General features: G+C 35.0%; 1 protein-coding gene across 14 annotated transcripts; it reads right to left on the bottom strand.

Moving 5' to 3' along the window:
* Positions 1–23,989: 23,989 nt before the first annotated feature.
* On the bottom strand, positions 23,990–106,837 carry NETO1 (neuropilin and tolloid like 1). Of its 14 annotated transcripts, none has more exons than XR_011092873.1 (11): positions 105,991–106,837; positions 102,363–102,416; positions 100,744–100,881; positions 91,944–92,192; positions 67,959–68,000; positions 67,725–67,852; positions 54,251–54,479; positions 42,021–42,134; positions 39,180–39,738; positions 38,006–38,094; positions 23,990–37,234 (listed from the first exon to the last, which is right to left on the bottom strand). XR_011092873.1 is itself a non-coding variant. In XM_068671370.1 (11 exons), exons 1-10 carry the CDS (start codon positions 106,016–106,018, stop codon positions 38,020–38,022), a joined length of 1,578 nt encoding a protein of 525 aa, XP_068527471.1. In that variant the 5' UTR covers positions 106,019–106,837; the 3' UTR covers positions 23,990–37,234; positions 38,006–38,019. The 14 variants fall into 14 exon arrangements, 9 of the variants coding, with proteins under 9 accessions (XP_068527471.1, XP_068527472.1, XP_068527474.1 ...); XR_011092874.1 differs by having other exon boundaries at positions 23,990–37,201; XR_011092876.1 differs by having other exon boundaries at positions 23,990–36,864.
* Between the last annotated feature and the right edge of the window lie 37,342 nt (positions 106,838–144,179).

Below are 144,179 nucleotides of genomic sequence, written 5' to 3'. Positions count from 1 at the left end.
TTTAGGTGTCATTTACTACTTTTTTTTTTTTTTGGGGGGGGGCGGGGGGGGGTGGTGGGAAGGCAGGCAGCAGGGATTTCTGTTTTTTCTTCTTTCTCTCTTTCAGTGGTGATACCCACTGAGTCACAAAATGGGATGAAATTGAAAGTTCTAGCAAAGGAGTGGCTACAAAGTTGCACAAAATCACAAGTCCCAGCAAAATATGATGAGACAGCAGCATTACTTCCATATTAGATACATTTAATAAATGCTTCATAAAGTAATATAAACAGAGGGAAATAAAGATTACTCTCTTGTTTACATGATGATAGGATGTGAATATACTCATTTTCACTAAACCTCTTCTATTTTCAGCTAAACTCTCCAAATTTTATTAACAAAGATTATGTCAACCCCCACATCGATTAGATGTATACAATTAGTATAAAATTTATGGGTGATATAACTTTTGTCTTGTTATATTTCACCTGGAAAACAGGCTATTTTTTTAGCAACGTAATAATTCAGCTATGGATTGAAACAATTTAAAGATGGTTATGCTTCCACCACAAACTAGTTGTAAAAAAAATGATCAGTCTCCCTTTAAATCTTTACCTTCTATGATATAATTTAATCACCAACAACATAAATATATTTTTGTATTATTCATTTACATTTACACTGACATTATTTAGTCTGGGAAGCTTTCACTGTTCTGCACTGCTACTTACTATAGCAATGACCTGAAATTGCCTTAAAAATTAGTTTTCCAGTCTCTTTATGCAGGACAAGGTGTTCAGAGTTGAGAGGTGAAACTCTGAAAATGTCAGTTAAGACTTTCAATGTAGGTAATATTGTAATATTGTTTGCTAACATCTGTCACTTGTCCTCAAGTCTTTTTTATTTTTTTTTTCTTCTAATGAAAATGTATGTTTATTTTACTTAAACTGATAAGGAAAAATTAATATACTGTTCATATTTATTTTTACTTTTTTTTTTTTTTTCATGTTTTCTTTATGGATAGATATGCTGTTTATGTTGAATGCTGATCTTTGCTGTATCATAGTTATTAGAAATGAAACTCTGGTCCATTAGTTTAGTTATTACCTATTGATTTTAGATTTGAGCATATAAAACTTAAGAACCAAAAATAACAATCAACACATACAAGACAAAACATGAAATCTTTACATTCATAACACTTATAATTCTTATTTGCTGACATATTAATAAAGTAACCTTTTATCCAGTTGATGGATCTAGAACAAAATAAATACTATTTCAAATATTTAAACATAGGACAAGGATGTCATGCTTGACACTTTTTCATTCTCCTTCCTCGATGGGTCTTTGGACATGGGAATCATTTGTCATGTTTGAGGTATTGCATGCTTCCACTTTTAAGGAATAAAAATTTGAAAACCTTTCCCTGTAAAATCTTCAGTAATTCAAGAACAGTGTCCTGGTTTCAGCTAGTACAGAGTTAATTTTCTTCCTAGTAGCTGGTAGAATGCTATATTTTGGCTTAGGATGAGAAGAGTGCTGATAACACACTGATGTTTTAATTGTTGAAAAGCAGTGCTTACACCTAGCCAAAGACGTTTCAACTTCTCACTCTGTCCTGTCAACAGGCAAGCAGGTGGTGCAGCAAGAGCTGGGAGGGGACAGACCCAGAACAGCTGACCCAAACTGGCCAAAGGGGTATTCCATACCATCTGACGTCATGCTAAACAATATATAGGGGTGGCTAGCTGGGGGAGGAGGGCTGGACTTCTCAAGGTTAGGATGGGCGTCGGTCAGCAGGTGGTGAGCAATTGCATTGTGCATCACTTGTTTTGTACACATTATTAGTAGTAGTACTATTATCATCATTATTGTTATTATTATTATTATTATTATTATTATTATTATTATTTTCCTGTCTTAATAAACTGTCCTTATCTCATCTCACAGGCTTTACTTTCCTATTTCTCTTCCTCATCCCAGAGAGAGAGGGGGGAGAGTGAGCAAATGGCTGTGTGATGTTTACTTGCCGACCGGGTTAAACCACAACAGTCAGTCAACCTAATTTACCTTCCCTTGAAAGCCTAGCAAACAGCTGTTTTACCTCAATGTCAAGATGCAATAATCCCAGTCTGGGTCATTTTTTTCCCCAAGTGTTACATGTGGAGAAAAGGTTTTGGAAACTGTCAAGTCTAGATGTTAGAAGTGTGTTCAGCCTTCATCTAGGGATAAATGTCAGGTTCAAATGGGGAGAAGCTAATAAACTAAAGTTATGGCTAGGCCAGAAAGAGCTGCTAGGCTTTGTCTGTTCTGAGCCTGCTGCTTAGAAGGACAAGTCTAGAATTGGCTCTGTGTTTAGCAGAGATTACCAGAGCAGAGTGACAGACAGAGAACAAATTATGTAAGAATATGTTTACATGCTTTTAAATTCACCATTATAGTACCGACACATCTATCAGCAGAGATCTGTTTGCTTTGTGTTACTCTGATACTGCTAATGACTCTGGACATAATTAAAGCTAAGATTAGGATTGCAAACATTAGTCAGATTAGTAAAGAACTGCAAATTATGTTAAGGGCTGTGTTTAGAGAGACTGTCTAGTTCAATACTGGTGCTAAAAGCAACAAGGGTTGGAAAGCCTCCGAAGGCAGTGATGTCTAAGGCAGACAGTTTTGAATTGACACCCATAGCTGACACCTTGTTCAATCTGCTGAGTTTACCAAGGATGATTCTGTTATTCAGACTGACAGGACTGGAGAGCCACGCCCTTAGTTACTGCCTCTGAGGGAAATAGATTATTGGGAAAATCTGATTTTTGTTTGTTTGGTTGGTTGGTTTGTCTTGGTTTCTATACGGTTTGTCTTGGTTTGAAAATGGTACAGGATGAATGTTGCAGCCATCTGATAATCTAGAGTTGTACCTGATTGTAGAGTGGGCAGTAGTATAAATTTCTCTCACACATCTCCAGGTGCAGCAAGCTTTGTGTTGGTCTAAGACTAACAGGGGCTTCATAACTATGATTAAAGCTAAGGATGATGTTAGGATTAAAGATATAGTTGAAGTCAACAGACAGCTCTGGGCATATGTGGACAAGTAGCTCATGGGGTTTGAAGCCAAAGCAATTTTACAATTTGTCCAGGTAGGGTTCCTTGTTGAAATTTTTATTTCAGCTGCCTTTTGTCACAAGTATTTTCACACAACGACACCATAGGACTCAATCCTGTTTGTACTGAACAGATTTAAAATTGGTCTTGATAAACAAGAAACTTGAAAAGCTCACTGTAAGGAGGAGGTGTTGTAAGTGTTGGGGAAAGCTCCTAGTCAGACCAAGCATATAATTTTAGACAAGAAAAGATTTGTCAGTTGATAGACATTCTCTAAGGAGAAAGGTGTAAGAAGCCCAAAAATCCACAATCTTATCTGTTGCCTCTCTGCAAATATGTTCTTCACAAGTAAAGTCCATGATAAAGAAAATGACCTTTAGAGAGCTGTGAGAATTGTGACATGGAAAACTGGATATATATACATATATGTGTATATATATATATATATATATATATTTTTTTTTTTCTCTTTTTGCTTTTCTCTAAATTAGACAAAACTATTTCCTAAGGTCTGTATTTTCTGACACTGAAATTGAAGAGGGAAATAAGCACTTATATGATGTTACATAGTGTTTAAATTAAAACTTAATGCAGGGATTAGCACGGATGAGAAGAAACATGAAAAAAAAAAAAAAAGTTTGGTAATATGCTATTTTTTAACAGGGCTGTTCAATGAGGAAGAAAAACAATTTTTAATTTCCATGTTTTTCCTGTGTTGTGTGAGATCTTTAATTATCGAGAGAGAGGAGAAGAGAAATGGGACCTTTATTTTTCCTCATTCTTCTTCCTTTCTCTCTTTTTCTGTGGAAAAGGTACAATAGAAAAACGTAGACAGACACCACAGTGTGTGTGTGTATATATATATATATATATATGTGTGTATGTATGTATATACATAAATTATGTATGTAATTATGTATGTGGAAAAGATTGTACGTGGAAAACTGAAATACGTGACAGAAGGAAGTGAAGACAAGGCAAGGCAAAAAGTGAAAGTAGATAGAAAGGAAGGAAGGTAGGAAGGAAGGAAGGTAGGAAGGAAGGAAGGAAGGAAGGAAGGAAGGAAGGAAGGAAGGAAGGAAGGAAGGAAGGAAGGAAAAAGATTTATTCTGACACTTTTTAGAATGAACAATCTTTTACACACTTTCTTAGATGAGTCACTAAAAATGTTTATTTCTCAAGCTACTCTAGCCGGAATGAAGTCAGTGGTGTGCTACAGCAATTAATCTAAAAGCAAATAAATCAGAAGAGAATTATAACATTACTATGCATTATTATGCACGCCTTTAAATACTTTGTAACTGATGTTGGCACTTTCACCTCAGGTTGTATCATAACCCTACAATCCAACCTAATTAAGGAATAGTCATTCCTTAATGACTTAATTAAGGAATGTTCGTTCCCAGGGATGAACAGAAGACTGAGCAAGAGTCACGTTTTTCTCTTGCTGCTGGTATGACTACTTTACAATAATATTTTTTGCTAATTTCTCACCCTTTGCTCTAGTTGGTGCTTGAGCATGGCAGAGGAGACCTCACACTTACCCTTGTTCTTTGGTTGATTATTAGGAGAAACAGCAGCAGTCAACCACGTGCTTTTCTTTTGTACAATAAAGTATTTTAAATATCTTGAAGACTGTGTATTTCTTTCTGTTACAGTGTGAGAGTTCACCATACTTTAAACAACTCTGTATATCCATGGGATTTTTATAAAGGATGTAGACTGCTAGTCTCTGCCCATTTCCATTCTCACATGTATCACTATCATTTTGATGAGCTCTGGATGCCAGTAGAGTAGCATTTGCCTGGGGAGGCAGCTATTCCACATGCATTGAGTTTCAGGTACTGTCTACATCTGGCTTACATGTGAATCTGACATGTTTGTTTGATTTTGATCTTTGATCTTGATCAGGTGGAACAAGATTTTCAATTTTCACCTTCACAATTTTCTCTTTTCACTGTAGATTTAAGAAGAGGACAGAGGAGTCCATTTCAACATAAGTCCATTTCAACAGCTTTCTTTTCTTTTTAATAAAAATGTCAGAAAAAATTCCTTTATATCTTCCTAACAGTTTGGAGTTGGATCAAATATCCTATTCAATGATATTGAAATTTTGTCAAAGCACTACATTCTGATTGACTTGTCTTTTTTAAATGGAAAATTAAATATATATTTCTCTCAGAAACAGAAAATTTCTGTATTGATATTTGTACAGAAGACAAGATAGAAATTTGAAAACTAGAAATAATTATTTGGATGTGAGAACCAAAGAAATTATCAGGTAATAAACAATGTTATTAACTACTCCCAAGTGCATAAACATTCTGCATCCATTTATGTTACAGTCAGACCAGAATATCACAAGGAAAAATTCCTTTAGAGCATGGTTCCTTTTACCTTAAATTTCCCGATAATTAATGTTTTGTTCAGAAGGATTAATGTCAAACAAGTTCTATTTCTTTGCCATTAGGTGTCTCTGTTATCTTTTGAAAAACACCAATGCTGTATGTTTTCCAGTGTTTCTTAAAATGTGTTCCGACAAGTCTTGTTATCCCTCTTGCTTATGCTTCTATTTGTGAGAGAGCTTATATAATAGGTTAAATATTAGTAGTTTTAAAAGTGCTATTGTTAAATGCACATGCTAATTAATGAGAAAAAGTTTTCAGTGTTGCATCACAACAAAAAGGAAGAATTTTTTAATACTAATTTGTTGGAGTTCAAATAAAATTAAATTCATTAAAAATATATATATATAAAAGGTGTTTTGTTTTGTTTTGTTTTGTTTTTTTCAGCAATTTTCTGGATATGTTCTCTCAGAAAATCTCAAGTGGATCAAAAGTGGGAGATAAGTGAGATAAGGTCTTACAATGATAAAGTATGGATTATTGCATGAATCTCAATGTCCTCATTGCCTCTACACCTTCATTTAACTGTACACTATTTTCTAATCAGAATGCACAAAAAAAAATATTTTCTCCACATTATAGCTTTCCAAAAGTTTTTCTAGAATGCAAACCATTCAGATCACTCTATTCTAGATGCCTCTATATCATCCCATTTTCAGAGAAAAAGAGTAAAGAAAATAAATTAGAAACAGCGAACTGTTTCTCAGCAATGCCTGTTACATTACATCAAGAGCTGCACAACTAAATGAGAAACTTCAAAAATAGCCCTCACACAGACAGCAAAGAGACACCAGAGTTTTCCATAATAATTTTCATTATCTGGGCAGTAGGGAAACCTCCACTGCCCAAGTGGCCAAAGACACATGAGCTGCCTAAATATTAGATTAAGCAAACACCAGCAGCCCATGCTACTTTCTGAGGGGCGACAGACTATGAAAGCAAATCCAACTGTGGGCTGGTGTGGACTCCACTATGCTGACAGAAAAACTTCCGGTGTTTTGCTGGCTGATTTCTGAAAGAGTTGGTGACATTCTGTCTTGCGTACTTATATTTTGATCCCCTATGTTTAGTAGGTTTAGTACAGATCTGAGTACTGAACTAGAATCTTTACCTGACTCAAATGGCGTGAAAGTAATTGTTACTTAAGTTCTCATTGCAAAGTCTATTCCTCTGTTGATTGTGGTACAATAAAAGACGACTTTATTTTCGCAAACCACACAAACTTGCACACAGCTAGAAAAGCCAATTTCTAACTTGTAAAAAAAAATAAAATAAAAAAAAAATTGATTTCATCTGGTAACAATTGACAAGTAATAAATGTGGAATCCACAAAATATGTTTTTTATGAAAACCACTTTGCTGAACAGAACCACATTTTAATGTCAACTGAGTGTGTGTTTTATGTTGAAGAAAAAACAGCTTAGTGTACCATCTGTTACTTCTAATAGCAAACAAACAAAATGAGTTGTAGTTAATACTGTTGATGTAAAATATAAGAGGGATGTTATAAAACTGCTCGCTGACAGATACAAACATGCTTTGAAATATGAATGAGCTCAAGCAATTCAATATGCAACTTTTACCAGCCAGCTGTTCTGAAAAGATAATGCAACACCAGAATTTTAACAAACTGTGCCAGACAAATGCAGGTTTATTTTACCAACCCACAAGATGATGGGAGAGACATTTCCTATCTAAAGGAATCTTCAATTAAATCTTCAATTTAAGGGAAATAATTATGCCTTATTCAGAATTGTCACACTTCCCAAAGGTGGTTTGAAAATGTCACCATGAGTATATACATCTAGAAGAGACTTTTGGGACAAATTTCTGTACAGAGATGTCCAGAAAAATTCAAATAGCAATTCTTCATTTTGTGCTTGACTAATGGTCATAGAACCATAGAATCATAGAATGTTTTGGGTTGGTAAAGATCTTAAAGATTTTTATGAATTTAATTAATTCCAACCCCCCCCTGCCATGGACAGGAACACCTTCCACTAGATCAGGTTGCTTAAAGCCCCATCTAACCTGGCCATAAACACTTCCAGGGATGGGGCATACACAGCTTCTCTGGGAAACCTGTTTCTGTGCCTCACCACCCTCTGAGTGAAGAACTTCTTCCTATCATCTAACCTAAATCTACCCTTTTTCAGTTTAAAGCTATTACCCCTTGTCCTATAACTATACTCCCTGATAAAAATGACTTCTCCAGATATCTTATAGACACCCCTTAGGTACTAGAAGGCAGTTATAAGACCTCCCTGGAGTCTTCTCTTCTCTAGGCTGAACAACTATTTCTCAGCCTCTCGTCTTAGGTAGCTTAGGCCACCTTATCTTAGGCTCCAGCCCTTTGAACATCCTCCTGCCCTCCTCTAGACTCACTCTAACAGAATCATATCCTTCTTATGTTGGGGTCCCCAGATCTGGATGCAGTACCCTAGGTAGCATCTTATAATGCTGCAATGAGATTAGTTATAACATAGGCCTTGGTCCTATAAGTGCTCAGGTACTGGGATATGGCACATGGATAAAAGCACAGCCAATCTATATTACAGCTCCCTTTGACAAGCTCAATACTGAATTACAAAAAAGTGGATCTGCATTTCTTTTCTCTTATATTAAAATTTAACATTATACACCCTTTGTTTAATACACATTTCTCATTTTTGGATGACCAAGACTATGATTTAGGAAGCTTAATTAGCCTATTGCCATTAATAATTGCCAGGTTTCCTTTCTGATAGCTAGTCTTTCATTGTTTAATTTTGTTTTCTGTGAAATTTTCTTCCTCATCCTGAAGACTCCAAATAAACAGACCTGGTGCTTGATAGAGAACAAATTGCTGAAATCTTTTTAATAATGTCTACTAATGTTTTGCATTTTGGATGAGGAAATTTTGATGGTTTTCTTGATCCATTTACATGTAGTATATATGCTCAGTAATTCTCTCACAGGCTTTAATTGGTGTCTGTTGCATTTCTTACCAATGATGAATTATTCTAGTGTTAAGTAGAGCTATGTCAGGTTCTGGCCAACTTACTTCTCAGTACCTACACTGAACATTGGTCAGTAATAGATTTAAACTACATGTTGAAGACAGTTTAAATCAAAATTACTATCAAAATCTATGGAAGCAAATTATGAGATCATCTCACAGAATTTCAGCAGTACAAAACATGTCCAGTGCAGCCTGTTCCCTTTGATTCCCTTTGTTTTTGTCTTGGATTATATGTTAATTGAACTTGATTGAAACTTGATTAAAAGTATGGGTTACAAATTGGGTCAATGTTGATAGTAGTAGATTCATGTGCAGCATTTGATTTTGTTCATCTAGTGGTAGGGTATTAGGAAGTATATGATAAGTGATGTGAATGCACAGAAGATGATCTAATTTCACCTATCATATATGCCTTGCACCCAGGCCTGATGAATCTAAACAGTAAATTTACACATAAAAAGAGCAGTATCTCAGGAGAACTGTTCTTGAAACTCCAGTAATTCCTATTTCAGGTGTGATTTGCCCAGCTTTGCCTTATTTTCATAGAGATCCCAAAGTATTTATCAAATTAACCTTTCCTTAAAAGAATTCCAGGGATCTCTGTAATGTTCTCAGCAGTTCTGCCTCTAATAAAATTGTTTCTTTTCAGATGGCAAGGACTAACTTCAAATCCTTAGTGGATTTGAAGATAACAAGATAAATAACAGAATGATTTTTAGTAATGTAACTCTTATCCATGGACAGGCAGTCTTGGAGACAATAACTTCAAGTAATTAACAACAATATTTATGCACAAATGTATCATCATAAATCCATACCATACTCCATAAACTCCTTGCTGTTTTTGATTACTGTAGCATGACAACACCATATTAAAAAGAAAACAAATAAAATAACCTTAAAGGTAACAAATCTGCCCAGATTTCAATTTATATTACTTGGATTCTGAATTTGTTGAAGTCATTTAAGTGGATGTCTTTCAGGAGTTACCGATTTAGATGATAAAAAGCTCACACATTATGTTTCAGATCTAATGCCATTCATTCAGTTGATAATCAGGGATGATTCTTAAATTCCAGTTTTGCACAATTTCATGTGAGCAACTGAATGAGGAGTAGTCATTTTGATGTGTTCATTGTGTTCAACAAAATTTTAAATATCATTCTCAGAGGACTTTTCATATATTCACAGTTATCAGGTAAGTACAGGCTTTTCTTGATCTGTTTTAAAGGTCACAGTGCTGTACCAAGTCATGTATCTCACTAAAGCAATAACTATGAAAAAGACAACAGAGATATTCTGCAACTATGCTAGCTTAAATATGTATACATACACATGCATATTAAATTCTGTTGGGAAGTAACCCCCTAAAGAGAGTGAAATCATCCTTCAGATTTGAAAGAGCCTTTGGATTAAGTGAAAAATGCTATAAAGCAAAAAGATTTATTTTTAATTATGTGAGACAGTCAATTGTTTTTAATTCAAAACAATACCAAGAAGTAAACAGTACTTGAATGAAAAAATGGATCAGCATGTGGTCTGTTTCATGATTAATTCAGGTACCATCCACACCATTTTATGCTATATATAGATACACAGTACTTTCTTAATTATAGGAAGAAAAAAAAAAGAGAGAGAGAGAGAGAGAGAGAGATTGTTCTACCGGTCAGCAGAAATTGCCAAAATTCTGAAAGCACTGACTGATGAATAGCAAAAATGACAATGAAAAAAAAAAAGGTTCAGGTAGACTGACATAATAAATATGAAATGAATATATTTATCTGATAACACTGTTCCACTGTCTTGATTTAAAATAGAAAAATATTTCTGGTAAATGCAGTTGTGGGGTTTTTATGTTTTTTTTTTTATACACCAGAATGCTTGATACTGAGGGATTAAAGAAGGACCACCATTTTATTTGCAAATAAATGTAGAAGAATGGCACAGGAGGCAAATATATTAGAAAATATATTATATTATATTATATTATATTATATTATATTATATTATATTATATTATATTATATTATATTATATTATATTATATTATATTATATTAGAAATATCTTATTTCTAAACAGCAGACATGGCAGAAAACTTGCCATCCAGTAATTTTTTTTTCTAAGTAGTTTATGGATCCAGATAACCCAAAGTTCCTTGGTTGCTCTCATAACTTACCCCTGCTTCTTTCTAGGAAGAAAATGGCAATGGAGATTATAAAATCAGAGCTGGGCTGCCTCAAAAAGTAAGGACTGGGCATAAAAGGGGTTGAAGTTAGCACAGAATTAATTTTCTTCCTAGTAGCTGGTGGAATGCTGTGTTTTGGCTTAGGATGAGAAGAGTGCTGATAACACCCCGATGCTTTAATTGTTGCAGAGCAGTGCTTATACTAAGCCAAGGACATCTCAGCCTTTTGCTCTGTCCTGCCAACGGGCAGGCTGGGGGTGCAGTAAGAGCTGGGAGGGGACAGACCCAGGACAGGTGACCCAAACTAGCCAAAGGGGTATTCCATACCATCTGACGTCATGCTAAACAATATATAAGGGTGGCTAGCTGGGGGGAGGGGGCCGGACTGCTCAGGGTTAGGCTGGGCATCGGTCAGCGGGTGGTGAGCAATTGCATTGTGCATCACTTGTTTGTACATACTATTATTACTTTTGTATTATCACCATTGTATCATTATTATTATTATTGTTATTATTATTTTTGTTATTATTATTTTCCTGTCTTATTAAACTGTCTTTATCTCAACTCACGGGCTTCACTTTCCATTTCTCTCCCCCGTCCCAGAGAGGGAGGGGGGAGGGTGAGCGAACGGCTGCGTGGTGTTTAGCTGCCGGCCGGGTTAAACCACGACAGTCCTTTTGGCCTGTCGAGTGGTATATATCAGAGTGGTAGAGCCCTGTAGATCTAAGCTCACTGCTCAAAACTGTGAAGGCCTAGGTGGTGGGGCCACAGCCCCAGTGATTAGTGGCTTCAATCATGGTTGCAGTCTGGTACCAAGGGCTTTTTTTTTCATTTCAATCATAGGTCTTCCCTGTCTGGGAAATAGCCATCTTTGTTTACGCCACTTTGTCCAGAGCATCACAAAAATTTGCTATCTTTCTTATAGTATAGTAATCTGAACTACTGGCAAACAAATTCCTGATTCTGATCTCTTCTGTGCATACTGAGTAAGAAATGAACCCAGACAAAAACTTATTCAAACACTTTAAATTTAGCCCAGCTTGAGAATTTTCATAGTGATTGTGCTTCTTCAATCGTCATATTCAGAGCCAATGGGTGTGCTCCTGTCCAATCCTTAATTTCACTTAAATCAATGCCAATTTGTGCTGAAGATGTCTTTTATACTGTTTCTAAAATGCGAGTCAACCAGCTATCTACATGGTTAGTTTATCAGGATTTTCAGAATGTCACATTTTCTGCTGTGGATCAGATATTCCCCAAAATATTCCCCAAAGCTCTCTTTGATCTACAAATCACATATGTTTTATCAAAAATATTAAGTATATAATGTTTGGTGTGTATTATATCTGTTCCATAACAATCTACACTAATATTCTGGTTGTTGTTGTTGTTGTTGTTTTGTTCTGTTTTGTTCTGTTTTGCTTTGGTTTTGTTTGTTTGAGATTTATTTATATAAAAGTATAAAAAGTAGGCTTTTGTAGACCATGATGAGTAAGCTTTCATTCTGTCTGTTATGAATAAGGTTGTCATCACAGTTGAGATAACAACCATTTATTTACTAATTTGTAATTTTTTTAAACTTTGAGGTTAATATTACTTTTTAACTCCTTGTTTTAAGCTAACCTCTATTGCCCTATTGATTTTTGTAATTATTTCATTGTAATTCTTTTAACATTTAGTGTACTGTTGTTCCTGACCAGTTAACTCTCAAATTCCTCATAATTGGTGAATATTAAAATAATGGCTCAGCCTGGGGGCTGGAGGGGAGACAAATTCTCTGTTCTTGTCTATATAACTTAGTCTTAAGGATTTCAAGAATTAGTTTTTGTGAAGATTTTGGGGGAAAGTTTTATTTATTTATTTATTTATTTATTTATCTGGAAATGCTTCATAGCTGTTAAAATTTGAAGCATACTTTTCTTAGAAAGAGTAGTCAGGCATTGGAATGGGTCCAGGGAAGTGGTGGAGTCACCATCTCTGGGGCTATTCAAGGAAAGGTTAGGCCTGGTGTTTAGGAACTTAGGTTTAGCGAATGATATTGGTGGTAGGATGATGGTTGGACCAGATGATCTTGAAGGCCTTTTTCAACCTTAATGATTCTATGATTCTATGTCTAACTGCGGTGTTGTCTTAGGACTCTTGTTCTCAGATAGATTCCATTTGATCATTTGATCTGACATGGCAATTAGTCTAGAAGTAACTAATAGTTGTTACCTGGCCTAAAAATATATAAGCAGATGTGCTACATATTTTTACAAACTATTTCCATTGCCATCAACAGGAAGCAAGTCTAATATATGCAAAGGATTATTTCATTCTGGTACTTTGTCGGGAGAACAACCCTAGCAAATGCTATTGTTGTTGCTAGTTCTGAAGAGATGAGCTCTGGGCTTCTCTGAATACTTTCTAAGCACTCAGCCCTGCTAATAGTCAGATATAGACAGATATTTCCTAATGTGGGACCTGGATCTTGGCTCTACAGTTTCCTTGTTTTTCTTCAATTGCCCACTGGATCATATTTAGTACCTACTAGAGTGCCTTCTCCTTTTCCTGGACAGGTGATGTTGCAACTGTGACAGCACCAGAAACCAATGTAGCCTTTTTAGATTTTTATGTCATTTATTCAAGTTAGGATCAATTTCCAATATTTTCATATTTTCACAGCATCAGTGCAGAATTATAGCTCCTCAAAGGAGACATCACATCACCAATTTCAAAAATAGTTTTTCATTAGAATCAAGTAAGTCATACCAACACGTTGGGTAAACAATGATTTTGTGTAGATTCTTAGATCAGTTCTCTTCCCAGACAACAGGAAGGGATGATGCCTACTTTTACATCACTACAGCAATACAGAGTATATATCTACCTAGTTTGGCTGGCAGATATCAATGGAGTTTTACCCTTGACCGTCCCTACTTAGAAAGCTAGTTTCAAAAGTGCTACTGGAAGGAAAAACAACCTGCACCTTATGAAGGAGACATAGGAAAGTTTTCAGTTTTCCAGACAAGGAAAACTGTTTTCATCCTTCTCTCCCACTTATCTTAAAGACTGTTGATCATAATTTGTCTTTTAAGGGAGACATGGATACACTGGAAAGGGTCCAGTGGTGGGCCACCAAGATGATCAAGGGACCAGAGAACCTCTCCTATGAGGAGAAGCTCAAAGAGCTGGGACTGTTCAGCCTGGAGAAGAGGAGGCTCAGTGGGATCTCATGAATGTGTATAAATAACTGAAGGGAGGGTTTAAAGAAGATGGAGCCAGGCTCTTTTCTGTCATGCTCAGTGCCAGGATAAGCAAAGGGCACAAATTGAAACACTGAAGGTGATCTGTATATCAGGAAAAACTTCTTTACAGTGAGGGTGACGGAGCACTGGCACAGCTTGTTCAGAGAAGTTGTAGAGTCTCCCTCCTTGGAGACCTTCAAAAGCTACCTGGCCATGATCCTGGGCAGCTGCTCTGTGTCAAACAGGTGTCCCTGTTTGAGCAGGGGTTTGGACCAGATGACCTCCAGAAGTCCCTTCTAACCTCAACCATTGTGTGATTGTAGGTCTTGAGAACCATTTAAACTTAGTTATATTTAGTCATGTCTATTTTTTCCTTAAGATATTTTGAAGAGCACATTTACAAGAATCATTAGAGTTCTGAATCTTTGACTTGTTGATATTACTTATGTCTTTCGTTCCCCTCAAAGTGGATGGGTAGAAAAAATGCAGATGAATCATTCTCCACACACTTCTTCACACTTGCCTTTGGATGGAATGATCCACTCTTCATGGAAGCATATGGCTTTCCACTGACTGCAGGGGTAACTCAGCTAAACAAGATATACATAAACGATAGAAAAGACCAACAGCTCATTCCAGAACAATTCTGAAGGTAGAGGAAAAAAAATAAATCCCACTGCTCACAGATGTGTCAAGCCTCCAGCCTTTGCCATGTGAACTGGCAGCTGTAGGACTACTGTCTCCAATTATACAATAATAATGTGCCTCAGCAAAATACAGATTTCTTTTAAAGCTGCAGGTGCTGGAAAATCTAGCAGCTGATTTTCCCAATCTAGTGTATGATTCATGCTCATTCACTCATGATAACAATCCTATCCTGAATGCAATCATATCTGGCTAAATCCAACATACCACCCCCACTACCCCCCCAAAGAAAAAAAAAAAAAAAAAAAAAAAAAAAAGTAGAAAAAGCTTTTGCTTTTACTTCAGTCTATGTTGAGTTTACTTCAGTCTATGTTGAATATAAATACCAGAGGTGAAATCCGGTGTGGTTGAGTTTAGTGAGCCTTGTAATATCGACATCAATATTACAGAGGTTTTGCTTCAGAAAAGCCCCTCTTTCTGTGGGCTAAAACCTTAAGCTACTAAAAGTACTTAGTTTAAAAATACCTCACATGAAAACAATTACCTGCAGATCTTAGAATTCTTTTATCAGTATAGGTTTTAGTACAGATTCAGGACAGTGACCATGCGTTTTGCTGACATTGCAATTGTTCAACAGCAACAATATGTAAATCTGCTATAGCAATATAAATATATATATGGAGTAATCAGTGAAACAGAAATTCAAAAGAGCTCGCAGAAGTAAATTCATGCCATTAGCTGATATGATGGAACAATCAGGAGTTGGTGTTTTTCTCATCTTTATGACTTATTATTATAAGCATAAATACTTTTTAAAATCTTATGGTACATTTGCAAACAAATGAAACTTCTGTATATAGAAAAATAATGTAGATTTCCTTTTAATATATACAATGAAGACAGAATCACATTCATTTAATGGACACCCTGCCAACTTCATTTTCAAAAATCAGAAAAAATTATCTCTGAATTTGTAGTCTTAGATTAGTCAAATTCAGAAGCATGTTTGAAATAATACTAATGCAATTTCTGTGTGTCAGTGACCACTAATGTACAAGTCTGTACAATGGTTGCTTAAACTTTAAAATATCCATATTTTTATATTATACACATTCTCCAGACAATTTTTTTTTTGTCAACAGAGAATTTGCAAGCAACACAGTGAAGTTGTTGCCTTTGAAGCAAAGTTCAGTTTTGTATAATCTATTCTATAGATTAAAAGTTAACCTATTTCAAAGATAAATCATTTTTGAACCAAAGTTCAGTCAATTTGCACATGAAATGCAATAATCAATCTGTATTGGTAATGCTATGATGAAAGCGTTACATAAACAGATGGTTTTTTTTACCTCTGCTTTAATGTAAGAGGAAGACTTTTTTCAGCACAGTACTCTGTAGTACTTGGAAATCATTCACTTAGTTAGGGAAAACCATATTAGCCCTGAGAAAGTTAAAATGAAAGGTGTAAGAGATTGTCAGAAGAATGTTTGGTGTTAAGATAAAGGTTTGCTTATTGGACTGGGAAGCTGTTCCGAAGAATAAAGGAGCAGGTAGCCACTCATCACATTAGAGCCACAGACCTCAATCAGAAGTGTTCACTTTTTAGACAAGCTACATGTGGTAGCAATGTAGTACACTGAAATGTGTACCTACTGTATAGAACTGAAGTGTAGAATTACGTCCCTACTGACACCGTATTGTGAAGCTATTAGTCACATCTGAGAGACATTTAAATGCAAATGGATGTGAGTTGTTTGTCAGTGACTAAAAACTCTCTTTCAGGCAACTGCCTCAGTAATTAGAAACCATCTGGTATCATGAAAGAATACAATATTTTCAATATATCCACAGGCTTAAAGGATCTATGCTTATGTTAAATGCTTATGTTATGCTTTATGTTAAAGCTGTGACAATTAATATGCAAAATCTGATCCATTTTGGTATTTTTTCTCTGGGTCACTCCTGGAAAAAAAGATATAAATGAGAAGTGTGAAAGAAAGAGTGACATAAACTAAACATTTGGAATTTAAGATGAACACACGCACACTGACAGATGAGACCCTGACAAAATGAAGGAGCCTTGTTGAAACCTTTACCTCCTCATTACCTGGCAAGATTTTGAGAGACTTAAAGCAAAAGATAAGTTTGAATGCTCACCTCTCAAAACTTACAAAAGTATGTCCTGTATTTTAATGGTATATAGAAGATTCACAGAATATAGAAGTCTATTTTAAGTAAAGTAATTTATCAAAAACATATCTCTTCCCTGTCCAATTTTAAGATTTTAATGATTGCAGAGACTAAAACAAAAATATTCTAGTCTGTTAGTCTAAACCTGAACTACACTTCATCATCTTTGTTTCCAAACTAATATACCCTAACAAATAGATAGGCAGATAATTCTTTATGAAAATAATAATTAAATAAAAAAAATGCAACTTCAATGCTAGTCAGGGACATTAAGTGGTACTGATATCAAATAATGATATAAATTTAAATTAATAATTGCAGTAGTTGTCTACTTCACAACATATCATCTTCAACACCTTATTTGTATCACATTAATAATTTTCAGCTTCATCTGGCAGTTTGTAACAGTTAGGAAAAATATATATATAAATCAGTTCCAGAATTTACTAGTGATAATAATTTATTAAGTATGTGGAAAAAATAACATTAAAATATTTATTTTTGATAGTTTCTATGATTAAGAATAATTCAATAATCCAATAATTAAGAATAATAAGGAATATTAGAAAGAAGTTCTTTACTGTGAGGGTGGTGAGGCACTGGAACAGGTTGCCTAGACATGTTACGGATGCTCCATGCCTGGAAGTGTTCAAGGCCAGGTTAGAAGGGGCTGGTCTAACCTGGTCTAGTGGAAGATGCCCATGACAGAGGGGTCGGAACTGTTGGAACTAACTTCAAGGTCCCTTCCAACCCAAACCATACTATGATACTAAGATAATTACAGGAGTAATATGACAGGCCCACTGTAGTGACTTAAATAATACAGTTCTTATGCACAATGAAACCTTTGAAAGATCCAGGTTTCTGTTTTTGTGCATCAAAATAAAGAGGTGATGGTAGATCCACAATTGACCAGGCTGTATGATGTCCTCTCCAGGACAGGGGTTTAACAGAGCCAACAATGCAGGTTACCAGGCTAGGTATATATCTGCTAGGTTATATATATCATGTTGTATCCTGTACCATCATGCAAGTATTTCTAGGGCTATATACTACAGAAACTGTAGTTTAGCTGTTCCTAAATTTATTCTTACATGTACCAAGATCAAATCTCTATCTGCTGTCTGTGTAATTCATGGAAGATCTCCCTTCAAAAAAGTACATCCTCCCTTCTCAAAAAGTACATCAGAAGTACGGAATCTGAATCATCAAAACAGTGAATAGTAAAAGTATCATCCGTGTGTGTGGGCAGGAACTGTGTGCCTGTGTTTCTGTGTGTATCACATTTCCACAGCTCAATTAAGAATAGCATTTTTCCCTGCATATTTAAGTGAGCATGGTAACTGAGATTTTCTTTCAGGCTCTCAATATGCAGGATTTTCTACATAGTAGTACCTTGGGATATACCAGCTAGGAGCAATGAAACTAATTTACAATTACATAAATATATTTGAGACTCAACTTTGAATCATAATAATTATTTTGCTCATGTGATGTATGCTCTTAGGTTAAGAGGTCTTGATTTGGTTTCTCTTCTAACTTTTGTTACAAAACAACTTGTACAAAAAGTACACAACATTGTGTACAAAAACAACTTTGACTCTCTAGCACTCATAAGAGACGTCTCTTCACATTAATGGTTTGTTTTATAGTCTTATTTAAATTATTAAATGGCAATATAGAGAAATCAATCATGTTTGCCAAAAACTATGCTTCATTCAATACCCCTGTGTGTAATGGTTATTTAGACAATTAATTTCCATATCAGCACACATTCATTCTCCTTTTATATATAAGAGGTTGAGTTATATTTCTGCATGTATTTGGGTTATTTTCCTAAGTGAACTTTAATCAATGAGATAACAAACCTCTATAGCCATTCAGTTCCTCATAATTTTCAGTTAATTTTCTTTGCCAACTTACCCTTCAGAATGGTTTTCTAATGTTCAGCCATTGCATCTGTATTCTCTGCTAATGCACAAACATTACTTTGATGTGAGAAACTAGCAGGATGGTGTATCCTGTCATCAGTATCCTGATGTATCCAAAACATTGATGGTTTTAAAGATAGCTACATAGTTAACAATTCTTAAAAGATTCTTAAAGACAAGACTGTGACAAGTTTGAGGTGATCTACAAGTAGATATTTTAAAGTTCTAGAGATAACATGTAAAATTTCTGCAGAGCATCCTATCTGAGTAGAAACAACATGTAATACATGTATACCACATAATCAACATCATACTTGAATGAATTCTAGCATTTCATATTTGTATGTCATATTTGTTTCACAAAGAAGAAAAATGGGGAATAGGAAGGGGAAAGGAAAAGAAAAATGGAAGAGGAAAGGGAAAGTGTTTTATTTTAGGTAGACATCAAAAAGGGAGGTTTACTTATAATTCCTTATAATTTTTAAATTATCACATTTTGTAGAAAAATATGTAAACTTTTTCAAGCTGAAGATGTGTCATTATCCATAATATTAAATGTGGTTCTTCTTTTATAACATCACTCACACAGATAGTCCTTCAAATCCCTATTCTTACTTGTACAAGTGGTTTCTCTGAGTAACTTTTCTTGCCAATATTGATGAAAGGTTTCTAGCCTGTAGCTTTCATATTTTAACTCAGCTTTACTGAACTAAAATTCAATAATATAGATGACAAAAGTAACTTACATAACATAAAAGAATAATATTCCAAAACTTTTCAGCAGTGTGATCCTAGGTTGTGGGTTTTTTGTCATTGTTATTTTGTTTTGTTTTGTTTTGTTGTTGTTTTAAGAATATAGCTTGGCATACCACCAACATTGCAAGATAGGAAAAGAGATTTCTTATGTCAGGCATAATAATAATAGACATAATTTGTGTTCTTGCTTGAAGTCTAAGAACTAGCCATAAGAAAATGATAAACCAAAGTGTTTAACAAAGTCTGTTTAACAAAGAGACTATATAAAATAAAAGAACAAGTGCAATTTTTATTAGAAAACTATAATATAAGAGCAACTTTCAAATATCTAGTAACCCAATGTGAACCTCAGGAATATATTTACAATTTATATATACAGATTTGCAGTTTGGTTGTGTCATAATCTACAGTAATGCCAGTCTGCCCACACAGGATATAACTTTGCAAAACACAATGGTGCAATTTTCCAGTGTTCAGAGAGTCTTGTTGACCTATAAAACGCTGTTAACAGCACAAACGGGGTCAATTAGGCTCACATCAATCAAGAGAAATAGGAACTATCACAAGAGTCACCTCGTATGAAACACTTTTTATAAGAGAACACATTAGCAGGCAAAATATCAGTGATGCTAATTAAGATGCATTATTTGACTATAAAGTTTCTGTGAAATTTCTGTGAATTAATGATAAAATTAATGCCTTCCATTTCTAATGGGAAAAGACAAGAATTATTTAGGAATCCCACTGTATTATTCTCTTTCTAAAACAGATTTTTCAAACAGCTCCATTTCCTGTAAAGTCCCATTGTAGTCAGCCAGAGGATTCATGGTTTATGGAAGTATCATAGAGAACCACCTCAGATGTGCCAAGAATCCACCTTTTACTATTTGTTCACCAGAAATGATTAGTTTTTTTGAAGATTGTGCTAGCTAAAAATTACAGGTTACTCTCTTCAGAGGTGCCAGAAGGAACAAGAGTTTCAGAGTCATTTTATTTCACTCTGTGCATATCTGTATGCCTAGGAGAGGGAGATGAAACACTGATAAAAAGAGACAAATTTTGTTTGACTTTTCTCCAAAGTACCAGAAAGTGATTACTTCAAGTTTTTGGGCAGAAATGGAAGGACATGAGCACCATTATGCAGAAGGAGAAAAAGGAGAAAGTATCAGGAGTGTCTGGACACATCTGGCAGAAATCTTTCAAGCTCCCTCTTCTTGCCTTTGAAAATTACTTGCTTTAGAGCTATGGAAATTATGATTGGCAGTGTCCAAGCCTTCTCACTGTTACAATAATGACTCCTGGAAGTCCAGAGGCCAAAACCAGAAGTCCAACTACACATCTTTTGAGTACTCTAGCCTTGAGTACAATAATTTTGTTGGTCCTTGTCACGAGGTTTAAGGATCTCCTTTTATATCAACTGGAGAAGGCAGAAGCAAATCATGTGCTCAAATGCAGACGTATTTTTAAATTGTCATATGTATGCTTTTCATAATCAGTGGAGAGGGGATGTGGTTTAGGGACTTAGTTCATCAGATCTACTTTAAATAACTTCATGAGCATGATAAGATTTCTGCTACAAAATTGCCCACACAATCTACAAGAGAGATCTTGAGCAACTAGATCAGATGTTGAGACAGTCCTGCAGATGTCTTAATCAGACATGTCAAGAATAAGAAGCTAAAAGCCCTGAATTCATTAGCTCAGTCTGTGCTCCCAGGCATTCAGGATTTCACACATTTACATGACTTGATACATATTTTTTTTGTTGTTTGTTTGTTTGTTTTTCCATTTGAATATAAATGGGTTCAAGAGGTAGGGGAGAATTTAGTTTTACTACTTGCTCTTCACTTTAGCAAAAATTTTTGAAGTAATTCAGAGAAAAAAAAAAAAAAAAAAAAAAAAAAAAAAGGATCTTTTTATCTCCCTAAGATATTTTTTTAAAGAAATCTTTCCTTTAAAAAGTTTTTTCCTTCAATTTGTAACATCTAAATTCCTTTCATATATATAGACATTTTGAAAATGGTCACTTCTCATAAAATATACAACTCTTGGTTGTGCTAGTAGTTTTTATTAAAATGCTTGTGACAGAAAGTCAAGTGTCTAGTGATATTACTAATAGTTTTATATCTGTATGTCAAGTATTCACATACTAATGTGTTGGAAATTTAAAACTTAAATTCTCCCCTGTCCTGTGGGAACTAAGAAATACTTAGATATGTATCTGCATTGTTTCTCATAATTTACAAGTTTATTATATGAACAAAAATTTCTGCTTTCTAGGTCAAGTATTCTGAATGCGATTCTGATTCATATTCTGAATACGAGCAGTGAGCCATACATATAACCATTTTGCCAATCACATCACAACTATTATATATCTTCAAGATCTTCTAAGGTCTGAGGAAAGGATGTCACTTGCTTAGAGCAGACTTTTGCTAGATGTCTATTCATTTTAGGAAGTAAAGGCCTGATCCAAACCCCGCTGAAGTCAATGGAAAAAGAATCCCATTGACTACAATGGGCTCTGGATCATGCCCTAAGTCCAGTCTCTTCATTAATAATAAGATGACTGTCCAGTAGCCTGGAGTACCTAAGGTCCCATCAATTTCACTTTAGACTGCAGTCCACTGAAATTTGAAAGGTGAAGCTGAGGCCTTTTTTTGGTGATAAGAAAACTTAAACTGTGGGCATTTTCATTTCCTAATTATAGACAAACCCACCAGTTCAGTAGAAATCTTTAGGCATCCTAATGAGAAAACACCAAGTGAAGCTAAAGAAATCTAAGTTGTCCTGAACATATATGCTTCAGAAACATAGTGTAGGCTCTAATTTGATCAATGAACAAATGCAACACAATGGTTTTGGAGAGGTCAGCATAATGGCTGGCTATACAGGAGAAGCTAAAATGTTATATATAATGCAGTTAAATATTTAAGGGTTTTAGTTTTATTTCTTTTTAAGCTAACAGACAAAGCATGGTACAAAGATTCTCAAAGTGTTTTCTCAGTTTTCACGACAAAGCACAATAAGTTCATAATGAAAATGGCAGAAAGTTATTAACATTACAAACAGTAATAACACCTCTAAGTTTTTTGAACTTGCAGATATAAATTTTGAAATAATGTTATATTAGTATAAGCTTTGACAGTAAATGAATGGAATTATTACAGTGTCAATAAATCAGATACAAATATATATATGTGATCAGTTTTATATAAAATAAAAATCTGAAACAAATATATGTTGTGCTTTTCTTATTTAAAATTTTATTTCTAATAAATCATTGGGCAAATCAGACATTCCAAATGAACTCAAGAACCCCATGTTATCTATTGTTAGTCTTTCATTAAATTGCCATTAGCAATACTTATTATTTTACCTTGTTTATTCATATTGACAACAATAGTTCAAATATATATCTATATCATCCAGGCTGTTGTGCACTATATAATAAAGATCTTTCTAAAGATATATTTTATCTCTTAAAAAAAAAAAAAAATAAAAAAAAAAGTAAACTTATTGTAGATTCAACAGGCTTTACTATTAACAGATCAACATATTCAGTGATCAATGAATGGAAATATAAAACAAGTGACATAATGGTCCTCCCACTAAGCTAGTGGGATAGAAAAATTTAAAGTAAGTTTTGAGCTGAAAAATTTTTTTTACCTTTGCATTAATATAGATAAACATTTTTACGTCAGGTATCAGATCCATTTCTGTAACACTGTGACACCACTTAGGTTTAACTTTAAGCAACTCAATAACCTGTTGATAATATTTATACTAATTAATTTCAGATATAAAAAAATGAGGTCTTAAATCTCTTCATCAAAATATACCACTTTTCCAGATAAGTATATTAATTTTGCTTAACTGTAATCACAAACTTGCTAATCCAAGAACTCTTATGAAGTATGGGAAAAAATTATATTTGGATCCATAGTATGAATCATGTCAGACAACAAAACACCTGAATATTATAATTATGAATGTTATTGGATGTTCTGGATTTCTCTCTTTCTTTTTGAATTAAAAAACTATGCTGATTTTGCTGTAAAATAAAGGTATGTAAAACTTACAAATATTGCAATTTTTTTTGGCAAAGTAAAATTTGCCTTTCTCTAGAGCTCCCGGTAATAGAACACTGGCACAGGTTGCCCAGAGAAGTTATGGAGTCTCCCTCCTTGGTGATCTTCTAAAGCTACTTGGACACAGTCCTGGGCAACCTGCCATGGGTGATGACCTCCAGAGGTCCTTTCTTACTTCAGGCATTCTGTGAGAATGATGAGATTCACTACTTCAGCTTAGAATCTAATACTTACTAACACAAAACAAACCCAAATTGAAAGTTCACTGAACAAATGAAGTACAAGCTCCCTTTTTTTTTTTTTTCCTCCTTTCATTCTTGTGTAATGTCTAGTCAATCCTATTTCATTCAAATCATAGTCTAAAATTTAATGGAAAAAGTGAAAGCCTCCAACCACCTGGATCAGCTGAAAAAAAAAAAAAAAAAACAAAAAAAAAACTGCATTTTACATGCTGTTGTCTGAAGCCAATGTAGATCAAAGATTTTTTTCACATCTATTTAAAAAAAAAAAAAAAAGCCGTTAATTTGCCTTGATGTATTTTTCAAATTATCTGAGAATATCCATTTATGACTTTTCAGATTATAACTGTGGCTATCATCAGTAAGATTATCAGATATCAAGGCTTTTCAAACAAGTTTTAGCAACTGCTTGCCTGAGGCATGTTGGCTACTACCTAAATAGCTTGGATTATTAGATTATAAATAATACGTTGATTTATAGCTCCCATTTTATTTAACTATATAAATATTAAATTCCTTCACTTAGAATCTTGTAGTGACACTATCCAAAATTCAAATTGTAGAAATTGCCCAAGATGTACAATGTATAGAAAACTTCCCCCATTGGTTTTCAGATAGACAAAGTATTTGTCCAGCACTGCTAGAGAGGATTTCACAGCACAATTCTGCTTTGAAAAAAATTCTTCCTTGTCTACTTCCTACAGCAAGGAACTTAAAGCACACAGGATGCTTAAACTACCTCATCAGAGGAAAAGTTCAAGTCATGAAGACATCCATTGTATTGTTTAATCTTGTTTTAAAATCAAAAAAATAGGCAGAGACATTTGTATATTAAATATATATATATATTAGCAGTTCCGTCTTTCAGTGTACATTGGAAATATAAATTTCTGGTAAGTTTGTAACATTCCTTAGATACCTAAAGAAATCAATAAACAAGGCTGGAATTAATTCACAGGCAGTTTTTTTCATTGAAAAACCTTGTAAATAATGAACAGTTTCATTCTTATGAGGAGTAGGGCTTGCTATAACACATCTAAAACCTTAGACTTCATAAATCAGGTTTTTAAAGCAGAAGAAGCTACATTTTATGCCATTAGAAGTCCCTCGTTACTTTTGCAAAAAAGTAGATTGGTTTTTGTTTCTCCTTCTTCTCTTCTCTCCCTTTTCAGTTATTAAATGAAAGTAAAAATGCAATTTTTCATTATTTTCAAGAGGCCTACCAGTCTTCAACTGTCATCTTCATGTACCAATATGTTGTATGCACTTACACAGAAGAGAGATAAATACTGATCTTTTTGGCCTTGAACAAAACCCAAGTCAGTAATTGTAGTGTAAAATCTTTGCATAGATCAAAGTTATGATTTTCATGTATGTACCTGAAATGAGGGCAATGCACATGAATTAATGTATAAGCCATGCAATACTACTGATACATACACAGCAACCCAATAAGTTGCTAATACAAACTGGTCACAGTTTAGTCACTAAAACAAATCAAAGTGAACATCATACTTCCTTTTTTTTTTTTTTTTCCCCTCTCCACTACTCAGGTAAATATCTGTCTTTTTCATTCCAGATCATACCAGCATATGACTATGTTTTCAGAAACATTGCTTGGTCCACATCTCCTCCTTCACTCTCTTATCTGAATCCGTAGTCCCTGTTATCACATACTTTTCACTTGTATTGTCAGCCACAGCAAACACTGCCACAAATTGCATCAAAAGGCAATATTTTTAGTTGACAATGATGTAAACTCATAAGAATTGATCTCACAGGTTTACAAAGAAGAATGAATGAATAAGAATGCAACTTCAGAAATAAAGTTGAGTATCAGTAATATTTTGTTTCCATGATAGAAAATAGAATAGGCTTCTATTTCCTCTAGAACGGCTTGATGATAAACATGATTTTTATTAACCAAATGCATTTTTTTTTTTTTTAATTAGAGTAAGAGAGAGAAGGCATGCTTACTTTCAGATCCCTGTTATTTTCCCCATTCATCCTCAGGCAAACACATTTGATAGATTAGGTCTCCACTAGAAAAGTCATGTTCATTATTGTGTTTTTCTGTCTTTAGAAAACCATCAAAACTGAAACATATTCTGAAAAGTTTAAAAATAAAATAACTCTTCTTTACCTACAAACAAAGGAACTCTTAATTAAAATTTAATGAAGAACAGAAAAAGCAATAGCACAACATCAAGGGAGAGGTAGAAGAGAAAGAAGCATTCACTTTGAGATACTCGATATTTTAATTGGTTATCTGCAACAAATAAGAAACTGTGTGTTATGATTCTGATTCTAACCTTAATAAAGTCCATGGCAAAAAGCCCAGTGAGTTCAGTGGGGCCAAGATGAAGTTCTAATTGAATGAATAAATGACTTCAGATAAAATATGTTTCTTTCCTTCACATGTCTATTCTAGCAGAAAGAAACAACAAAGATTTATTGAAATCTGTCAAAGAGACAGGTAATTGAGTTTATTTTGACCTGGATCAAAGGAAATAAGTACTTATGAGGAGAGTAATTTTGAGTATGAATTCATTGAATTAATGGAGTTAGACATTCAGTTTTCCATTTGAAATGTATGTGTCTAAAGCCTGCCCTGAACTGAAACCTGAACTGTCTAAACACCTTCCTGAGAAGGAAATTCTATTTTAACACAACAACTGTTGAACCATTCTCAGAAAAATATGCAGAATTAGTTGACAAAAAGGGGTTCATCCTTCTGTGCTTACAGTCCTCTCTACCAGTCTCACTTTAAATTCACAAAAGAAGGAGCTATTTAAAAATCTTCACTCCTCTTTCCTGAATGCAAAAGGACTTAGCTGTTAGTGATGAAAGACATAATAATAGATGAGAGAAAGACCTCCTTTGCCCTCTCCCAACACCACCTCAGGGTCTCCTTCCTCCAGTTGCCACTAGTTGCTGCCACCTCTTTGTCCCAGGTCATCTGTGAGAGAGACTGATCTGGCAGAAGGCTATCTAAGGCCATCTAATTATGTTGGGGAATTTTCTGTAGGGATTTTCTTCCAGGGCTCAGAAGCAGGAGATTTAAATTCAATGCACTAGCAGAACTGAAACATGGAAAGATGGATGCAATATCAGAGTTCCCCTTTAACTGGAAGGTTTCAGATATTGTTACCCAAATCTGTCAATTCAAGCAATTCAAGAAACAGGTGTAATGAATTATCCTAAAACTAATTGCCTGCAAATGCAGCTCTAGTTGTTCTTCCATAGTTCTTTGTCAGATTACTGTTATGAGAGTTATTCTTCTTTCTGTTTAAAAACAACCATTCATTAGAACAAGAGGGAAAATTAAGGTAGAGGAGTAGGGAAGAGCATAAATCCTTAGCCCAGTGGTTATAGACCATTTTATTTCATGTGGGAGACTAAGGTTCAAACCTCATGGATCAGTTTAAGGAGAGACCAATTCTACTTGTGAAAACTAATGCAGACAACAACTTGCTAACAAAACAGAAGAATAACAGAGAGAGAGATTGAATCTGCATCTCATATTCCCTTAGATGTCAGCAAGAGCATCTTTTACAGATGAGGGTCTTTCTTTACAGTGCTTTGGTTTCAAACATACATTGAGATTAAAGATTACAACAGACATGTAGAATTTTTTGCAGAGAAAGCCATTTGTACCCATAATTCCATCTGGTTCTCCTCATCTTACCCTGGTGAGTATTCCACCCATTCAAGTTCTTCTTGAAGTAAGATTCAGTTTCAAGATATTACATATCCTTGACTAGCAGCTTATAACATTCGTTAACAGTAATTGAAAGGTATAACAAATTATAGCAAAATACAAATAAAATATTTTAGTCATGATCTGGTAGAGCAGATGTTTTCTAAGCATCATGACATTTTAACTACATATTCTTCTCTCCTCCATCTCCCCCCCCCACCTCCCCAAATAAAACATTACAAGCAACTTCAGCAAGTGAACTAATAAATCTTTTAAATTTATGTTCATTATCATAGGAAATGAAATACATTTTGGAATGCCAAGCATGAAATGTTCTGGAAATGGATGAGAGGTTTTCTTTGTATTTCTCAGTCTAACTTCTATGTGTAATATCAGTCCAAATACTTACAGCATTAACTTGGGAACATTTGCCATTTTCAGCAATCTGACGACTGCTTACTGCTGTCTGGGGACACATAAACCCTTGTGTTCATTCTGAAGTATCCACGTACCTGTGAAGTATGCATACTAAATGATGGAAAGCATGCTATATTACAAAACTGATTGCATATGTCTGCGTATGCACCACATTTTACAAATTAGTCTGTGTTAAACTCCTCTTCATGCATGATTTAAGGGGAGATTCATGACCTTTGTTCAAACTCAAGCTTCTTTCAAATTTTTTATCTGGAGTTTCTTTTCTGTTGAAAACAGCAAAGGCAAAATGCTGTAATATTCTGATAAAATGTTTATTGGACTTATGAATTTTAAAAACCTTCAATAACAAGGTTAGGGGAGGCTTGTATAAGCATTAGCATTATATGTAACTATCAGAAGCCTGTATCAGCACAGAATTTTCTCCTAACAGCACATCACCCAAGCAGCAGATATAGAGATAAGCAATACTATTATCATGAAAAAAAAATCTGGATTATGTTTTTGTTCTCCCTTTATCCTTCACAATGCCTCTAATCATTTGAGACATCCGCATATGAAAAAGGACAAATTCAAGCTCTTCAAAAATAACTCTGCACTGACTTTTCACTTAAACATTTCAAGGTTGTATGGATCTTGTAAGTGACTTTGTTTTAGATCATTGTATTTTTCTCCATCAGACAATGTATTATGACTACAGTACTGGCTAGATGCCATATCTATGCAATGTTTTGCAAGGCACAACAATAATTCCATAGCATAGATCCTGTTTCTTTTATAAAGATTTATAAAATATGTAGAGCAGAAAGTGTCTGAGCTTTCTGACTACTTCGGAATGTAGAGATTTCATAATTCTTAGAGCTAAATGAAATAAACATAATTAAAAAGTTGTCAGCCAATGTCTTGTCCAAGTGTAAAACCAAAACCAATAAACCTAGATGATTTGTAAATTCTCCAGCAGAAACAGAAGTGGTCCCATTTCACAGCATGTTGTACATTATTTGTATGTATAAGTGTACAATAATTGATTTACTTACCACTGCTGTATTTTTCAGTGTTTTTTCTTAGCAGCCACTTTACTTTCCGCTTTCTCCTGTTTCTATTTTGCAAATGAAGATAACTAGGATAACTAGTTTTAATGTGGAAGAAATGAAACTATAGCATAAACCTAGGGGTCTGGAACTTTAGTTTCTTTTTTCCCCTAATATTGGGAAGATCCACATGGAGGATCCAAGTATTCAGGTTATTCTTCACATTGAGAAAATAATTTAGCAATCTTCATAAGCAAAGTTTATTCTTCTCTCTTTTGACCCAGCTGATACTCATCATTAACAAGTCAGCCCCAAACAGTATAGCAGTTCCTGATTGGCTTGGAGGGCCTTAAAATCTCAGGAAAAAAAAAAAATAATAATAAATAATAAAAATATCTTAAGAGTTTTGTGCTCAAACAAAGTGTCCTTTGAATCATGGTATTCAACAAGAAATACTTCAGATGTGAATATGTCTCAAAAATGCTGAAGAAGACCCAGACAGGATGATAGAATGTATTTAAAATTTATTTTTAAATATTTAATAATAATTAACTAAAATAAATAATAAATAGTATATGAATAAACAATAATTTGTTTTAAATTTAATTAGTTATTTCTACTTCGACTGCTAAAATATAGAGGCAGATACAGTTGATATGGATGGGTGTATGGTTAAGGCTTAACTGAAACAAGTTCTCCATTACCCACTAACTTCTGTTGTTATCATCATAGCTGGAGTTAGAATTGAAAGTGCCACCAAAGTCAGCAATAAAGTCTGTCACAAAGACAAAGAACATCACATCTGTATCATTAGCCAATTTAGTGTCATCAGCAACAAAGGGCGGTGAGCCCACTGTCACAGACTGGGTGACAAGATTTGATTCAGGAGCTGACCAAGAGCCTCAGTAATCAAAGAGTTTTGTTAGTGGGTTCATTGTATACTACATTCTTAGTGTGTAGCAGCTTTAAACTATAAGGCTTACAGTAAAACTAAAAACAAAGGGAGGTGTCAAGTTTTACAGTATTTTAGGGTAGTATTTAATAGGTTTGAAGTCACACACCATACTTCTCAACAGTCTTTTTTACCATGTTTTTCTTCTCTTGCTTCCTAAATATTGATTTTATACTTATTTAGATATTTTGTTAACCATGGTGTACCAACTATGCAGACAAGAACCTATGCAAATTCTGTTTGACTAGTTCTGAGAGTCAGAAGAACCACACAGTTTCTCAAACCATTAAAAAAGTTCCTGAATGTTTTCTTTCTTTTCTCCATATACTCAAAACAGATGTGTGTTTAAAACATCATGCTATATGAAGTTTATGTCCCTGTAGAGATTTCGATAAAAGTTTATGCTTGTTGAGCTTTCTGTCTTTTGATCAAAGCCAGTTGAATAATAAAACTGAGAGAAGTAAAATCATGCAGAGCTTCCAGAGTAGTTTTCTAATTCTGTTTTTATGCATCTTGGATATAATAATTTTCCAGCAGTACATTAAGTGATTCAGCTAAACTCTAATGACATCTTATAGCACTTAAAAAAAAAAAAAAAAAAAAAAAAAAAAAAAAAAAGCTGTGCATTGTACCACAGTGTAATTTTATGTTTTTGTTTTGTTTTGTTGATTTTTAATTTTTATTTTGAGTCACCAAATTGACATAAACATGTCTATATTAGGAAAGGGAGAGGAGGACTAAAACTAAGAATCCTAGCTGAATTTAAGGAGAAAAATCACACATATTAAAACACTTATGATGTCACATCATTTTTGCTCCCTTCTGATAAGAACTGAAAGTTCTTGAAATTAATGTCACTCCTCTTTTTCAGTCACCAAAGTGATGATGACACTACCAGTGGAGATCCTATACTTGCATTATTTCTAAAAGTATTTATTATTAATAGCTATCTCAAAATATTCAGTATTTGCCTAGGTTGGTGAAGATTTTCCACCAACACACTAAAAGTTAACAAGATCCATTATGGCACTAAAGTTACTCTCAAATGATGGCACAAGTCTCTGGGCCTCAGTCATGAAAGTAAAGAAATATTACACTTTTGTCTGCAGGAGGAATTTCTTCAACCTTGGTCTAAGTAGGTGCCAGATGCATTTAGAGTATCGAACAAAACCACCCCAAATGCATTTTCTATACCAAAATATCCAGTAAAATGTGGGAGTGAAAAAGTTAGAAAGGCATTTACTTTTCTACCTTAAAGGGGTTAGTTAAGCATAAAACATTACATTTTCTTTGAATCACTGATCTGTTAAACAAAGAGAAAGAGCAGCTCACCTATATCTTCACTGATTTTGAACTCCTTTAACACTAAGGAAAAAATCATGGAATGAAGCTCTCCTTCCCCAATGTAAATTGCATTCTGTTCTTCACTAAAGGCAGTGAAAGCTATTCACTTCCAACAAACTGCTTTTTCCTAATTAAAATTTTCACTGAAGAGAGAAAAGTAAGATCAAGAGGGATGATGTGAATAGGTCATGAATCAGAGCCTGCAGTACTATTAGAAAAATCTCAGATGCAAGGCGTCTTCCTTTACTGATGCAGTTGTTGCAGCTGAATGGTTCATTTAGCCTGTATTGAGGATCTGTGCAAAAACTCCAAATATTTTTGTTTTACAATAGCTTCAGCAAACATTGTTGTTGTCTTTCATATATAAATACTGTTAAATGCCAAATGACCACCTTCCAGTGAAGCCACCATTTCAAAAAAAAAGTTGATTTTGTTTACTGTCTCTCACTGAAGCTGAGGAGGATGGATTGAAGAAAGGTAAGCTTAAAAAGATTAAACAAGTAGATATTGCAGAGCTATGTGCTGCATGTGGCATCACAGGAATGCTCCTATACTCCCATTAAATCCTTGTCTGCCTACACTTGTATAAGAAGCTGCTAAGTCCTTTCCAGAGCACTGCACAGAGTCGGTACTCACAGTTGTGGTGTCCTGCTGCCTGGGATAAAGCAGAATTTCACAGCAGTCTTCCATTATCTGAGAATGAAGAGACGCAATGTTTATGCATGGTGTTGGTCAGGCCTGTTACTTTGATAATGAAATCTGAGCAATGTTGTTGCTTCCATCTTTTATCATGAGCATTTGGATAATCTGTACTCTCAGTTGCAGTTTGTATAGGGTTTCCCTTTCTCCTATGGTGACACAGAGCTTGCAGATCAGCATGATTCTCTCCTGGGAAGGAAAATGAAAGGGAAGCAGCAGCTCCCAGTAAATGATGTTCTTACCTTGCTGCTGCTATGTCTGCCATACCACTGGCTGATGTTTGTAAGGCTTTGCAGCAAAAATGTGTTTTATTAGACAAGTAAAAGAAACTAGGATGGTGATTTATGTTGTGTTGAGGGAAATAGGATAAAACATAGAAGTGCCTGAAGCAAAATTTGGTTTAACAGTAGTGCAGGTATCACTGGGAGAAGGGAATAGGTGGAGGTGAGTTTCTCTTTGCAGCACATTGAGGTACAGCTATAGCAGGAGCAAGCATGCCAGCCCAGAGGTGGGCAGCCCAGACAACACTGAGGCCCAGTCATTAAGATACAAACCCAGTATCCTTAATAAACCTTTACTCAAGACCTTCCCAATACATCTTTATGGCTTTTGTTGTGCTGTATAAATTAAAGGTAACTATTATAAGGTTAAGATGGCTCTGAAGTGATAGATGGGACAGAGCCAGGTGAATGAAAGGGTACAATAAGGTCAAGGAGCTAATAGGATTTCAGCATTTTCAATTAATTTGATGGAAAGAGTGGAACAAAACTAAATTCACTGTGGACAAAAAAGAAATGCAAAAGTGAGAATGACATAAAATCATCATCAAAGAGTAAAGAGAGATGATGTTGAAGTAATGATAAGGAAGAGGAGCAGAGCCATGAGTCCAGGATTTCATATCAAATGTTGAGTCAAGAGTGAGGAGATAAGAGACTCCAAGTTCAGATACAAACTTCCGTGTTTAACAGTTCTGAATGATGCACTTTTCCTTCTTTGTATCAAAAGAGTCTTCGTCTATATTCCCTTAACTAGAATATCTCTGTGTGATAGCAGGGAGAGTCCACATAAAGCAGAAGACAAGAAAATATAAAAGACCAACTTGTCTGCAGTATAGTGTTTCCATAAAGCAGAGGTAATGCGGTTATCTTGGAGCTGAACATGGATATTTTTTACATGGTAGCTAAATGTGTCCACAAATTTGTGAATGGATGTGAGAAAAATTCCTTCTTACTATTCTAATTATATTCCTTTCTCTGCTACTTTTCTTTGCTTTTGCCTTATTTTGGTGCTAGCAGGAAACCTTTCCCATTGGTTACAACCTTGCTAGGTTTGAGAGAATATCTCAAGTAGAAAAATGGAGAAAAATAGAAGATTATGGTACTAACATTTCTCAGATCCATGTAGGTTTTTTTTTTTTTCTGTCTTTTCTTACTTTTTTTTTTTTCTTCAATCTGTAAAAAATGAAAAGGTATAATTACAGGAAAAGGAATTCCTGTGATTTTGTAATGACGTTGAAAAGAAGACTTCACAAATGGAAAGACCTTACTCCCTGTATTGGAGAAAAATGGGTGAGGCTGGTTGTTCAGACTATCATCTAAAAATAAAAGTAAATGCATAAAAATATGGCTCTAGGGAAGAAAAAAAAAAAAAAAAGCAAAACTGTGAGCAATATGGCAATGCATCATGGTGGAAAAACTCATCTTTAAAAAAATATGTAAGGAATAAACATACTGTGAACATGGCTACACATCACACACATTACACCTACTAATCAAACCAAAGCAGTCTAATAACTAGTAGTGTTACTTTTATCTTAAAACAGACCTAAGGTAAAATGCATGAAGCTAACATGCCCAACTCATCCGATTCAGTTATTTACTAAATTAATATACAAAATACATGTAACTGTGTTAATTCAATAAGCTAAACCTTTTTTTTTTTTTTTTTTTTGCCATTTTTTTCCCAAGTAATGGAAAAGGTATAATAGAACAAGTAAAAATTTCCTTGTAGAGTGTTCAAATTGCAATTGTGAGCATCCCCTTTATTTGAAACTGAAAAACTTGCTTGAGTTGCTTTCTGTTTTTTAAAAAAGTGGCTTCATGATAATAAAAAATACTCATAGAAAAGGCGAACTTTTTACTTTTAATGACAATCCCTTTTATTTTAATATTATGCGTTTTATAGATTACATTAAGATATCTTACTGTTGCGTGATACTGAGAAAAATTTTTCTTTATTTTGTTATAGAATAGACTAGATTATTATTTACACTGACTATATGCAGAATATAATTTCTCAAAATTAAATCTTTCTATTTTATAATTTTAATTCGGCTTGAATTTATAATTGTTTATTTCTTTAAAAATTAATTGTATAATTTGACCCTCTTTCCCTAGTATAAACCTATTTTGTCATTAATAATGACAATTTTGTGTAAGGGTACCTAGCTCTTATTTATTGAGGAGTTTCCAAGAGCAAGTAAGCAAATAAACATTCCATCTTCGTTTGAACTGCTATATTTTAGGTTTTAATGTTTTTCTCTTATTTTCCCTGATAAAATTATTTTTTCTTTAAGAAAGCAAGGATGTGCGTATTACATAAGTACTAATACCCATGCCTTCTCCAGTTCTCTCAGCCAACACTGTACTAAAAAACAAAAAGCAAACAAACAAACAAACAGCAAAAAAAAATAAAAATAAAATAAAATGGATTTTCTTGTCTACATGATTAGTAAAGACCAGGCTAGCTGTACATTTCAGTGAGATTTAGGCACTTAAATATCTAGCAGCTTTAAAATTTAGCAGCTTTAGCATTTTTCTAGGTGACCAATGTAATTAGTTCAAAGCTAAATTCACATATTTAGATTTCTCCTTATATATTTATTTATACACTATCTTATCAGCAAATATTTATAAATATACATAAACGTGTGCGAATGTATATACATTTGTTGTCAGCAAGTCTTTCCTACTTCCTTGTTTTTTTAATGGATGTATGGTTGTATCCATTTTAAACATGGATGTGAGAAAAAAAAATCTTAACATAATATATTTAAGAAATGATCATGAAATAGACGTTGGAAAGTTTAGGAAAAAAATGATAAATTACATGAAGTTGGAAATGGATCCATACATCTGGATATAGTACTGGAAATTCATCTGGAATTCTGGAGTACATCTGGAAATATATTATCACATGCAAAAAAATATCCATGTAATTGAGAGATGGCTCTCAATGACTGTAAAGGAGGGAGGATTGTTTTTCAGATTATGCGTTATAACAAATGAATCAAGGTAAAATCCTGTTATGTAAAACTTATTGTATCCTGTACAAAAAAGGAGACAAAATACCTGAACTCCTCCTTCCTTTTATGGAATTCCTAAATTACTTTTGTAGAAAATGTTTTGTAGAAATTAGCTTTTCTGTATTTGTAATTATGTAAAGGATGTACTCTCTCTATATATAAATAACTGATATAGATAACTTTTTGATATATATATATATATATATATATATATATATATATATATTTATGCTGGCATTCTAAGGCTTCTCTTCTCCCATCTTTTTATATTTTTGGGATATCCATGATATTATTTCTACTTTTTCAGTAAAACTAGCAACACCTATCAGCAATACCAGGGGGGAAAAAAAAAAAAAAAAAAAAAAAAAAAAGCTAAAATGAACAGAAATGACACAATATGTTTAAGAAAGGATTGGGATTTGTTCTGAGACAGAATTTGCAAGGTAACAGTTTAAATAGATAATCGTCCTATGACTTCATGCATGGTTATTGAGTTATCAAACAAAATGATTTTGTTTATTTGTTTGTTTTTCAAATTTATATAATTGTGGCTTTTCAGCCTACACTATTTTCATACTAAATTAACCTTTTGTATTTGATTTCAGTGTTGGTTACTGATGTTTATGGCTTGAATTATGAATGGCATTTTATCTTGCAGGAGGAACTGATGTTTATATGCATCTCTAAAACTGAAGTCCTTCCATAATATTTGCATAACTGGTAAAAAAACAGCTTTTAGGCTGCATTGAAACAAACTTCCTGATAACAAATTAATGTAAAAAATACAGTGTGCAGAATTGAAACCAAATGTTTTCACAAAACTTTTCATTGAAATTAAGCAATCATCTTTATGTAATATGAATTCAATTAGATCTCAATAAATTAATGTCTCAATAAGTAAGGGATGCGAGGCAGCTGATTCTCCAATGTGTCTGACTTTCCAGTTAAACTTATTAATTCTACAAAATTTGTAATATTAGTAAAAGAAAATATTGACATTAAACTCAAGGTAAGAAATTATTATACATTGTTTTATGTATCTTTATATAAAAAGTTACAAGTAGCAAGCATATGACACAGAAATGGAACAGTAACAGCAACAATTGTGAATGCATGCTTTTTTACAATGTGTCTAATAAGGGGATTTTTGCCAACTCAAATATTCAGTAACATACATGCAAATTATTTTCTCAGTGTCAAACTCAGTCATATTGCTAGATGCTTATCCAACAAACATTTCTATTGAAGTGATTATGAATGGCTAAATACCTGATTTCAATAAATTGTTCCTGAAATTGGGAATTTAAATTGCAATGACAAGAAAAGAGAAATAGAAAAAGAGAAATGACTGATAAGTATAATAATGAAAGTCTTATTGCCTTCTAGTAATTTTACTCAACATTGCTGAATTTTGTCATGATATGAGAATAGCTGGTCAGAGAGTCCATAAAACCTCTAGCTGGTGTTTCCAAGGTCGATAGTTTCACATTTCATTGTAGCATGTTCAAAATCACCCAGGAGCGCACTATTCTCAAGCAGTCTATATAATGAAAACAATGTACATACAACAAAAGTTCAATGTAATCTTCTTCCACATATCACACAACAAACAAGTAGATAACAAACTTAAAACATATCAACTAAAATAAAATGAAGAAAAAAAAAAAAAGAAGAAAAAAAAGTAGGGACAGTCTCAGTCATCTCAGTCAGGAGTTAATTTCTTCAAGTTTGCAGTAAACCTTATAATGTTTTTAAAAACTAAGGAACACTTGGTGGCCAGCAAGCGAATTACAAAATAAACATATTATTGTGCAGTGGGAATCCCTTTCAAAAGAAGAAATGTCTGTAATTTTTAAGTTTGGATAAAGGCAGTGAAATGAAATTTGAAACATGTCCACTCTGTCTTCCTGATAGCTGAAATAGTTCACTATAGATTTTTCCATTCACAGTTCCCTTGATTGTATAAATAGTGTTTCTCTGAAAGCAAAACAAAGTTAAAATATGTTCTCCCTGTGAAGAGAAATACAGACAAATATTTACCTAAACTATCTGGAAGCAACAGAAACATTAATGGAATCTCTCCCATTAAAAAATTGCTATATACATATGCATGTGTAAACATGTATATACATATATATGCTTAGATATGTATATAAGGAAATTGACAGACTAGCAGCTATTTATAACTTCAATAAAATATGAGATTATGTTTATTAAGTGTTGATAACAAATTATACAAAATGAAAAGTCTAGGAAAAGACTCAAAAAAAAAAATCAAACATTGACATTAGTGCTACAGAATCTCTAAATTTATCTGTTCTCTTATGTACTCTTCCTATACTCCTATATACTTCACAAGGTTGAATGAGTAAAACAAACTTCATGGCTTGGGCAAGGTTGCCAAATTTTACAGTTTCTCATGCTGGAACTCTAAATTTTATTTTCATAAATTAAAAATGAATAAAACTCTAGAGCCATGCAAAGCATCTATCTTTATGATATGTTGAGAATACAGATAATATTTGGCTGGGGAATTATATTTAACTGATTCTACAGTCAATAGTAATAATTTAATTAGGATAGGAATTTAATTTTGCATAGTTTACAGTGCTGAAGTGGTCATCTGTCTGATTTTCAATCTTCTCATTATTAAAACATGGCTCTCTCCATGCAAGGACAAGGTGGTATATAGCTTGAGGACTAACAGACATTTTAACAACATAACAAATAAAATGGAATGGAACAGATGGTTCATTTTTTTGTATAGGTATGTTTACTTACCTCAAGTTTGTCTCCTAGACCCTAGTTGTGTTGTACTCAGACTCATGTTTGCTTAGAGACCCAATGAGGCAGAACCTGGAATGTTATGGCTATTTCATTCAAAATAATAATGTTTGCATAGAAAAAAAAGAAATATATGCATATAGATACTTAATAAAATGCACAAATTGATAATCTGATCAATATTCATGAAGAAATTTACATTGGCATGCAGTTAGGTTAAAATAGTCAAATAACTTGTTTTTAAAAGATAGAAGTGCCTTAATGTGCAAAGAAAATATGGAGAGCATGTAAACAGTCACAAGAAGTGCATAAATTATGCATGCAACAGAAAACACAAATATATATAAAAAGTTTCTTTTTGCTTTTCCAAATAAATGGTTCATATCTCTTTCTTCTTTTCTTTTTCTTTTACTTTTAATCATTCATATTTACAGTCATTCAGAATGTAATATACAGTAGAAATATCTTTTATTAAAAATATCATGCTCAACTTTTTCATTGATTAGAAAGATTCCTTTTAACTACATTCTTCTATGTAAATATAAGATCATTCTCTATTTACTATTCTGTCTCACACTGTAATTAATATATATTTATATGTATAAACATACTGTGATCAATAATGGAACAGGTACATTAACGTTTTGCAAATATTTTCATTTGTTGTATAAAAGATAATGTTTTATGGGAAAAGGGATTTCCTTACCCCAGGTTAGTGATTCTCATTATTGTGTCATACATCAAAATGATTTTGAAATGTTAGACTAACAGTGGATGATATTCAAGGCCACCTCAGTTTCAAGCAAACCACATGCATGTGGCTCTATCAAAAACTAGACTTGCACAAAATCTTCTTTGGTTTTTTAAAAAACGTACTTGTTCTCTGTTGACCAGTGCATGAATGCATGTGGGCAAGTATATAAAATAGTAAAAGAAAAAGAAAGATATCACGTAGAAGGGTAAAACAGATACAGAAGCTTCCAGGAAACTGGAGCAGAGGATGAGAGAGAGACAAAGAAAGATAATATAATGGTATATGCTATCAAGAAACAGAAATTTAAATAATAAACAGATAGGAAAGCAAATATGTCTTTACTGAATAAAGAGTGAATATGTTTGGGCAATCAAGTCCTTACACAATAGTCTTCATCAAAAATCTATTGATACTGACCGCTGAACAGCTTTATCATGTCTGGACAGCCTGTGGCTTGTGGTTGGTACCTCTTCAATTTCATCTATCTCACACGCATCTGCAGCATCTTGTGAGTAGCTATGCTTCATGACAAGGATATTTCTCCTGTTCATGGGCTGAATGAGTGGTTTTACAGGTTGGGGTTGTATTTCTGTCAAGACAGAAGCATCTCTTGTGCTGAGGTTACTACGGCTGCCCTTAATGCTAGACACTTGTGATCCACAGTGATGGTCATGAATGCATTTTGAAGATGATCTCCGCAGTTTATGATAATTTTCAAAGTCATCTGCAACATCAGCAAGGTCAGCTGTAGGCCCTGTCCCTCTGAGGGTGCATAATTCATAATGAGGAGGCTCAAACACCTCCTGGAACACCGTTTGATCAAAGTCTGTTTTCCTTTGGACAAATTTTTTACGAGGCTGCTTGATCTGTACTATCACAGAGATAACAATGAGGATGATAACAATACAAGACGTCACCCCAATTATGGTCCCACTGGTATTGGTAAGTTGGTCCAAAAGGTTAGCTTTTCTTTTTTCTGTGTTAAAATAAATAAATAAGAAAAAAAAGCACAGAATTAGTTGCAGTTCAAAAATAACCATGGCAATGAAGGGTTCACAGATTACTGTAAAGCCATGCCTAGTCTATGTCTGAGTTCAATTCATCAGTCTTAGTGGGGAAAGAAAAAATAAATCAAGTATTCATGAAAACCAAATGAACAATACATGACTCCACTAAGTGGCTTGGTTAGTGCTTTTTTCAAGCTCTTTTAACTAGATGAAAAATTTATTTATGTATTTTTTGTTGTTGTTATTTTATAAAAAGCAACCACCGTAATAAACGGACGGATTTCATGTCACTGTCTATTCACCTGTTAAAGCCCCTAAGATTTCTGCAGGAGCTTCTTCCATTATTTACTGTCTTCTCTAGTAAATATATGTTGCTAGAATATTAGGATAAATGAAATATCAAGCCTTTACAAGTTTTAAAAATAAATTGGGAACTTTTTTGAACTCCTACAATTTATGATCTGAATGGGACTGTTGACTGTACTCGGTGAAAAACTAAAACTAAATTGAATAAAATAGAAATGTTATTCAGAAAGGAAAGGAGTTTTCAGAAAGAACAACAACAACAACAAAAAGTGTGCAAGTTATTTATTTTTTTCATAACCTATTAATTACCAGAACGTTTTAAAACATACTCAGTAATCCAAAAGCTGATTAGACCTACTATCCTTTACTCAGAGGCTGCTAGAAAGTTGGCCAGCAAAATCAGTATTGAGAATGAAGGAAAATAAAAAGTATGCAGTAAAATAATACAGAGACAAAATTTCACTTTTCTGTTCTGCATATTTCTCTGTGATTTGCTTTCAGATGGCTTCAGAGAGATAAAACAGTGACTGAGCCAAGCTGAAAGCATTCACGTCAATCTCTTACAGGCATCTCAAGACTTGACAAGTCTGACTAAGTTTTAACACTCAGTTTAGTGTAATTTTTCTTGGCAACCTAAAACATACCAAAGGACTTGAGGAAAAAAAAAATAACATTCACCTCTTTATAATCTTCTAGGTACCAACAATGAACTTTTCAGCACTCCCTATTGCCTACTCTTGTAGACTCATTTGGGGTTTCTCTGACTGACACAGACTCTGCAGAAGGAGCTGGTTTAGAAAAAACAACACAGCAACAAATAGCTTTTTTTTTTTTTTCTCATGTAATTATCAAACCTCATTTTTCTATTTTTCTAGTCTGAAATACAAGACAGGGTGATTCTATTGGCACATGAGCCAATAAAAAGACACTCAGCAAATAAAATATGAAAATAATTTTGGAAATTACAGAGGGGAAGGTTTTCTGTTTTCTTCTGTGTTAAAGAAACAGAGAACCTATAGTTCTTTACCATGTTCAGTTCATTTGAAGAATATTATTTCACATCACAGTTTTGTTATGTTCATTTGAAATATGATTTCATTTATGTTTTACCCTACTGCATTGCTTGTCAAGATTTGACAGGCCTCAGCAGACTAATGGGATGACTTCTTATCTTCATTCTGAATATTTTCTTGATTAGTTTCTAAATTCATCATTACCCATGTTTTCAGGAACAAATCTGTTGTAATAGAGGAGGAAAAAAATAAAAAAATAAAAAAATAAAAAAACCTGTGTCCCTGTCTCTCTAGCCTGTAATGAAAGTTAGTTAAGCTTTTTTTCTCTGAAGACAACAAAGATACTGATGATTTTTAATTTCATTTTATTTTTTAAATACAGAGAAATATTTAGAATATTGTCAACATCTGGTAGGGAACATCAGTCCCTACCTATGAAATAGACATTATGTCTAATTTTGTGTGTTGTCTTTGCACTTCATTTTCACTGGAGGATTATATACGGATTTGGCTGCCTTTTTACAATGTTAGTTCTACTTCATCTGGGATTTTTAGCCCACCTGAGCTATTATGGACATGGCATGCAGCTAAAATACACCTGTTATGCATATGCTACTTCACTACAAAAGTAACTACGACAAAGGAACTAAAGTATTACTTTTAATTGCATTGTAGCTTGTACAGAAACAAAGTGATCAGAAAGCCTGCCAGAAAGCTATAACCACTACAAATCAACACTAAGCAAAACGATTGCAAACACTGAAAGAAAAACCCATCTATATTTTACCCTCTCCATTTTCTCTCTTGCTTCATGCATGCTGACCCTGAATTACTCCTCCTGAGCCCTCTCACAGATATTAACAAGAAACTAAGAATAATATGATGTATCTCATGAAGTCTAATGAGTTGACAGTTTCAGTCCTACACATTACCTTTGCAGTGGTTTTCATCCCAAGGATACACACAATTCTGGAGTCCATTGCAGACCAATGTATTATTAATGCACATATTACTGTGGCAAAAGAATGTGTTGGCTTCACAAGGGGCTAAAAACAAAGAGAAAAAGCTGATATTAAATAGTAAGTCATTCAATTTTCCACAACAGACATATCAAGGAGGAATCGTGTAATCTGTACCAGGGGAAAACTCTACAGCAGAGGATCCTTGTTTATTTCAATATCTGACATATTTAATATCTGACATTCACCATCAAAGGCACTTAAGTCACACACTTATTATTCTTTGAATATATATTTTCACTTTTGTCTAAGTGCATTGACTATGGACTTCTTTCCCATAGTTTGCTTCTAATGGCTGCAGTATGTTGACACCTCACATTTCTGGGAGGTCATTGGTGCGTTATCAACATAGTTTTAGCCACAGATCCCAAACACACCACTGTATGGGCTGCTGTAGAGAATTTTAACTATATCATAGCCAGTACATGGCAAATAGTTTCAAAGTTCCTGAAAGTCCTGTTTTAGAGAAAGCACTGTGTGACTGAATGAAGATATACACTTTACTGCTCATATCAATGGTATCTGAGCATTTATTCCCAGAGAAAATAAAACCATCAAAACAAAACAAACAAAACACCACCCCAGTCATACAAAAAGCTACAGTAAAGTATTCTTTTGGTTACATGAGGAGATTAAAAACAGAAATAGTCATCAATGTCCAAGGAGCCTATGATCTAGAAGAATCATGCAGGATTAAAGCTACCAGATGAAGTCTTTACTGAAGGACATTTACCATGATGGCAGTTTGGAGGTCATCAGCAGGAGGTGTACCTGTTGCTAAACTCAAGTGCTAGCGATCCTTAAGTGGATCCTTAAAGTTTGGGTTGTACTCCAAAATTCTGTGCAGTAAAGATAATTTACTCCTCATATTTTATTCATTAAAAATAAACCAGAAGCTCTTCCTCAATATAAGAAAAAATATGTACATTTTATCATTAATATACATTTTATCAGTGTGAAATCAACAAAAAATGAACTTATTTTTCCTTTTTTTAAGCTCAACTGAAAAACGATATTATAACTATTTCCTAAGGGAAAGTTAAAGAATAACCTAAGACCCTTACTAATCAGAAAGGAGTTACGATGCTCACATTATTAAATTTTGGTATTTAAAATTTGATGCTTCATGGCAATATTTCTCTTCTGCAATTTTAAAAGCAGTTCCTATGACAACATATATCCTTAGCTCGGAGCAGAAGACTGCTTTAGTGGTTTGTTAACTAAGGACAGTACAAAGGATTTAGATTGTAGAATGTAATGACTTCATATATCACATCAAGAAATCCACTTTTAAATAACTGCTTAAGTTCAGATATCCATAACTGACTATAATGGCTTCTTCAGACCAGTTATAGTCTGTTAAAGAAATGATAAATGCCATCAAAACTTGTCCCTAAAAACACTGCCATCCAATCAGATATAACAGTATACACATATACTAAAATAGCATGCACAGAAGTTTACAATTTCAAATAGCATATATTTTCAAATTTACTCACCCATCACTTTTACTCACTTCACCAGAAGCCTAATGTTGTCAGGAGTTTAAACAGTTATTGGTCTAATATATAAATAACACATTTTTAAAGTGCAGATGCTTATGGAGAAAAAAAAAAAAAAAAAAAAAAAAAAAAAGTACATATTTTATTTGTAGGAGGGTTCTCTACTTTACGTGTTTGTGACCTGTGAGACATAACAGCTCTTTTGTCTCCATCATTTACACTGCTTTCTAAAAGTAGCAGCTAACGTGAAAATTTATATAGTACATTAAAATACCCCTTAGTCACAATAGCTACTCCCACAATAGAAGATCTAATGTAATGCTAAGAGCTTTGTATGTTCCTTCTGCTTGAGTTTCAGCATGAGTTTTGTGGTTATCTGGCCTCAAGGCTCCAGCTGCTGGAAGAGCTGGGGGGAGATTTGGGTGCAATGCTGTGCTACTGCATTTACGTGGCAAGATTTTCATATCAGGGGGCTGTAGGGGTGGTCTCTGTGAGAAGAGCCCAGCAGCTACCCATGTCAGATCAGATCCAGTTTCAGCCAGTTCCAAAGGGACCCGCCGCTGCCAAGAGCTGAGCCAATAAGCAATGTTGTTTGCACCTCTGTGAGAGCTAATTTAAGAAAGGGAAAAAACTACTGCACCACAGCAACTGGGGAAGTACACCAATAAGCAGTACAAGGAGGGTTGGGGTGGTGGGGTAAAGTGCAGCATTAGGAAAGAAATAAAGACATAAAGAAAACAAACAAATAAAACAGAGACTGTCATGAATAAAATAAACAAAACAGAGACTGTCATTCTCATTACAAGTTAAGTGGTGAGGAAAAAGTCCTGTCTCAGTGGCCAGAACCTTTTAAATGCATATGACTTTTCCTTCCCACTTTAAATCCAAGCTGATCTTATCCTGAATGTGACAGCAAAGACAGGAATAATTGTGGGAAAACAGCCTCCCCGAAGAATAGAGAACAACTTACGGGAAAGAAGGACAGTTGTGTGGGCAGAAATGTGGGCATTTAGAAGCATAAACTTGTTAAATAGAAAAGGAAGATCTGGATGGAGGAAGTAAGGGAAGAGAAAGAAAAAGGAAGAATGAGAGAACTATGCAAGACAGCAAAATAAATGAAATATTAGGCATTCTGCACTGAAATAAATGACAAGATACTGTATCTTGAGAATATTGGGAAATGTTTCAGGAACAAGAGAGAAAAAATATGAGCAATTAATATTTTTTTTTTCTTTTGGATTTTAGAAGACAGAATATTTATGCAAAGTGATGTCAGGGAGATCTGAAGACAGCAGATGAGGAAACAAGGAAGAAAAAAGAGCTTCTGCTTCCCTAAATCATGCTGTTGAACTACAGAGGAAAGAAATGCTACGTGAATAGTCATGACTAGATGGACAGACAGCGGAGAAATTTCAAAACAAGTACAGAAGTCTTAGCGTTGGAGAAACCCAAGTGCAGCAGATTTCTAAATCTAAAGATAAACTGTACACTTCTGTTTATGTTTTTAAAATTAAAATAGTCAAATCCTCTCTGTGGTCCCTTGAGCCTAGAGTGATTAAGCTGGACAAGAAATCAATATTTTTTCCCCACTCTAATGAGGCTTTTTTGTTAGAGTGAATGAAAGCATAAAGGGAAGCTGAAAACTTGTCAGTCCCAATTTTCATTGAAGGAATTAGCTCTTTGTATTTTATTTTATTCCTCTTGAAGAGGCACAGTAATAGGATCTTAGGACGCAGTACCAAGGATATTCTAGTAATAGCAGAAAGATACATGAACTGGTAGTGAACAGGATTCTTCTGCAGCAAGGTGGAACTGGTCCTAACACTTCCCTGAGGCTGTTACAGAACCCTGCATGGTAGTGGAATCAAGCAGACAAAGTATGTGGCTCCAACACTGGAGAGTTTAACCTAACCTCTGAACATCTGTGGTGTTGCCTCAATACGTGAAAAAAAAAAAAAAAAAAAAATGAAGAAAGGGTATGAATGTTTTCACAAAAGGAATTTACTTCTATCACTACCTTCAATTAGATAAAATAAGGCAAACTTCTCCACGAAGCTGTCTCCACTGATCTATCAGTATGCAATCTTCACTATGACTAAGTGTCCTTATATGAGAGAGCAGTGGAAATGTACATATAGGGGCATAGACCAAGCATACAGGGAAACAGCTAAGAAAGCTGAAGTCCATCTGATGTTGAATCTGGCAAGGACTGTGAAAGGCAACAAAAATGATTTTTACAGGTATATTTGCTGCTGAAGGAAGGTGAGGGAAAATGTGTGTGTGATGCTGAATGGGGCATGGTACCTGTTGATAAGAGATATGGAAAAGGATAAGGTACTAAATGTCTTCTTCTACTCCATCTTTTTTGGTGGATTTGCCCTTTGGAGTTCCTGGCACTTGAGATGAAGGAGACAGTCTGGAACAAGCAGGACTTACCCCCAGTGGAGGAGGACCAGGTCAGAGAACATCAAACAAACTGTACAGGCATGAATCCATGGACCCTGGACTTGTGGGATGCCCACAGAAGTTGGCTGACATTGTTTTCTTGATTATCTCAGAAAGTTCATGGCCATAGAGAGAAATTCCCACAAACTTGCAGAAAGCAGATGTCTCCATTGTCTTTGAGAAAGGCAAGAAGGAGAATCCTGAGAGCTACAGGTTGTTCAGCTTCAACTTATTCCCTGGAAACAGGATGGACCTAATTATCCTGGAAACCAATGAAGGTTTCCAAACAAATGAAGAACAAGAAGGGAGTAGTCTGCATAGACTCATGACATAAGTCAACAGTGACATGAGTCGGCAGTGTGTACTTGTAGCCCAGAAGGCCAACTGCATCCTGGGCTGTATCAAAAGATGAGTGGCCAGCAGGTCAAGGAAGATGATTGTCCCCCTCTATTCGGCCCTTGTGAGGCCCCACTTGCATCCAGGTCTGGGTCCCCAGCACAAAAAGGATGTTAACCTGTTAGAGCGGGTCCAGAGAAGGGACACAAAGATTATCAAAGGGCTCGAGCACCTCTCCTACAAAGAACATCTGAGAGAGATGGCACTTTTCAGCCTACAGAAGAGAAGGCTCTGGGGTGATCTCATCACAGCCTTTCAATACTTAATGGGGTCTTATAAAAAGGATGGAAAAGGACTCCTTAGTAGCTTAGATAATGATAGGACAAGGGGGAATGATTTTAAGCTAAAAGATGAGAGATTATTATTAGATATTAGGAGGAAATTCTTCACTCAGAGGGTGGTGAGGCAGTGGAACAAGTTGCCCAAGTTGGATGAGGCCCTGGACACACTGGTCTGGTGGAAGGTGTCCTTGCCTACGGAAGGGGGATTGGAACTAGGTGGTTTTTGAGGTCCCTTCCAACCCAGGCCACTCTGTGATTTTATGATTTTATGACCAAAACTGGCTGAGCAGACAGGCTCAAAAAAGTGATCAACAGAATGAAGTCCAGCTGGAGGCCAACCATTAATGTTTTAGCACAGGATTCACTTCTACAGCCAGTATTGTTTAACTCCCTTTATTTATATCCTGGATGATGGGGCAGAGTGTACCCTAAGCAGGTTTGCAGACAATGCAAATTATCAATATTAGGACTGGTTAAGAGAACAGTTGGTTGGACAGCTGTAGAAATGGACCTTATCAGGATGGAGAAATATGTCTATAGTAAGCACATGCATTTCAACAGTGAAATACAAAGTTCTGCAACTGGGGAGGAATAACCCCATGAACCACTAAGTCCTGGGGAATGACAGGCTGGAAAGCAAGTTTGCAGAAAAGGTGCCTCTGTACAGTAACATGACCATGAGCCAGCACTGTGCCCCTGTGACAAAGAAAGACACAGTATTGTAGAAAAAAAGAAAGATCGTTGCCAACAGGTGAAGAGAGGTGATCCTTTCCCTCTGCCCAGTACTGGTGAATCACTGTTTGGTCCAGTTCTGGGCTACCCAGCACCAGAAAGACATGGACATACTTTTGTCAGTCTAACAAAAGGCCACGAAGATGATCAAAGATTTGGATAATCTGACATATGAGGAAAGCCTAGGAGAGCTAGGACTGATCAGACTGGAGAAGAGAAGGCTCAGGGGAGATCTTGTCAATTTGTACAAATATCTGACAGGGCAGAGTAAAGACAGAGCTAGGATCTTCTCAGAGCAGCCTAGTGACAAGACAAAAAAAAAAAATATGTAATGAGCACTAAATAAAATGCAGGAAATTTCACTTACATGTCAGAACAAATTTTTTACTTTGTGGCTTGTGATTCACAGGGCAAGATTTGGTTTCTCTGAGAGGCTGTGAAGACTGTGGTGGGGATATTTAAAACTCAACAGAATGCAGACCCACAGCCCTCAACAAAGAAAGTCCAAACCCCAAAGTCTCTTCCAACCTCAGCCATTCTGTCTCTCTCTGAAAAGATGGTTATTTAGTTAGATCAAGAGTTACATATTTCATACATTATAATTTAATTAAAGTGCCAATAAATATATATATAATATCAAAATTGAAGTTGAAAATTTAAATATATATTGATATATATATTATATAAAATTGATATATATAATATAAAATTGAAACATATATTATTTTATTGTATATATAAAGTTATATATAGACATATATATACATATAAACTTTCAAAACCTTTCCCACTATTTTAAATTTCCATATGTTTTTTTTTTTTTTTTTTATATATATATATCTGTGTGTAAGGATAACTGGTATCTTAACACACAAGCCAATATTTTATTTACGGAAAAAAAAAAAAATGTAGTGTCTTCCGCTTTTCAACAAGTATTTATACTGAACACAAGATGGAGCACTTATCCTAGAACATATATAATCAAATGCGTTAACAGGAATGCAGATGGTAACCCAGTGAATTTTTCAGATTTAGAAAACCTATACTTAAAAAAAAACGTAGACTATTTATATTATTTATGTTTGCTGACTTGTAAATATATTTTTGTTTCTAATGGGGACAAACTAGGAGGTTAGAGGATTGTTACAATAATCATATTTCCAGAAAGTTACTATCCCAGTATTCAAAAAAGCCCGTATCCAGCATTTGAAACTTACTGCTTTTAAAAGTTAAAAAAAAAAAAAAAAAAAATGAGTCAATGGAGTTGTCTTATTACTTATATCTGATTACTATTAAAAGGTTCTGGGAATGCATATGGAGATAATAATCCATACTTTTTCATTTACTAATGAAAAATGATCACAATTTCTTTTAATCCTGAATAACCCTAAGGCAAAGGAACATAAAGAGCATTAATAGTTCCTCCATATGCCATGCTTACAAAGTAATATGAAATAAAAATTCATATTTTATATTTTTCCAATAAAATACTGCTTTCACTGGGGCAGTAAAATAAATAATTGCAAGTAGTATATGGCCATTTATAAAATAAAATAGCAATATTTATATAGCACTATAGCAAACATTATTTGTGCTATTAATAATTATTATATCGTGATGTAGTGGCATTAATAATAAAATACAATGTCTCTGTGTGTGTGCTGTGCATAATTTTGGGGAGTGAGGATATTTTGGATATAAAATATGTGGTGTAAAAATATTTTTACATGATGAAGTCAAAAGCCGACTTGCTGTGGACCTTTTGTGAAGTTTAGCTGTTCTACTTCAGCCTTCCCCAGTGTATTTACTCTGTTTTTAAGCACCATGTAGAGTTAGCATTAACTCCATACTTTCTGTGTGAGGTGTGCACTAGATCTGAGCAAGCTAGCTTGGGAATCTATGTCTCACTTCACTGAACTTTGTGGGCTTGCCCTTTGAGTCCATTTCAGGGTAGGGATTTCAATCTGGGACTCCTTAATCTTAGATGAATGCCCTATTCTGCTTACTATTTTCAGGCTTCTCTATCTCCACCCCTTCCATTCTTGTCATAACATTTTCTGAGACGTTTTGATTTCTCCTGAGGGTGAATGGGAAAATTCTGAAGTCTGAAAAATGGTTAGATATGAAAAATAATTTCTGCTGAACTCATTACACATCTCACACCTACTCCTCATGTTCTCAAGATAGCTTATTGCATCATGCTCTGCACATTAATTCTTTAGGCATAGATCATTTGGAATTTCCCACTGTTCCTTACTGAAAAATAGAGCTTTCTTTTCTTCACTAGAGAAAGAAAAATTAAATTCTTCAGACGTTCCTCAAATCATCCTTGAAACAGAAGTTTTCTCTCAGCATCCCCAAAGAAAAGTCCATCAGTCATGCTGACAGACAGTTTCACTTACTTTCTTAAAATAATAAAATTATTACAATGATTTTAGTAATGCACACTAAATTGTGTTATCTGAAGTAAAATTACTTATCTTTTCATTTGCCACTAATGAAAAAATCTTATTAAAATATAGCTATTAGATACTTGAAAATGGAATGTGTTTAATTCTTAATTTTCCTCCTCAGCCCCCTTCAGACAACTCTGTTCAAAATAAATACAGTGTTTTCTGAGTGTTAATACCAGACACATGAGATCAGCAGAGACTGTCAGCTCAGAAGTGTGTGCTCAGAGCTCCATTCAATGTCCAATTTATACACTCTAGGCACCACAGACACCTATTTTGTTCAGGAACAGAGAGGCATAGGGTTGGTTAGCCAGTGAAGGTTTTTGACTACAGATAGCTGTAGATATAACAGAGAGGCAGAAAATCACAGATGAGTATTCACCATTAAGGAGGCAATCACAATAATTTCTTTTATATATATGTGTGTGGAAGCAGGGAACAAAAACAAAAAGGCTGTAATCTATTTACACTCTTAAGTCCTTCCAAGAGGAAACTATCTCTTTGCATGTATTGCACTTATAGCATTGCTGTTCCTTTTCTCATTTGTTCCTTTTGCATTATCACAATAAACACAGCCATTAATATTGAATACCTGCAGAGCCTTTTCCCCATTAGAAAATTGCCCATGCTGGGATGATCATCTTCAGGGATTCTGGCTGTAAATAAGGACTTGGCTGCTGTTACTTTATAAAGCTGTGCACTACTCTTCTAAACACAGCATTAAATTTCTATCTAAATATGGGTTTTGTTAATAAAAAGAAAACAACTATAATAGAATTTGTGCTCCTTTAAGAAAACACCATGAGATAGGGCTTTAAAAACACCCTTAAAGATCAAAGTGGCAACAAAATAAGAGAATGAATAATATTTTTCTTCTTGATTTTTTTTTTTTTAAAAAAAAGGAGTTTTGGATATAGAGGCAAGCAGTGCTACCAAATAGCTGTCAGAGCTGAGAGAATAAGCATCTTGTGTGCTCTGCATATAGAGGGATTTTCTCTTATCCCCTATGCCCTGGTTTTATGAAACTGCTTTTTAAAGTGTAGGTGTGCCTGCTCAGGAAAAGCTTTTGAAGAAGCTGTAAGTGTAGCATGTCCATCATTAATCAGGCTGGAGATCACTGTCACAACCATGGAAAGTGAAATTAATAGTTAGTAGGTGAGAAAACAAAGATTCATTTTTCAAGTCTTCTTAACAGATGAACATATGCCTTTTGATGATACCAGATTTCTTTTTTTTTTTTTTTTTCCGTTTTTCAGGTTCTAAAATTAATGTATTTGCTATTTGAAATCTATTATAGAAAGTGACTACCATACTACCATACAGAAAAGTATGAAGTAAATGTATATGATTACAGGTTGTATAAAAGATTGAAAAGATAAGGGCATGAACAGAAAAAAATAAATATTTGGAATAGCTGATAATACTGATCATAAAATATCTATCATCGTTGTACCTTATCAGCTATTAAGAATTGTTTGTTTGCTAAATGTTGATTAGAGCTATACTGCTATTTTCATGATTTAAGAATCATTACTGATTTTCTGGAATAGTAAATTTAATGATTTCTTGCATTTATTCCTGTTCTTTCTTGAGATATACTAACAGCACTTCTGCTTGGCAGATCATCACCACTAGAGGTTTGGAAACTTGTAAGACCACATTTTAGAAGAAAACAAAACAAAACAAAAAAACAACATATATCTACATATATTTCAGATGAAATTGGAGAGCACTGATTAAACCATATGAAAATAATCATATAAGAAATCTCTTTAAGATTTCTCTGTTCTACATAAATGTCAAGTCCCCAGGAAACAGCTCTGTAACAAGAATTAACACTGAACAGACTTAGACAGAAAGAAAAGATTCCTCAGGTTAAGTAGCCTGTTTCTGTTTCCACAAAACAAACAAACAAACAAACAAACAAACAAGCAAACAAACAAAATACACCTTCCAAACCTTCCAATTCACAGAGCTTTGTGTAACAGAGGACTATAGTCTCACTTAACTCTACAGACAGTACCTCACACTAAGGAGAGGAACTTGAGGAGCTACACATAACCTTCTGGTCCTCCTGGTCATGTGGTCAATGACCTTCTGGCCATTACCACAGCAACAATAAAAAATAACTTTTACTTTGTCACTCTTTCACAGCAAATATATATATATATATTTTTTTTTTATTTATTTATTTTTCCTCCACAACTCTAAGTGAACAAACTAGCTTTTTTTCCCTCTTTCTTTGTCCCTGCATTTTTGCAGGGACACAGATGTCTGTTGCTTGATGCTTATCTCCCTGAATTAAGTCTGACATTCCTACTTTTCCACACAGATGATCTAATTATTCCCACACATTACTGAAAGACCTCACAGTTTGCATGCTATATGCTGTGTTTCACTGTGCTCAGACTGGACGTCTGCTCTACCTTACTTCATACATTCAACACCAGTTTGCAGTATAGGACAGCTGACTTAGCATAGAAAGTACAGTTGTCATCACCTTTAAACCTTTAACATCAATTTACAGCATTAAAAACACAGATGCAGTTTCCCTGTTTCACAGGGAATATGCAGTTTCACAGATCATATTTATGATCAGGCTGTGTAGATATCTCAAAGTACAATTTCACCCTTTGTAAATTTACAGCTTTTAGTTTGCAACAACTTTGTACAATAGAATTACGGAAGACACATCATGTTAATATTTTTAAACTCCCAGTCACAGTACATTATAAAACATTAACTGTTTACAAGAAAAGAGTAGCTCATAAGCTGTAGGATGTCAAATAACCATATTAGGAATGCTATAAGGAAAAACAAACAAACAAACAAAACCATTATCTGTCCTTCTTTTCTTTTAAAATATGAAGCCTTGCAAACATACAATTATGCAAACCCTCATCTCAAGTTAGTCATCATAGTGTTTCACTCTCCAATTCTTTTAATGCTGTGAACCTCCAGTGTCTATGCAGTTGTTTCTAAGGTAACAGATCAGGATGCTTTGTGAAGAAAATTTAAAAAAATAATAAAATATCTTGAATATTCAAGACATCCCCAGTTGCAGAAATGAAAGAAAGACAGTGTCATCTCAATTGAGGGTTCTCAGTATCATTTAGACCCTGGCCTGATTTGCAGACAAGAAAAACATAACCCACCCTAATGCTACAGTGTGAGACTACACTGTAGTTTTATATGCAGTTTTACTGCATATGCAGTTTCAAGCATGCAAAGTGTCAGAATTTTTTTAATCAGAGCCATAATTAAGAAATTATGGAGGCTGTTCTCAACAGAGTCTTATTGCCTCATTGCAGGGTACACACACACAGAATACAGATGAAGACTATGCTTGGTAGGAGTGTGCATTCATTTCAGTAACTCACAGTCACACAGAAATCTTCTTGTGAAACTTGTGATGCACAAGTCAAAAACAAAAACAAAACAAACAAAAAAACACCATGAAACAGCATGTGAAAATAAATGCTTATACTCCTTCCTTAAGGGACCATCTGTGCATTGTTTCCATTAAAGAACATAAACCAATAGCTTTCACAGGTGATTAACTGAATTAATAATTTTCAGTGAATGAGATTATTGGGTTTGATGGGGTTTTGTTTGTTTTTCAAATTGGCAATAAGTAGCCTTTTTTTTTATCCCCAAAGGCTACTTTTCCTATTACCTGAGCTCAAAAATCATATAAATGAATATAAATATTAATGAATACAATCTGCATAGGGAGAATATTAAGTTTGTAAACAGAGATATCATTTAAGCTTTTAGATAGCTTCTGTTACTATATATATGCATATACATATATCAACAACAACAACAACAAAACCACCACTAAATTATTTGCTTAAAACTGTCTGATATGTTTTTATTGATATATGCATTCCAGCATATGAACAAACATATTAATCATCTATGATAAAATAATCATAAGGTGTTTTTGAAGTGCCCATCATTGTAAGATCTAAAAAAATCAAATTCATAGAAAAAGACTAGGCTTGATAAAATCCTTCAGAGCTGTATTATTTTCCAATTGTGTAAAGGAAAACTGAGACAGAGTGGACTGGTATCTTGGGGATCCGGTAAGTTGTGGTCATTGTGACTAGCTATACCCGTCTTTCTGTCTCTGAATCCTGTGCTCTACTTACTGTGTTACAAATTATTGCACACTATGCATGGATTAAAACTATTCTAGTGATTTACATAGCTTGTTCAGGAACATCCTTTGATGTTACTTATTTATCCTTACTCTGCATGAAGAAAACATTAGCAGTTTGTGGGATTAGTTTCATTTAACAAACTGAAAGGTGGGCATATTAAGGTCTTACGTTCTTGGAAAGATGTGAAGAGCATCTGGAATCGGCTGCTTCGACTGCCTTCATCTGCCCACATGCGGATCACACCGAGACCCGTCCGCAGCATTACATCATTAGCAACAGTGCTGCAAAACTTTGCTTTTAAATCCTCCACAGAGCTGCTTCCATCATAAACAGCAACAAAATTCCTTTTGCATTCATTGGAATTCTGCATCTCATAGTCCAAGAATCGCAAGTATATCTATGATGCAAACAAACAAAAAAGGCAACATGTAGACACATTTGAAAATGGCTAAACAAATATTAAAAAACATTGCTCAGTGTTGTGAGAGAAAGACCACACAACAACATCAAAATAATTTTTCTGGTGCTGGAGATCCAGAATTTTCATTTCTTGGTCATTTTTCTGGATGGGCATTAATTGAGGAAGTGAGCCCAGTTTATTCTTCCTTGTATTTTGCCTTACTCAAAGTAGAATCTAGTGGAAGATCCAGATTTTTCTTTTCTTTCTCCATGAGAAGTGTGTACAACAGTCCTTCAAGCTGAAGGGCAGACAAGCTAGAAATTTCTTCTTTCACTGGCACAATATTGCTCTATTACTTTCCTGACATGGAAAATAATAAGGCAAATAATTGTTGCTCCCTCCTCAGAGTCAATATGTGTCATCTTTGTGATATGTCTCAGCTACACTGCTTCAGGAAGTGAGAAGCTGGGAGCAAGGCAGAATTCAATCATTAATCTTTTTATGTTTCTTCAAGCAATTTGGCTATCATTTCAGCTTTTCTAAACAAAGCCTGTATGGTATATTTCTTCGTAACTTAACAGGGACAAAATCAAGAATATTTGATGGAAACTGCTAGAAACCTAGAAAGTTTCCTAAGGAAATGTCTCTTGCATACCAGTTGACTTATCTTATAAATGTAGTAGATGTCTTGTCCTTTACAAAGAACTCTTTAAACCTACCTAAAAGGAAGCATGGGTGAGGAGAAAAAGATATTATTTGATACTCAACTATATATGGACTTTAATAGTCCACACTCATTTTAGTCCACACACTCATTTTAAAAACAATTGCTAAGATGAGCAACATCAAATATTCCAGTAACAGAGAAACTAGTACCATTTTCAGTAGACACACAGTACATATTCAAACTGCTAAGAGCACCCAGGAGACCTCATGAGAATGATACAGAAAAGTGGAGGAGGGCAGAAATAGCATGAAAAGTAAATATACTCAGCATCCAGTTGTATGCATCTTGAAACAATGACCAAAAAAAGGACCCCACTGTATTAGAGATCAGATCTACTTCTTTACAAATGGTCTTATTAACTTCATGTAGCTCTTTACATACACAGAACAGTTGCTGAAAAATCTTCTCTGGATTTGCATAAAGTACACAAACAGCATACCCTAGCAGCATACAGGGCTCAACACTCCATGTTGTTGATATATTAGAACTCACATGTTTTCAGAATTATGTACTATCCAGAAGTCTGATGCTGCTTAAAAACAGCTCAGATTTTTAAATGAATTTTTAAATTTAATATACTAAATTTCATTTTTCCTGCCTGACCTTTCTCTAGCATGTTATTTCTTACAGCAGATCTTAATTTAGTTCCAAAATATTCTCGTCCTCCAAAAGAACTGTAAGAAACATATATTAATTAAATTGTAGTTAAGTAAATCCTTCTTTCATACTTCTTCGATCCCCATCCCCCCCCCCCTTTTTTTTTTAAATACTATAAATTAAGGAAGCTGCTTCTATTGATCACTACAAAATGGAACATTTAACAGCAATACATAAAAAAATAATCTTCAGATAGAAAAAAACATAGGTGAAGAAATACTTTTTATAGTGTTTATTATCATTATTATTTTATTTACCACTTGTTACAACTCTGCAGTGGAATGAAAAATTATGAGTTCTCTCATCCAGCATTGCTGAAATTTTCTCACAGTATCCACCAATTTTATAAATGTATTGTCTTGAAATGTCTTGCCATTTCCTCTCCTACTGGGGGGCATACAGTTCCATTCCTGTTAAAACAAGTCACCTTCTGCCTTGGCAAAGTCATGCTTAAGAGCTTGTTTTGAATTCTTAAATCTGTTGAGTACATGTATTGTAGTTCTGAAGTTTCTCTGCACTGGCTGTATCCCTTTGAAAATCTCTCCTTCATCCTCTGCTGTCTCCCTCCCTTCAATAGGTGCTCAGGAATTTGAGACTTTCTCCTTCTTGTGCTCCAAATTCTTGTTCTCGCTGTTCTCTAGCTATTTAGAGAATTATGTCCTACTGATGTCTGATGACTTTAACCCCTCAGGTCATCAAAGTCTTCAGCATGTCTGCTGCTCTTTTCCATTTATACAACATCAGCCACTTCCACAGCCAGCAGGCAGATGGCTGAACTTCACTTCCAGCAGAAAAAGTCCAGTGGGAAATGTTCAGACAAGAATTCTGGACCAGTGAGAGATTCAAATGAAGTCATGCAGAACTGGGATGGGCACTATAAGTGCTTTTATTCTTCACTCCAGTGGTTTGACAGGGCCCTCTTGTTTTAGTGGCTCCTAGTATCCAGCTGGTACAGGCACATCATTGTCCTGCAGGGCAAGATTTTGCAAGAGGGAAGGATATATTCCCATACAGGGAAAGCAGCACCATGCATACTGGCCATCAACTGGCCATAACTGGGGCACTCTGGAGAACAGCTTCCTGTGTCATAGAGCGCAGTCAGTCCTGCTCAAACAAGAGCCTAACAGGCACTGTGAAAACCTGGCTTCTAGCCTCTCCTTTAAAGCGGGTGAAATAGTCCAACTCTGAATAATATTTCACTTAGAATGCAGAGTTAAGTGTGCATCTTAGTTTTCTTTCTTCCACTTCCTGGTTCTGACAGTGGCAATTCAGTGCTTACCAGCTTTGTCACCAATAATGCAATCACAGAATCATAGGGGTTAGAAGGGAACTCTGGAGATCATTGAGTCCAACCCCTCTACTAAAAGAAGGTTCCCTACAGTAGGTTGAACAGAAAAGTATCCAGGCTGGTCTTGAGTATCTCCAGAGAAAGGAGATGCTTCTCCACAACCTCTCTGGGCAGCCTGTTCCAGTGCTCTGTGACCCTTACTGTAAAGTATTTACGCATGCTTGTGTGGAACTTCCTGTGTTCCAGTTTTTGGCCGTTGCCCCTTGTCCTATCACTGCACACCACTGAAAGCAGCCTGTCCTATCCATTGGCCTCTTGCACTTTAGATATTTATAAACATTGATCAGATCACCTCCTTATCTTCTCTTCACCAGGCTGAACAGACATAGATCTGTCAGTCTTTCTTCATACAGGAGATGCTCCAGGCCATTAATCATCTTTGTGGCCCTCCTCTGGACTCTCTCTACAAGATCCATATCTTTTTGGAACTGGGAAGCCCAGAACTGGATACAGTATTCTAGATTTAGCCTCACCAGGGCAGAGTAGAAAGGGAAGATGATCTCCTTGAACCTGCTGGTGACATTTGTTTAATGCACCCCATTGGGCTTCTTGGCCACAGTGGCACAATCCTGTCTCATGGCCAACCCGTTGTCCACCAGGACCGCTAGATTCTTCTCTGCAAAGCTGGTCTCCAGCAGGTCAGTCCCTAACTTGTACTGATGCGTGCAATTATTCCTCCCCAGGTGCAAGACTCTACACTTGTTCTTGTTGAACCTCATCAGGTTCTTCTCTGTCCTGCTCTCCAGCCTGTCCAGGTCTCACTGGATGGCAGGGCAGCACAGCCTTCTGGTGTGTCAGCCACTCTTCCCAGTTTTGCATCATAAGCAAACTTTCTGAGGGTAGACTATCCCTTTGTCTAAGTCATTGAATAAAATTCAATTGTATAAAAACCTTCAGCAGCTGATTATGTGCAATATTGCATACACGACTGTTTTCCGAGTAATGAAGTACACCTGTGTATGTACTCTCAGATGAACGTGTCTTATAGGAAAGGACAGAAGGCTTCTGATACATTATTGTCATGAAAATTTGTTTTTATGCCTTATATGCCTATCATGCATACCATATGTATTATATACAATATGCATGTTTAATAGGCCATACCGGTATAATATAATGTACATAGATCATACTTTATCTTATTCCACTATTCAGGAAAACTCTTAACCTACTCAAGGGAAAAAAAAATAAATAAATGGGGCAAGGATCTCTCACTTTTGTTTGCTTGTTCCCTTTTTTTTTTTTATCCTGCAGTCTTATAAATATACACTAATATGTATTTGTGCATATATACATTTAAGCACATATATATGTCTGTACGTTGTGTACCATTTCAGTATTGAGATGCAATTTATAACAGCTTTCATTCTTACAAGAAATGTGAACAAATCCTCACTATTATTATAAAATATCAGCTCTCACAACAATTTCCAGCATTCATCAATTACTCCTGACCTGTTTCAATAGATTGTTCTTATAACAGTACAGCCAAAGTCTTACTTTGGGCTCATCCTTTGACATTCTTTAGTTTCTGGTGGCATGCTAGCCTTTTAAAATAATAAAGTATTTCTGAGAGTAGGCAGTTATAAATGTTGAGAAGGAATAAAGAGAATGATAGCTTAGCATTTCATTTGATTCTTTCAGTGAAGAAGCCAACATTTTAAGCTCTTCTCAAGACTGAATTCTGGTTTTGGTGACACCAGTTAATTTCTGTGTGTGATAAATTCAGATAAGTTCATTATATATAGATAGATTTGATAGGTACTGGAAATGAATAGTTGGCTTAATAATCTACATCCATTCTTCAGAAGAAAGATGACACCTTCTACAATGGCATGAAGTTTCATAAATTAGAGAAAATAAACTTGTGATATTCTGAGTTGAGATGGAATTTAATTTCCATATTAACTATGTCCAGAACTTTATAGAAAACAAAGAAGAGTTGATCCAAGACTACCTGAAATACATTTACTTAAGATTATTTAGATTAGATCTATGAATTAAGGCTGGAGTACATTTTTTAAAACTGGGAACTGATAATACAAACTGACACCATAATATTGAATCAGATTTTGTTTTTAAGAACTCTAAGTAATTTAATTGCATCTGCAAACTTCTGCCAATTTTCATGGTCTTATTACAATATATTTTCCATTGTTGCTGTCACTGGGTATAAGACCCACACTGGCAGAGAAAATTGCTAATAAATTAGGATTCACAAGGAAAGAATAAAACTGATTATATAACAAAATGTTATCAAATACAAAATATTCCTGATGCATGGTTTTCTGAAATCAATGGCAAGATTCTCATTACTTTCACTGGCGTGTGGATCTCACTAAAAGGAATTAAATATAAAGTGAGAGAAAATAGTATCCATATGGATATGGATAACCATTATGGTTATTTCATCTTCTATGGACTTAGCCATTACTTCTACCAGCAGTAGATAATCAACTTTGTCCACAAAAAAAGCAAAGAAATGAACAAAAAAGGAGATCACAAATTCAAATATCATCCACTGTCTTCATTAAATCTTCTTCCATTGATGCTAATGAGAGCTTTTGGAATGTTAATATTTCTGTAGGTACTGACACATAAGATTAGCATTACAAGTACTTTCTTGTTGAAGAAAACATCTTATTTGAAAGAAGTATAGGCAGTATCTTCTTTCACATTTTACTTGTAAAGTTTTAATAAGACACTTTCCTCAAATCATCAAATCCACATTATTTAGAAGAACAGACTGCTAGTGCACAAGTATTAACTTTTACAGAGCTTTGAGATGTCACTACAAATGCCAATGCCACTCACAACAAAGCTTCACTGTACTGTGGCATATATAATTTACACTCAGTCACATTCTATTTTAAATAGTTGTCTTGTCACCTTAACATTTGCATTGTCATCATAATAAAGAAAAAGGAAATGCTGGATAAGTTTTACTATTTTATTTAAATTTGAAAATGACAGAAAACTCTGCATATATTAGAAAAAAAAAAAAAAAGTTTGTAAACTATGAATAATATATCACTTCAGTAAAATAGTCAGATTATAATCTCTTCATAGTGAATCACTTTCCATGAGGTCTGCTTTTTAATCAGTCTCTGAAGGTTAGTGCTGACAACATGATTGATCAGACCAGTCAGGAAAAGCTTCAAACCATATCCTAGCATATCAGACTTAATATATGTGTACAGACATCCAGTCCCTTATATTACATCAAAACAAAGCAAACAAACAAAAACAAATTAACCAAAAAACATTGTTCAACTGCCAGAAGTATTTAAGATGTGAGACAAAAACCTTTGACAGAGCTTAACTTCTAGATTTTTCATATTAAGCTTCTAGGTTCAGTTAATCTTTTGCAAGCACAAGACTGGGAAAAATGGGTTTATGTCCTTCCCTACTGCTCAGTGACCAGTTACAGTATTTGCTTTATTTTACATCTTGTTCAGCTCTATATGATTTGCAGATCACAAAATCACAGAATTTCTAGGTTGGAAGAAACTTCAAGATCATCGAGTCCTCCAGTGTGTTGGCCTAGAGAGAAAAAAAAAGAAAAAAAAAAAGGAAAAAAAAAAAAAAGGCAACTTTTCTCTTGAAGATCAGCTTTATTTTAGCTGAAAAGTGTTAATGGTACCATGTTCTGGGGGTGGGTTTTTGGTCTTTTGTTTTTTGTTTGTTTATTTTGTTTTGTATTGTATTTTGACTTTTTGGGGTGGCTATTTTTTACCCATCTGGAACCATGTTGTGAAAAGACTCTAAGCTTCATATTTTCCTCTCTGCTGAGACTTGGAGAATGCTACCTGTCAGATGACAACTTTATACGGCACTTCTAACACCCTGTGATTCACAGCCAACCTTAGACATCAGAATATTGTCTTCCATTATAAGTAAATCTCTTTAGATTTCTTTATTTTGTTCTATTTGTTTTTTCAGACTTCTCCAAGTTCCCATTAACTGACATTTATTCTAGCCATCAAGATTTCTTCATTTTGTTCTCTTGTTCAGTGGAAAAATGCTGGTAAGTGACAGCTTTTAAGTTCCTTGGTACTCTTCTGCTTTCTAATTCTCAAAACTGTAGATCAGATTCTGATTCTGCTGCTCTTTTTGGTAGTTGTTTTATTACTTTCATTGGTAGCCTTTTTATTGTATTTGCTAACAATTATTTGGATTGAGAGTGCTGAGGTTGGTTATATTTTTATACCTGAACAGGGTAGATTCATGTTAACTTAACAGTGTTTTTTTTTGCCAGTTCCACTTGGGCATGCATACTATCACATCTGCTAGATAAGATTCTACACACATGCTGGTCTTCCTATGTCATCTGAAAAAAAAAAATGTTTCTGATAAGTAATTTTAATATTTTAACATAGGCAAACAATATTTTATATTTGTTTAAACATAATTTGTCCACCATGTTTCAGGAAGAAAACTTAATATGCTATCAAAATTTACAGGGTTTCTCATTATTTGCAAATATTATTCACATTATCTATATGTTAATAATCTCCAGAGCTTCTTTAGGGATGGATCCCATCTGAAGCTAGTAAACATGACTTTGTCTCTTAAACTTTTCAATCTCTAAATTCCATTTTTTTTTCTGTAACATTTGAGGAATCACCATCCAAATGTCTCCTATTGAATTTTAGTGTCCCGTTTCAAGCTTCTTTTCTACATCTGATAAAGAAGAGTCCAAAAAATAGGTTTATGTTAATTCATTAGAGCTGACAGTTTAAACAGTTTAAACTGGGTCTCATCCCAGAGCATAAATTTCCACTTTGCTTATGAGAACAGAAAATGTTTTGTCAGGCTGGTTTATACAAAATTGTAGCTCTGGAATTTGCTTCTCATCCTGTTTCTTCCTGCTTGTCCAGAAAACACATGGGCAACAACCAAGTCTCTCTCAAAATTTTGCTTAATCTGAAAGTTGTACTCCTGGAATCAAAAGCATATTTGTGTTTGGTCAGGTAAGAGGATACAAGGTCAATTGTGAAAACAGCAATAAATTATTTAGAACCTCTGCCAGGTCAGTAGTAAGAAGTACTTATCCTTTGTAAATAAGTCATTGTCCTGAAACTTCCTTCCTGACTTGAATACAGCAACACTTTACGGGCATGCCTACATGATCAAGCAGTGGTCTCCCACTCTTAATTCCCCTGCCAGTGTCCTGGGTGCAAGTGCAGGCTCCACTTGGCTTGGGTTCCCCCATACACACAATTGGCTGAATATGGTACAGCGGTGTGTCATTCTGTGTGGTGGGTAGCTCAACCCAAGCATGGGCCCTCAGAAGCCTGGATGGGAATTTTTACCCCATGCTTAGCTTCACTGCCCACATCCTTATCTCACCAAGTGGCTCAATCTGGGGCCAACTCTGTCAACACCAGCCATAGAATCATACCATAGAATGGCTTGGGTTGGAAGGGACCTTAAAGATCATCCAGTTCCAAACGCCCTGTCTGTGCTTTGGACACTTGTCTTCCTTCCTATGCTGCCCAGAGTTTTTGATTATGAACACTTCTTATAGTTTTGTGTCAGAACCGGAACATCATATTTGTAAATATTTTATTACTTTTACCATCAAAATCTACTATTTATTGTTTCTTGTTTGTTTGTTTTGTTGGTTGGTTAGGTTTTTCCCCTACAAAACCACTCAAGGACTAAGCACAATATGATGGTAGTTTGCTGGGGAAGTTACCACCAAAAGGAGCACCACATCATCACAAACATACATTTTCTTTCTATTTGGGCTTTGTCAAACTCTGCTGATGTATCCAAAATAGAAAAATGTTTCCTGACAATCTTTTCCTCTACCTTTTCACCCCAAACAGAAAGTAAGAAATTCATAGAGTCATAAAGTCATAGAATGGCTTGGGTTAGAAGGGTCCTTGAAGATCATCTAGTTCCAACCTCTCTGCCATGGACAAGAATGCCACCCACTAGATCAGGTTGCCCAGGGCCTCACCCAACCTGGTCTTGAACACTTCCAGGGGTGGGGAATCCACAACCTCTCTGGGAAACCTGTTCCACTGCCTCACCACCCTCTGAGTGAAGAATTTCCTCCTAACATCTAAGAAAAATCTCTCATCTTTTAGCTTAAAACCATTCCCTCTTGTCCTGTCATTATCTGATTGAGCAAAAAGTTGCTCTTCATCTTTTTTATGACCCCTTTAAGAACTGAAAAGTTGAAATAAGGTCACACCAGAGCCTTCTCTTCTTTAGGCTGAAAAGCACCATCTCTCTCAGATGTTCTTTGTAGGAGAGGTGCTCGAGCCCTTTGAGAGCCTTTGTGGTCCTCCTCTGGACCCGCGCTAACAGGTTAACATCCTTCTTGTGCTGGGGGCCTCAGACTTGGATGCAGTACTCCAAGTGGGGCCTCACAAGGGCTGAGTAGAGGGGGACAAGCACCTTCCTTGACCTGCTAGCCACTTGCCTTTTGATGCAGCCTAGGATGCGGTTGGCCTTCTGGGCTTCAAGTGCGCACTGCTGGCTCATGTCAAGCTTTTCCAGAACCCCGAAGTCCTTCTCTGCAGAGCTGACATGAGCTCAATGAGTTCTTCTCCCAGTCTGTACTCATGCACCTGATCCAGGTGCAGAACCTTGCACTTAGACTTATTGAACCTCATTAGGTTCATGGGTGCCCACTTCTCAAGCTTCTCTAGTTCCCTTTGGATGGCATCCCTTCCTTCTGTTGTATCAAGTGCACCACTCAGTTTTGTCATCTGCAAACTTGCTGAGGATGCACTCAATCCCACTGCCTAGGTCATTGATAAAGATTTTAAACTGTACCAGTCCCAGGAGAGATGCCTGAAGGACACCACTCATCACCAGCTTCCACGTGGACATAGAGCCATTGACCCCCACTCTCTGGGTGCAATCTTCATGCCAACTCTTTATCCACCCGTCAATCCATGTCTCTTCAATTTGGAGATCAGGATGTCGTGTAGGACCATGACAAGGCCTTACAGAAGTCCAGGTAGATGATGTTGGTCGGTCTTCCCTTGTCAACTGATACAGTCACTCCGTCATAGAAGGCCACCAAATCGGTCAGGCACAATCTGCCCTTGGTGAAGCCATTCTGGCTGTCTCAGATCACCTCTTTGTCTTGCATATGCCTTGACATTGCTTCCCATCATTATTTTTTATTTCTAATTTTCTATTCACAAATAAAGGATTCTTTGTTTATCCACAGCTGTAGCCAAAGATGATTCCAAAGTTTTTGAAATCCCAGTGCAATAAACTTATCTAATTTCTCTTTTGGCATTTGTTTTGCAGTGAAGGGCCAAGTATCTTGGAATGGAGAGGTTCTTTTACCTCTTTATTGTTCTGAGTAGGTTGCCACATTCAATCAGCATCTCTCTTCTTTATTTGCCAGTCTTGTTCTTTATTGATTGAAATCTACTTCTACATGTAATACAGAACCCCCAGTATTTCTGAACTCCAGGTTCACAGTTATCTTACTCAGCAGGAATTGACTTCAAAAGAATGCATTAATCACACATTTTGCAACCCATCTCTATCAAACATAAGGCTGCAAGTCTGCATAAAGATTGAAGTTCTGTTTAAGCTGCCTTCTGCTTTCTTCTACACTTAGAGAAAGTTTCCATTCTGCATGCATTTTCAGCATTTTAATTTTTGTGCTACAAGGTGATCTGTGATGACTCAGTATTTTAAGCATGTGCAAGAAATGTACCATTCTCTGTCCCATTCTAGCTTGCTAAGAGTAGCAGCAATGTTACACCCAGACCGTCAGGCTGAAGTTCAGGCTTAGAGCTCTCAAATTCCTACACCCAGACTGATCTCATTGCATACATGTTGAGCTCAGACTTGGCTTGAATCTGAAACTGTAAACCATGGAAGGGACTTATATCTTCCTTCTGCAGACAGTTTAGATTGGATGAGCTTAAGCCAAATGAAATTGCAAACAGCTCACACTCTGGCACAGTTTAAGAAACTAAAATGTAAGGATCCAACCCAAATTCTGTCTGAGAAACACTGACCTTTTAGGCATAGTTCCCAGTAACAAACAGTACAGCTCAGAGTACAGGAGCATGTAGATATAAAGACAGTTGATGAGTTCTTACTGTTCTTAGCTGGAAAGACTGTTTTCATAGGTGGATACTGCTATAAATTAGAATGAAGTCACTGACATTGTACTGAATATGTCATTAATTCAAGGGTAGATAAGCACAGAGGAAGCAGACTGTAAAATATGGACAACAGAATTCAGACCTATAAACAATATTAACATAGATATTACTTCTTACATGATTTTTTCAAAAATTATCCATTCATTTGTTCCCTAATACTTGAATATTTTTCAAGCATTCCCAGTGTGGAAATACCATGGACATACATGTGTTTGTGTATATAAACATATATATATATATATATATGTATATGAAAAACAGACTAATAAAGTTCAAATGCTAAATTAGTTGTCCTTCAAATTGAATCAAGGCTTCAAAATTGGCTTTTCCTACCTTACCAAAAAAGCTTTCATTTACATGTTCGGAAATGCTGATTTATGTGCTGTTATATTGTTTAATGTCTTTACCCAGAGAATTCTGTAAGACGGGAACAAGAAGATTCTTCAGGAGATGACCCAGACCACCCCTCTTTCTAAAGGTAAGATTAGTAATGTTTGTCTACTATTTAGTTATTTATTTATCTTTATTTATTCACTTTACCTCCCCTTTAACAATGTTAGCCATGCTGGCTGAACAAACCTCCTTAACCAATCATTTATAATCCACTCCATAATTTTTTTCCCTAACATTTAACCAGAATCAATCTTTTTACAATGCAGAACCATGACTTGTCTGAGCCATGGACATCGGAGCAGCCCTTCCTTGTTATTAAAACTTTTTAGATACTGTCTCATAACACTCTCCTTCACTAGAATCTTAATGCGATATTTAAAAACTTTTGATCTCTCCTCATGCCTTTTAGAATTTTCTCATTGCTTTCCCTTCCATATACTCTTTTGCTAGTCTATGCTTTTTGAGATGAAGTACAGCTAAATCCAAGTATAAAAATTCACAGACTAACCTATTCACAGAGAACTAACCCTCTATTGACAGTGGTAGTGTGGCATACTTCTGTTACACACTATGGTTACAGTTACATGGCTATATATATTGGTTTTTTATATCAGGACTAAATTGTGGATAAATCCTACAGATAAATAAATATGACATTTCTAGGAAGACTTTAAATCATGTGGCACTTTAAAGTTAGATCAAATAAGAATGTCATGATGACATTATCTGACCAACTAAGAATACAGTAGAATTAAAACTGTAGGGCAATTTTATTAGCTTATTTAATTGTGCTGAATCTATATTTTAATAGTGTGTTTATCAGTTTTCTTACCAACTAATATCTAAGTATATAATGTGTTATAATGATAAATTAGTCCAGTCATTTCACATGTATATTCTGGAAACTTCATCTACTTAATTGGAAACATTTATGAATATTCAATTTTCCAAAAAGTAAAAAATATGAGACTAAAACATATTCTGGAAATAATTTATCTGTAGTCTTATGAGCCAACTGTTCAACACCTAAACTTTCACAATAGAAAAAATTTTGATACTAATGCATTTTTCTCTACTGGAAACCTTTCATCTTGCTTATTCAATATTCAGTGCTGGAACAGTGTAATGTATTCCATACAGTCTGCTCTGGGATTACACACAAAAACCATACCTGTTTAAAGATCCAGAGATTATTGGATATAAAAATTACACCTTGTAAACCTTTTCTAGTACAATAAAAAACAGATAGTAAAAATATACTGGGGAGTTCTCTTTCGCAGTCTAAATGAAAGTAGGTGGGAGCACAGAGATGTTCCAATTGCAGAGAGGAGAAACAGTAGTATAGCCAGCAACAATTAATCCAAATAATAACTGATAAGAGACGAACTCAAGCAAAATTAAAAATAAAAAATAAAAAATCATTAAATTCATTGCAGCACTGTCCTGTGTGTTACAAAGACCTGTTTTGCTGATTATGGTGAGAGAGAAATGAGAACACTATCTCTTTTTGTCAGTGGTTCTAAAACAAAGGAACTAAAGACCTTGTACATAGTAACTTTAATTTACCTTGACTCCATTTTCACCATTCCAAGATGAGAAACAGTAATGATCTTAGGGACCCAGCAGTTTTCTATTAATAGTCTCTGTGTTAGATAAGATCACCTCCCACTTAACTAAACACACCAATTCTTTAAACATATGAGCAAAATTAAAGATGAATTTAAGAAAATTACTTATGGCACAAAAAGCACATTAATGCTGCCCACATCATTATTTATAGAGAAAGAAGGTTGTTTTGATTGAGGTGAAAAATTACCTTTCAACAGCAGAAGGAAAAAACAGTTTACAAGTTCAAGCTGTAAAGTTATTAAACAAGAGCTGTCTGTACTAAGAAATGCACAGCATATTAGAAAAGTCAATTTCTTAAATTAAGTGGCAAATCAGCAAGTGGACAAAGGACTGACCTTGGATCTGGGTGGTGCTCTGATGTACCATTTACAGTCTACTGCTTCAGTTTCAGAAGCTTTTCCTTCTTTGACAATTTGTATAGATTCCACAATTCCTTCAGGTCCTCCCATCTCAAACTCACAAACTAAATAACAAAATACCAGAAGAATGAATCCTGAACAGCAAACAAAAATATTTTCTACAGCAGAATGCAAAGGCTTCCAAGTCTTAGGAAGAACCAATATACCAACCTGGCAATGGTTTCAAAACTCCAAGGTCCTTAAAATCGGGATCTTGAAAATTGAGAAAGAGAAAATTAGTTTTGTTCAATATCTTGTGTATAATGTCAATGCACTAAAACTGGACACTTCAGTGATATAATTATACATTTATTTCTTTGGAATGTGACTTGTTTCTTGCAACAGACTTAAAAAGCTAGGACAACACACTAATTATTAATGCAGAAAGTGGTGGTAATATCATGCAAAGTTATTATATTTTTCTATTATGGAATCCTGCTTTAAAAATGTTGTCACAATTTTCTCTGTCTCACTCTCTTTCAGAAGAATGAATTAAAAAACAAAATCTGTACACACTAGAAAGCAAGAACATCACACAGCTACCCACATGATATTTTAACATCAGTTAAATTAGAAATATCAGTCTAATGAAAAAGATATATTTACAAATCCATTCAGAAACCCTTATTTAACAGCATTATTAGAACACAATTTCATTCTGTGGTTATGAATATCATATCTACCAAAAATAAGGAGTTTCTTTCTTTCTCAGAGGAATCAATTTGGTATTCCAGGAATACATATCATAAGAATTTACCATGGAATTTATTGTGTTAACAAGGTAATAAGTCTAATACATATGTTATTTTTAATAAGATAAACATGATAATATTTATTGTCTGAGATCCTTTGTATTTTGCTTTTATAGCCAGATATAACACTTATATGAAATGAGTTTGGTCATGGATCTATGGTTCAATAAACAGCTATCCATAGACAAACCAACATTTTGTAAAATTTTGCTGCAGTTTGACTATATTGCCAGAAATGTGAAAGGGGCTAAATTATTTCAATTATCTCCTCAAAATAGACTAGTCTTGTCTGTTTTGTCTGTTTGTTTTTTTGTTTGTTTGTTTGTTTTAATCTCTTGCACTATTATGCTATTTAACATGAAAATTCTGTGTTATTTTTCCCATCTTCATGGGAAAGAGAACAAAAAAGAAACCCACTGTCGTCTTTCTTTCTTTCTTTCTTTCTTTCTTTCTTTCTTTCTTTCTTTCTTTCTTTCTTTCTTTCTTTCTTTCTTTCTTTTCTTTTCTTTTCTTTTCTTTTCTTTTCTTTTCTTTTCTTTTCTTTTCTTTTCTTTCTTTCTTGAAATTTGGCTGGATCTGGTCTTCTGAAAACAATGTTACACATCTACAAGTAAACACTCTGCATCAAGCTTCTCCTGGGCCACATTCCACCCAGGCCTCAAAAGGACTGCACAAAAAGAAAATCAAGGTCGAATTTGAGCTATACAATATAATCATGGAACTCATCTTATTGCTTCAGGATTGACTCAATGTATCTAAATGTATAAAAACAATGAGTCTGACAGTTGGAAATCAACTGGAGTAAAACCAAACCAATACAGCAAAACCGGCTGTTCCCCTTTAACCATTGTTTAGTTTGTACAGTAACAATTATAAGCAAATAATATCATGAAAAACAAAGTCTAGTGTCTTATGAGCAAGAACAGCACTTTTAGCCTGAGCAATGAGGATATGCTGTCAAAAGCAGAGTTTTAAAATCACATTTTAAAACTGTCTTGTTATAACCAGGCTGCTGTTTTTTTTTTTTTTATTTCCCAGTTTTCCTCTTACAGTGGCACAATATAAGTCTTGACTAAATACTCATTAACTTAAGGGACTGCAAATATAATTGAATAGGCAATTAGTATTAATTGTTATTCAGTTTATTCAGTTTTATAGATCAGCAGATAGATATGATAATAAATGTAATTAGATATTTCTGTTAATATACTCATATGTTGATATCTACTGCTGAAAGCAAGGTGTTTAAACGAAGTACACTTTACTGGTTCAAATCATGTCTAGTGTATCCATCACATTTCTTCTAGTCTGAGTTTACAGAGATCTGTCTGATCTACCCAAAACACTCCAGCAAATTTACAAAGTAGAGAGGAGAAAAGAGGGAGAAAAAAGTTCTGACAGGATTTCTCCTATATGAAAGGTTTTTCATAGATAGGAGTGTTGATAGCAAGATTCCTTGCTGATTTACTGGCCTTACTTAACATATTAGAAATAAGGATTGGGGGTGGGGTGATAGGGATGTGGAGGATGTTGAAGGCAGACTGCATGTCAGAAAGAAAACATGAATGACTTTTTGCTCTGAGGTTTCCAAGTCTGAGCATACCTTACAATTAGTGTACAGCTCATTCTAGTTGCTGCTTTAATATTTACAATTAATTTGCAAAATCTCTTTCTTCAAGAAACTTAATGTCTGAAGTGCAATCATGTACTTTGACCCACAAAACATATCTGAATATATGTTCCCATTTTTTTTTAACAATACAGTTATAATAAAATCACACAGAAATGTAAAAATCTGTTAACATTCTAGAAATATGGTAGATCTAGAAGTGGACATGCAAGTACTCAGCTGTGTTTACAACCATTCAATATTTGCAGAGGGTTCTGGACAGGCTGGATTAATGGGCAGAGGCCAATGGGATGAGGTTCAACATGGCTAAGTGCCAGGTCTTGCATTTTGGCCACAACAACCCCATACAATGCTACAGACTTGGGGCAGAGTGGTTATGCAGAGGAAAGGGATCTGGAGGTGTTGCTTGATGCTCACCTGAACGTGAGCTGGCAGTGTACCCAGGTGGCCAAGAAGGCCAACGGCATCCTGGCTTGTGTCAGGCATAATGTGGCCAGCAGGACCAGGACCCCCTGTAGTCAGCTCTGGTACCTCAAGTACTGTGTTCAGCTTTGGGCCCCTCGGTACAAGAAAGACATTGAGGCCATGGAGTGTGTCCAGAGAAGGGCTACGAAGCCAGTGAAGGGCCTGGAACAAAAGTCCTACGAGGAGTGGCTGAGGAAACTGGTGTTGTTTAGTCTGGAGAAGAGGAGGCTCAAGGGAAAACTTATTACTCACTACTACTGCCTCAAAGGAAGATGTGGGGAGCTGGGAGTTGGCCTCTTCTCACAGGTAACTAGTGATAGGACTAGAGGAAATAGCCTCAACTTGTGCCAGGGGGGATCCAGTTGGAAATTAGGAGAAATTTCTTCTCAGAAAGAATAGGTAGAAATTGGAACAGGTTGCCCAGGAAGGTGGTGGAGTCACTGTCCCTGTTGGTGTTTAAGGAAAGGTTGTATGTTGTACTTAGGGACATGGTTTAGTGTGTAATATTGGTGGTAGGGGGGCAGTTGAACCATATTATCTCTGAGGTCTTTTTCGACCTTTATGATTCTATGATTACATGATTTTGAGAGTGATAATGTAATAAAGTATATAACATGCTTTATTACACATTAATAACCAGTATTATTATAATAAAAGCAATGATTTGTAAGTAAGGTATTATGAGAAATACTGAGATTTCTACCATGTTTAAGCATATTGCCAAAACAAATGTCTGGCTTTGAAATAATCTACTATTAAATAGATTATACTTTAGCAGCTCTTCTGTATGTAATTCAATCAAATTGTTATTATCAGCTTGGCTGAGTCAGAAACCTTTTAATGATATCTAAATACTGACTGGCTAGATCTTCTGATAGCCAGATACTCTTTTCTTCTGCACCTAATGAAAACTATGTTTCATTAGGGAAGAATCCAAAGTCAGAAAAATTTTGTTGTGAAAAATAAGATTGATCACCTATAATGAGAGAGAAAAATATGAGGTAATAAGTCTTGAGAGGACTGTAGTACATGGATTTATTTATTTATTTTTAATGGGGATCTCTCTCATAAAACAAAATCTGTAAAACAGGGGATTTATATAAAAAATGTGTAAATGTGTAAAAGTTATGTAAATGGAAGATCTTGAAGCCCCAATAAATTCTGGTATTCTTTGCTGCAGCATTGAACATCTCTCTTGAAACAAATAAACAAACAAGAGTATCCAAAAATTTCCTTTGGTGATATATTATAACCCATTCTACAAATAATAGATTCCTGTAATGTTTAGTTAACACAGGTTTTCCTGTAAGGTCTCTGTGAAGCACAGAATTACATTTGAAAAATATTATGAGATGTAAAAATATGTGCCAAATTATTCAGAGTTACTGACAAGCAAGCAGAAAAAGAAAATTCAGAGTGGCCCAAGGCAAAAATTATTAAAATCTATAGATTTCCTTAATTTTTAAAAAATGGGCTGGATGAGGAAACAGAGGTGGATGAACAGCCAGGCCCAGAGGATGGTGATCTGTGTCACAAAGTCTAGTTAGAGAGTAGTAACTATATTATAACACAGGGCACAATATTGGCTGCAATTCTGGTCTGGAAGATGGTGGAGAGCATATACTCAGCAGGTTTGCAGAGGACACAAACCTGGGAGTAGTGGATACACCAGAGGGTCAATGGTGCCATCTAGAGGAACCTTGACAGGCTGGAGAAATGGTCTAGCAGGAATCTCGAAGTTCAACAAGGTGTTCATAGACCTGAGGTAGAACAGCCCCAGGCACTAGTACATACTGGTCCCGGTGGACAAGTGAATATGAGTTAGAAAGGTGCTCTTGCTACCAAGAAAGCTTTACTCAGCATTGGTGAGGCCACGCCTGTGTCCAATATTGAATTTCCCAATACAAACTGCAACAGAGATGCTGAAGAGAGTCCGAAGAAAGGACATAAAGATGGTGAAGGGACTGGAACATCTCTCTTATGAGGAAAGGCAGAGATAATTGTGACTGTTCAGCCTGGAGAAGAAAAGGATCAGGTAATATCTTCTGCATGTATATAAATAGCTGGAGGGAGTTTGCAAAGAAGAGGGAGCCAGGCTTTTATCAGTGGTAACCAATAGCAGGACAAGAGGCAACAGGCACAACCTGAAATACAGTATGTTCCCTCTGAACATGATCCTGGGAAGTCTGCCCCAGATTGCCCTGGTAAACTGGAGGTTGGACCAAGTGATCCAGAGGTCCTGTTCAAACTCCATCATTCTGTGATACGGTAATAACTAAACACCAAAAGTGGCTGACAGTGATATTCCTAGTCAAAATATAAATCTAAAGTAAAAGCGTATGTTAGACAAATCCCTGTCAACAGGCAGACTCAGTCTGGTGGAATTTGTTTTTGTTTCAAATAATGTGATTATTAACTTGGTATTTCTTAGAATATTTTAGGTCTAGGATCTACTTAATTTCATGGGATTGTTTATATCTGAATAAAGTATACATATTGAAGAATAGGAACAATTAATGTATGGTCAGAAGTCAAGATGAAGGAAATGTGTGCCACAAAATCTTGCTGCAGATATGAACCCTGTTTTGAAATTAAATTGTGAGACATTTTGATAGAGTTTTTTTTTTTGTTTTTTTTTTTTTTTTTTTCAATAAATAAGAGAAGAAGGAATTATTTGATCAAACTATATGGTATAGAGAGTTGATGTCTGAAACATAAGCAAGTTGATGTTATTTTTGAATACAAAACCTACATTTTTAATGGATATATACCAAGAATATTCAAAGTATGTAGAAACCTTATTTGCTGAATAAGGAAAACGTTCAACTTAATTTATTGAACAGACAGCTATAGATATATCTTTTCATTTTCTTGTATTTGACTAACTAGAAATAGTCATTCAAGCTTCATTCTATTAATATTTAAGGAATTCTAGTGCATACACATTGTTGCCTATCATAGTATTTATCAAAGACCTAATTTTACATTCAAATGCTTGTGAAACAGTAAGCAGAACTGCAATATTTAGCAAGCCACTAGTTATTTATTTTCAAGTTTATGAAACCAGGTAATTTTTACAATTATTTATGGGAGTTTATGTCAGTCCTGAATTCTTGAGTGGTAATTTTCTGTAAAAGCAGAGTTTGCAGAACTCAGAAAAAAAGGCAGGATTGTTCTAAGTTATTGTATGTGGTTGTCTTATAGTATTTGATGATGCAATGCAAAGACTGGATGATGACCAAAAGATTTTAAAAGTATTGAAATAAGCTAAAGAATCACAAAAATAATTATAAAATAGGAAAAAAAAAATCTATAAGCAAACATTTTGTGGTGTACAAGCAAGGGGACTTAAATGTTCTGCTGAGAGAATGAAGGAAAAGTGTTAAGTAGTACAGAAGTATTAAGTGGAGTAGATACATAAAAATAAATAAAAACTGTTGTATTGTTAGCTGAAAATAATATTTGTTTCAATTTTCAGTTCTGTAGTCTTATTGAAACTTCAATTAATATGTCTATATCTGTATTAAAGATACAACAAGATCCTAAAAGAAAACATATAGTTTCCTAGACACCCTGAAAAAACAGTTCTATAAAAATTCTATCTGGCAAGAGTATGTGCTACATTTTCTATTTGTTTTCTATGTACTTTTATGTACTTTTTTTTTTTTTTTTTAATATACATATAATCTAAAACAGTGTTTTGTATATTGTTCACTCCTCAGCACAGTTATGAAAGAATTTAAAGGCAATAAGTGTTTATGTAGAAGTGACTATGACTCTTAATCTTTCACCTTAAAGTCTTACATCGGCAGGAAGTCATGTGAAACCAAGTAAGTTGAAAGAATACTCTGGAGTATTCGCTCTGTTTTTGAAGATGTAGTTCCGTCAGGAGAGACTACTTTGTCTTGTGTTTCTGATTCGCAATAAAGTACACAGCTACTATTTTTCTTAGGAAGAAATTTTATAAACGAATGCTGCAAGCAGTAGGGGATGCAACATCATAATTTAAAAAAATCACAGAAAAATACAATCCACTCACTCTAGCTACTTCAACTTGATTCCTTATAGTACTGTAGTATTGTTGAAATAACACAGACTGCCTCCCAGAGATTTTTGTTTGTTTGTTTGTTTTGTTTTGTTTTGTTTTTTATTTCTTCTAATGTCATATTTACTGATCTTAGTTCATATTGACAAGCAAAGCATCTGTAGGCTGTAACTGGTATATTATACTGACATACAAACTTCACTACCGTGGCGACCTGAGATATGCTGCACGTGTTAACAAGAGCTAGGCATTTTTATACCAAAAGTTAATACTTGTTTCTTTGACATCGTTTTGGAAATGAAAAAGCAAAATCTGTATCTTTATGTAGCTTCTTGCTAAGATTGGTCAAAATACTTAGACAAGAAATCGCCTGAATGAACTCTACTAGAAAAGAATACATGAATACAGAGATTGAATTTGGATTTCTCTTTTTTGGGTACACAATGGCAGGATTGATAAATTGCATGATATTGTGCCTGCTTACCTCCCCTGTCTGCTCTGTCACCTACTTAGAGCAGGTTCTTTCTCCATTGTAAATTTTGTATGGACAGGAACCAAGGAACCGTTCTGGAAGGTGAGAGGTCACGTCCTCAAAAAGTTTTTGGGCTATTCAGTATGTGCAGCTAAATTCCAAAAGTGAGAAGTACTTCTTGATACTGCATTATAGACGTACTCTAAAAAGGAGAGCAGTAATGGGCAGCAACATCATACTCTGAGACTGCTCAATGGAAAGAGGAAGTCTGGGGTCCTTGATGATCTGGGTGGGATTATTTGGCAGATAATTTTTATTATGTTAAGTATCTGTACTTGCTCCTGAATGCCCCAATTAGGAATCAGATTCCCTTCATGCAGCACAGTGGTTGCATATACTTAAGGGGCTGCATATACTGCCAGTTGTCCAGAAATGTCTGAACCAAGAATGAATGAGCTCAGGAGCCCACTCTATCTGAGAATAGCAGCCAAGCAATCTCTGCTGACAAAGTGCAGCCGAACCATGAGGACTGACTCTCAGTCATCAAGGGCAGTACGGTATATGTGTCATCCCAATATAATATCTCAGTGGCTTCCTGTGATTGACTAATTGTGTCTAAACTTCACTAGGAAGAAAGGTACAACATAGAAGTGCCATAGAGCCTTTCATGAGTGATGTTGAATATGGCCCAGTTATGCAATTTCATCATAATAGTATCAAGGCTTAGGGTTTGTATCACTGATTTGTTAAAGATGACTCTTAACAATCCAAGAAAATAATACTTTCAATGCACTCTGCAGTGCATAGGGAAAAATGACTCAGAAGGTTTAGCCACAACTGGTTGCTAAGCGTTACTTTTTCAGACTGAATCAATTTACAAGTTTTTTACTTGCTACCACTACATAACTGTGCATAATCTTTTCAAAGAAGCTGTTCATGTTACAACAGTCTATTTCATAGATTTACCAGGAAAGAGAGAGAACCTAAAGGAATAATTTTTCAATATAAAGTAACCATTGTGAATTTATCATAAGGGAAAGGCCTTCCTTGTATTTATTTTTTATTTATTTATTTATTTTTTAAACCCAGAACAAATACACTCACTGCAACATTCCCAATTATTTTGAAGAACTACATAGACCACACAGTAAGATGCATTTCCAATACAGACAGAAACATCAGCATTGTGTTTATACTACCTGACAACCCCTTGCTGTAGCTGTCCATGCTAGCTATGGCATATAGGTTATGTCATTTTTGTGAAGATAACTTCATCTTTCATGAGAACCACAAGTGTCTCCTCTAGTTCTCATGTGTGAACAGTTCATCTTCCACTTTAACAAGAGATCTCTTTCTATTTCCAAATATTTTCTCTTACTGCCTAGCAAAGCAACAGGTGTACTTTTGTTAAAGTGAATAACCTTATGAGAATGGGAATCTAGCTGTGTTTGCAAAAATGACAGATTGTTTAATCATCTGGCCATATAAGATACTAGAAAGAAGAAATAGACACAATACTCTTGAAAATACGATCCTTAGAATGGAAAGTGAAATAGCCATAGTACAGTGCCTTTCATTAGTTCACTGTGCAGCTTCAAGACTTTGGGAAGTTATTGGATGAAATGTATTGTAGAGCTCTCCTATAACAAAATCTCTTTATGATTCCAAAAGCCAATGTCATGGGATGTTTTTTAAAATGGAGTAGAAATCTGTAGACATTTAACACAAAGGGAGAAGTCTAGATTTTCACTGCACTTCACTGGAGCCTGAATGCACTGTTTCTAAAGGAAAAAATATATATGTAATTTATTAAACCGAATCATTAACACTAATTGCTATTGTGTATGCCTACCACAGATGGTGGAATAGCCACTTTTATCAAATAAGAAGAACTCTAAAAAACCAGCAATTCAAGGAATTGCTGAGGGATGCATATCAGCACCAAGTCCAAGAAACATCTTCAATGAAAAAAGTTCTGTCCCGTCCTTCCAGGACACATAACAGTATAGCTTACAGTAATACCAGTTTTGCTTTTCTTTCACCTGCTTTTTGGAGGTTTATTGCCTAGAAATCATTTTCCTTCAGGGAGCACTGAGCTATTGACCCCAGCAGTTTTCCCAAATTTACATATCACTCTCTACAGGATGTGAAGATGGGTTTTCATGAGCTTGGAGATATCTTTTCACTGTCTTTTCCTTATTAATATTTTTAACAGCACAGTGTAGAAGTTTTCACTAGGGGGAAGATTTTCAGGATAGGCCAGTTCTCAGAAAAAAAAGCTGTGTGTATTAAATTGTGAATTCCTACTTAAATTACCCAAATAATTATGAATTTTACATTTCATTATACAGGATAAAATCTAGATATTTAAAGGATATAAATAATATATGAGAAGAGAGCAATAACCCTTCCACTCTTCCCAGCATTATGCAATTCAACTTCTCCTGAGATTCCACGAGGAAGACACTTTGATAAGTCTTTCTCTACCTAAAGATTTACAGCTAAGTTTTTGCCTTACATTTCAGCTGCTTTCTGTTGGTTACAGCTTCATGAGTGACATTCTCTTTTGTTTGAATAGATCATTTTGATCCCACTTCAGGCAATTAAAGTGCCAGAGTAAAATCCAAACCACGATTAATTGCTAATAGTGACATAGCGTAGACATAATCTGTTAGAAACAAGACACCAGTGCAGTTGAGACTTCTATTATTTTGATGAGGAGAACCCTACTGTATGCTTTACTATGTATTTGACTAAAACAAACATAATTCATATTAATCCTATCCCTAAATAGTTTTCACTTAAATTAATTAATAAAAAGCTTTGTGCATCAGTAACAGTAAGCTACGTTTTGCCATATATCCACATGAAAAAATTAGCAAGGTGATAAATTCTAAAACAAAATGTCCTCAGCCTTTCAAACATTTTCTTTAAACAAGATCCTTGGAATGGATTGTCAGTTCTTCTGAGTATCACTTATGTCACATACTCAATGTTCATTAAATGATTCCAAAACTGGTTTATCATAACCATGAGGGAAAAAAAAAAAAAAAAAAAAAAAAGGTGTGTGTGTGTGTCTGTAATCTAGAGTTTGAACAGATTTATATTTATGTCTAATAAAAAATAATAATAATTAAAAAAAAAGTTACCTCTGGTTTTCCTTGTGACAGAAACCCCACTCTTAGTCAGGTTAAAGAATGATTATATTCAACTTATTACATAATTTAAAATTCTGTTTTCATAGCTTGGGAATTTAGATTTAAAAAATTATAGTTTCCATAAAAACAAATATTAAGTTTTTCTTCTTTCTTTAAAAAATACCAATCTGAAGCAATAATTTAATTACCACTGGATTTGCTAACAGTTTTAATATTCATTTTAACATAAACAGGTTTATGTCCACAATCTAATATGAATTTAGCAATTAGTGTATTGAATATTACACTAATTGACTAGCTCAGTATCATGAAAAAAATGAAAACTGGTCTTCTGCGTTGCATTCAATATTAAAAAAACATTGTGATCCACTGCAGTACACAATGTTGTTGCGATTTAACCCAGCAGGCAGCTAAACACCACACAGCCATTTGCTCACTCCCGTCTACCCAGTGGCATGGGAGAGAGAATCAGGGGTGGGAGGGCTGGGGGGTGGGGTTAAGGTTAAAACTCTTGGGTTGAGGTAAAGATAGTTTAATAGGATGAAAGATGAAGGGAAAATAATAACAATAATTGTTAATTATAATGATAAAAGAATCGTAAAATCAAGTGATACACAATTTTCACCACCTGCTGACCAACGCTTTGCTTGTTCCTGAGCAGAGGATGTCTGTCCCACCCTAGCCAACTCCCACAAGTTTTATTCTTCATCATGACACCATATAGCAAGGAATATCTCTTTGGCCAGTTTAGGCCAGCTGTCCTGGCTCTGTGTGTCCCCTCTCAGCTCCTGGTGCACCCCCAGCCACCTCACTGGCAGGGCAGCACAATAAGCTGAAAAGTCCTCAATAATTAAATTTCATTTGACCAGATCAAGTTTCTGGCTGCCAAACAGCAGGATTTTTCCTAGCTTGATTTGAAAGAGTCATTTAAAGCTTTAGTGATAAAAAAAAAAAAAAAAAAAAAAAAAAAAAAAAAAAAAAAAAAAAAATCATTTAAAAGCACGTGGTAGATCATTGATATAACACACATATATTGGAATATCACTGACATGAAATATTCTGGAATACAAATAACTCTATTACTGGTACAAATTGTCATTTTGGGGAGAGCATAAACAATTAAGGAAATTCAAATTATCCAAATATGATTTTTAAACTACTACACTAATATGCATTTTATTAAATTTAAAAAAAAAAAAAAACAAAAACTTATTTTGCAGAATTTTAGCATGAACTTTGTAGTTGATAGCAGTTAATAACTATAATCCATAAAATCAGATCACCAATAAAGAATAAAATACTTTTGATAAATTTACTGCATTCTCTTTTAATATTCATTTCAACATCGAGTTTAGAAATGAGCTACAGGAAAGAAAGGAAAGGAAAAAAACAAGAAATAGTATCATATGATCTTTTATTAACCCACATACCGAAGCCAGCAGATTTGATAACATTGTCTCTTGAGCTTCAACTATCAGATAACATCTGGCAAATGATGTTTGTAAGTCCTGTTACACAACATCTTCTGGCTTCTCAGTGTCATCCAGGGGACTGATACGTGACCAGAATAACACATTTCATGCTGTCTGCTTTTGTCATGCTACCACAGGTTTTTAACAATGGATGTGCTAAGGCATCAGTTTTTTTGAATTTGATTCTAAGAAAATATTTGGCATTCCTGTTCTCATCATCTTTCTCATGACTCAAGCAATCTTTCTTAACACAAACCACAATGTAGTCTTTCAACATCAAAGTATTCAAATAACCTTTCTCTAATGTATAATGATCTCTGAAGCAATGTTTTAAAGTGTTGTTCAAAAGCATTTACTTATTTTTACAGTTTTGCAATGATTCTCAATGATTCTTAATATTCTCAGTTGTTTGGTAGATGTTACTACCACAAAAGTTACTTTTTTTTTAAATAGAGTCCATTTTAGACTATGTAGCCTAGACTGAGACATTTTGTCTCACTGAATTTAAATTCTCATCTGCAAATCTATATGAGGAAACACTGTTGTCATTAATCTAGTGAGTTACAGACTATGCTTTTGTCATGCTAAGTACATTCGACATAACTAAGTAGAGTCTTCAGAGCAAGAATAATTTTGAGGGCACCAGATCTCTTGATTTCAAAATATGTTTGTGTATTTGAGTATTTGTGGTATTTATGATATCATTTTATTTATTTTTTTTATGAACTGAAAATGTAAGCAGGTGTAATTTTGCTGCCAGTAGTATCACTTCATTTATTTATGAATTACTAATATATTCCTATTGAAAAGTTCTCAGTCCTTACAATTGCAAAAGATTTGTTTAGATTGAGAATATCATAGCAGAGCAGAATACCAGACTAAATCTAACACATCTGACTCTGTATCCAACATCAATGATATGATTAAAATCTCATCTTGAAACTGGAAAACAATTTGGTCCATTAAACTGAAAATTTTCTATATTGTATGAAGTTGAAGACAGTGTTTTTATGCATGAGATTATAATACTTAAATAGACTGCAATGGAACTACTTTGAAAAAACAAAATTTACATTTTAGGAAGACATGAAGAGTAAAGGAATTCAGTGGTCTTCATTTAGTAATCATAAATGCCAACTTTGAAAATAGTCTTAAGTATCACCTTGCATTAATAAATAAAAATATATTTTTATAGATAATATGCAATTTCCAGCAAACAAGCTTTTCTTTTTTGTTTGTTTTGTTTTGTTTTGTTTTTAGCAAAAGGGGAAAGCTGCAAATGTATAAAATCTAATTGAAAGATAATGAATTGGCAGGTCAAAATAATCTTTTAAAATTAAAATATTTCTAAATCTAATTTTGCTTAAATTCTGTTTATGTCAGTAAACATCTCAGCCTCTAATGCATTTATATTTGTTCCTAAATGTGCTAAGAAGATAAGTGAACAGAGATTGTAGGAATTCCTAGGTGTCTCCAGATTGCTGAATAAATAGATGAGGTTACTAAGAAATAAATTAGTTTAAAATACTGTCAACAACATATAACATGGAAGACAGACACCATTCTCTGGAAGAAGAATGGTGTCTTTTTTTTTCAGTTTCTCCATTTTTGGAAGACAACTTCTCAATCCTGACTTCTACTGAATTTCAAATTCAGACAGAGTGAGGATATAAGATTTTGGAGAGACAGAAGATCATCTTGGCTTTTTCTAGGTACATTTTGTTTGTAAAGATTTAGTCTGAGCCTAACTTCCAATTTCAGAGAAAGGAGTACATAATAATACACACACACACAGAGAATACTTATTTTTAAAAAGAGACAAAAAGACTCTTTTCTTATTATTAACAATTAGATAATTGTTCCTTTCAAAAAATTATCTTCAAATACTTCTCCATTTTCATTTTAAAAAGCTCAGATGCAGTACCAACAGATGCAGTACCAAAAGTTGACATAGTGGGAATGTATCAAATATCTATTCATCAAAATGTATCAAATATATATTTATTTTATATTCAAAATATAAAATCCAAGGAGATTGAAAAACTAGTATCACTGCATTTTATGAGTAGTAAACCTGACTGACAAACTGAGTTGGACTAAAAAACATAGCTGAATGAATTGTTCTATGAACTATTTTTATATACAGAAAAATAGTTGCAGATGATTTAGAGTTGGTATTTGTTTTGTTTTTGTTTTATTTTGTTTTGTTTTGAAGAGCAAGGATGTCTGGAAGAAGAATAGCACAGAAAATGTCATTCTAACACATACAAAAACTCAATTTATTGTCGCAGAATTTAATAAAGGAAATGTAATAAAGGAAAACAGGGAGTTAGTGAATAAACTTAGTCTATCTTAGGTTTACAATATTGGTTAAATAGACAGTCACCAAATTGATATAATTTGAGTAAAAGTAGAAAACTATATTTTGATTCATGAAAAGAGTTGAAGAAATGGTAGTTCAGTTCTCCAGAATAAATAAATATTTCAGTTTGACATAGGTCAGCAGATGGCAAGGTGGAAGACAGTATTTGAACATACCTTTAAGTACCCATGGTGAGATGCCAGAGATCTAGGTATGTGCTTCAAGGTAGACTTGTCCTGAAGTGTTTTACTAAACTGGGACTAGAGTTAGTAGCTTGTCAGTTCAGTATTTGAATATAGCTAGCTTAAGCAACTGTTCTTTGGAATTATTATTTGGAGTGTATAAGAAAGTAATTTTGGTGACTTTTGATGGATTACAATGTTAAATTATAGTTGCCTTTATTATTATTTGGCCAAAGGGTCTTAATGAAATGCACATTTTTTGAAGAGAAGAAAAATAATGATACCTAACATTTGGACTTACGACAATATAAATTGTGTGCAAATTGAATTTTTTTTCAACATATATTGAACAAAGATGATTCACTGGCTTTCCCAAGCAAAAGAAAAACATCAGCTGAGCTAGTGGCATTCGGCATGTAAAGATGATTTCAAAGGTTTACAGGAATGGAAATTATCCTTCCTTCCTTCCTTCCTTCCTTCCTTCCTTCCTTCCTTCCTTCCTTCCTTCCTTCCTTCCTTCCTTCCTTCCTTCCTTCCTTCCTCCCTCCCTCCCTCCTTCCCTCTCTCTCTCTTTCTCTCTCTCTCTCTCTCTCTTCCTTCCTTCCTTCCTTCCTTCCTTTCTTTCTTCCTTTCTTTCTCCAATTTCAAAGCTAACTTGTAAGACACTTTCAAGACACAGTGTAAGCTACATTCCTCGACATTGAAGAAACAGATTACTTGAAGCTGGCAAATTCTGGATTCTGATTTTCTCAACCTTACACTTCTGACCTGAAGAAGGTGCTACTCATGAGTTTGTAAAGGAATATTGTTGCCCAAAGGGAATTAATATCAGAAGGAAAAAAGAAAAAAAAAAAAAAAAATCTTTAGTCTACTCAACATTGACAAACATTAAACTGGACTCACAATAATCAGGTGACTTACATGAATCCACTATCATCATCACATACTTCTTAATTATAAATTTTCATTTTAAAGTTTGTATTCTTTTAAGATTTTGCTTAAAATCTTTTTTTTTTTTTTTTTTTTATTTGCTATATACCTCAGCTACAGTTACTGAGATGGACTTTATTCATAAATCCTGAAATGGATATATATGCGGTAAAAGTGTATGTAGTAAAAAGATCTGGTCAATAGCTTGAGTTAGAATATAATTATACAGACAGACTGTGAGAGAGGAAGGGAAAAACAGCTAGAAATAAGTCTGTGCATTTAGAAACTTGATTCAAGCACATGACTTTCCACTACTTTCATGCATAGCCATGCAGTTGCCATCTATCTCACAATAATTTTGTATTTCTATTCCTCATACAGAAAATACTCTTTATTTCTCTACCACTTAAGACCACTATAATAATATATTGAAGATTGTAAGGTCTTTGATATCCCATAAGAAAGAAAGAGAAGACAGATCAAATGCATAGATAAAAGGTGGGACAAAATTTCTACTGAAGTTGAAGTAAGCACAGTCTTGCTTTTGGATATGGGCATCAAAGAAACTCAAATGTGATATTTAAGATGAAAGAATTGCACAGTCTTCATTAGTTAACAACTAATAAACAAATCAACATTGATTATATCACTCAATATCAGAAAATATATATTAAGATGACAACATATACCCACTGGAGTTGAAAGTATACAAAACTACATTCAGTAAAAAACACCTCAGTACTGGTAAGAAAAAGAGGCCCTTTGGATCAATTTCTTGACAAAAAGTATAAATACTAACCTAAGAAAATAAATGAATGCTAAACATTTTTTTGAGTATACATACTAAAAGCTGACAGATGGTATACTTGAATTTGACACATTTACTAAGCACTGCATATTGTAAAAATATTCAATTCTAGGAACAGAAACATGACTGACTTTTTCAAGGACTACATTATGTAGAATAAGAGCTCCTACTTATTGGGCAAGAACTTTTTCTTTGTTACAATGGACTTACTAAGGTCAATTACTAAGGTCAATTTCTTTAAGGAGAATTAAAGAACTATACAAAGAGTACAAAAACCTGCTACGGAAAGCTGTATATGTCAATAAGGAGGTTTACTTGTTGGTGTTAGATTTGAGAAATACTTCAGTAAAAGAACAGATGATAAAAAATAAAAGATCACAGTTACTTGAACCTATGCAAATGTCAAATTATCAAATATAGATGAAAGAAAACAAGTGATATAAACATGTTTTTGTATCTAACATAAAAACATAACTTCATATAGGGACAGCTAAAGAATCAGACCACTTACAGGTCTGTGGCTACAACAGAAAATAGCTTCTCTGCCTAACAGAAGGGCCACAGTCATGCTGATTAGACAAAAGTACTGAGATGATTGTCTAGATTTATTGGCCATAAACCCCATAAACCTGTAGATACAATACATAAAGATGAAAATTTAGCTGCTTAAGGAATGGATAAGTAAAGAAGAATAATTGCTTCAATTCCACATTCACATTGCCAAAGTCACCAACAGACAACAGTGCCAAGATGAGGCCACAACAGAATCACCCAGAAATGCATCCCAGTAGAACTGTTAGAAAATCTGCTGAAACAGCTTTGAAGAGCATTCAAAAACTCAGTACTTGCTACATATGAAGTAAGAAGTTATTAATTTTTTATCTGAAGAAAATAGGTGTAAAAGTGTTTGAATAATACCAAGTAGGATGTTTTATAAGTTTTGGAAGTGCTATTCTGAATAGCTGAAAATGTTCATAGTAACCACGTTGCTTTCCACAACCCCTTGTGGAAAAAGACTACCCAGGCTTTCTGTTCAGTACAAATTCTGTATTACCTTCTTTTCTGTATTATTTCCAAGTGCTTCACAAATGTTACAGACAAATGTTTGAAAAGGAAAATAAATGCCTAGGGCTCACTGGTTAAACACTTTGCAACAGTGTTTAAAGCAAAGGTTAACCACTCCGTACCAAACCTGGGTCTCACCAATTCAGTGTACTAATAATGCAAAGACAAAACTGTATCCTTAGGTGGAAAAAAATATAAGAAAAGTCACAAGTCACTAAGGTGCTCGAGTGAGTCAGGAGAAGGGCAACGAAGCTGGTGAGAGGTCTGGAGAACAAGTCTTATGAGGAGCAGCTGAGGGAACTGGGGTTGTTCAGCCTGGAGAAGAGAAGGCTCAGGGGTGACTTTATCACACTCTATATGTAGACTAGTAGCAAGGTGGGGATTGGTCTATTCTCCCATGTCTCTGGTGACAGGACGAGGGGGAATGGGCTAAAGTTGCGCCAGGGGAGGTTTAGAGTGGATATTAGGAAGAACTTTACTGAAAACGTTGTTAGGCATTGGAATAGGCTGCCTGGGAAAGTGGTTGAGTCACCATCCCTGGAGGTCTTTAAAAGACATTTAGATGTCGAACTTAGTGGTTTAGTGGAGGACTGGTTAGTGTTAGGTCAGAGGTTGGACTCGGTGATCTTGGAGGTCTCTTCCAAACTAGATGATTCTGTGATTTTGTGAAAAGGATAATATTTAAGGAAAATTCTCCTTTGCCTCTAACATTTTTCTAGATTTCTGAAATAATTAATATTATAGACTATTTTGAAAATTAGAATCATGTTGTAAAACTGTAGCTTTATATTAAAAATCTTTTTTTTTTTTCTCTAGTACTATTTCTGAATTCACATCTAAATATCTAAATTTGTTAAAGTTTTAAAGTTTCTTCCCAGGTGCTTCTGAAAAGATAGATTCTTTGTCAGGGAAGTGTGGTTCCTCTGTAAATAGTATTTAACAGTGCAACACCATAATGACCTTTATTGGTGAGCTCACAATACAGCAAGAGAAGCTGTGGAAGTAAAAAATAATTATTTGTACTTATACTACATTGCACTGTCCTAGTAAACTTCCTTCAGAAGTCTGTGTTCAGCTAATTGTGGAAGACACACAGAGAGAGGCTCTTGGAGGGAGGTGGTGTGGTACTGATGGCAAGTGGAACAAAGAGTCCATAACATAAAGAAAGTAGAAGAAATTGGCTTGTGCAGCCAAGCAAATTGACATCTTAAAAAAGATATGATAACATCTTTATGCTGCAGTGGCAGGTACTCCTGGTGGGAACAAACAAACAAGCAAAAAACAAAAAACTAAAAAGGTATTTCAAAGCCAACAAGTAATATTGGTGCAAGAAAACAAAGACATAAACTGACCATGAATAATTATAAGTCAGAAATCTTAATAATTTGGATTCTGAGACAGGGCTTCCATAGGAATGTCCATATAGAAAATAACTAGATAAAATAAACAATGAAAGTCTTTGAAGATCCATTAATAAAGGAAAACAAATTCGAATATTTATGCTATGAGTTAGAAACATGTTGCTTACAATCCTAATGTGAGACAATACTACATGACTTAGAAAGCCCCTTAGCTCCAATGTTTATACACAGTCAACACAAATGTAATTCTCATGTCCTCATTGAAAGCAGTTGTTAGAAAACCCTGCAATAGTTCTTCCTCCCTCCCCCTTTCCCCCCCACCACCGCAATATTTGAATACTTAAAACTATGTCCTCTATTTCTATTGTTTTTTGTTTGTTTGTTTTTACAGCAAGACTAAACAGAGTAGCAATAATATGGTAATATGATACTTTCAGCATACAAGGATTTCTAAAACAGGAAGTTCAGTAATTGTCTTTTGGGTATTGTAGAAAATTAAAATAAAATAAAATAAAATAAAATAAAATAAAATAAAATAAAATAAAATAAAATAAAATAAAATAAAATAAAATAAAATAAAATAAAATAAAATAAAGTAAAATAAGGATGTGATAAAAAGGTAATATGGAATATGAGAATCCTGTAAGATCTTATATACACTCATTTGCTCTATGAAATAAATCCTTTTTAGCTTGACATTTAAAATAAACATATTACTCCATTACCTTCTGATACGCATGGTACTGAAATACTCTGGATGTAAGCCTACAGTTCATAGAAGGTGTCTGTAGCACAGAGCAAAGCAAATTCCCTTGAAAAGACAACATTTACATAGCCAATCATGATTGTAATTGTAACAAGAAAATTCATCATCCTAAATGCTACAGTGAAATTCGTTCTTATTCACAAGACCAGAAGTCCTAATACATTTATTATGAACAGCAATGTAGTGCCTGATTGTTGCACACTTGTATGGACACATTAAAAATTCATAACTCAAAGAAGCTGCTTGTAGCAATTTGAAGTGCTGAGGACTAGAAACCTGAGTAAATAAAAAACTCAAACAAAATAAACAAACAAATAAAAAATATTGTTCCAGCTCAAAAGCTTAAAGAAAAGGTTATAACGAGTCATTTCACTGATTTCAAACCAACTCTTATCCCAAAGGATAAGACTGACACATTCAGAGTCACATATACGACTGGTTAACTGTTCAGAAAACAAGTATATTACAAATTGGCTAATAATTTTTGTCACAGAATTTAACTTGAAAGCAATGAGACCATTTTTCTTCAAAAGCAAAGAGACCATTTCATCACTCTGAAGAGAAATGGAAAAAAAAAATAAAACAAATAAAATAAAATAAAATAAAATAAAATAAAATAAAGCAAATAAACTGAACTAAACTAAACTAAACTAAACTAAAATAAAATAAAATAAAATAAAATAAATAAAACAAAACAAAACAACAAAACCAAACAATACAAAATAAAACAAAACAAGTAAAATAAAATAAAATAAAAGCAGGTGAGCAAGCCCTTACAAATATTTTTCACCTGTCCCAGATGGCTGGGAGGCTTAAATATACAAGTCCAAGACAGGACTTGGACATTAGGTGCCAAAACGACTTGACAATATCTTATCTAACTTCTTTCAAACTGCAGTTGAATTCAGTACACCCATAATACTGATTTTTCATCAGTCCTAAAATATGGACCTTCCCCAGTCAGGGTGAATTTCAGTGAGGGTGAATTTTGCTTGTTTTTTGTTTGGTTGGTTGGTTTTTGTTTGTTTGTTTTTTTGCTGTCCATGATGATGTTATTATTGTAATATTCTGACTTTCTACTTGTACCAGTACAATGTTAAAGTAAAAGTACCATTGTTCTGCTTAGACAGTTTTATGCCCCACTTTTCAGTGCATAAGAGTATAAAGTTTGTTGTTTTTTTTTTTTTTACTTTTCCATTATCAGGCAGTTGAACAGAAAGCATTACTGACTGAGCTTTATATTAATGAGGCTAAATAAAAACACAGATGGTTTCTATTAAATGATGGAACTGCAAGTAATGATGTGCTATCTTAAGCCACTGTCCTGCAAAATCAGGGACTGGGATAAACAAAAATCTGATTATTCGAGCTGAGTAACACAGCCCAAATAAATGTCCTCTCTCTGTCTGAATCCTTGTCTACACTAAAAAAAAAAATGAATCATGAAGAATTGTTTTCAAGAATAAGTCCCATTGAAGTAGTATTCGAAACAGAAAGACTGGACTAGACAAAACAGTGATTCAACATAATTTCAGAAAATGCTTTTGATACTAACTTTTTAGGAGAAATGAGGATAACAGATGGAATACAAGGACACAGAAATGTGAAATGAAATTTGTGCTATAGGCCTTACAATGATCCTGAAAGTGATGAAACAAGAACAAGGGACATTTAACATGTGATTCATTTTGTGTTGTCTTTCCCTAGCCAATCTGATTTTTATTCAGAATGAACCAAGGAACAACCTGAAAATATTGTAGTCTGAGATGTTCTTTCTATCATATCTGAGACTTTTAAACTTTCACATATACAAAATATTGGAAACTTTATTTTACTTCCAAATTACATGTTGTTATTACTGGCATTTACCTAGAATAACATAAAAGAAAAAGACAAGTACTTCCCTTACATTAAAAATATTCAAGCAAGATTCCATACATACAGCTTTATTCAAACATGTTTTGCTTAACCCTAAGACTTATAAAAATGAAAACATAAATAGAATCTTTTCTCTATTTCTGTCTCTATTTCTCTTATTTAGAGGGTTTGTTTTGTTTTTGTGTGGAGTTCTGGAATTATTTGTCATTGAAGTCATTTGTTCTGCTAGATTTCATCTTTCAGAGTGCTGAAAGTGCTTTGAGAAAAATAAGTACTGTTCTATTTAAACAGAATAGAGCTTATGACAAGACAGTGATGCTTGTCCCAAGATGCCTGAGATCCCAACCTGTTGAGAGACTTGTGAAATTCCAATGGTGTTTTGCTTTGGTTGATGAAGCTCAATCTTTGCACAGTCTAGGACTCTGACAATTTAAACTCCAAGAGGTCAAAGAAATTATGAAACAGAAAAGGCTTAGTAAATGCAAAATAATGCTCTATTCCTTAGAATTCTTCTATATAATTTATTTTTTAGGACTTAATGTTAACTAGTTTTAAAAAGCCCCAGGTGACAGGGCCCTTTCCTTATGCACAGACTAATAGGTCTTCATTGGAACATTTGTCCAGTTACACTAATTGATCTTTTTCTTCTAATTTCATCTAGTTAGCTGTTTTTGTACACCCTGAAGACATAGTAAATAATTTCTTTTCCTGTTTCTCTGTGCACCAGTCAAATAGTAATAAATGGTTGCAGCTTCAATTTAGTCAAATTTACTGACTTATTTTTTAAATTGTCATACTTACACACACAACCACACTCAACATCACATTTCTTTTTATCAACAAGCAAAAGCCTTGGTCAAGATACCACTGGCAAAGGTAGCAGTTGAGGAACTTTTCAGCAGTGTGTCAGGACCACTCCAGTGGAGACCATCAAAGACTGATGGTACTAAACAGACGCCTCTATTGTTTTCACTACCAGGATGGAGAAAGCTTCCTACACAAGACTGCAGTTAGATGGAGTTTGTTGTTGTACTCAGTGAGATGGAGGCAACAAACTGCATCTGCCTGAGCATCAGCTGCTCTAGACAGAAAAGTTCCAGAATTCTTTTTTTTTTTTTTTTTTGGTCATATTATTGAATATTTTTTTTTAAAGAGAGGTTAGCTGAAAATTTTCTTCTGATTTTTTTCTATGCAAATAGTTTAATTTCAGAAGTAGTCACTACCAAAATGGATCCAGATGGTTTAAGTGATAATATCTGGATCCAATGCCTCTCTGCTACCCTGTTACACATTTTTGAAAGCTGTCACTGTTTGATGAGTTGACAGTCATCCTTTTCACTGCAAACCTTTGGACAGTGGATCTCAAAATGTTAGGCCTAATCCATTCCACCTAATAAACAGCTGGTCAAGCAATTCATCTAGAAAGATAGCTTCATCCTATTATTGGTGATTAAGGAGGCATAAATGCTGCTTTGCACTTGTAAAATTAATCATATCCTCATTCTGGCAAATATTCATAGAAGCCTTTTACCATTTACATAGCTTTCAAGCTATCAGGAAGAAGAAAGGAGGAAGAGGAAGTGCTGAGGAGGAAGAAGAAAGGAAGTGGAAGGAAGGGAGGAAAAAGGGACGAAGAGATAAAATAATAATAATAAAAGAGATAGCTATTGCATCCGAAGTTGGGAATAATTGATACTGCTACAGTAATATAGATATAAAAAAAAAATTGATCTCAGTGTAGAAAAACACCTTACTTCAGGAGAAAAGGAATGCTGATAAAACATGGTGCATTAAGTTGTTTTTCACCTGGGAGTTTTTTTAGTTGGAAGAAACTTTAGGTCCTGCTATGAACATCTTTTCACTCATAATGCTTATCTCTTTGAAACAAGGACATGAAATCTAAAGCAAAGAATTTTGGGGGAAGATGGTGAGGAAAATGACAAACACCCACTGACAAATGTGTGGAAAAAATACGATTTCATCTATTGTCTTTGCATTTACAATAGATATTTCTATTCAGATATATATCTGGCTATCACATCATTCTCTAAAGAAATTCTGTGTTTTATTGCTCTTTAAATCTTCTAAATATGTTTTCCTTCTGGAATACAGTATATTTTACTAAAAAGAACATTGAACTACCCTGTGTAATTTTATAAGAATTTTTCTTGTATCAGAGAAGGCCACAGAAAGGAACGCTCAAGTAGTCCTGGTATCTTCTATAGTGCTAGTGGAATAATTTAGAAAGCAGAATGTTGAGCCAGTTAATTTTAGTAGATATTCTAAAAAATATTCCACCTAACACAACAGTTGAAACAATAGTGACATAATTGACAAAATTACATAATAATTATAGTGCTCTGGAGTAGGCTATATTAAGGTATGACTCATCACTCAAAACAAGAAAGTACAGAACTACGTCAAATACAGCAGTGCAGTGCAATATATTGTAGCTTCAGCCAAAAATGAAAACTAAGATCAGCAATCTTTTGTTAATAAGTGGAGGAAAAAAAGAACTGAAAGTTTGCCTAAGAATATTACCTTACTTTAATGAATTGAGTTTAAAAATTGACAAAAAGGGAATAATTGTACAATCTTAGACAAAACTGTATTGAAATTTTCTTCCTTGAATTAGCCTTACTAGTTATGCAAAAGATATATACCTTATACCATTTTCTTATCTATGAATACTTTCTTTGATATTAAATATAGTCCTCATTAATATTAATTACAATGGCACAATTATACATCATTAACAAAGTTACTACACTAAGATTTTTCTATTAAAAAGTATGATGTTTTGTACTCACCAGGTGTAAAATTATATCGAGCAGAAAACCCCATAGATTCCAGCTCACCATCAGCAAAAAATTTAATCCACAGAAATCTGCCACTGGATTTTATCATAGGTGGATTTTGCTGTCCACAGAAACGTCCAATGATTGGGGAAAAGCCAAAAGGTCCATCTCGTACTTCAATGTGGTCAAATTTACACTCCCAAGAAGGTTCTATGGAATATTTTTCATCAAAGTGTAGTTCAATGCATTGTCTAGGGGCAGCTAGAAATTAAAAGAAAATGAAATAATTTACTGAACCAAAATCCTTAAAATCTGAAACAAAATTAAGAGTATCAAATATATATTTTTTTTGAATCTTAACATATGCATCAACTTTTTCCTTAAAAAAATATATTCTGTTTTTGAAAATTAGTACAATCAAAAAATCATATGCTTACTCATCTGTTCTTCTTTTAGAAGTGCTTATGACAGTAGTTTTTAGTGAAACTAAAAGAGATATGTATGATGTAAAACAACATACAGCTTTGGAAGAATTGGTTCAAGCACAAAATCTTTCAAAGGATCTTATGTATGTGGAAAAGCACATACATACATTGTTTTGAGGGGAAAAGTTAATCAGAATACTTTTTAACCTAATGAAATAAAGTCTGGTGGGAACTGTGCTATAGGACTAAGCACTCTGTTCTTATATGTACAGCAGTCAAGGACTAGCTTGAGTATAATCATCTCATTTATAACCTAGGAAGAGTGAAGTGAAATTTCATTTAAGAATGAGAATGAAGCAAAATTAACTAAGAGTAAAGAATACTCTTAAAAAAAAAAAAACTTCAAGAAACTTATAATAGTCACCTCAGAAAACAACAACAACAACAATAATAATTTATATCATTCATAGCTTAGTATCAGTATTCATAGGCTAGTAGCAGTCACAATGACCTCAAAAACAAGATTTGCCGGTCATTCTGTGTAAAAAGCAAAACTCTTATTGTTTGAACTACAGCATTTTGTTAAAAGGATAAAATCATAGTTTTGTCTAGAAATTTTAAGATGCAGAATCCCTGGGGTATGTACTCCTGCATTGAATCCTGTCCATAGCTAAAAATATAGTATGTGTACAGATCTTGGTGTAATATGCTTTTTTCTTCTAATAATGTTTTCTGCTAAGACAAAGGTTTCTTGTGTCACTGCATCCTCCACCTCTCATGGGATCATGTTCTACACCTTCCAAATATTAGAAGAGACTGAAATTGCTATGAGCTTTGCCCAAGTTATCAGTTTTTTCACATTAAAATATACAAGATCAAACTCCAAGCTTAACATGGCAACTACTGCCACTCTGGCAGCCAAATATCCTTTTATTTCTTACTTCAGGAACAGTGAGAAAATGATCAACATGGCCTGAAAATATAAATTTTTAAATGGTTGAAAATGAATCTTTTGGGATGAGCTCCTTAGCCACATAAGAATTGAGAACAATTAAAATGAACAAAACAAGTGGATACAAGGTAAACCTTATACTCTTACATAAGATCTGATACATACCTCTTGCAACTATCTTATATAAATTGACAGGCTCATTTTATAAGATTCTGAAGAGTTAACTCTGAAATTAATTACACAGGTTGCTTGAAAAGAAAAAATATTTTTAATAGTTTTACTTCTAATTTTAATGTTTGTGTGATTTCTATTTATTGAAATATTTAACATAGAAAAAAACAAACAATCAAACTCCTTACCTACTGTTATAAAATTGAACAAGTTCACAATTAGGAAAGTACTTAATATTGGCCCACTGTTATTTACATGACATTGTAGGTAATTGAGTTATATATATTTCTCTGTAATACTTTCATCCTGTGATCTTTGTGTCCATACAAGTTTAATAGAAAAATAAAAACTTAAAACTTTATATGGAATTATATGAAAGTCAGAATTCTCTGGAAATAAAACTATTTTGAAAGTGAAAGAAAAATAAAATCAGACAATAAAGTTTGTAAAGACAATTTATGCTACCTTGGGTGAGGTTTAAATACAGAAATACATCTTTTAGATTATAGTAATAGTCTGAATAACTGGAAGATAGAATTAATTATTTTTTTCAGATGTCATATGACACTCTTGGTGTCATATATTTACAATAAATATTATTTTAAACTTAACTAAAAAATACTAGGGGAGAAGAAAGCAATCATCACCTTTCAGTCTGTGATCACATTTTTTATGCCCCTATTCATGTAAAGAGATTTGTTGAGAGCTATTCATCATTCATCTAGGGACTGTAGAATTAAGTATCAGAAACTCCAACAGAGTAACACTTTGGGTAAACTTGAGAATTCTTATTAAGACTTGTAAGATTTATATACTCACTATACAAAATACAATGTTACTATCCTACATAAAGATTTATTTAAATTTGTTAATGTTGCAAACTAGATATGAATATTAATTCCACTAGTGTTGTTAGTGTCAAACAGCATCTTAACACAGCATATAACTCCTCTGCTTTCCATGGCAACAAGAAGATACCTGCTTCGAAAATGACCTTTCCCATTGTTCTTGTGTATATGCCATTAACATAACACATTTGTCCTCATTAAACTATCAGCGTTAGGTCTCACTATTCCATTTTATACTAAGGCTTACCAGGGCAAGCCTAGCTAAAGCAAGCAAGTTAAAATACTTAGCAAGCCTTGCTTGAACCCAAAACTCAACATATGGTAAGAATGGGCGTAAGGCCCCCTCTGAGTTATACATATCATATAGATTTTGTTGTTGTTGTTGAAAAGGACACTTAAAGTCCATTATAATCTCACTATAATATAAAAGAAGTTCTTGTAAAAGGACTTGTAAAAAGGTAAATGAAACTCAGTTGTACAAACTTAAGCATAAAATCAACTGACTCAGTAGAAGTATGGCCTGGTAAAGACTACACAATTTTTGTAGTATCCATACAGAACTCTGAATCTCACATTGCAAACTAGTTTTACTTGTTGCCATAGCATACTCTCTTCTATTTTTATTTATTTTTCAACAAAGTCAAGATAAGGCTTATTCTAGTCAAGCTCAGTTCTTGTTAAAGGATCACAGAAAATCACATCCGTTCAAGGAAAATTTGAGGAAGTTTTTACTTTTCGCCAGGTCTCCCATGGATTCAGGCTGCAACACTGGAACAATGGAGTATTGATAGTTCATCAGCACTGCTTCTCCACTGCTAAATAAAAAGGCTGGGGGCTGAGCCACTGACTGTCCTTATTCCTTCAACCATTAAAAACACCTCCTGGCATGATTGACGGTATGCCGATGACGGCATTGAGTGCACCCTCAGTAAGTTTGCAGATGACACCAAGCTAGGTGCATGTGTCAATCTGCTCGAGGGTAGGAAGGCTCTGCAGGAGGATCTGGATAGGCTGCACCGATGGGCTGAGGTCAACTGTATGAAGTTCAACAAGGCCAAGTGCCGGGTCCTGCACCTGGGACGCAATAACCCCAAGCAGAACTACAGGCTGGGAGAGGAATGGTTGGAGAGCTGCCAGGCAGAGAAGGACCTGGGAGTGATGGTGGACAGTCGGCTGAATATGAGCCAGCAGTGTGCTCAGGTGGCCAAGAAGGCCAACGGCATCCTGGCTTGTATCAGAAACACTGTGACCAGCAGGGCTAGGGAGGTGATTGTCCCCCTGTACTCGGCTCTGGTGAGGCCGCACCTCGAGTACTGTGTTCAGTTTTGGGCCCCTCGCTACAAGAAGGACATCGAGGTGCTTGAGCGGGTCCAAAGAAGGGCGACGAAGCTGGTGAGGGGCCTGGAGAGCAAGTCCTATGAGGAGCGGCTGAAGGAGCTGGGCTTGTTCAGCCTAGAGAAGAGGAGGCTCAGGGGTGACCTTATTGCTCTGTATAAGTACATTAAAGGAGGCTGTAGTGAGGTGGGGGTTGGCCTGTTCTCCCATGTGCCTGGTGACAGGACGAGGGGGAATGGGCTTAAGTTGCGCCAGGGGAGTTTTAGGTTAGATGTTAGGAAGAATTTCTTTACTGAAAGGGTTGTTAGGCACTGGAACGGGCTGCCCAGGGAGGTGGTGGAGTCACCATCCCTGGAAGTCTTCAAAAGACATTTAGATGTAGAGCTTAGGGATATGGTTTAGTGGGGACTGTTAGTGTTAGGTCAGAGGTTGGACTCGATGATCTTGAGGTCTCTTCCAACCTAGAAATTCTGTGATTCTGTGATTTTGTCCCATGCCAGTCAGAACTGCCAAAAACTGTCTTAGGCATGATGTAGTGGTACTCATTGGTCAAGGACTATTCACAACTAGTTTGGATATGTAGTATTCACTAGGAAGGTGAAAGGATGTTGGATTGTGCCAATCAGTCTTAGGCCTGACTTAAGTTTTATTATTAGCACAGGTACAGCCCATGTCCCAGCCTGCTCTGCACACTAGCCCAAATGGTTCTAGGTTCTTTCTCGTAACTCATCTGGGGAATGTAATATTTTGTGTTTCTGTATCTTCAGTGACTGTGGTCATTACAGAGTATTGGGCAAAGATAGGATGGAGTACTGTGCAAGCATCCATGCTACCTTTCCACTATGTGCTTTCAAATACACTTCCATGCTTCATCTTAGAATAAAAAATTAAATGTTTTGGTTGCAATAATCTACCTAAGTGATTCAGATCCTCCTGAAAATGACAGTAAGGGAAGAAAACATGATTAAGATTCCAACTTTAGCTGCCATTTAGCCAAAAAGGTGTCTTTTTAGAGTTATACTCTAACTTTTACAAAGGGTTTCTTTGCTATAAGTGAGTTGAAGCAAGCAGGCATTGTATGAACCCATCTCATGCCACCGTTTTGCCTTCCACAACAAAGTGTGTACAATTTTAAAACTTACGGAAATAAAGCAATAAAAAGTACAGAATGATGACTAAGAATAATGTATAACTACAAAAAATAAAATAAAATAAAATAAAATAAAATAAAATAAAATAAAATAAAATAAAATAAAATAAAATAAAATAAAATAATAAAATAAAATAAAATAAAATAAAATAAAATAAAATAAAATAAAATAAAATAAAATAAAATAAAATAAAATAAAATAAAATAAAATAAAATAAAATATAAAATAAAATAATAAAAGAGTAAACAACCAGCAGCCACCACAACAGTAAAAAGAGAATATATATCTCTTCCACACTGGAGCAGTATCTGGACATCTAATCAGAAAAGAAGGGATAAAGTGGTAACTTCTGACATCCTCATTAACAGGTAAATCATATTCACATCTTCAAAAAAATTTTTGGTGGTTACAATGTCAGAAAAAAAGATGTTATAAAGTCCAAATTAAATATGTTGAAGCTATCTCATAAAGTGATTGTACTTCAAATATTAAAATTTTCCATATTTAGCTTCTAATTTTCTTTCTTCAAAGATGCTTAATACCATGGAAAGACTTCTTAATGCTTACATGTCTTGTCATCTTCTTCATCTAATTATCTTACACAAGTGCTATCTTGAGATTTTATATTCAATGAAAATAAAAGACATTAGGTTCCAACTTGCAGAAGAACATTTTCAGCAACAAACATGCAATTAAGGTTTTAGTTCTGATCAGCCTCTAGGTCTGCATAACTGACAGCTGAAGTTAAGCAAAAATATCTGTTTCAATTTATGCAACTGCATGGAAATGAGACACTGAACTCAACCCCTGCCCACATCTATCTGGGCTGTACAGAACTGATAGTCCTTGATATTTCTGGTTGTTTGGCTATTATTGGCAAGTAAATCACTTATAACCTCCTTTTAAAAGAAGATTCTTTCCTCATTTTAATGAACACTATTTGGACACAAAAATCACCATGAAATACCAGAGGACTTTGACATGAGATTTTTCATACAGTGAAATGTCTAGAAACAAGGTGTTTAATGATCTTAAGTCAAAAATATGGAAGACCTTCAAGAGAGCTAACTTTAAAAATCCAAAAGTATATACAGTGAACGATTTACTTTATATCTCCATAAATCAATTCAAGTCTATACCTATAAATAAGCTCTTAGCTATTAAAATAAATAAATAAATAATAAAAACATATAAGATTCCAGATTTTCAAACCAGTTCTTAAAATATATTGTGTAAACTACGTCTATCCCACTCCCCACATATTTTTAGCACCAACAAAAACTGTTCCTACAGAAACTCCTGTGCATATATCTCTTTGAAGCACACGTGCCAAATTTTCTGCAGTCTGGCAAAGGCTGCTGCTGCTGCTGCTGCAGTTGTTCTGAGCAGCTGTGAATTTTGCCAGGTAAGAGTCATGAATATGCAAAACAAGGGTAAAATTGGGGCCAACAGGGAACGTAATGTGTACACTCAGCTATTTCCTACATTCTCTATATGCCCAATAAGACTGAACCAAAATAAATAAATAAATAAATAAATAAATAAATAATGCATTTTGAAAGGCAGATGGGACTCACCAGAAGTTCCTCTATAGCATAATAATTTTTGTACTGAGTCCATGACTTCTGGATGACCTAAAGGACTTATTTTAGAAAGGCATCCAACCTGGACTTCAAAATTCCTAGCTGTTCCAACAGCTAATTGTCATTACTACCAAAATAGAAGAAAAAAAAAAAAAGGGGGGGGGGGGGGGAGGGGGAGAAAAAGAAAAAGAAATTTCTAGCTGTTTGATCTTCTTATGCTGATCTTCTTTGACTGCTAGTATAGGCTCCACTGCAATCAAAAATGCTTTTCCATTTTAGAAACTCACAGTGTATGATCATGGCAATTTTTGCCAGCTCTTTTACTTTACCAAAGTAATTTTGAAATGATAAAAGGTTTGCATACATTTAAGATGAGCTAAAATACAGGGGAAAAAAATGTATCTTGAGATTAAATTCAATTTTATTACAACAGACTACATGCTGCAGTCCTCACTCAAGTCCTTTATAGTCAGTAGGAATGGTGTTTGAGAGAAGCCACCAGAATTTGCTGTAGATTGTGTATGATAGCAAAAAATAAAATGAAGGAAAGAAAGCAAGCAGACAGGAAAGAACCTGTTGATCCATATATGTATTTAAATTCAGGTCACACAGCTGTCAGAACCTACCACACTGAGTTATCTAAGACATACAAAGAGGAGATAGGAATGTGGGGATGCTATGCTGGATCACATTAACAGTCCCCCTAGTATGCTACTAGATATTCAACAGCAGAGAGAAGCTATTCCAAGTTTTTTGAAATATTAATATTAATTACAGGAATCATAGGTATATAGAGATGTTTCTGGTTTATGCTCAGGTTTAACAGATGTTTAGGTTCTGGATTAGCAAAGATTATCCACTCCATATAGGAAAAGTTTTTCACTTCGTTATATTTTTCAGTCATATCTATATGTTGTAAAAAGAATGAATTTGAACAAATAAGTTAGTCTAACTGCTATATATATATATTGTGTATATATATGTATATATGTTTGCCCTTTGGTGTGTCTCTTTTTGCCTTTTTCCAAAACAGTCACTTTTTAAAGTATGGTTACTAAGACATTTCTATTTATTTTGGTGACTTTTTTCAGACATATCTATTCCTGATATTTTTAGAAGACAGAAACAGGTAGAGCTGAATAAGTTGTGCAGTATACATGGTTTTCACCAAATTACATATTGATGCAGCTGATATTATCACAGATTTTAAGCTATGCAGTTAGAATCCAAACTTTAGCACATGGTTGGACACACAGTAGTAGAAAGCAAGTGTGTTGTAAGAAATTATGTGTTGTTTTCTTTTTTGTTGTTGTTTTTGTTTATATATATATATATATATATATATATATATATATATATTATATATATATATATATATAATTTTGTTTATATATGTATATAATAAGAGGTCTATTGAATTCAGGCTATTTCTTGTACTGCTCATTACTCCAGACTTGTCAACATGGAATTTCATCTTCATCATAGATGTTTGATTAAATATTTCCTTTAATTGTTCTTAGACATTTCTAATTTATTTTAAAACAGTCTATTTCAATAGTGTATTAAGCCACCTTTCAGCTTATTACCTATATTTTCATAAGCAAATAATTAATATGATAAAGACATGTCTTTACTATAAAGAACATTCAAACACCTTCTTACTAATGAGAGGAACAACTCATGGTTTAAGATACTGGATTACGGTTTACAAAAGTGGTCATATTTTGTTTCCATAACTCTTCTCTTTGATTATAAATATCTCCATGCCTCAGTTTTCTGAAGATGAGATAGGCTTACTTTGTAGTCAATAATTTGTATTGACTTAGTAGTCAATAATTTGACTACTATATACAAAAGACATGGATTTAGCTTTTTTTGCTGTTGTTGTTGTTTGTTTGTTTGTTTTTCCTCATTCCTTTCATTCACTTCTAAATATTCTGTCTTCTGCCATGTTACAGCATTTTAGATTCTATACATTCTCTGAAAATACTGAAATAATTATACTGTTTATCACTAAGGAACTCCTGCATACTTACATGAGATAATTTATTAGTAGTATCAGAAAACAAATCTAGTATTTGCAAGTATTTCTTGGTATGTAATGCAACTTATTTAAAGGAAAGGGAAAGGCAAGGCAGGGCAAGGCAGGGCAAGGCACGGCAAGGCAGGGCAAGGCACAGCAAGGCAAGGCAAGGCAAGGCAAGGCAAGGAAAGGCTTTTCTAAACCTTGCTTCTTGAAAAGATTGATCATGATCTTACAGGCTTTACCTACTGTTTACATATAGCAAAGTAAAATACATTTTTGAATCAGTTGAAGATAGAATACAAAGATTATTTTGTTGGTCACCTTCAATAATGTAGACACACTCTCTGTCAGGAGGATATTTGTTGGGATAATTGGGAGAAGTGAAGATGCCTCCTTCTGCATATTTTGTCCAAGTTCCGCACTGCACTGGTTTCTGTCCTTCGGCAGTAGTCTGCTTTTCTGTGAAATGATCACATTAAATATTATACAGTTAACTCAACTATTGTTATGTCCCTATGAAGCTTTGAACTCTCTTAGAGAATAAAAGAGTTTCTTCTCTTGGTGGTCTCTTCTCAGCTTTTTTCTTTTTCGACTGTGTATGATCATTGATCTGGAGGGGAATGAGTCAGTGCTTTAAGGATATGAACCTATAATTCTCATTGAAAACATAGCTTTTTTTTAAACAAAGAAGAGGCTTGGATGTCTAGGGGAAGTCATACTTATATTGCTTTTTAAATAACAACCTTGTAAGAAAAACATGTGCTCAAGAATGGGAAACATGAGTTTCCCACTCACATATCTCAAAAGACTCAAACATGTGCCTTGTCAGCAAGATACAAGCTGTTAATACCAAAATACGTCAGTCACAAAATCAAGAAAAAAATAAATAAATCACATCATACTGATAGAATGTAAGAACTGTTTTTATTTTACTGTGGCTTGACTCTAGATTCACCTGGCAGAGATGGATGGAGGAAATCCTGGATTCTGATTCAAAAATATTCCTTATTTTTATTTTGCTGTTTGCTGTAGAATTAATAATTAGCTCTGGGGTCACAAATCACAACCCAGAACTTTCCTCTTCCTAGATGAGTCATCAGAAAAGAGAATCAGTCCTTCTCATTTGCTTTCTTCCTAGCCCTGAAACTCTTGCATTCCTTTCAGCACACCCTCTGAGAGACTGGACATAAAGCTTTGAATCTTTTCAGGTTGAAGGAGATGAAGAATCGCTTCTGGATAGTAGATTCTAGGAAGGGTAGAAATTTCTAGACGTTACCCAGGCCTCCTGGGCAAGGCCTCCTAAGTGTTGCTCCAAATCAGGTGCCTCTATCTAACTGTTCTAGCTAACTTTAGCCTCTCGTGTTCAGAGATGAGTTGTTTGCTCTTATGATCAATGCAAATGGATACAGGATAATTCTTCCTGTCCTGAAACTTCTAAGGATGATTTTAACCACAAGAGATTTGCCTTGTACTCTGCATGCATTTCTCTTTCTTCATGGTCTGTATCCAAACTAAGGATGGTGTGGATCTTAATTTCCTAAAATGAATTCAAGCCTTCAGGGACTGAGCATGCAGACACAAATTCAGACACACACTGTGCTTATCATCTCTCCCTGCATGGCTGTCACCACACTTAACATCCAGGGTTTTCAAGAACCTTTTTCTATACTCAAAACTGCACAAGGAGCCAGGATACCTAATTTCAGATTTTGAATTCTACTTCAACAATCAAAAAGACTTTAAGATTAGACAGCTCAGTACCCAATCTGAACATGTCAATCTGGAAGGATGGGGGGGGCGGAGGGGGTGGGGGGTGAGAGAACTTTACAGCCTTTGCAAGAGTCAGGCTAAGCCTTTAATTAGATATAGCCATGGATCAGGTCACTAACTCACTTCGGGCTTTAATATGATGTCTGAAAAAATGTCTGAAATTTACATACCTGTTCCTTTTTTGGTTGCCCCAGACAAATGTAGGATGATTAGACTTGCTACAACTGAAAGAGAAATATACATTAGATGATATAACAGTGTGATATGGCCAGCAAACAAATCAACTGTAAACACCTATCTGAAAAGGATATAAATTAAATTACTGTACAAAACCAATGTTTCATTTACTTGGATTTTTTTTTTATCATTTTTTTTTGATCTGCCTATGTATTTATCTCTGTGAATGTATCCAAATTAAGAGAAGTTTTTGGCTTAAAACAAAATTTTCAAGCATTGATGTTTCCCTCTTTAAAAAAAAAATAATATTAGAAGAAAACATTTTACCAATATTTATATTTATATAATCATCAGTTGGTTCAGTAATAATAAAAAAAAAGGCTGTATTTATAGACAGAGACCTACTCAGGTTCAGTGTCACTGGTCTCACTTAGGCCCCTTGCCATGGCATAATAATATTTGAAAATAAGTACTTTCATAAGCTATGAAAAAAGTGAGGGGTTGTCTTTTTCCATTGAGGCATATGCAAACCTTTGGTGAAATAAATTATTGTGTGTGCTTAACAGTCTCATTACTCTAGTTTGTTTGACTAGACAAGGGTATGTTGCTTTATGCTGCAGTGAATTTGCAGTCTATTTTACAAACAAAAATCTCCTATTTCCAACCATACCAAGACAGCTGGGGCTTGGGAGCAAATGTGGATTTTAACTGCAGATAATTCTTGAGTTTCTGGGTGTTAAGGCTAAGAGGGAAAAGTTCAGATCAATAGCAATGAGGCTGGTTTGGAAGACCAAAGTGACTGGATAGCTACCTGATGAAGCAGACATGCACTGGTGGTAATCATATCTTTCTCCCATCTCCTGTGTCCAATAGCCAGTTTGGCTATTGGAGAAAGTGGGATAGCAAGAGCATGAAAGAACAGGTACATGAGTTCCTGGAATGCTCAGAATTTTGACCCCAGATAGTTTGGCATAAAGCCCAGACATAGCACTCAGACTGCACTAAAGTTAGAGTGGAGATGAAGTTCCTTATTTATCCTGAGTATTTTGAATTGATCTGCTGCCATTTGTATTGTTGACTATGACAAGGAATTGATGGACCTGTAATCTTTAATAAATGTAATTGAAAGACATATTTTCTTCTTCTTATCTCCAAAATCAAATCAAATGCCAAAAATCATCAAGAGCTAGTAAGAAGGTACCCAAATGGTCCTTTTGAAGATGGTGCTTGCATACTTTCCAGCTTTTTTTACTGCAATTGTGTGCAATTTTTACCTTGAAGGAAGCAAGTCTCTTTGTATTTCCCATATTCTGATAACATGGAGATCTCTATTTCTATGCCTCTTCCTGTATGACAGAGGGCTTTAGCTCTACATGATGGCTAACTTATTAAAGAGGTAAAGGTCGTAGTGCTGGGAAAATGAAGGCTTGGCAGCATATTCACTATTTCTTGGTCAGGCTCACAGTCCCCGTGTCTTTTTGAATCCCCCAGCTAACAGAGACGGATATTGGCAGAGCTGGTGGCTAAAAACTCTTCTGTGTCATGGGCATTCAGTGAGAACATTACATCTTCTGCTCAGATCTGGATGCTACCCAACCATTCATGCCTTTACTCTCCTCAGGGATAGATTCTGGAAATACATCCTAGCTGGGACTCTGTCCATCAGCTATGTCAGAATCTGAAGGCAATGAAGGATTCACGCATTCACTAAGTTGCTCATTTACTTAGCTGGGTTTCATGCAGTGAACATACTGCATCTATGCCTATAATACTCACTAGTCAAAATCTAATTTCTTAATATTTAAGGTGGTTTGTTGTTGGAATATGTAGCCAGCTGCCAACATTCTTTCTTCTCACAAATTTATAAAAGCTCTAATGGAAGGTACAGCAGCTAAACAAACCCTACATGAGAAATGTTTCTTCTTGGGTAATTAATTCATATATTATTCTAACAGCTTCCTTTCAAGTATTTTTATCTATTAACACTTCCCTGTTTTTCTGCATGTTAAAAATTGAAGTTCAGAGAATTAAAGAGATTCAGTCCAAGTTAACGGGACATTATTACACATATGAGAGCAAAAACACAGGTCTTTTCAATTCCAGCTGTTACCACTAGAAAGAGTGCTTCCAAGTTGCAGAGCCATGTTATTCCAAAGCAGGGAGCTACACTTACACATTAGCAAGCTAGTATTTGTTATTAATAAGGAGTCAAAATGGTATTGATAATAGAATGTAAAATGTAATAGATAAGAAGAGACTAAGAGACTCTAAGCTTATTTTCAGCACATATCATATCCAGCATTTGGAGTGAAATACTTCTCCCATATTAAAATAAATAAATAAATAAATAAGAAAAAAAAAAATCTTCTTGATTTAGTAGCATTAACACCACCATTACAAAAATATGTATGATGCCAGAAAGTAATTAAAATTATGAGCTTTATGGGAAAAGATAACAAAATATTTTTCACTCAAGCAGTCAAGATAGTCCATTTTATTCTATAACCCCTTGAATTTTTCTTTCCCAAACAATGGGAAAAGAACAGTGTTTCTCACAGACGTATAAAATAAAAAATAAAGAAGAAGAAGAAGAAGGTGATGATGATGACTCCAAAGAGATTAGTCACAGTCTTTTTTTCATTCAAAGCTGTCACTTGGGAAGCTTTGACAGTACTGTAACAATATTGGCATTATCCGGGTTTGGGAATTATTTCAAAGAAGTTTCCACTACATTTTTGTTGCATTCTCTGTCTTCCTCATCCACTTTTCTCTCCTAATCAAGAGTGTAATTATAATCACGCTTTCTATTTCCACTGATTACGCATCTTTGCATCTTCATGGATCCATGCATTTTTTTTTCATCACAAGTTGTATATTAAGAGATTTATCACTCTTCCAGGCAGCTTTTCAGAGGATATGATTTGGCATGGACACGGTTTAGCCTAGCAAAGAGTTTTGGGAAAAGCAATACCTGCCCATAGCACTGCTGTTTTACAGGTATGGGCGTAGGGTGATGAGCTGAAATGAAGGGGCCAGACAAGCCCCTTCAGCAGAGGGGACCCTCTGCAAAACTGTGGCAGGGGAGAGGGTCCTATCCACGCAGCCCGAGGTTTCCGACGAATAATTAACGCATTTGGCGGCCTCCGTGCCGCTCCGAGAGGATTTATCCCGAGGGGGCCGCCAGCCTGGGACCCCGGCCCGCCCTGGCTTTCCCCGGCGCGGCGCTCAGTGCTGCCCCGTGGATGAGGGTTCGAGTCCCGGCCAGGGCATCACAGGAGCGCAACCGGCACTAGGGTCGCCTCTCTCCATTTACCCCCACCATGCCAAAAAAGACCAGACGCGTCGCGCCTGGGTGACAGCCACCAGCCCACACGAGCGTGACCGTGGGGCTGACAGATACCTACCTCCCTCTGCTGTACCGCAGAGTGATGGGGAAGGAGGTGGTGCGGTTGTTTGTTTTTTTTTTTTTTTTGGGGGGGGGGGTTAGGGGAAGATTGCCCCCAGGGCGCGGAGTCTGGGCGTCCCGTTAGGCGAGTTGGGGAGGCAGCGGAGGGTACGAGCCCGTGAGCGGCGGCTGAGCTCAGGAGGGGAGGGGGCAGGCAGGAAGAGGGACATACTCACTGTGAAAGAAGCTGCGCCCATGGGTCATGTCTGTGCCTTACACAAGGGGCTTCGGTCTCCACTAATTCCATTTAGATACGGGAGGACTTCCAGTGACGGGGAGAGGATGGAAGTAGGAAAAGAAGAAGAAAAAAATCCTGAAGCCCACACACACAGCAGAGCAGAGCAGCCCTTCCTCTCGCTCTCTCTCCCTCGCCGCCCTCCACTAATCACCGCCGGCTCGCTCCCATCGCACCCGAGCTACCGGCAGCACCACCAGAAGCGTTGCATCGCGGCGGCGGGCAAGGCGGCGGCGGCGGCGGCGACCCGCGCATCCAGGTGCCGGCGGGCGGCGGCGGGGCGAGCCGAGCCCCTAGTCACCAGTTTCATACAAAACCAAAAGCAGATCGAAGCATTTCCTGCAGGACTCCGAGCCCAGCGACTTCCAGCCCTTCGGCTTCTTTTGATGCATTGAAGAAGGGATTAATGGGTCCGTCATCAGCTCCCTGTGCTTGCTCCTCTGAAGGGGTGGGGGTGGGCGGGAGGGAACCCAAAGAGGAGGGGTGGGGGGAAGAAAGATTTACCAAATAGGGGATTTAGTCATATTTATGTGCAATGCGATTCTTATTAGAGAAGAAATCCTTTAAAATCGAACAAATCCATTTTGCAAAGCCCTCTCCCTATGCGTTGCATAGTATCAAGTGGTTGCAGTGTCAAGAGGATGAAAACACATTGCAGCGTCTCAAATCCTTTCTGGTAGGGATGGACTGAGATAGAGATGGATGAGGATAGAGAGATGTCCCCTCACTTCTCCAGTCCAGGGCGAGAAGCAGAAGAAAACCCTGGAGACTCTTCCATTTACTCAGTGCAGAGAAGGGGAGGGGAGGGGAAGGACGTGAGGGTGGCGGTGGTGGGGAAAGAATGATTTCAAAACTGGGAGAGGAAGAGTGACAGGAGAGGGATCGTTTCCCCTCACCTGGTCACTTTATGGATCAGACAAACCGCTCCTGAGTTCCTCCTTGAACTGCACCCTCCACAGGGAGCCTGAAAGGATTTTCCCCTCTGAGAAAAGACTTCTCCATTTGCACACACACGCACGCACAGACACAAGCACAAAAGGGAGCAATAAAAGTTTAGCTGTTAATCCTCCGGCCGCAGATACAATGATTGCCTCTTCCAATCAGCCCAGAGACGGCAGAAAAATCTCTCCCTTTCTCTCCCCTCCTTCCCTTCCTCAGGCTTATCTTCCTCCCCGGCTACATCTCACCCCAGACACCTATCCCTTTGAGGTTGCAGAGGGCTAATGGCTAGCATGGGAGCACAGTAGGGAAAACATGTTCATAATAAGAGTAGTGAGAGGAACTGGAAGGATTTCAAAGGGATATAGAGAGAGAGGAGGAGGAGGAATGGAGGGACAGCAAGGGCAGCATCCCCTCCCGGACGAGGCAGCCAGGATGCACCCCTGGCTGGGCAACGGGATGAAGGGGGCGGCGGGGGGGGAGTGCTGTGGGGGGGAGGGCGGCGGGGAGGGTCAGGGATTTATGCCACCGAAGTGCGAGGGGATAGGATGTAGGATGGGAGCCCCTCGCCTGTCCACAGCACTGCTGCGGGCGGGGGGCGACCTCCCCGGCCCCCACAGGCCGCGGCCAGCAAGGACTCCCCGCTCCTCTTCGGCCGCACCTGCAAGGAGAAAAGTCTGGGAGCGCACCCCTTCCGGGGGGCCTCTGAGGGGACGAAGCTTTAAAAGGAGCAGGAATAAAATAGATCCGGGATCCGGCTGTGCACGGATGAGGAAAGGCAAAGGGGAGGCGAGTGCGGGTCAAGAGGCGCGGGGCGCGTTTGCAGGCGATCCCCGCGGCTGGACAGGAAGGGGCAGTGGGGAGGGACAGAGAGAGAGCAGTGGGGAGACCTGTTGTTCTTAGGGCGGCTTTTTAACCAGCTCTTTATTATTATTATTATTATTATTATTATTATTATTATTATTATTATTATTATTATTATTATTATTATGAATTTGCTCCCTTAGGGACAGGGCTAAACTGCAAATTCGAGAGGTGAACGATGAGAAAGCCTAAGGATGACATTTTTTTGTTGCTTGTTTGTTTTCAGCAAATCTCTGTGCTCTAAGAAAGAGCATCATTTTTTATTTTCAGCCTGTGGATTCCCTGCTCTGTATTCTGAAATCAAGAATATATCTGCCATCGATTCTTACGAATGCAGCCAGTCAGCAATAGCAGCATGTGCTTTTTTAGTCTGAGGTGATCTTGGCTGGCACAATCCACCCAGCCAGCCATCACCTGAGCCAGCCAGGGTGATGCTCTGAGCATTTAAAAGCCCTGTTGGGTGAGAAGGCCACAAGATTCAGCTACGGGGCTCTGCAATACTCTCCCTATCATAAAGAATCTAGAAAAATAGGAGTCCATTAGAACATTCACCTATGTTTTGTGTAATCTTTCTCACCATTAGCAACATTGTCTACAACTGTTAATCTTAATAAACTATTCTACTCTGCTTTCTAGCCATCTCAGCTCTTTCTCCGACCTTCTCTATTCTCTCCCACCTCAAGTTAAAGTATTTTATTTGTGCGGTAATTGAAAGTCATCTGATTTATCCATAAGATAAACTTCTAAACTACAGATGTGTAGAGGCTGCCTTAGCCAAGCAACAGTAGGCTAACTGAAGCAAGATAGTGTTGGAAACAGCCAGAGTGTTTATAGACAGTCAGATATTTCTTCTGCAGGATGATGCAGCCATCCATATGGCTAAGTTTCAAGTTATAGTTACTTTAAAAAAAGGTAATAGAACAAGTAGGCACAAAACAGCTGATTTTGCTCTCCTGGGAAAATGTGCTGCATCATATCATATAAGAGTGAGCTTCAACATTTCCCCTTTTCCGAGTTAGTGGGTTTTCTTTAAAGGTCTTAGATTTCTTTTGATTGGCACTCTTCATTTGAAGGACACCACTGCAATAATATTGACAAATAGCATGTACTACATAGCAGATATGTTTAAATTATGCCAAAATGTAATTGGTAATTGTTGCTGCGGAGTAAGACATCCACAAAATAGCTGAGGAATGGCCACAGTGACCATTGTCTGTTCTGCTAATGAGACCTTAAGGGGATATGTTAGGATTTGCATAGCTGGATGCCAAAAACCTTGTTCAAATGTGTTTGTAAGCAAGAACACAGGGGCTGCAAGTTACAGACCAGTCAAAACCACTTTCTACCTAAATAGATCTCCCTCCTGTAGAGAGTCTGAAATGTTGAACTTCATACAGTCTTCACCACTACCCTTTTTGGCTTTATGTTCTATTTTGTTACAGAATCTGTTTGGTATGTTTTCCAAAACAAGAGTTTTGGTAAATACTCTTTCTGAAAAGGTACCAGCTCACCAGCCAGTGTACACCTTTTATTACACTGGTTTTACATGGGTAAATATTTTATAATAGTGAGTATTTTTTTTACATCTTTAACGAGCCAATATCATACCCTCACATTTTTGCTAAGTAGTAAACTAAAAGGGGAGAAAAGGATTCACATTTAATAGAGCATGAAATGCTTAAAGACTTTTTTTTTTTTAATAGGAAAGATTATTGATGATAAACAATTTTCTCAAATGACATCTAAGTATTGTTTGGAATCTTTTGGTTTTCCTTGCTAAAATTCCCATTATTATTACTTTTTGATGCTTTTAAGGTTGCTGTGTTTGCTTTATTTGTTTTGTTTGTTTGTTTGTTTTAGGTTTGAAGCTAAATTTTGCATTTTCGTTAGAGTACGAAATGTGTTCTTTGATTCAGTAGATATAGCACAACGTTATTCTTTGCAGTTTTAACCATCAGTTACATAGCAATCTCTCTGTATTCTGCCAGCCCTCTTTCACTTTCACAGCTGAGTTTTTCTACTGATTTTTATGAGAATTTGCTTGGATCCAGAAGATTTTATTCAGTAGGACATGGAGCACTTCCTTCCTGTAGTCAGTCCTTAGGCACTGATCATCCTGAGGATGGTTAGTGTGGTAGAAAAGAGAACAACCATTTGAAGATAGAAGCAGTATGGAGGACCTTTTTGGCTGAGAACTACAAAATGGAAAAAAAAAAAAAAAAAAGACAAAAAAGTATGAAAATATTTCTGACAGTTCTGTCAGAAACAGTAGTGTACAATCTCTCATTTGGAGCTAAGTGAGGGTCTGGACACTTTAGCAGACAGAAGAAAAGCTTTTGCCTCTGGAACTCTGTTTTAGTGGTGTCTTGCTTTCTCTCTTCTGTATTTAGTCTCCATGTTTATACAATAAATAGAAGAAGAAAGCACTGGGGGAAGAAGAAGCGTAAGGAAAGAGGTTAAAAGTACTTTCTCCTTTTTATGATAAGGGAGAAAAATTAGAGATGAGAATTGAAGTATCTTGCTTTCATTTGTAACAAGTAATAGAATTAGACAAAATATAATTATTTTCTCCTTGAACCAAATGGTATCTTTTGGACAATTACTCAGTCTCAGTTAATACTTTTGTAACATGAAGGTATCCTAGGTAGGACATTATCCCAGTAGCTTTTTCTGTTAAAATATTTTTTTTATTAAGACAAAACTAAACCAGCATTTATACTTTTTCTTGGTCATTTCAGCTTGTTTCATCCTAGTCATATTCTGCCATTGCATACTGTTCTATGTCACTTAATAACTACATGAATTAATTCCTCTTAGTGTAGATAAAAGACTGAAAAGATTCAAAGTAGCCATGAGTTACTCCCACACTCAGAAAGAACACCTTGAACTGCAATAAACAGATAAGTTCTGAAATGGAGGAGACTTTGGCTTACTGCTTTATGAATAGCAATCTACCCTGCTGAGGATGGGAAAGAAGAAATAAGAGAATGATATTTCACTTCTCTACATTTAAAAAAAATAAATGGTGTGAATTCTATGCTGACGTATGTAATCACAGATGTACTTTTTGTCACGATCTTGTTGTGAATGGTTGTTGTTGCTAGAACGTAGCAAATCCAAATGAGATGCTCATAATAATACAGCTATACACGGTGTGACATTTGGAAATGCTAAAATGAATCACCAAGCCAATCAGCACATCTACATTCTTGCTTTGGTTAAGATTAGGAGTGTGGTTTTGAAGTTATTTTCCCAATTGCCCCCACTTACTGCATTTTGGATTGCAAATCAGAGCAGTCTATTTCATTACTTATGGATGAAACTAAACTGAAAGATGAATTCCAAGATCAGAATCTGTTTTCCAGATCCTAAAGGGCATGCAGTCCACAGGAACCGAGTTATGTTAGTGCATAATAAATTCCCCCAAAACAGATACAGACAAGGTGTGGAGACAGACCATTTCACCTTAAGATAAGCTCTCTTTTCACTGACTTATTCATAAGTGTGGACTTGCCCACTATTTCTTTCAGCTGGGATCAAAGCTAAAACAATGGAAACCACAATATACTCTTTTCTTTTTGTGATGAAACACATACCGAGAGGCAGAATTTATATATCAGACGGGTTGCTGTTTGATATTAGGATAATGGCATCTTCTGGTCACTTCAAATAAAATTTATTTTCTTGTTATCCATTTCCTGGACATTTGTAGACCTCTCTCCTGTAAGTGACTCTGGGGCTACACACTTTCAACTGAATATCCTGAACACAGCAGGGGTAGAGCACCTCTTCTCACTACCTTTTCTTGGAAATGTAAGAGTGTTTCCCTTCTTCAATCCAGCTTGGGTGATAATACTTAAATATCAGAAGAAAACAGTTACATCTAGACAGAGAAAGAAGAAAGATCTGCTTTTTATCTAGAGTTACTCATAATTAGCCTAGGATTTACTAGGTGCCACTTGGACTATGCATGTTATATACATGATACCTCATAATTCAAAGAGGTAATAGACTTTTCTTTCTACAGGATGCTTTATTATTATTGTTATTGTTGTTATTATTTATTACTATCTGATTTAGCCTCACTCTGAAATTGAATTAATTAAAAGGTTGTGTGATACAGGAATTGACAAGCCTGCTTATTGCACACAGTCTTATTAGGTTTTTCAAGAACAGTGGTCTCAAAACAGGGTGTGCACACTCCAAAGGGTTCACAAGACAATCCATTGGGGTGGAAGAAAAAACATTTTTTGTACCATTAACAATAAAATAAATAAACAAAACAAAACAAAATAAAAGAAATATTGGTTTAAAAATAATGTTTAATTCATCTTTACCTCATTTTTTTATTTCTGTTTTTAATATATTTTATCATGTTCACAATACATTAGTATAGTATATAATTTATGAATAAATAAATGTGCATATATTGGGGTTGCATGCATGCGAATTTTAAGAATTCACAATCTAATGCCTTTGGAGATCACTGACCTGGAAGTCAACCTATCATCTCTGGAGTAAATGATACTTGCAAAAGTGCTAGTCAGGATTCCATTTCTGAGTCTGAGATACATTTTGCACATGGGTTTCAAGGACTTTTGATTTTACCATTGAAGAATAAGGGTGATTCCTAGCAGAATTTATGAGTACAGCATATGTGGTGGGTTTTCTTCTTTTGTTATTGTGTTTGTTGTGGTTGTTTGGTTGGTAATTCACATATTGGTGAATTGGTTTATGAGTTAAACATAGACATTTCAACATGAAAGAATGTTTGAAATTCTATTATTATTGGAAAAATATGGAAGTTGTTAAGCAGAAATATTGAACAGTTCTCTTTTCCAATTCATTTAGTAGGGATTTTTGTAATTTCTACTGTTGCCAATATAAAGATAAAAAAAAAAAAAAAAAAAAAGGACTAGAAAAAACTTCTAAATAATCAGTTTTCAAAGAAGCCACAAGAATCTCATGGCAAAACTGAAAAACTGAAATGGCAGCAGCTAAAATTAATTTTGAAATCTGTATTTTTCTTCTTACAAAACTTTTTTTTAACCTTACAACATAAAGAAAAAAAAATTTGAAACTGCTACTTACATTTTTCCTAAAAAATTTCCAGCTCGTTGCTACACAATAAGCATATTAAAAGAATGTCAAAATTTCTTTTACATAGGTCAGTCTAATTCAAATCATAAATATTACTGTAAAAAATATTTACTAAAAATTGAGATCACATAACATTAATTTGCCTATGGAAAATTTGGATCTTTATATCACAGTTAAGGTTGACTCTTTAAAACTAAAGACCACCATATAAATGATAATTGGTATAATTAATTAAGACCTATTGCAAAATCAAATGCAACAGTATATATTTTATGCATTCCTAGAAAAAAAAAAAAAGGAGTTAAGTAAATGTTAGGTAAATTCTTTAGGTAAAGAATTACAACTATCTGATATTTATTATGAATATCACTATAATTAATTACAAATATTTTATCAGTCCTTCTATAATTACTTTATTATTAAACCTGCTATTAATACTAAGAAAGACTATGTGTTAGATTCAAGAACAATATGAGGTATTAAATGATTCAGGATCTAATACTATGTAATCATTCAGGCTAGTTCAAAAGTACCTATTTTTACATCCTGAAAATAATCCCTTGGGTGCAAAAATATGTTCCTGTTGATTCATATTTAAACAAATAAAAGTTTGGGAATTTTTCAAGACTGCAAAGTATGTAGGTCATCTTTTACTTTTATATCCTAAACTGTATTTCAAATTTCTAAATCTTTCTAAAATCAAACACTACATATATGCATAAACACAGTCATATGCATTGCAGAATTTTTGAATTAGATATTCATAGTGGCAATGCTTTATATTGTATAACAAAGATTAGAAATAAGTCAACTTTAAGCTTTCTAACTTCACCTTTTTTGAACTATGCCAATTCAAGTATGAACATTCATACAAGGCAGAACATATTTAAAATTTTAATTTCCATATTTACATGAATTAAAATAAGGTCATGCAGAAATCTTGCTTAACCTTAAAAAATAGGGGGGATGGGAGGGTGGGGGATGAATTCTTTCCATATGATACCAGCTGTAGAAAATAATCCAAATTAAAGCATCTGATAAAGCCATGACATTTCCAAATGCAGGAATAAAATATAAACTGTAGGATGGATTTCTCAATATAATCATGTGACTGCATACTTAAGAAAACTCCAGTGCCCACAGCAAAGAGTAGAAGCTGCCAATGAGGAGTTTTTTGAGAGTGCAAGTAGGACAGTTCTGGGCCTCACTCCTGTTGCTCTTCTAAAATATAATCTTCCCTTTCAAGTCATAAGGTAATAGAACATTTCTCCTATATCATCCCTAACTGGTTACATGCAAATGTTATAACAGACCATTCATTTGCCTATCAGTCTGCCATGTGTAAATGGAAAATGTCTGGAAATAACTATTGTGGTAATGAAGCTTAATGATTGATGACATTGGGACCTTGGCACAATATACAGGTAAAGTAGACTATACATCGCTGTATACATATGTTCCAGTGGCTTATTAGCTATTAGCTGATTCATCTGCACTTAACTCTGAGACATTTCATTACACCTTGTAATGAAACAAGGTGTTACACTTCCTCATAAGGGGGTGTCGAGAGGCAGGAGACCTTTTCTCCATTAACACCAGCGACAGGACCCGCAGGAACGGGGTTAAGCTGAGGCAGGGGAAGTTTAGGCTTGACATCAGGAGGGGGTTCTTCACAGAGAGAGTGGTTGCACACTGGAACAGGCTCCCCAGGGAAGTGGTCACTGCACCGAGCCTGACTGAATTTAAGAAGAGATTGGACTGTGCACTTAGTCACATCGTCTGAACTTTTGGGTAGACCTGTGCGGTGTCAAGAGTTGGACTTGATGATCCTTAAGGGTCCCTTCCAACTCAGGATATTCTATGATTCTATGATTCTATGACCTTTGCCTTCTTCCTATAACTGTATTTAGGAAAAAGATATCCAAATAGCAAATGGGGTTCCCACCTGAAAACTGTATTTAAAAATAGTGATATGCATAGGGACTGTGAAGATACATTAAAAAGTATATGCTCTTTAATGTATGTTATAGTAAAGTTGAATTTATTTATAAAGAAACTTGCAAAATTTCCTGAAGCTCATTAAATATTCTCTTTGCCATTAACAAAAGAAATTACTCCTTTTTTAAGACTGAACAGCACTGTTTCTACTACCTAATACTGTGGAATCTTAAAAGAGTTAATTTGGAAAGTTCAACTATTTTTTATTTCATTAATGTTCCATTGCAACAATGTGATTGAATGCATTTTTCCAGGGGATAGTTAATAGGACTCAATTTACATTTTAAGGCAAATACTCTTTTACACTAGGGAGGCAGGATAGGTGTTCTTTATTATTTAAGTGGAATGTTTGTAATATGTAGAAAGAAGAGCATGAATCTAGCTGTCTTGTCAAACATTTTTTCTTTTTGAGAGAGTAAGAAAGGCAGTGTCTGGTCACATATTTTGGACTGAAGTTCTTTATTGTTACATACAATGAAAATACTGTAAACCTCATCAAAGGATACTCATTTATAATGTCTTAGAGAAAAAGAATTTGAATGTTGCATGTTATTTTTTAACTGCCAAATCAGCACCTTTGTTATACCTGAGTTATATATGAGTTATATACATATGAGCACATGAGTTATATATGCAGTATATAATTCAAAGCTACAAATAAATAAATGATGTATCAATAACTAGATTGAGATGACAGTAAAAGAAGAAGAGTTACACAGGAACACTGAATTAGATGTAGATACCTTGCTTGGTCAGCAGTCATAAATCAACAGAATTTCATTGAGGCTGTTGGATGCACATTTATCAGTCTAGCTGAAGTTCTGTATTAACTATTAGTTTCTAGATTAGCACTAGCATTGCATTGTTCTTCTCTTAACCTTGGGGTGGAGAGAAGAGGGAAGGCTGGCAGGCTGTGGAAAGGTGACAAGTGAGACATACTTCTAATAGATACTTGAATACCATTGTAGACAACTCTTCTCAGGTAAAAAAATAGACCATTATTAATTTTTCAAAATACAGGAAGCTCCACTATTAAATATCAAATCAACATCTGGCAGTGAACATTAAATACTTCAGTGGATCTGAATTCATATAACAGAAGTACTTGGCAATGACCTTTGACTGATTCATTCAGGATCATGCCAGCCAGTTACACCCTCCAGCAGGTGTCTCACCTTTAAACACAGTGACCATGAGTGAAAACAGAATCACATGGAGGTTCTAAGAAATACAAGTAAATCCAAGCCATAGCGTCCCCAAAATGGGGACAAAGCTGTTGATTTGGGAATATAAAAAGCACTCCAAAGAGTCACTGCCCCAGCAGCACTTACACAAGTATATCTGGCAACTGCTACTTCATGGACGGTTCATTACCTTCCCAAATATCAAGAACGGACTGTTGCTTATGTATCGCACATGGTTCACACAATCAGTCCTTGTCTGTAATGGACACGCTAATACCATTACTTGAATATTTTTGCTGCTTCCAGAAGTTAGTTGACTTATGTGGAAGCCTGCTTTATTAATGCCTGAAGTTATCTGGGGTGTTGCTCTTGTTCTGTATACATGGAGGTTTTGGTTTTAGGACACTAGCACCAAAATATTCTAAATGGGGGATAATATTAGTTGGTATTCAGGCAATCATTTCTGGAAGAAAAAAAAAAAAAAAAAAAAAAAGTCATTATAAATACAGAATCTTTCCTTGACTACTGTTTGCATCAGTACATTGTTACCAGATTAAATTTTTACTCAATTTCCAGTTTAAAATAAATATCTTGTCTTTTAAATTCTAAAATATTTTTCCATAGTTAAATAAATATGCTAAAACCCAGCATTTTTACTACACATCTCCTTCAAAATGCACTGTTTCTTTCCAAGGGCTAGGTTCACAGAAAAGTAATCATCTATATTTAAAGTCCTCACTAGGGCAAAATTTAGTATCATTAGGTCAGTAATGCTAAGATTGGTTTGGATTTCCGTTTCTTGAATGGCCTTTCATTCACAGTTCACATATGCAAATTTTCACAGAGGTCTTCATGGTTAAATTAGTAGTATGCAGCTATACATGACATTTTTTTTTTAAATTATAGTTCTGCTTATTCAATGTTTTCTGAATCAGCTTTCTAGAATGAATAGCCTCAAGTTTAGCTACCCTATTTTAAAACTGCCAAACATTATTAGCAAAGCAGAGAAGCAGTTCAAAAAGTAATTAATTCCAGGGCTTAGAGTAAACTGCTATTTTAATTAAAAGAACACTAAATACTAATGTTCTGCTTCTTTGTACTTACAACATGAAGAACATTCTAAATCAGTTATGTTTAATACATTTTAAATGTAAGTTGAAATATATTAAAGGCATATGTTGAGTTCCTGATACTTATAAACTTTATATTTATATATATATATATATATATTTGTGTTAGATTATACACCATATTTCTTGCTTATATTGGGACATTTTTTCTTTTTGATTCTCTTCCAACTTGCACTGTATAGGAAAATCCTTTCTAAATTTACAGCTTTACCAGGTTATCCAAAATTTAGGTTTACATTAAGAAGTTACTCTATGTGTGAAGAAGTTTTAGGCAGTTTGGTTTATACTACAATTTTACATTCTCCTGTTTGGTGATTCTGTCTCTTTGTGCAAAGCTTTGAAATTCTCAGTAGGTTGCCTTCAGTGTGCCAAGAACCACAGAATAGCAGCTCCCAGTCCAGCTTCAATCCCACTTGCTGCTAAACCCTGCTCCATCAGGATAATTGCCATGGCCTGAAGGAGCTTGAGCTACAAGGCACCCATGCGAAACATGGTTTATTTTCTGGTGCTATCTCAGGTATCATGTACCAAGCTCCTTTGCACGACACAACATAGGTCTGCCTGTTTATTTATATTTGTCAGGTTTATTTCATCTCTTAGTTGAACCACAGTAATGCACTTCATGTCAGCATGGAAATTCCCATGTGGAGAAATTCTAGCTTGTGCAATAAGATATTAAAGGCACATACATTTGGCATGAACAAGAGACTAGGCCTGTCCTTTCCTGTCCATGATACTTGGCTTTGCCTTACATTTCCAGCTGAGTTGTTTCTTTATGGCTAGAGCCTAGGGAAACTAAAATATTCATTCAAATTAATTCAAATTACTTTGAATTAAAATCATAGAATATCCCAAGTTGGAAGGCACCCACAAAGATCATCAAGTCCAACTCCTGGCACTACACAGGTCTACCCAAAAATTCAGACCATATGACTGAAACCATAGTCCAAACACTGATAGGTTTCGTGCCATGACTACATCCCTGGGAGGCCTGTTCCAGTGTGCCACCACACTCTCAGTGAAGAACCTTTTCCTTATATCCAGCATGAACTTCCTCTGTTGCAGCTTGACTCCATTCCCTCGAGTCTTATCACTGGTCACTAAAGAGAATAGATTAGCATCTGCCCCTTCACTCCCAGTCATGAGGAAGCTGTAGACCACAATGAGGTCTTCCCTCAGACTCCTCTTTTCCAGGCTGACCAGATTAAGTGAATTGTGACAACACTCATTCTTTTAGTTAAAAAAAAACAAAAATAATAAAAAAATATATATTGCACTTTATAGACTAAGTCCGTAAGAGTGGATAAAGCTGTGGGATTTATGTTTTTAAGGAACTGGTACAAAGTTTTCAGATCACCATTAAGTAAAAGAGAAGCAAAATATTCCCCTTTCTTCCCAGATCCAACATTCATTCCTTTGATCCCATCTTCAATAATACACTTTTAAAGAGTTGGAAAGGAAACATGTATCTTTAATATGAGAAATCTCTGCAATCTCTTCATGCTGCATTCTAAGCAATTATCCAAATGTTGACCACAGTCATTTATTTCACTTTTTTACTTTTTTCTGGAAAATACAGTGCTGGATGGAAGATACTTTTCCTAAAAGATTTTTTTTTTTTCCTGAAACTAACATGTTGTCAGAAGATGTTTCACTTCAACAAGTCATTATGTTTTAATGAAAAATAATAATGATAATAATAATAGTTTCCATGAAATTTCTCCCCCAAAAAATCCTAGACCTTCCAGATTAAGATAGTACATTTACTATATATATATATATATATATATACACACATGTACATGTACATGCATATGTATATATATAGAAAGCAAAAAATAGCAAACCATTCCACTTCATACTCCAGACAGCAAGACAGAAAGTTGTCAAACACTCGAGTGGTATTAGTCACACTAACCGGTATGCTTATTTACTAAAACTTTGTGGCTCAGGTGTCAGGTTAGGTCAGCTGCAGAATTTGAGAGAAGAAAACTCCAAATCTAAAGCATAAATATCCATACCGTGAACATTATTGAACTTGGCTTCTGAATTTACATTACCAGCAGAGATACACAGAGAGGGATGTTTAATAATTCATTCTCTGGAGTTTAACCATTCATTTCTTTGACCATTCAGTGATCCAGGATCAGTGAAATTTGTTTTTGATGTACTACACATGGAATAACTGTTCTTTACCTACAGATAAAATTTTATGTCATTCTTGTGCTGGGAGAAAAATTTGTCAGGGCTACCATGGGCAGGCTACCATAAGACAGAATTTTTACAAGCTACATTATTGTCATATGACATGTTAGTATTGGTCTAATGTTACTGATATGAACAAATACCTTGTATGGTGTATAAAGGCTTATCAAGAGCTTTTCTGCATTTTCAATTTTAAGGTCCATTCTCAGTTTCTTATATTTTTCTAAGCTTTATTCATCTGTGTAGACTTTTTCTGCCAAGTACCCGGTTCTATCTCTATACTTTTGAAAAATGTCAAAAATGGTTCTGCCATTTCTCAGTCTGAAGTAAAGTAAAAATATTCTCTTCAATAATTATTTTCTATAATTATTTCACTGATAATTTTTATAGAGACCTTATTTTAAATAGAGAAACATGAATTTCTTTTAAATTTCCAGTGACTTGTGCAAATTAATAAAAGTGTACCAAATTTCCCAAAATTAGGAAACTTTGAGAGTATTCACTTTGGAAGCTTATTAAGGCTATCCTCCATCCATTATCAGAAAAGGAGGGAAATGATAGGTTCAAAGAAGCTAGCACATAACTGAAACTATACTTCTAGATGGTGCTATTGCTTAGCTCTTGTGGAAGAATATATATATATATATCTTTTTAGAAAAGAATTAGGTTATGATAAATTAATTACGTTGTATACTATTTATACAAAAAAAAAAAGCTCATGTTAAAATAACAAAAAATAATCTTTCATATTGTACTTGAATTTTGAATTTGAATTCAACTTTTGAATGTATACATGATATTTTCATGTACTTTTTAAGGTAATTTTCATTGTATTTAAATGCTGTCATATCTACAGTACATTGCAGTATTCAACACTATTGTTTTGATCTTTAAAATTAATACTAAAATGAGTCACAGAGCATGGAAAGACCTGTCAATTTCCATTGGCAATATTAAAGGAAAAAACAAAAAAAGACAGAAAAACAACCAACCAACCAAAAAAATAATGATACAATCCTCTGAGATTTGCATGTACGTATAATAAATCAGTTGACATATAATGACGTATAATAAATCAGAGAATAGAGGTCAAAGAGATCTCCACAAGTCAAAGTGGAAATAAACTACATCAGAGAAATGTCCTCTATAGGGTTATTTACATTTATTACCACTTACAGCATACTAATCAATTCCTAACAATCAGAATGTGTTCCCTTCCATTCAGATGCCTAATTTATTTATATGGATTTAAGAAGAAAGGCTTCACTAGAAATAAATTGAGGAATTCAGTAGAGTAAGTATTCAGAAAAGCTGTAGTTCAAAACCCTTTACCTGGCAAAAGTCCCAGGAAGGGAGCACTTGTGTCATCTATTCAAAACATTATACAGCTCCATTACTGCAGTCTCTGAGTATCTCAGAGCTTTTATTATATTTACTTTCAAATCTTCACAGAATCATAGGAAATAAAGCTAAGAGGGACTTCAAGAGGTCACTGAGTTCTCTGGCACAAGACAGGATCAACTACTATATCTTTGTCATTCCAGATGCATGCTTGTGTAGCCAATCTTTAAAAATCTTTAGTGAAGGAGATAGCAAAGTCTAGATGGGCAATTTATTTCCATGCTTTAGTAAATTTATTATTGGAAATAGTTATGCTAACATGTAACCTGAATCTTTCTGGATGCAAATTCACAATACATTGACAAAATACCACCAACCAATAGAGCATATCTAAGCATCACAAGTGGGCTTACACTGTTCTGAGTACAGCAGTATTGGTGAGCTGAAACTTACTCCTCCATTAAGGCAACTAGATTTTGCACTTAAACTGTATTATCAGTTTAGTATTCTCTGGCTCAGACATCACAAACGATATCAAAAACAGTTATGATAAAGCATAAACAAAGCAAAAGGTTTAAGTCATAGTACCTCCCTCCAAAGAGCCTGGAGAGGAGCTCTTTGCCAAAATTTTACTGCCCCTGTAAGCTATATATGGGATACTTTAAGTGATTTCTCAGTGGTTTATGGAAAGCATTGCAGCTTTAGTTCAGTTACACCATTTAAGTTGTTTGTGGAATGGGATACAACATGAGACTGCATGACTGAGACATTCAGGATGCCAAGTATTCCTCCATTTCTTTCCCAACAGTTTAGTGCAGCATATGAAACAATGCCCTTCACTACTGCTTGCCTTGCCATGTTGGCTGATACTTCAAATCAGAGTTTGGTTATCACAAGCCATTTCTGCATAAGTCTTTCATAAGCAAGGAAAGAGACAAATTACAAAGTAACCACAAAATTCCTTATGCTTTACCTATAGCATATAATGTGAAGGCAGAGTCCAGCACAAGGCTATGCTTACTAGAATCTAGGTAATTCCTAGATAATCCCTAAAATTTCTAATAAATCTTAAGGACAGGCATTTGATTTCATTTGTGAAAATAATAAAGCATTAATCCTCATAAACCATATCAATCCACTTTGAAATATTCAGAATTCAGCTGCCATACAGAAAGTGAGAAATTGCAGGTGAAAACATTTATGAAATCATTCAAAAGTTAATTCAGAAATGTTCTGAGAGTTACATACAATCTGCTCATTCTTTTGTGGGATGAAAGTGTTACAAAAGTTGTACTGTCCTTAACTTTATTTTGAAATGCAGTTTTAAAAATTGGACTCAAATTCATCACTACTGAACCCTTGCACTATATTATAAGGGTCTTTATCTTTGCAAAATAAATTCTTTCAATTAAAAAACAAAACAAAACAAAAAAAACCACTATTAATCATGTTTTATGAGTGTATTTCCATAATAGATCTGAACCAAATAAACATATCACTTTTGTTTGATTTAATGAAATGCTCTATTTGCTAAAGTCTACCACAAGCCACATTCATATTCAAAGATGAAAACATTTATAGAGTTAGCATTGGATTTCATGCTACTTTTCAGAATCAGAAATACATGATACAGCAGAAAATCAAATGCATTTGTTTGGTATCCATTGCTTCATATTTTAATGAAAACCTTTCAGGACAGATGCACAACGTAGATATATAAGGCAGATGCAGACAAGATACAGATGATATGCAAGAAATATCAAGTTTAATAATAATAAATAATAATAGGTAAGCTCTGTGTATTGTTTTTCGTCACAGAGGTAAGGATGTTTCCTCTCTGGAACTATTTTTTAAGGATAGTGTTTTAAACACTTTAAAGTGTTGCTTAAACTGTAATTGTTGCAAGAGTAATAAAAGGTGACACTAGCAATGTCAGTAATCCAGGTGATGATCTGAATAACTATAGATCAATCTGAGCTCTATCATGGACAAAATGGTAGAAATGAGAGTAAGGGGTCACCTCAGGATAAAACCTAAGGATAAATTCTGTATGGTACAATGTATTAATACAGCGTTTGTAGAGGAAAGTCATATCTGATATATCTATTAAAGTTCTCTGATACAGGAATAAACATGGGAAAGGGAGAGGTGATTTGGTTAATAGGCCAATCTTGATTTTTCAGTATATTCTACACAAAAACTCCTGTACAAATTAGTATGTCGGTGATACCAGTTAAGATTTTACCTAGGCAAGAAAAAAAAGGATTAAATAGTCAGTTTTCACAATTGTAGGGACTTTTAAAATAAATCTTTTCAGGTCAATGTTATTTTATTTTACTTTTATTTTTTTTTGCAATAAATCTGAAAATAATATGAGTAATGATGTGACATATCTTGCTGAGAATAAAAAAAAATATGCAGAAGAGTCAAAGCTGAATGTGAAATATTACTGAAGTGAAGTATTAATGAAGCATTAATGAAGTATTATAATATTTGGATTATGCCTCAAAAAAAAAAAAAAAAAAAAAAAAAGATAAAGTGGCAGATTAACTCAAAGGGTGTAACATAGGTAACTGATTTTATAAAGAAATCAGCCAGTGGCATACTAACAATAACCGACTGCCCTTTAGTATGATGTATAAAAGAGCTCTTGAAGTTTATGTGGATAGCTCCTTGAAAATATCACATAGCATTTGCAGCAGGCAAAAAAGCAAAATGAGTGTTAGCAATGATTAAGAATGGGAAAAAAAAAAAATAGACAACTTGATTAGAACTCACACTTTTACTTGCTGCCAGAAGTTCTGTTCACTCCATGTCAAAACAAACAAACATATAAAACCCACACCAAGATATATTAAAATTTAAAGGCATGGAACAATAGGTTCTATAAAATAAAATTATTTGGATCTCCTGGAAAGAGTTCAGCGGAGGGCCACAAAGATGATACAGGGCCTGGAGCATCTTCACTATGAAGAAAGGCTGAGAGACCTGGGTCTGTTCAGCCTGGAGAAGAGAAGACTTAGAGGGGATCTCCTCAGTGTATATAAATATCTGAGGGGTGGGGGACAGAAGGTTGTAGCCAACCTCTTCGTGGTGTTTTGTGAGGATAGGACAAGGGGCAATGGCTACAAGTTAGAGCACAGGAAGTTCCGCACTGACATGCAAAAGAACTTCTTCATGGTGAAGGTGACGGAGCATTGGAACAGGCTGCCTAGGGTGGTTGTGGAGTTTCCTTCTCTGGAGATATTCAAGGCCTGTCTGGATGCCTGGGCAGCCTGCTCTGAAGAATCTGCATTGGCAGGAGGGTTGGACCCGATGATCTTTTGAGGTCCCTTCCAACCCCTACAGTTCTGTGATTCTGTGATTCTGTGAAGACTACTGGTAACAAGTATGGTAGGGGCCCACAAAGTTATCAGTGACATGAAAAGGGTGAATTGGGAAAGCTGGAGTATAAATATTCACCTTATTTCTTATTTTCCTTTATATATCTGCTCTTGCCAGTCATGAGGGACAGGACACTGGTTCGATGAAACTGGTCTGATGAAATGAAGAATTGCTGAAACACTCTTGTCTGCATGGATTTTTGTCTCTTTTCCAAAAAGAAAAAAATAATAATAATGTCAAAGTCAGCATAATTTGCATATAATCAGTATGATAATCTAAAAAGGACGATTTTTTAGCTTGTCTTGCTCTTATCATATGAATTGCTGATCAGGTATTGTCATGTGTTGGTACGGACTTCCATTGAGTGGTACCGGTTCTTTCAAAGGTAGCTGTTTCCTAGTTTTACCTAGTTAAAACAGCTTCTACAAAGGACCTGGAAGCTTCTTCGGTTTTTATTTTATTTTATTTTATTTTATTTTATTTTATTTTATTTTATTTTATTTTATTTTATTTTATTTTATTTTATTTTATTTTATTTTATTTTATTTTATTTTTAGTTATTCTCAAGTAGGTCACAAAAACTTAATCAGATACTTTAAGTCCAGGAGAGTCCTGCCAAAAAACCTTCCTCTGTTTTGGTGACCACAAAGCTCTTGCAATATTTAAAGCTCCCTGAAGTTCTTGGAAATCACAAAGGTCTGATAATCTTCCCAGCTGTACTTGAAAAAGGTTAAGGTTCTGGATTTTCAGGTTCTTACTAGGGTGTGTGTAGAAAGGTTCTTTCTTGTTTTAGCAATCCCTGGGTTTTCTGGAGTGCCTAATTTAATTCAAAGCAGCTACAGAGTCTGGAAAGCCTGGCTTCCAGGTTCACTGTCAGTAATTCAGTAGTGTCTCACAACCCATGCTGTTTCTGCAATTTAAGCAAAAATCTGTAGCCAGTTAAAAATTTTTAGTGCTTGAAATATATACGCAATTATTTGATCTAATTCATTTACATTACCAGAGGCAAAAACCTTTGCTTAAACTTAATCAATATCAGAATTAAACTGTTAAGTCTACAACTCAGGTCTGTTACAGACTGCTATGAGAGTGCAGAGAAAGCTTACCCAACCAAACAGAAAAAAATAATAAAATGCTAACAGATCAACATTCTTTCTGCAGAATTTTACAGAAAAGTTAGCAGTTTATTTATAATAAAAGCTGCATTTGGAGTAAAATTTTCTTTTATATATTTCCCAATCGTGAGTAAAATAGTGTGCTTAACTTAACTCTTTTTGTAATGCCACATAAAGATGCCATATCTAAAAGAAGAAAAAATGAAATTCACTTCCATTGTATGAATTAAAGTGTAAATGAAGAAAAAAAAATTAAAAAGTTTTGCTGCTTCTCAATATACTGTGTTTACAGGTGTTTTCTATATTCTGAATGAATGACATGCTGAAAATCTTGCTATATCCAAAACATATATTGCATATAATGAAATACCTAAACATTAGCAAATATCTATTTATAATTTTGGTTTCAAAATTAGTCTTGTAAAATAAGCCCTTTTAGAAAGAATATATGTCTCTTCATTGCAATTGTATCTCATTAATTACAGGAGTACAGAGAGAATGTTTTATAATTATTAAAATGTAATTTTTTTACCTTAGCGATATCTACAGCTAGACAAATATTGAATGAAGCAAAATGTGACTTACAGGGTGCTTTAAAAATAATTGTGACTGGAAAAAGCTTATTTTGGATGAAATTTTAAAAAGCTGTGAAAGATATCCCAGATATCACAGTATATTAGAAATTATCAACTTATTTTCAGCATTAATGTAGTATTAAGTGATTTCAAAGACATTATAAGATGAAAGCTTGAATGAGGGTGGACAATCATTTACCACACATGCACATTAAACACATAAGACTACAAGATGATTTTAGCCTTCAAACTCGCAGAATCCTGGTATGCATCAAAAAGATCCAAAACACATGACAATGCATATGAAGTTAAACAGACTTCAATGTCAGATTACCCAGTTACTGAAGTACAGCCAAGATGATGGCATGATCAGTTGACTCCATGGGGAAATAAATTATTATACAAAGACTTGGTAATTAACAAAGCACTTTGCAAAAATAGGACTTGAATACTGGAGGCTTTTCCTCCTGGTTGCCCATGCTGAAGGTACAGGGAAATTAAAAATGGAGAGAGGGACACTGACCAGAATGGTCCATAGGAAAGTGTAGATGATCACTTTATGCAAGCTTAAAAAAAAAAAAAAAAAAATTTTCTCTGACCTTGAGATAGTGGATTTTGACTAATTAGTCTTCTCTGTTTTGACACCTACAGTTCACTGTCCTTGGGGCAAGCAATGTGTGGCCATTTATCTCTGCATTTTATAGTAGCTTGAAAAATGAGGTGATAAGACATATCTAGGTTCGCAACTAACGTTGATGTGCTTGCAAGACTGTCTTACATTGTCAGCTATATTAACATAATGTTAGAGTTTCAAAATCATCAGGGTATTCCAGGATGTAAAAACACTCTGTGCAGCAAATGCCTATCTGCAAAATGCCCTTGAGCAGTATAGTCTATTATTCCTACAGAATAACCACTGCAAAAAGAGAACATAGTTCTTCCAGAAGGTAACAAAAAGTCAGACGAGATTTCATTTAGCAATTTCACCTGCATACACTTATTTTGAAATCTTTCACATGGTGTCAAGAATAATAAGACAGTTCTAAATATATTGAGAAAGGTCATGCAGGAAAACAGACACTGCTAATGATATAGTCACTTGTCTGGGGATATGAAAGTTTTGATAGTGATTTATTTTTGAAAGAGGCAAATATTATACAAGCTGTTCAAGTACCAGTTCGAGGGTAAATACCACTTAAAAGGTTGCTAAAGGCAGTCTCATGATGGTGACATGAATGACATAGTGATATTAATAGCATGTCCTTGGGCCGTTTTTTATTACAAGTTGAAAATAAGCAACCACTTGAATTTCCGGTGTCTTATGAACAACCAAGTGACTGCTGTAATCTTCTGTAAAGCTGAAATAGATCATTGCCTTAAGCTGTGGGATCTATTAATAGAACATAGCATAAGATAATAATTTAATTCTTCTTTGGATTTCTTTCTTATTTTTTAATCCAAAAATAAAATAAAAACCTTTGAGTATAAGGAAGGTGTGTGCCCTTTAAGTATAAAGGTTAGTGTATTCACTTGGATGACTGGATTCTAAAAAGTTTTCAGTCTACACTGAAAAATCTCAATCAAAATCTCTTTTATCTGCAGGTCGGGACCTTGAGCAATCAGCCTGAGATAACATTTTCACCAACATGGTGAAGCAATGCTACAAAAAATGTTCTGACATGAAATGAGGTCAAAATTACTTCTTTCTGAGCATATTTTTGTGTTTCAACTCTATTTTTTTTTAATCTATTTTTATCAAGACACTTTTAGAAGACCTCTAAAGTTTCAGATAATATGTTTCCTGGCAATAACTATTTTTTTTTCTTTAAAATGCAGAAAAGCAAGTGTTCTCTACCACATAGCCTTATAGTCCAGATAGAAAAAAAAGTCTGGTCATATTTACTGTCAGTATGGGGTTATACTTCCATTCCTTTCAATTTTGTTTAATCAGAACACTGAAATGTATGGTACATAAATACAATTTCAGGGGAGCCAAGAAACAGAGTTAGGTAATTTTCTTCTGTTTGTGCTCTCAAAATTATTTCTGAAATATTTCTGATCACACATGCTTATGATTAGTAAATTATCCTGTACGTGCAGATGATGGCATAGAAACTTTTTTCTCAAAACCTCTCCTCAGAAAGCTCAAGCTACCAGAGAACATCAACATACCCAGCTTCCATTGTTCCATTCACCATAACTTGTATTTCGTTCATATGTAAATTATTATCTGTGGATGCAGTTCTAGTCTGAAAAACACTTAGAAAATAACAGGTCAAAAAGTTAAGAGCTATCTTTTCCTTTATCTTCCAAAGTAGCTACACATTTCATTTGGTAGATTCAGTTTGGATGAATAGCTGTATATTTAAGCTGGGAAATAACTAAGGAGACCATTCTGTGTTTGTCAGCTGGATAATTGCAGTCTTAAAGGAAAATCAGCATTAAATAAAAGCAAATGAAGATGCTATCCTATTAAAGAAACATAGCCATAGAAATTATTTGAAACTTTAGGGCAGTTTTCACTAGTTTGCTATGGTGACAATGTTGTACAGGTACTTTCCTTAAAGCATTTATATAAACTATTGAGACATCTTATTTACTCTGTCCAAGGACAATCAAGAAGAATGAATGGGGATTACAGCTAAGACAGTGCCCAGGAATTTTTCACTGACATATAAAGAAGGTATCAGAATTTACCAACAGGATTTCAAACAATACAAGTAAAAAACTATGAATGAATCAAGTGCTTAAAAGAAGAGAAGATAAATTAAAATGCATTGACCAAAAAAAAAAAAAAAAAAAAAAAGTCTTATCTTCACGTCATTATCCTAACTTTTACAGCTTATAAGTTGTAAGCATCCATTTCTTCAAAATCAAAAATATTTTACAACATTACTGTCTTGTAGATAGTGATGACCAGCTTATTCATTAATGGTTTTACAAAAACAGATGTACCATCTTCAAATCAACAAATCCCTGTAGATTAGCAAGCTGATGTCATAATGTGTTGCTATGATTCTATGAGACATAGGTTTCAAATATATATAGAAAAATCATCTGCCATGCACATTCAGTGTTCAATAACCAACACATGGATTGAATTTATCACTATTTCACTGCTTTTTCAATGCATTTGGTTTCCTTAGATTTTCAGTCTATAAAAATTCAGTACATTATTTCCAACTGCATTGCAGTAGTTACAAAAATTTTCTTTATATTGTACACCAGAACACCTTTAACTTCAATTGTTTATGAACTAGTGCATAGTAGTTTTACCATCTTTTGTCTTCTTCTTTCCATGACTAACATAATAGTTCAGTTCATACTAACAATGAATGGGCTGTCACAAGGATTCTATGTCCATTGGCTTTTACATTATTAGGATTACTTCAGTGCAAAATTCACTTCTGGCTGCAACAATATCACCACCATAAGTGTCTGCCATAATCTGATCTCAGGAAAAGGATTTATCAAACCAGTCTAACAAAGAGAAATACTGGCAGACTATGTCACAGTTGCTGCCAATCTTATTTCTTGTTAGGCCTTTGGCAATGTATAAACTTACAGTGGCATTTCTGTGCCTTGATATTACAAGCAAAACAGACTAAAATTATAATATCTCTGGTTCATACTAAAAACAAAAACAAACCAAAACAAAATGATTTTTTTTCCCAATAGTATATTGTTAATTATATTGAGCTGGGGGTCTGTCTCTTCATGCAGATAACTAGTGATAGACTAGAGGGAATGTCCTCAAGTTGTGCCAGGGGTAGTCTAGGTTGGAAATTAAGAGACTTGTCTTCTCAGAAAGAGTGGTCAGGCATTGGAACAGGTTGCCCAGGTGGCATCACCGTCCCTGGGGGTATTCAAGGAAATGTTGAACCTGGTGCTTAGGGACATGGTTTAGTGGGTGACAGTGGTAGTACGGTGATGGTCTTCAAGGTCTTTTCCGACTTTAATTATCCTATGATTCTATGATTGTTGTACATGAAAAAGAAAGATATTTTTGTATTATAATCACATGATATTCAATGTAAATTCTCCACAGTATCAAGCAGTAAATTGCACTTTTTAATAATACACCTTTTCCTCTTTCAGGTTTTCCTTCTCTTAGATGAGCTTCAATAGTACTTTGTGAGAGTTACAGAAGACGTACAGGATGTGAGAGAGTCACTATTTTTCAATCAGATAAAAAAGAAACTTGGAAGCTTAAGAAAAAGGCAACATACAAATAAAAAGGTGAGTGAAAAGGTAACCAGGTAATCTTTAAAATACAATCTTTATTATTATTATTATTATTATTATTATTTAAAATTATATTATTTATTTTATTTTATTTATTAAATCATTTTATTTATTATTAAATATTTATTAAAAATAATAATTATTAATAATGGTATTATTAATGATTAATGACAATGATAATCAATAATAATTAATAATAATAATAACAATAATAATAACCTAGCAGTGATTAGATTCTTCTTGATTTATTCTCTCAAGTTACTATATTTACTATTTTTCTAGAATCCTAGAATTCTTCAGTCTTTGCAATCTTTCCTATAATTTTGAACATTTTATTATTTGATCATTTCTTAGCCTGAGACAATTACTCTGTTGTGTAACACAGAAGATCCCTGGAAGCTCCTCTGTCTAGTGAGGACTATTGTAGACACATAGTGTGACAAACATTATGATGAATCTGCATGGCTTGATTAAAATCTTGATTGTACTGGAACAGTAAGAAAAACCTCATTTCCCTGTTTACCTTTTATTCCAATCAACTATTGTACAAAAATATTTTAAAGGTTAATGTTTACTTTGTCATGCAAATCATGCTCTTTTATAGTTGATAATCAATCATAATTATTCTTTCAATCTGGGATTTATACTTAATGACAAGTTATATAAATATATGTATGTGTGTGTGCGTCTTCATAAATACACAAAGTTTGTCATTGTCATCAGCATTTTTGCTTTCCTATTGCACAGGAACACTTACAGTGCAACAGCTTAAGCCACAAATAGATGCAGATTCCAAGAGGAAAAAATATTTAACTGCAAGTGATTTTCTTCGACTCGTATTGTCTCTCTATATCCAAATTCTGAATTGCTGCACCTGCAACTGTAATGTTGTAGGGAAATATAGCATGTTCAGTAGAAAAAAAAAAAAAAAAAAAAAAAAAAAAGATGCACTGAATATACAATGGAACTCTTAGTTCAGTGGGAGATGAAAAGAATATGACAAGATGATTTTAAGGATACTCTTAGTTCCTGATAACTAGACATGTTTTAGAGGAGACTAAAATTATAGAGAAGATGAAAAAGAGATGTTAGTATGTTAAACTTTAAAAGGTTTTCATTGTGGCTAAATTGTCTGTTCTGACTGTTAGCATCTCACATAAGGATTGTGAATGATTTAATGTGCCTTTTGCTAAATATATACAAAAGCTAGTTCTTGCTTTCTTCTCAGGGGTGCTCTCGTAGGAACTGGGGATTAAATACATAGTTGTCCTGAGAGTTTAAGGAATTTGAGAGCTCATATTCACATCATAAATGGCATCAATCTTAAACATCTAGACATGTTAGTCAAAAAGTGTACCTTATAATTCAACAAGAGCAAGTAACAAGATAGCTATCTGCAATAAAAGTCCTTGTTTTATTATTCAAAAATAACACATCTGTGAAAATACTGAGATCTGATTTTTTTTTTTCATGATATAAAGACTTAATTAAATATAATCAATCATACCATACCTTAAAATAGTGATCCTTCAGAATTAGTGAAAATAAGAAGATGATTTTGGAAAATAATGTATTTTGTCATTCATTTTGTAAGAAATTATACCCAAAATGCATTGTGTATGTATTCATTTTCATCAAAACTACAAGCTTTTCACCTCTATGATCATGTTTGAACCTTCAAAGCCTTTAATGCAATACAATAAATATAGTTTCATAGTAGTGAAGTAGGATAAGTGCAATCTGAAACTGGACTTAGATTTGTGTCCTCTGCTAACATTGCACAGAGACATAATTCATTGTTTAAAGGAATTACCTACTGCCTTAAATCAAAATCCAGCCTGGCTGTACTTGGCAATAATAAATGTTACTGCCAGTGTATCATATGACAAGCTGATCCTATGATAGCTACATATAAAGAAATCATGCTACTGAAAAGAAAAATAAAATGCCGTCAACTCCAGTAATAATGTGTCCCTTCTCTTTTTCTTCATCCATGTCATACATGTTTGGGACAGAAAAGAAGTTACTGATTTTAGTTTATTCTATATAAAGGTACGATCAAATATTAAAAACTGCAGCATAAATATTCATGAGGTGGTTGAAAGCACCAACAAAAGTTATGAACAGTTCTTTAAAAGTGGGACAAGATCCTCAAAAGGCTGAGACTGGTCAGTTGTTTTCTCAAAGAAGCACAATACATGTACAATAAGTCTTTTAAGGAGCCAAATCTCAAAGTCCTTACTGCTAATGTACTTCATTTGCAAAGATATATCTACTTTGCAGTTGAATTCTGTTGTAAATAAGATAAATTATTTTCCACAAGGTGGTGTGCTCCAAACTAGCCACTATCTGTTCCTTATGTCCTATCACGTTTGTCTTCTAAAGTGGTATCAGACAACAGTTTTATTGTGATTTCTCTAATTTCATGGGTCACAGACCATTTGTGTTCTGGACTGGAAAAAGTAGAAGTACTTAGTTACACTTAGACATTTCAACGACTAGATAAACTTTGGATATTCAGATGAGTTGTTGCCCAGCAAAACCACAGACTTTTATTATGTTTCCCCAGTAAAAGACTCATGGATGAAAGAAATGGAAGGAAGGAAGGAAGGAAGGAAGGAAGGAAGGAAGGAAGGAAGGAAGGAAGGAAGGAAGGAAGGAAGGAAGGAAGGAAGGAAGGAAGGAAGGAAGGAAGGAAGGAAGGAAGGAAGAGAGGGAGGGAGGGAGGGAGGGAGGGAGGAAGAGAGGGAGGGAGGGAAGGAGGAAGAGAGAGAGAGAGAGAGAGAGAGAGAGAGAGAGAGAGAGAGAGAGAGAGAGAAAGAAAGAAAGAAAGAAAGAAAGAAAGAAAGAAAGAAAGAAAGAAAGAAAGAAAGAAAGAAAGAAAGAAAGAAAGAAAGAAAAGAAATCTAAAAAAAAAAAAAGAGAGAGAGATTCAGATGAATGAATGTTCTTAACAGGGCCAGGATCTTGCTGTGCTCCAAAATGACAAAGTGCAACACTTAAAGTCTACCGTCCCAAAAAAAATACAGCTTTCTGATTTCAGTCAGCCATAAATGGCCAGCAACTGCTTTTAAAATCAGGGAATACAAATTTGGAAAACAAAAGAGCATAGAAAGAGGAGGAAGGGTAGGAAAGTGAAAGGAAGTATAAGAAAGGAAAAGAAAAGATCTCTCATGTTCCAAGTGTATCTAGGTGTACTCTAGGTTGTAAGAAAAGTAATGCAACCTCTCAAAATCTGGATCTCTGTAAAATAGAGGGGTAGTTCTGGCACTTTTTTTACTAGAAAACACAAATAAATTGCCACCCTGTGAATATCACTGGACTCTCAGTGTAAACTAAGCAACAAATAGTGGTAAAATTTAGTCAGACTTGAGTTATTCCCCACTTCAGAAATTTTGGTGTGTAAGATTCCTTCTGAAAAAAAAAAAGAAAAAAAAAAAAAAAAAAAAAAAAAAACCTTGGGAAATTCTGGAACCTCTGAAGCTGAGATAAGATTTTAAGGATGTAAACTTTGGATTTACATATCTAAGATGGTAATTATCAGTGAAAACCTTTGCCTCGGTAACCTTATCTCTGTCCTAATTTAAGACATCAGAAATGTTCAAGATAAATAAATTCTAACACTCTCCTTTAGAGTGTTGTGATCTTTGAAAATATGGTTACATATTCATTTGCATTGGTTTTACCATCTGTTCAGATATGAGTGGATTCTAAATGATGATCTGCATAATGACACTTAAGGTTTCCATCACATGTTGGAAGTTTTCCTTTCAAACCTCTTTTTGCCTGCTGCCCTAAAAATTCACAGTCACGTTTTGAGAAGAGCAGAAAAACTTTTTAAAACTGGATTTGTAAATGTCCTTAAAAGCTGTGAACAAAAAAAAAAAAAAAAAAGAAAGGGTATATAGTTAATCTAGCTTCTATTATATTAAATGCGCTTGCATGCTGTGCTGTCAAAAATATGCTTAAGAACACTTTTTCTTTCATTTCAAAACAAAATTGCAAGTTTTGTGAGCTATTATAGAAATATACATATTAAAAAAAAAAAAAAAGTTGTGTTGCATGATTTTTTTCAACCAAAAGACAGTGAGTTATTGACCTGTCATGTTGTAGAACATTTGTCAAATGATGACATCATGATGACTTAAAGCAAGTTTTTCTGTCATTTCATTCAGATATTCTGTGACTGTGTAGTGGGTTTATGCAGCAAGGTTTTGGCAGCAGGGGGCCATAGGGGTGGTTTCTGTGAGAAGGATCTAGAAGCTGCCTCATGTTTGGTAAGTGACCCACTGCTGACCAGAGCCGAGCCAATAAGCAATGTTGTTTTGCACCTCTGTGAGAGCATATTTAAGATAGGAAAAAAACGCTGCGCCACACAGCAGCTGGGAGAGTGAGAGGAGTGAGGAACAGCCTTGCAGGCGCCAAGGTCAGTGAAGAAGGAGGGGGAGAGGTGCTCCAGGCGCTGGAGCAGAAGTCCCCTGCGGCCTGTGGTAAGGACCATGGTGAAGCAGGATATCCCCCTGCAGCCCATGGAGCACCACGGTGGAGCAGGGTTCCACACTGCAGCCTGTGGAGGAGACCATGGTGAAGCAGGTGGACCTGCACCGATGGAGGCTGCTGCCTGTGGAAGACCCCTGCCGGAGCAGATTCTGGGCCGGACCTGTAGCCTGTGGAGAGGAGACCACGCAGGAGCAGGTGACCTGGCAGGAGCTGCTGCCCGTGGGGGACCCAGGTTGGAGCAGTTTTCTCCTGAGGGATGGACCCCGTGGTACGGACCCATATCTGGAGCAGTTCTGGAAGAGCTGCTGCCTGTGGGAAGCCCATGCCGGATCAGTTCATCAGGGACCGTATCCCGTGGGTGGGACCCCACAGCACAGGGGATGAGAGTGACTGAGAAGGAGCGGCAGAGAAGAAGCGCTGTAGACTGACCATAACCCCCATTCCGTGTTCCCCTGCACTGCTCGGGGAGAGGAGGTGGAAGAGGGTGGATGGGGGGGAAGGTGCTTTTGATTTCTTTCCTTTGTTTCTCACTTTTCTAGCTTGTTATTAATAAGCAATAAATCTTACTATTTCCTTATGCTGAGTCTGTTTTGCCCATTAGAATAATTGCTGCGTGATCTCCTTGTCCTTATCTAAACCTTTGAGCCCTTTTCATCGTATTTTCTCCCCATTCCTCTTTGAGGAGGGGGATTGTGGTGGAACTCAGCTGCCCACTTGAGTGGAACCACCACAGACTGGTGGACCAAAATTTAATTTTATAATGTTAAGCCTTTTGATATTAAAACATTATTTTTAGGTGATCTAAAGATGAGAAGCCAAAAAAAAAAAAAAAAAAGAAAAAAAAGGCATCTATCTATCTAAATCTATCTATCTAACTATCTAAAAATGGCTTCTGTCTATCTGTCTATATACAAGCACTACCAGTCAGTTTTAAGTGTTTCAGTGGTTAGTCGTAATTTTGCATTCAGTCACATATAACTTATTTCCACTTCTGAGGTTTTGAATTAAGCTGAAACCCTTTGGACATACTCTTTTAAATGCATTTTTTTTCTCCTTTTGCTTCACCTATGACCTGCTCTAGATTCACAATCAGATTTTATTACCAGAGCTATTGTTTCCAAGTTCTTGACTTGTGACAAAATATTCTGGTATTGGTGATGGGTAGATAGGAAAGGCATAAATTTCATAATGAAAATATCAAGCTAAAAAGTTTCCTCCTGCACTATGTGGGCTTCTTTGAAGAGCCTAACAGAGCTTCAAGTGATTGTTGGTAATGCAACAGCAACAACAAATAATGAAAATGTGCAATGGAGCAGCAGGAAGATTTAGCCCAAAATACCATGAAAACATCAGACAATATGGGTTATCACTGTCTCCATAAGAAGTCTAGCACTTTCTTCAGCCTAGCAACTCATTTATGCCTTTGTGCCACACTGAACCTGGAGGAACTGATAGGCTATATTTTTTTTTTATTTTTTTCTTCCTTACTTAGTTTACCAGTTACCTATCAACAGATGGTGAAAGCCTCATGTGAAGAATTCCAGACCTCTCAGGAAATGTTTGTTGTTTTGGTTTAGGTAGGGACTGCCAAGGTCTAAGTGAAACTCAAACTTGAAAAAATAAAAATAAAAAAATATATAAATCTGAATTGATTTCTGAATTGAAATTTATGAACATCTCGCTTTTGACAGCTTGAGTTTTCTGAGTTGATAACATGTTTGCAATCAAACATCTCAAACTTGGTGTTGTCTTCATTATGTGTCTATACAGCAGGAGACATTTCTGTGTCCCTTTGGAAATACCAACCTGCCAGTAGCCAAGAAAGTTTTGTCTGGATGAAGACTATAAAAAATGGTCAACAGGTTATTAAGTTGGTCATTGACAGAAGAATAGCTTCAGGCATACAAAGGTGCAGAATAATAACACTAGGAAATCTGTCATTTACAACACATGCCTTTTGGATCTCTAAAGGTCTTTCACAGGAAAAGTCTTGACAAGTTTATTGCCTGAACCTGACCAAATAAGAAATTTTGGAGCCCATTACTGTATTGGGTGTAACTGGCAGGGTTTTTGTAGTGGTAGAGGGATGGGAGGGATGTGTAGGAGTGGGGTCAGGGGCTGACTTGTACTGGGTTTCCAGGTGGCCAGCTGCTTCCAGCTGGCTTCACAACAGAAAGCACAGATACACTGTGTGCCAAAACTGAAATAATGAGATGAATTTATGGTGCCTCCATGAAGACATTTAAGAAATTACATTAAATGCTGAGAAAACAATGCCAGAGCAGAAGAGACACTACACAACAGGAACAAGAGACAATATCAAAGCAGGAGCAAGAAAGAAGCAAGAAATATGTCAGTGCAGGAGGGACTGTAGAGAAGGAAAAACACCAAAACAAAGCTAACTGCCCTGAGCGGAACAGGAGCAAAAAAGACAATCAAGCAGGGACAGAGAGGACACACAGGAAGAGGAACCACATTGGAGCAGCTGAGTAGGAGCCACAACATACTGTTCCTTAAGTGCTCACTTGTTTGTTTTTAATTTTCAGTATAAGAATCAGTAACATTAATTGGCAATTGTGTTTCCCTGACTCAGAACCGTTTTTGGCTATGAGAGAATCACTCAGAGAGAAGTCTCTGCACTTAACTTTTCTGTGAAGAAAATAGAAACTATTAAGAAGGGCTTTTTCCTCGACTATTAAGTTAGGTGAATATCACTTGCTAAGTATTTATTTTTAGTTATTTTAAGATCAAGTGCCTAAGAGATAATTACTGTAATACTTAATTTGTGAAACATGAGCAATAACTCTTATCTGATTTAATCTAGAGGTCAGAGGGAGACAAGTAATTCTCTCTAGTTATTCTCAAATGTTGGCCTGAAAAAAAAAAAAAAAAAAAAGAGAGAGAGAGAAAAAAAAGGGGGGGGGAAGGAGGTTAAATTTCATTGTGTTTGTATCAACACTGAAATTAACCTAGAGACCATGAAATTGACCATCATACATTGGTATGGGAGAAGAGTTAATTAAGTTAACTAAAGGTGTGAGTTTAAAGTAGATTGCTTAAACCCATCTACTACTGATATGAGCATGTTCATTCAGAATTTAAATGGCATAATTGATCTGGTGCAATTCACTTCAAAATACATTAAAACAAACTGAACTGAAACCCTGCAGTTCTGACTAAGCATTCCCACACAGTGCTTCAATGTAATTTAATTAATCCTCTTTGAAACATTAAACCATGGTAATTTTGGAATGTCTTTGGATACCCTTTTTGAAGACACTGGATGGTTCACAATATAACAACAGTTTGTTAGCTTTTTCAGGAACCCAATTCAAAACCTATCCAGACTGATTATAAATAAAAGTGGTCCTGTGAAAATATTGTTCATCAATGTGAGTATTGTTCATCAATGTGTATAACTAATCTAGCTAGAGGGTAAATCAAGGCTGAAAATATTATTACCATGGATGCTATTAGGAAGTATCTTGTAAGCACGCTTAGCAATGGACAACAGTATAGCTAACAGAAGAATAAATTTTTCTTTCATGTAATTATAGGACAGAATTATGAAAGACAAGTTAAGACTCATAAGAGGTATATTTTTGATTTATTAAACTGAATAAATTTGATTGAGACATGTGACTTTTTGTTAGGACAAATAATTTACAGATAATGAACCACAGTGCCCCCAAACTAAGTCAGAGCACTTGCTGGAATTTGGGAGAACAAATCTGATGTTCTGTGTGTGGATAAAGAAGAATGGAAATTTGAGCCTGGGACAGCATACTGAATCCCCTTGTCTTTCCATGTGGAAAAATAAATAAAAACAAATAAATAAATAAAAAGAACTTTCTGAAATCTCAAAAACACCCATAAAACACCAAAAAAAAAAACAAACATGCAAAAGAAACACACTTAGTCATCCTTGTATATTGGTCTGTCTGTGGTAATTAATGAGATTTCTCTCTTCTGTATACTTGTTCAGGTCCCTTGATAACCTTGATAAATGCTTAACAAACAATTCAACAAGTAGATAAGTCTTTTTGTTTGTGTGTTGCACTTCCAGAAATCTCACTGAATCATTAGAAATGGAGCAGCGGTAGTGATTATTCAGATCAATCACTATAACTCAACAGAGAACTGTGATCCACACTTTTGTTTTTCTTTAACTGCAGTTTAGTTTGCTGAGGAAAAAGAAAAAGAAACAAACAAATAAACAAACAAAACCTCTTGAATTAAACTGTAAAGCATGGTCATTTTTCTGAAGTTGTATTTGTCATCCAGAACAAAACTTGGCAGCATCAAGCTTCCCATATGAACAGATGGCAACTAGCTAACCTCTGCTTGAATTCCAGGCACAAGTTAATCACTTGTACTTCTAAGTACTAGTACTTCTCTGATCTTAGCCCAAAGATCAAACTCAATTCTTTAGGAAGGGTTTGGTTGTGTTTCAGGACACGTCAGCTTTTCTCTTGTCAAAACACACTGAGTACTATTCGTTTATTAGGGTATTGTTCTGTTAATACTCAATACTGCACTTTTTCTCCTGTGGAACTCACTAGAGTTCAGTAGTGAATATTATATCACAAAACAGACTATATGTTCATAAAATTGTAATATATATATATGTATTTCTTCATATTTGTAATATATTTTTTTTAATTCCACTGCACTTCCCATTTTATAAGGGTTCCTGTTTTGGATCTTGATTAATCCTCATCTAAAAATCCAAAATGTGGCTGAAAAAAAAATAATTAAAAAAAAGTGTTGACAAATGTCAGTAATATTACTTGTCTTAATATTCTACATTTCCTTCTTTCCATTTGCATGGGAAGTGGTGAATGAAAATGACAGGAAGCAGGAAGACACCTCAATAGGGAAAGAAGTTAAATACTTCTACTAGTTCGTAGATTCCAATGCCACAGAAATCAGTCCAGCTTTATTCACACCCACAGTTATAACTACACAAAAACTTGAAATTCAGAAAAGTCTGAATATAGTTTTAGTTCAGTGCCCTCTAAATATAAATCCACTTATATCTTTACTTAGTTAGATTTTATGTCATCCAAAGCACAAAACAACCACCTTAACTTATAGATGGGATGTTGCAGCAAAGATTTTATTTGGGCTCATTTCTAAAATTTAATATGAATAGTCAGGGAGTCAACAATAAAGATTTACATAGGTATCTCAATTCAGCGCCATCAGTAAATCGTCTGCATTAATCTGCATGTGCTCCACCAGAATCCTATTTCAAATTTGCATTAACGAAGGTTTTTGATTTTAATTTTGTATAACTTCCTTAGTGATTTCTGCAGCTAACTAAAGGCTGAAGGCAGAAGTGTAATTTCAGGAACCAGCAACTCCATGGATTTCCTACATAGATATTTTGCAGAAAACCTTTACAGAAATCAATTGTATGAGCCTATAAAAAGGATGTAAAGTACTACTAGATTAACATGGAGTGTTGGAATGTTAGCACTGAAGAAAGTGACAAGAAAAGATTTATTTATTTGGACTGTAGAGAAAAAAAAAAAAGTATCCAGGTTTATGAGATTGTAAATTAACTAAGAGTTAGAAATATAAAGATTTTAGAAATTCTTTCAAAATCTAGAAGTGATTTTTCTATTTCTCTTTGCTCAGGTTGCTCTCCTGAAACTGTGGGGGACAAAAGCAAATTAAGATGACACTTTAAACCAAGATTTTCACTTCTATACCTAATGAGGTTCAATCTTGATTCAAGAAAGCCCTTCAAACATGGTCTTAAACATTATGTGGAACACCATCTCCTCCTATTCATTAACACTCATTCTTCTTTTTCTGTCAAGAATCCCTTCATTTTAGGTGATTCATATTTGTTCTGCTTCCTCTCCAGCAGACTTTCTACCACTAGGAGATCATTTCATATTTGCAAAGAATTTGGGGATATTGTCTCTGTCTAATAGAGTGGACAGGAAAGAATGAGGTATATCAACTCAAGGCCAAGAGGTTCTTTAAGTGATAACCAGTAAGGGAACTAATTTGTAAAATTCCTCCAAATGTAATAGCCCATGACTAGCTCTAAGAAAAAGAATGCTTCCTTTCAATACTGCCTTTAAAACCTGTATAAAAATTCAGAAACACTGATCTATAATTGAGGACTTTACAGAGACCATCTGAAATAAAGACAATCTCGGGTATCTGTTTAGGCACAAAGAAAATCAAATTTTAGCAGCAAGTGAATCTCATGACAGACAGCTATGTTTAAATTATTTAAGGAAGGACAACATTTACTTTTTTGAGACAAGGTTTTGGACTTTATACTGATCAAAATTTTCAAATAAAATGTTTTGGCACCTTTTCACGGCCTCCAATTTTTATGGTCTGTTAGGACTCACTCCTGATTCAGTGTAAGTGAATCTAAACTTTCCTCCTCTACAGGTGTCTGAGCCTTATGGTAACTGAAAAATGAAAAAGAACATTACTCAATTTTATACCATACTGGTCTGATAAAATGTTTGTATTCTCTTTGTCACCCTTAAATTACAAGAGGAGCAAAGGAACTGAAAAGCTTCAGCTAGTTCTGCCGACCCTATATTCACAATATTGTGGTGCTTTTAACACTACTGTGCTTCATATAAGTTGCATGTGAGTGTGTCTACGCAACACAGATAGGAAAATTTTGGTTCATTTTTGAATAATTTTTTTTCTTTGAATGACAAGACTAGTAAATAAAGGAATTGGAAAAAAAAAATATTATATGAAAGACTTGGGCTGTTCTGAAGCAAAAGAATATGTCTACTGCCACAAATTCATAAGGAACAAGTATTTTTTTAACATCACTTGTTATGCTTTGCAGTTTGAAAGGACTTAGGCATATGACCAAATTTCTCCAGGAATAAAACAACACAATACATCAGCTGTTCTCTACTAGAATTAGCATCCTTCACCCCATCTAACTCAGCAAAGTTAGCAGAGCTGAATAAAATATATTTGAATGTTTCCATAGTTCATGTGATTTGGTCAGAGATATTATTTAGGAAATAAAAGTGTTATAAACACACATCAAAGAAAATTCGGACTCAGAAAGGAATAGCCATGTTAACTAGCAGAGAAGGCTTTTCAGACTACCACAAATGGGAGATATTTTCTATTTTGACAGCTGTGGTCTAGTAGGGAAAAAAAAAGAGAGAGAGACAGAGACTTAATAGTTCAAGAAATATATGTTCTATACTTTGCAAATCCACAGTGATGCAGTCACATTTTTTGCTTATTACTCTGACTCTAGCACTGACTAGTTACTCATTCTAGGGGTGACAGATAAGAAAACAGGTAGTTACTTGTACAACTTGTATAAAGTATGCAGTCATTCAAACTCATGTTTTTGTTTTACAAGTTATGTAGGCAGGTTTGCCAATGAATGCAATGAGACCCTACAGGGGCCAACAAATGCAATGAGACCCTAGAAGGGCTTCACCGCAAAGTGAGTGAGTAGCATCACTACTTTTTCCCAGTTCCTGTGCTTCCCCTAGTATAGGCATTTTCAAAGGAATGCCAAATTAGAGGGAGGGGTCACACTGCTCATTGTCTTTATCTCTATTAACATTTGAAAATAAATGTGCTAAATGTAGTTTATGTGGAAACAAAGAAAGGGTCTGAGTTTTGTTTTTATTGTGTTCCAAAGCCTTTCTGTAATCAAGCTGTGAGTTCAATGTGTAAAAGTCTCACAGGAGATGATAGGTACCTTGTAGACTCACCATCCCCAACAACAAAAATTGCTGAAATATTGTTGCTCTGGACTTTGCTTTCAAACCTTTTCCCAAGTGAGCTGGCAAGCAAGGGCTCGCAAACGACTGCTTATTGTGCCTGACAACAGCTGTTGTGTCTGGACTAGCTCTGAACAAGACTTAGGAGTTTTGACTCATAAGGTCAGTCACATCTCAGATCCGTAAGAGAGTTTCTCACTTTATAGTAAATGCAATCCAGTGGTATAGTGAAAGTTTAGTAAGAAAAGAGATTTGTAATGTCATCGTTACACCATAAATAAAGCAAGGCATTTCATCCACTGCTTATAAAAATACACAAAATTGAAAGGTGTATGCACCATACAGACAAGACTGATTTGACTAAAATTATGTAGTTCTTACAATAGCTACAAGCACTCTCCTTACCTTCTGCTGTGATCCTTCAGGTGTGGCTATGTTCACTCAGCAATGATTGCAATGACACAGTAATTCAGTTTGTTATATAGCCTACAAAATAAAATATTTAAGGAAATCAAGTCAAAAGCTAAAATTTCAACAGGAAATTATACAAAACCAGTTACACGCTGGAAATACTCTTCAGCAAAATAAGGAATGTGATGCACAGGCCATTTTTCTGAAAGAACCTTTTAAATGAGTATTTTTGCTGCATTTGTCTAATCAAAGCCAGCTTGACAGGCCAAGAAAAACAATTGCTTTTCCTGTGCAGTATTAATACTCATTAGCAGCTGCTACATCCCAGATTGCATCATATCTGTCATTATTTGAGGGTTGTGGTTTAACACTGAAGCATCTGCAGCATACTAAATGCATCCCAAATAGTGACAGTCTTGTACAGTATCATTGAATACTCTATGAGTAAATTGTGTCAAACAGTTGAAATTATCTAGTCTTCTGTCTGTATCTTGTCTTACATAACCTGCATTAGGCTTCTGAGTTTGGAAAGTCACACTGGCAGCTTGCCAAGCCACAAGAATTCATTGGGATTTTAAAGCTTCTAATGATCCTAGCTGATATTACTGCCAAATATTTTTACAAGTGACTTTGGTTTGTTGCTCCTCAAATGAAAAGATAATCAGATGAGAGATTCTCCTAGGCTTTGTAAAGTGCTTTTTCCTAAAATTAACTGGCAAGTGTGACTATCTTACTCTTTAGAACCATTATTTCTCAAAGAGAACATACTGATGTCATAAAAAAAATTTGGTTCAATACTTGCAAATTTGTAAAAATAGAATAAATTCTTATCCTCATTCAACCTTTGTATCCTCAGAACTACATTGGAAAATAGTAGTTCTCCAGAGGTCCTGATGCTACAGGCAGCAACCCTAATCCACTATTTCATATTAACATAAATGACATTCCCTGTTAAGAAATCTACTCTAACCCCAGTACAACATTGGTATGTAATGGCAAAAATTTCAAGGGTGAAAGAAAGGTCTGTCATTGACTAATCTGAAGATTACATTCCAAAAGATTTGTGCTTTTTTTTTTTTTTTACACTTTTTAGTAGGAAGAAGTAAATATAAAAACTTAATTGACACTCTAATCAAAGTACAGTTCAGGTTCTTGCCCACTGCATACTATATGATTACTCATATATATATATATAAAACAAGAGTGGAATAATAGAGCTGCAATACTTAAGATGCATGCATATTTGTAGTCACTGGTTCATTTCACTTCAAATGGATGGCTCGTCCTTAACATACATGGTAAGACTCCAATACAGAATCACAGATTCAATCACTGAATCACAGAATGGCTGAGGTTGGAAGGGACCTCTGAAGATCATCTAGTCCAACGCCCCT

The sequence above is a fragment of the Anas acuta genome, chromosome 2 (genome assembly GCF_963932015.1).
Source record: "Anas acuta chromosome 2, bAnaAcu1.1, whole genome shotgun sequence".
In the NCBI taxonomy this organism is placed as follows: Eukaryota; Metazoa; Chordata; class Aves; order Anseriformes; family Anatidae; genus Anas; species Anas acuta.
Note: the sequence above shows the minus strand (reverse complement) of the source record. Positions and strands in the feature narration are given on the sequence as shown.

What these genes read in the sequence shown, in the direction of transcription:
- NETO1 (XM_068671365.1), bottom strand. Translation starts at nt 106,018, where the DNA reads ATGACCCATGGGCGCAGCTTCTTTCACA. An exon ending in TGGGCGCAGCTTCTTTCACA is followed by an intron (nt 102,417 to 105,990) that starts GTGAGTATGTCC and finishes TTTCTCTTTCAG; the next exon opens with TTGTAGCAAGTCTAATCATC. An exon ending in CATGATAAAGCTGTTCAGCG is followed by an intron (nt 38,081 to 39,179) that starts GTCAGTATCAAT and finishes ATAACATTCCAG; the next exon opens with GTTCTGCCTCATTGGGTCTC.